Genomic DNA, 121,896 nt, shown 5'->3' with positions numbered 1-121,896 from the left:
AAAAGTTGGGTAAAATTTATCCTTCCCAGAAAATTTTGTGTTTTACTTTCTCTGAGCACTGTATATTCATATGCACATATCACAATTACAGGTATATTTCTATTTTCAAATCATGAACCAAAAATATTGATTGTGATATAAAGATAATTACAAATACAATACTTCATAGAATTCAACATATGACATTGCAGGATAAACTATTATTCCATGAGCTACTAATAAAGTAAAATTCTATAAAGAAAAATCAACACAACCCTTTCTTATCATTTAGAATTTTTATTGTGTATTTGCTGAATTTTATACAATACATATTTTTCACATCATTTGAGAATAAAAGAACTGTGCTTTTAAAAATGTTAATTTTACTAAATGGCTATAAGAAATATATGGGAACTAATGCATTTTGAAAAATGATAAATTTGCAGGTGTAAGATGATGCCTAAAAAATACCAACATTAGTAAAATGGGCTTCTGTAGTTTTGGTTGAATTACTTTAAGCCACTTAAATAGTCAGTTCTGTGTAGCAAAACGAATAAGCTATTAGATAACATGTAAACTTTCTGAAAAGACTTCTGGTAATAATAACCATAATTCTATAATATAGGAATTATTTTGATATAATTTGTAAGTCTTTATGGGTCTGTGATTTACATCCCTACAATGGTGTTGATGAGATCAATTTTATAGGCATGTTTTACCACAGAGGAAAGTACAATATCAGTGTAGGTTTGGTAACCCATGAAGATTTCCAAAGTTTGTAGGTGACATTTTAAAAAAAACATTAGACCACAGATATACATAAAAGCAAACTACAATGTTTCTTGATTCAAGGACAGGTATATTTATTTTAAGATAATACAAGAATGTAAGACAGGTTGCTTTTCCATTGTAATTTATAATAAGGACAATTAATTGGAATTTAAGTTAAATGAATTTCTTATTATGAAATGATTCTGAGAAGTACATTAAATCATTTGTCACATAAGCTTTCTGTAAAAAGTAGTCATAGTACAATTTTATGTTATAGCTTAATCTTTTCAAAGAAAAGTTTACAGAAGGAAATACTGAAAATAACAACATACAAGTACATTATTTTCAAAGCATTTAAAAATATTTAAATTGGTGTAAACAAAAATCCAGTGAGATATTTTTACCTCCTATATTACAGATAATAAAGTTCAAGTAAATCACTGTAATTTACTATGCTCTTTCCATTTAAATTGATTAGGATGTTTTATTTATTCCCATTTTAATATTTTGTTGCAGACTTGTAAGCAGATACTCATCCATTCACTCTGACAAACAATAAATAATAACCATGTGTATATAGTACAGTGTTCTTCATTGGGAGAATGAAGGCTAATAAAGGATATTAAATGGGCTAATTTGATTTTATAATATTTCCCATGTACACAAGATAATATAACTTAGAGCCAAAGATTACATCACGTTTTTCCATTACTTGAGATAACAGATAATACTATGAATAATCAATGCAAAGTACAGTAGATAGATAACCTTGAAAGCAGGTTACATAAGGGGTTCTTAAAATTAAGCATTTATTTTTCTATATTGGCATAATAAATAATATAAGATAAAGAATGTAAAAATTCTAACAAACACAAAATCAATTCTAACAGTAACACTTTCTTGGAAATAACATTACTTTTATAAATAAGCTAATGCAGATCAATTTCACATTTTATAACTTGTAAAAAAGTCAGTGTCTTCTATTTTCATATGTAAAAGCAGGGTAATAGTTGGAGTGTATATAACAATTAAATATATCTTAGGAAGATAAATGAACATATCTTCCACATGCAACATATAAATATATTAGCTTAAATTCATTGTATGACTTTTGTATAGTATCCTTGTAAAAACTAAATGTTTCTAATTAAAGATTTCTATTTAGTACTATCAAATTATTTCTCTGTGTTAAAACCTAGTTTGTGATTTTTCAGTAGAAAGTTTTTGTTTTCCCTTTTAAGACATATTATTTTGAATAATGAATTATATTTAGAGTATTACTGGCATCACTTTTGTATGTGGTCCTTTCACAAGAAATAATATTAGCTTCTATTTAAATATACATCCGTCTTCTAATTTTGCTAGCTTTTTATAATACCCATTTTGATGCTAGACATAATTAAGAATATGCAATAAGTCACAGAGCTGTAAGATGTTATTTTACTAGTGTTTTAACATATGTCACCTGCAATAAGAATCAGCATCAAGTTTCAAACAATAATGATAGCGACTACTATCACAAGTGTCCCTGCTTCTAACCATCAATGTATGCCTTTATTTCATTATTGTTTTGAGAAAAAAATCCATAGCTAAAATTTCTTTACTATATACATAGAAGAATATCAGACATTCTGTTGGCTTTGGTAAGTGAACAACAAAAAGTCAAACACAAGTCAAACAATATATATTACTTAAGTACTTTTAAAATTTAAAAGTACAATGTAAACCATCATACTATTTGTCAGCTTAATTTCTACTTGTTTTCCAAAATAATTTCAATATAATTAAAAAACCTGATAAATAAAAAGGATTTAAAAACAATTAATTCTAAGGGCTCTAAGATAATTCTGAAGCAATACTCATTTTCTGAAAATAACTTCACAGTCCAAAACCAAAAACAAATATGTTGACCATTTTTAAATGATCTGTGTTCTATGAGTCATAAATTATTTTAAAATAAGGAAAATTCCTAATAAATAAAAATATTTTAAATATATTATTATATCATCAGTGGAAGTATGCATATACTTCTGAAGGGAATGAAAAAGTGCAGAGTTCAATAAATCAAGTCAAAAGGTCAACTTGATTATATATAACATCTGTAGGAAGAAGATGCATTTCATCTCTTTTATGTTTAAGAATTCAGTTCAAGAAAAATATATAAATTCCATAGCATTTCACCTTTCCTTTCTTCATGTTCTGATTTCAGCCTTGTTTCCACTCTCAGAAATTTTGTTTCTTGCATTTGTCAGATAAACAGTAATCCATTAATATTTGCTTTAGGAATATCTACTTAAAAAACACAACAATAAAGCAATATTTACTTAGGATATGACTGAGACGTGATGGCATTAATTAAAATTCTTATGAAAATTATGTGAAAAAGTAAGGTACTCAAAAACATTCCATGTAAAATAGTAAGTAGACTTAACTTAATTAAAAAATTTCTCTTTAATTTTGAAGTTCAGTGTTTCATTAGGAATTTACCTAATCCTCAGTCTTAGGTCTAGGAAGAGAAAGCAATTTCTAGCTATGGATCGTGTGATATTATTACAAATTGGTTAGGAACACTACCTATTATGGATGTCTAAATGAATGGTCCTACTTTTTTAAATACATGTTTTGTTTAAATTCTCAAAGGCAGTATAAGCTTCCTTAAAATAGAGATTAGGAAAATCTTCTTTGATTATCTGGATCACAATAGTTAAACCTTAGACAAGTAAATACTTGCTTCTAAACATTTTAGACCAGTATTTCCCAAAGTGGATTCCAAAAACACTAGGTCTCAAAGTTACTTTGCAAAATGTTGATAACTGCAATTTACTTTGAAAGACAAAAATGAACAGCAGCATATTGGGATCTAATAAATTCTATGGGGAAGGAACCTATTTAACCATTTTTATCATAAAACTTGACTATGCAGCCTTTTTTTTTTAAGAAAAATATGCAGTGATATATACTCAGGAAACAGTTTAGGAAACAACTGCTGTAGACATATATGAATGTTTCAAGCCTGAAGAAAACAACAAGCAACAGGCACATGAATATACTTATTTACAAAAACAATCAAATTTCTATTGTGGAAATCTAATTAATCAGAGCTCACAAACTGTATAGCTATAGTTGACTTTGAAAAGAAAAAAGGAAAAACATAACCTTCATTTTGGAGATTAGTAAGTTTGAGATAGTTCTTTGGATCATTACAAATGGAACAGATATCCTGAACTTTACTCAATTATTACAATCCATGGTGATAGTATAAAGAGTAAACAGCATAGTTTTGACAGAAAAACCTGAAGCTCAAATTCTGCAAATTATCTTGGGCAAGTTACTTGTGAACTCTTGCTTTTCTCTGGTGTTAAATTGGATATCTATTTGAAAGAATTAAATGAGATACTACATGTGGAAGAACACTGAGTAGTGCTACACACCTTAAGTAATTCTAAAAAAAAAAAATATCTACTAAGTTGTAGAAGTTCAGAATCATGATCTCAAAATACAGTAATAAATACTCTTTAGGAGCTAATAATCCTAGATTACAAACATATGATTTAAATCATTATGTTGCATCTGTTCAGGTGAAATACTATTTTAAGTTTAACGTAAGAATTTTAAAACACTCTAATGGCCTAAAAATACATTATAATTGTGTTTCTCTCAGCTATTTTTTCTTTTTTTTTCCCCCTGTGGTGCTAGAGATCTAATCTAGGTCTTATAAATGCTGTACACATGCTCAACCACTGAGCTATACATTTAGCCCTTTTTCAGCTATTTTTAAATGTTATAAAAGAAAAATAACAATTATTCCTTTGTTGTTATTGAAAAAAATTAGATAAACAGATAACATACTTATCTGCTATGAAGTTCTTTTTTTAGGCAGGATTTGAAAGTGGAATACTTCTGTACTGTTTTATAGCCCTGTGGAAGAGAGAATCAAAAGTGTTCAAACGTTCATAAAGAAACATTCAGCCTAATTTAATTTACATGTGGAATCTAAAAATGTTAAACTCATATAAGTAGAGTAGAATGGTGGTTAGCAGGTGCTGAGAAGGCTGCAGGATATGGAAAGAAGTTTTCCAAAGGGTACAATGATCCAGTTAGACAAGAGGAATGAATTTTCAAGATAAATTGCACAGAATGGTGACCAATGTTAATAATTTTGCATTGTATATTTCAAAATTGCTGAAAAATACATTTAAAAATGTTCTCACTACAAAATAATAAATATGTGAGGTGAAAGATATATTAATTAACTTGATATAATTATCTACAATGTATTCAAATATTAAACAACATTGTACCCCCCAAAATATATACAATTGGTATCTGTCAATTAAAAATAAACTAAAAAAATTTGAGCAAATATTAATAAAAGCCAAAGGGAACCACAGGAATGTAATATACACACACACAAAAATTAATGCTTAAGGTAGAAATAGTGTAAAAGGCTAATAGCATAGTTTATGTTTATTTATTTGGTTTTCTTACTCTAAATTTTTTGCAGAAAAATTAGAGAGATTTTTAATATATGTCCTTACCCTGTTTGTGGCATGAACTGAAATATTAAAATCTAACCACTAGGTGGCAGTTAAGTACACAGCATGTTTACAAAGATGGCTTTTCTTTCTTTTTTTCTTTGTTTTTTCCTAGTATTTTTTTTTAGTTGTTGATGGACCTTTTATTTATTTGTATGTGGTGCTGGGATAGAGCCCAGCACACATGTACTAGGCAAGCACTTAACCACTGTGCTACAATCCCAGCCCGATAGCTTAGTTTTAATGTCATTATATAATTTAAGGCATAAAAAAAACATAATCTAAGATAAATCTTGAATTTTTTTCTATATGTAGGTAGCTTTTTCTATTTTAAAAAGCACAGTACTTAGGGATATTCTTGCTAAAGAGGAAAGACTGAATATACTAGCTGTTAATTTTAGTAGAAAAAATTTTTGTTTTCCATTTGTGGTACATCCATAAATATGTTGGATGTATATACATTTATTGGCTCATGCTATGTTTCAAGCTCTAAAGTATGGTTCTTAGAAAAACAATCACTGAAGATTTAACAATTAACTTTTAATATGTCAACAGGAAAAAATAGTTAAACAGATAAAAATTGTTTGAAATTTATTTCCATATAAACAGTAATGAATATGTAGTGACTTAAAAGCCTCAAGATACCTAGAGGAAATATTTCTCATATAAAAGAAAAAGTAGAGGTATACTTGTATATTAACAAGTCTAAAAAGCCAATGTGCAAACTGAATTTTTCAAAAATTTTGGCAATACTTCACCCCAAATAAAGACATTGAACTAATTGTGTATGAAAATAAATTATTAGAATATTATTGAAAAAGCATGAACTTTTTTTTAGGTGTAAAATTGTTTTTGCTTAAGTATGGAAGGCCTATGGTTTTTCTTTGCAAAGAGAGCTTTATGCTTAAATTGTTAAATATGTAAGTTGTTTAAATATGTAAGTTGAACTTATTATTCCCCCCCCCCCTAGATTTTAAAAAGGATATCAATAGACTTGAAATTTGTAGGTTTACCCGGAATCCTCTATGGAGTCTGTCCTTCATAATCCCAATAAATTCTTTATAACTTAATTGATCATCTTTGTCAACATCAAAAATCTTGAAGACAGTATTCACTAAATGTGGTGAAAGTTTGAGTCCAGTAGCTACGTACACAGCACGTTTAAATTCATCTAGATAAATGTCACAAAAAAATGAAAAAAAGTAGATCATTAATATTATTTTTTTTAGTATGTGTTAATTACTGTGGAAAGGTTGTAAAAGAAGCTGTTTTCATAATCTACTTATATAACACAGGACTTTTCATTAATCCTATTGTCTTTTAGGGAACAAGAAGATATTTTGTGGTTTTAATGAAAGAGCAAGAAGCAGTTAGTTGTATTTTATGTTAATAATGTCATAATTAGTGCATCTTTAATGAGCATCAGTGACAGTTCCTTTAAGTTCTGAGGAAAGAGCTCAGATAGGAGATGAGACACTTGCCCAAAAAACCATTACACAGGGCCACATAAAAAGTACCAACAAAGTACAATGAGAATCTGAAATGAGTGAGTACTTCTGTCTGCAGAGTGGAGTAGGGAGGGGAAGAGAAAGGCAGTGATTTGGAAAGGCTGTGATTTTGTATTTGAACTAAGCCTTTAAGGGTGGATGATTTCAGCTTGTAGGGATCAGAGAATGACAGATGAGATGATGTAAATGAAAAAAGGCATGGGTGCAGATGGGAGAAGCATAAAGCAAGATCAGAAAATAGTGAACAGTCTGGTTGGGTGAGCACAAGGAAAATAAAGGATTTGAAGGAACTCTACACAGATTTTAAGGTGAAGAACCTGCACATTCTCTAACAGGCGATTTGGAAATTTAGGAGTTTTCTATAGTTGTTGTATCATAGAATGGTTAATTCAAGTTTTAGGAAGATTCTTCTTGAGTTGTCTAGGAAACATCAGAAAGCAAAGTAGCTAATGGCAGAAATGACACAGAGGTGGCTCATACAATAGTCCTTTTAAGATGTCAACTCCCAAATTAAGATGCTAGTAATAACAAAAGAACGAAACAGATATATTCCTAGCTCTCACAAAAGCACTACAATTTTTTTCCATTTCCCTAGTTCCACCAAGTAGAAGAACGACTTTCTATTCTGAATTAAGTAAACTGATACTGATTTTAAAATATTTTGGTAGTAAAGGCTGTCTGTGAAAGCATGGCTTCCCAAAATTTTGGTTTTAAAACACTACATTAGGCTAAGATGAAGTCAATATTACGAACATATCAATTTCTTTGAATGTTGTAGACTAGAAAATGGAAGAAATACAAAATTTTCTCAGGTTTCTCTTAGTCAATGAATAAATAAATGAGACCTTATAATGGATCTATGGATGTTAGTTTTGTTTGATGCTGGGGGTCAAAACCAAGTCCTTACTGATCCATACCCCTAATCCCTTTATGTTTTTGAGAGAGATGATTATCATCATCACTTAGGAAGCTCAGGTTGGCTTCTCCTTGGAATTGAACAGTAAAAAACCCAAGAATGCCCCCTGAGATATAAGCTTGTGAATTAACACAGATTATGGCAGAGACATTATAGTAAAATCTTCTTAATAGATATAAACAGAAAGTCCTCCTATGGCAAGAATTTTATAAAAGGACATGTCCTTGAGGGGAGGGAAGTTGATGGTCACTGTCACAGAATTCTAGTAAAAGAACTTGGCTTCTTAGCCAAACAGTGTTGGAATAAGTGAGAGGGTCCTGAGGACTACAGCATTCTGAATTCTATTTTAGTTGTATTTGTGTATAAATGAAGCAAAACTGATAATATAATTTTATACACAATTCTTAAAAGTCAGTTAATGTAAATTCATGGCTAAGACATGGCTCTGCTGATATATTTCTGGGTTTTCAGCCAGCAGGTATTAAATCAATAAAATAAATAACATTCTATGAGAATGTCTGAGACATGGCCAGCTGGCTCTTCCATAGGTAGACACATGTCCTTCAATGTCATCGAGTGGTCAAGAGGCGGCTTCTTTGAATGTTTTTACAAACATTGTTTTCCCATATATGAAATTAAGGGCAAAAAGAAATTCAACAAAAAATTTATCTCATTTACCCTAAACTCGTTTAATTTTCTTTAAAGTGTCAGTCACTTCTCACTGAAAGTGTAAATCAGATTTTCAGGCAAGTTGATGATAATACCGTATATCTAGTTGCCATTTTGCTAAAGTCTCTAGGTACAGTATAGTAAAGTCTCTAGGTACAGTATATGTTTTGCTTTAAATGTTTGAAGGGTGATTACTTACCTTGTCCTATAGAGCGACTTGCAAAGTTATACATATTAAGGGCTATTGCAAAGTCTTCTAAGTTATTCAGAAACTGGAAAAATGATCTGAATTCATCAAATGTGATGCCCTATTTTGAAGAAAATAAATATAAATGTAATCAGTAGAGTCAAATTGATTAAAATAACTATCTACACTTAATACAAGTAAACAAATTAATCTTCAATTTATCTTGAAAGTAAACATTTCCAGAGCACATGTTGAAACTATTTTTCTCCAAATGGAATCTAAGATTCATTCAGACTTATTTTCACTGGGTAGTGTTTCTACCCTTAAATAATAATGAATGTGTTTTAAACACTGTCATATAAGCTCAAAAGCTTCAAACAATGCTACAATAAAAAATGAATTAAAAAGTTTCAATTTTGAAAACCCTTTACATAAAGCTCACTTTTTTAACCCTTAAAAATGGTAATTAAAAAAAAATAAGAAATAGTTTTCTTTGCACATGTACTCCCTTAAATATGATTCAGCATTCAATGTCAATGTCTTTAGAATGACCATGCAAAATCAAAATGTTGACCAAAAGTCAACAGTAGTCTATTTGAACTTGCCCCTGTCATGATAATGCTACCAAGACAGCAGGAGGAAGTCAATGACTGAACAGATACAGCATTGGCAGGCCCAACACAGGCCTCAGGGTAGGATCGTGTAAAGGAGTGGTGTTAAGAGTGGCTTCTTCTGGAATGTACAATTTCAACCACTGATATTATGGCAGTTAAATAGAAAGGTTATTGGAAATAAATACGATGTATCTCAGAGAGTACAAACTGGGACAGGAACTGAATTTCAGTTAATGAATTCTCAACAAAATTAACATAAATGAAAAAGTACACAGAGAAAAGAAAAGTGGAGCAAGAGCTGAGACTTAACAAATTCTGACTTTAATGTGGGGGTAAAAGACAAAGGGACACTAAAGAGGCAGTGCTGGAAAGCTAGGCAAAGAACCAGAGGAGTGTATTTTCATGTATTAGCTTACTACTGATTAAATGACTTATCACCAAAATATCCAATTTTTGGTATACATTATTTCCAATTGAATTATAACCCCTCTTTTACTTGCAATATGAAAATCCTCATTGTATTTGCATACTTTTGTCTTTTTCTTGCATTTATTTATGGCCACTCCAATCCTGGATCCTACTTTGTGACGTGATCCTATCTGCCATTTCTTCTAGAGAGGGCAGTTAGAATTACTTAGGAAGACTGTACCAGGGAAAGGGAGAGAGAAGGGAAATTGCATGGAAATGGAAGGAGACCCTCAGGGTTATACAAAATTACATACAAGAGGAAGTGAGGGGAAAGGGAAAAACAGTACAAGGGGGAGGAATGAATTACAGTAGTGGGGGTAGAGAGAGGGGAGGGGAGGGGAGGGGAGAGGGGATAGTAGAGGATAGGAAAGGCAGCAGAATACAACAGACATGAGTTTATCAATATGTAAAGCAATGAAGTGTAACTGATGTGATTCTGCAAGCTGTATACGGGGTAAAATGGGAGTTCATAACCCGCTTGAATCAAAATGTGAAATATGATATATCAAGAACTATGTAATGTTTTGAACAACCAACATTAAAAAAATAAATTAAAAAAAATAAAAATAAAAATAAAAAGAACAACAAAAAAAAGACTGTACCAGAAGGAAATATCTTGATGAGGACAGCTTGCTGTCAGGGAAAACAATCAGTGCTTTGGTTCTGTACTACTTTATATTGTGACCAGCAGTCACAGCAACAGTCTTTGTCTCAAGATGTCAAATTACAAATAAAAAACCCCAGAAAGATGGGATATCTTTAAGCAAAGGAGTAGCGCAAATATCAATACTTTTTTGTTTTTTTTTTTTTGGTGTTGGGGATTGAACCCAGGGGCACTTTACCACTGAGCTACCCTTTTTCTTTTTTCTTTTGAGACAGGGTTTCACTAAGCTGCATAGGGCCTAACTAAACTGCTGAGGTTGGCCTTCAACCTGCAATTCTCCTCAGTCTCCTGAGTTAAAAATATCAATACTTTTGAGGAAAATGAATTTAAGAAACAAATCAAAGAATGACAGACTACAATGTCAACATTTGAATCTAGATTTTTCAAAATATGATTCTCAAAGTTTGGAAAGACAGATCAAAGCAAAAACCACACAATAATTCTCTTGTACAGATTAAACACTTTGTTTGAAAATATGAAACTGTAAAATAAAAAGTGGGACATTTATTTTTTAGAAGGTAATTTGAAACAACCATCTTTAACAGCAGTAAGGGACATATAGTCTGGGTAAGAGGCCAAGAGAAGAGAAGTGGCCTATTTTTGCCTTCCCATCCTTATCCCCAGAATAGAATATATCCATGAACTGTTGGAGGTAAGATGAAAGGAAATGGTTTACAGGCTAACAAAAATCAAACAATGATAATAACTAAAAAACTCAAATCATCAAAATGCATCCACTGAAAGTATAGACATAAAATATCTAAATATCTATGTCAATTGTCAGCAGGGTACCCATACCATTTACTGGAGAAGAAACTATTTTTTTTTCAAAATATTTGCTGGGATAACTAGATATTTCATATGCAAAAGTTAGACCATTTCTTCACACCATTTTATACAAATTAAGTCAAAGTTGAAAAAAGACCTAAACTTAAAAACCAAAACTAAAAATTTATGCCAAAATAAAACAAACCCCCTCCCACAAAAAAACCCTAGAGACAAAATTTCATAATCTATCAATTGGCATTGTTTTTCTTAAATATGACACTAAAAGCACAAGAAACAAAAGAAAAAATAGAATAACCCCAATTTTATCAAAATTAAAAATTTGTGAAGATCAAAGGCACTATCAAGCAAATGAAAAGACAACTTATCACCAAATGGGAGAAAAAGTTGCAAATCATATATCTGATGAGGGTCTAGTATACAGAATATAAAAAGAACTCTCACAAATCAGTGACAAGAAGACAATACAATTTAAAAAACAGGCAAAGGACTTGAACAGACATTTCTTCAAAAAAGATATACACATGGCCAACAAACACAACATGAAAAAATGCTGGGGAATGCAAATCAAAAACCACAGTAAGACACCACTTCATACCAACTTGAATGACTAAATAAACAAAGAGATAGTAAGAGGTGGTAATGAGGATGGAGAGAAATTAGAAATCTTACATGTTGCTAATGGGATTATAAAAATTGTATATCTGCTTTGGAAAACATTTTGGTATTGCCCTGAAATATTAAAACATAAAGTTGCCATGTGATCTAGCTCTTTATATATTCTCAATTCTTTTGAAAACTGAAAACACATGTTCATATAAAAGGCTATACACAAGGTTCATAAGAGCCCAAATAAAAGACAACTCAAAAGTTCAACAACTGGGCTGGGAATGTGGCTCAAGCGGTAGCGCGCTCGCCTGGCATGCGTGTGGCCCAGGATCAATCCTCAGCACCACATACAAACAAACATGTTGTGTCCGCCAAAAACTAAAAAATAAATATTAAATAAATTATCTCGCTCTCTCTCTTTAAAAAAAAAGTTCAACAACTGAGAGATAGCAAAATGTAGTATATTCATAAACTGAGTATTATTTGGCAATAGGAAGGAACAAAGTGCTGATACTTAGTACAATAGGGATGAACCATGAAGAAGTTATACTAAGTAAAAGAAGTCAGATGCAAAAGGCCACACATTGTAAGATTCATTAAAATGAAATATCTATATTAGACAAATCCATGACAGAAAGAAGATTAGTGGTTGCCAGGGTCTGAGGGGTAGGGGAATGGGCAATCACTGTTAATGGGTATAAGGTTTCTGTTAGGAATGATGAAAAACTTCTGAAACTAGACAGTAGTGATGGTTGCACAATACCGTGAAATTATTTAATGCTATTCAATTTTATACTTTAAAATGGTTAAAATGGAAATTTTATGCTATGTGTATATTTTATGATAAAACTACACACGTTTGTTGAAAAATGTTACTCAAGATATAAATATATACTTATAGGTACATTTGGCTTGAACAGCAGAATTCATAAGTGGAAAAACTGAGGCAATAAGATACAGTTCAATAAAGATTGCTAGTATTATACTAGTTGTTCAGATTGATGTGCTTTGTCTGTAGTCATGACAATAGTGCCCCAAAATGGCTAAGACTATCCAATGTGTGTACTCTTTGTCTCTAAAATGACTGAAATATAATGTGAAAAGAACTGAAGAAAAATAGGGGGGTGACATCATGGACAATGGCCAACTAGGGTACTTAAAGAATCAGTCTGTCCACAGAAACAACCATAAACCTAGAAAGACTGATAGAACCAAAAAAAATATTTTGAACCCTGTAATCCAATCCAAATTTACAGCAAGCTGACTAATGACTAATGAAGAAACGGGTGGATAAAATTCACTGATAAAATGTTGGGGTACTTTTACCTGTTTAATTATCATTCATTATTGTTGGACTGTATAAGTGACTTTGGGTATGGTGGCTGGCATTCCTAGTGTGGTCTGCTGGTATCAGGGGATGCACATGGACCTTATTCTTAAAATACTGTGGTATGTGATTGAACCTATCTCAAGGTTCACAAAAAGACTGACTTTTCTTTTGCTCTCTTCCCCTTGGATTGGAGCAACATTCCTGGTAACAGAACATCTGTCAAAAGATTTAAATATATACACCTCCCCCCATCTACCTGGATCAAGGGATGAAAGATGTAAAAAATAGCAGATAAAATTCAAAAGGTTGGAAAGTAGGAGGCTGGTAAGAATAGTTCTTTGAGCAGTAAAAACTCAAAGGGCCACTGTACCATTGTATATTTCTAGGAAACTGGCATACAATGCACATGCCCAGGATGGATGCATGCTCAGAAAAGACAAGAGGACTCTAGGCTATGGTCTCTGGCAGGACTGTAAGCACTGCAGGAGCAGCAGCTGAAGGCTAAGTGAGAGTTTCCAGAAGTCTGGCTCAGTGTTCAAGGAGTGCTCCGTCTCAGAGCCAAGTTGCAAAGAGTAGGATAACACTATTGTTCTTCTTTTGGGTCTAGACATATATGGAAATCTCGGACCACTAAGATAACAAAGCAGAAACTTAGTACCTATATACCACATGGATCTATATTCCTTTACTAAATAGTTTGAAAAAGTCACTAAAGAAATGGATGGTTGCATGGCTTCAGCAGAAACTATTCCTGAGGAATCCTAGATACTGGACTGACTAGACAAAGACTTTAAATAAACTATCTTAAGAGAATTAAAAGAAATCATGAATAAAGAATTAAAACAAAACAAATCAAAATCAAACCAAAAAAACCTTAGCAAAATGATGTATGAACAAAATGAGAATATCAATAAAGAGACAGAAAATTACAAAAAGGGACCAAACAGGGCTGGGGATATAGCTCAGTTGGTGGAGTGCTTGCCTCGCATGCAAAAGGCCCTGGTTCAATCCCCAGGAACACAGGGGGGTCGGGGGGGGGGGGAGGAACCAAACAAAAAAAGATGAAAAGCATAATAGCTGAAATGAAAACCTCACTACAGAGGTTCAAAAACAGATCTAAGCAGGCAGAAGAAAGGATCAGAGAAGCTGAGGAAGGACAACTTTGAAATTATTCAGTCTGAGAAGAAAGGAAAAAGAATGAAGAAAAGTGAACAGATGGGGGCCCATCAAGAGTACCAACATAGATGGAATAGAGAGAGAGTTGAGCAGAAAGATATTTGAAGAAATGACTGAAAACTTCAAATCTAATGAATGACCTAAGTCTACATATATGATATATAAGTAGAATAAACTGAAAGAGACCCACATCAAGACAAATTATTATCAAGCTAATGAAAGCCAAAAACAGATATCTTGCAGGTAGCAAGAAAGAAATGATTCCTGAGTAAAAATGATCCTAAATAAGAATAACAGCTGACTTCTCATCAAAATCATGAAGGCCAGAAGTCAGCAGAATGATACAGTTCAAATGCTGAAAGAAAAACTTTGCCAACCAAGAATTTTAAACTGGCAAACGATCCTTTCAAAATTAAAAAGAAATTAAGATATTCCTAGATAAACAAAAGGCAAGATAGCGTATTGCTAGAAGGTTTGATATATATATATATATATATATATATATATATATATATATATATATATATATATGCTAGAGAAAGTCCTTTATGCTGAAAAGAAAGAAAACTAGATATAGATAGTAACTCGTACCCATATGAAGAAATAAAGACTCATATTTAAAGTAAAGGTAACTACATGGAATACTATTTCACATATGCTAAGATGGCTAAATTAATAAAATAACATATGGAAAATAACATATCACCCAGCAATTCCTCTTGCAGGTATATACACAAAAGAGCTGAAAAATGGTATATGCTGAGCAGCACTACTCACATAGCCAAAGGGTAAAAAGAGCCCAAATGTCTGTGGATGGATGAATGAAAAATTAAATAGTAGCACATACATATAATGGATTAGTATTCACTCACTGTGAAGAATGAAGTACTGATACAAGCTACAATGTGGATACATCTCAAAAATATGAAAGAATTTGAAAGATCACATATTGTATAATTCCATTTATGAAATATCTAGAATGGGCAAATTCATAAGAGAAAGGAGAGTGATGGCTGTCAGGTGCTACAGGGAAAAGAAAACGAGGAGAAATAGCTTAATAGTTATAGGTTTTACTTTTGGTATAATGAAAACGTGTAGTGAAAATGTTTTCTAAGTAAACTAGGAGTTTCCATTAATTGAACAGGAAATGTGGTAAAATGGAACAAGTTTTGCAACCTTGGAACCTGAGATATCTATTGGCTCTCCAAGTAGACAGGCTGAGTAAGCTGTAGGCAAAAGGTTGAAATTCTGAGGATAAATTTAGCTGGAAACATGACCTAAGATCTACTAATGACTACTAATCAGCATCCCTGATTGCACCCCTGAAAACTGTATTCACACATATCCAACTGTCTGCTTATTATCCATACTTGGATATCTAGTAGGAATATCAAACTTAACTTGTTCCTAATAAAACTTTTGATTCTCTTCTAATCCTAAATCTATAGTAGTCTTACTTAGCTCAGAAAATGGTACCCTTGTTTCACCTTTTCTTGATTCCTCTTTTTACTTCGCATTGAGGTATAATCCATAAACAAGTTCTATCAGTTCTGTTTTCAGTGATTCAATACCTGACCCTTTTCTCTATTTTTATCCTGGTTTAAGTCATACTTATCTTGCACCTGGACTCTTATTAAAGCATCTTAACTTGTCTCTTTCAAAGCCAGGCCAACTAAAATTTATCCTGTTATGTAGCAGCCATGATGATTTTTTGAAACATCAATCAGATGGTATATGGTATATGAATTAGATCATATCTGAATATTAAAGTAGATAGTCAATACTTATTGAATAAATACTTGAATGAATAAACTCTAAAGTAAGGTTGGCAAACTTTTCCAGTAAAAGGCATGGGAATAAATATTCTCATTTTTGCTGCTATATATGGTCTCTGTTGTTACTATTCAACTTTATCATCATGGTACAAAAGCTGTCGCAGACAATCACAGACAATACATTAAGTGAATGAGCAAGACTGTATTCCAATAAGATTTTATTCACAAAAATTGGAGCTAGGGTAGTTTAGATGATTTCTGCTGTAGAATTTAAATACTATAACACTATTGGTATCATTATTAGAATAAAATATATCACCAATATAAAAAGTCATTATTAGAATAAAATGAATTCCTTATCTTGGCTTATAGGATCTTATAAGACCTGACCCACATCTGTCTCTTTTCTTCCTCTTTATCACCTACTACTTTCTTATTTACTTTAGGAAATGCCTTTTGTAATTTTATCAAACTAAGCTTTTCCCCTCCCCAGGCTTTTGTTATTTGCTGTTATCTCTGCCAGAAATGATCTTTATCCACATCTTTGCATAGGTCATTCTTCACAGGTTCTCTTAAGAAAATTCACAAAAGAATCTACCTTCTTCTCTATTCACCATGATTTTTTCATAACATCAGTATCTGAATAACACTTTTCTGTTTGTTTATCTCTGTATTTCTATAAAATAAAATTTTATTTATCTTGTTATTTTATCCTTAGTGCTTAATATAAGGACTCATAAATAGTAGATAGGCATCCACTTAATAAATATCTGCTAGATAAATGAATGGGAATAAAAATATTTTATACATATAAAATGCTATTCAAAAGCAGCCCCCACAATACCACTGGAGAGAAAAATAGTAAGAAAAAGACCTAAGTAGGGTGCAGTAGAAATATCACTGGCCTGCAAGGATGTTTTCAGAATTAATGTGGTAATACAGAAAAGAAATAAATTTGGATTAATGTTGGTGCAAAATTTTTTATTTCTATTGTAATGATTTGTAGTAAGATGATTCTATCAATGAGAAGTTTTCAGAAGCTGAATCAAAAATAAGACTTTTCATTCTGATATAATTTTAGATGTAAAAATTAATTGTAAAAACAGTAGAAAAAGTTTCTATAAACTTGTCATTCCTGAAATTTGACCTTCAGAATCTGTATTTTTTGATATTTCCATTTAAAAAATAAAGAATTAAAAGAAAAAAAGATTCAAGGCTCTAAATAATACTACAGTAGCTCAAGTAATACAGTTTCTAATATTTATTTTTATGGAATTATGTATGAGTTGGAAAAATTCAGCTTAATAGATACAAGTTCCCTGATTAAAAAGCAATGTAAACTAATGACCAAATGCATCAAGTCCTTTTTTTTTCTCATTCCTTAGGGGACTTACAGAATTGTTAACATTGTCACAGTGTATCCATTCTAAACAAAGTCAAACATTTGCAAGTTTTTCTTGGAAAGATTAACCTGATCCTTCTATAAACACAAACAGAGGCAATATGTCCAAAACATCCCATGCTTAAAAGGGTACTTGTGACACCAGTTCTATTTGGTTGCAATGATGCGTTCAAATACCACTAGATAATGCAACTGCTCAGTAGTGCTGACAACACATTTGTTACTAAACAAATAGACAACCAGTTGTCTCAGGTTCTTAACCATTCATGCCTTCCAAACTCTTTGAAAAGCCTCACTTCAACTGCAGATAAGATCACTCACTCATCAACAGCAGTCTTCAAATGACCTTTTATTAAGGGTGTTATAGAAATGAATGGTGTGTGAGATAAATGACGTCAATATAAACTGTTTTGAAGTGATGTTCATGTACTAGTCAAAGCATACAAGTCAGCAGAATTCTCTTGAAAAATAATATTCTTAATTTGAATAAAACAACTTCTAATAGCTTTAAAGGTTTTTAGCATACCTAAAACAAATATATGGGTATCTACCTGGAATTTAAAATCAATTTTTTAAAATTTGGAGAGAACACTTGGGACACAGAAGGATAAAATTTATCCAAAATATCTTTGATTCACAGAGGAGAAAGAAAACCAACCAAAGAGGTATTTTATAGACCTATATAATTACAAGATAATGTATATACCAAAATAAATACAGTGAATTAGATACCTTTTCTTCAGGTATACTGTAACGCACATTTTCCAAAAATACTGATGTATTTTCCACATTTGTATATCGTAGAAGAATATGAGCAAAATCTTCTTCACTGATGGTATTCATTCCATTGGAGTAGGAAAGGAATTCTATTTCTAGAACTTCTGTTTGAAGGTTATCCATGAATCTATGATAAAGTACAATAAAAAATGATCAAAAGCAATGATCAAATGTTCACTGTCCTAGAAAAAATTATTTGGAAATAAGTTAATTAAATGATGACTCAAAGCTTTATGAAAATCCTCTTGGTAAATGGGAAAGAAAAAAGGATAAGTTATAAGAGGTTTTATCACTCAATGACTGTAGCACCTGGGGCAAATAACCTCTCAGGGCTTAAGTTTCCCTATTTGTACAGTGGATATAATACACACACCTTGCAGAGTGGTGATGATACTTATATTGCTTAATACTACTGTGGCTTATTGAGACTAAGGTATGGGTGTATACTTCTGGACATATAGGTGATAACAATCAATAAAGACATGAAGACATTTTGATCTTTCAACAACTTCCTGTCACAATTATCAATATAACACTGGTATAAAGGTATTAGTGGAAGTGGATAATATAAAGAGTATCTTCAGTTAAGATGAGAGTAGCAAATGATATCACTGCACTAGATGATTTCTAATGACATTAACATTCTAACAATTTTTTTTAAGAGAGAGAGAGAGAGAAAATTTTTTAATATTTATTTTTTAGTTTTTGGTGGACACAACATCTTTATTTTTTTATATGGTGCTGAGGATCGAACCCAGTGCCCCAAGCATGCCAGGTGAGCACGCTACCGCTTGAGACACATCCCCAGCCCAAAATTCTAACAATTTTAAGTAAAAATTAAGCTCACCTATAAAAATCTTCAAAGTTCAGCTCAGCTTTTCCTTTCTTTCCAAAAAAGTGTACAAGAAGTGTAGTATCTGCTACTAAACTTGTGATGTCATCAGCACGCTTAAAAAAAAATCACAATTTAAAAGGTAATTTGCAATTAAAAAGATAAAATAAAATTCCTCAAAGAATTTTATCAACATATAAATATCAAGAATGCAATGGTAAGAACATTAGAATGAGAAATGTAGGCTATATTAATAAATGTAATTACAGTTAAAAGGAAGTTCAAATTTTAAAAACAAAACTTTTAACAAAACTGATTTTTATCCCCCCCAAATGTTCAAGACATGACAATATTTAAGAAGTTTTTAATCTGAAATTATGCCTATAGGGTACATGTACTTTAAATTATCTGAGATAGTTTAAATCCTTTAGTAATCATCTAAGTATACTATTTTTATTTCAGTAATTTGATTTGGATTTTCCTGTTTAATCTGAAAAATCCATTTTTTACAGGTGGTCAAAAGAGGTAAATTTTTGTGAGTGTATTGCAGACACAGAACTGACATGAGAATGACTCCAAACTTCCTAAAACATTCTTTTAAGCAGAATACTGTCCTATTAAATAACAGTGATATTTTAAATAGATGATATTATATTTTGAAACTACAGTGATAATATATCTTGCAATTTAAATAATTTTTTCAAAGGTTTAAAAAAAGGGTTTACATGATTTCCTTGAATCTCTCATAAGTTAATACTAGAGGATTTTCCCCTTTCTATACAACTTAGTAAACTAAGTTCCAACACATGTTTTCTTCAAACCGCTTGATTATATTCCTTACAAAGTCCAATGGCTACAGAAATTTCCTTCTTTAAAGTATTATAGGTCTCACTTTTTCCTCCTTCCCTCCTTCCCTCCCTCCCTCCCTCCCCTCCTTCTTCACATAGACATTAATTCATACCTATTTTTATAAACTCAGGTACAAAAATCATAAAATTCAAATGAATGTAACTCTCCTACATAGCATCCTAGGAAATGTAAGAAACATAAGAGGTTAAATCATTTTCTATATTAAAAAAAAATCACTGCAGATATTCACTAAAGATACACAGTTGAAATGTGTCACTTCTCAGCCATAATACTGATAGTACTCCACAACAGGACATAAGGAAAAACAAAAACAAAACCAAAAAATCTTCTCTACAAAGAACTCGTTTTCTACTGTCCCTGACAAAAAGTCTCATTTCACCTACCTCTACACAATAAAATTTGGTATTTGATTCCTCACAACCCTCTTTCCAATCTTTCATGAACACAGCTATTTTATCCTTTAAAATTGGTTGGATCTTTATTTCCTTTCTCCCTGAATCATTTTTTTTTTCTTTTAGCAGAGATCACACATTCTGATCTCCCTTCTAACATGTACTTCTATTAATGCACTAAACTATTTTTCTACAGTGATTTCTCTGCTACTTTGATTACCTATGTCTCTGTCCTAAGACTTCTCAATAGTTGGAATATTTGAGAAGTTTCTTAATAACACTATCAACTTCTTTGAAGGACTGTTAGCAGTTTGATCTGTTGGTAGAAGAAAAATAATATAGGCAGGTAGTCAAGTGCAACATACTATTTTTTTAAATATATCTTCTTAATAAAATATATTCTGAATGATGAAGAATAAGAGTGGAAGAACCAGCCTTTCAGTGCTATGTATGTAAAGGAGACTACAATTTGAGTTCCCCTGGAAAGGTGCCATTTCACCAGTAGCTTTAAGTCGAGAAGGCTAGAATGCTCTTAAAAAAAAAAAAAAAAAAAAGCCAGGATTTAGAATCAAAATTTTTGTTTCATTAACTTTTTTGATCCTCGGCTTCATTATCTGTTAAATGGGGATACTTTTTATCTATAATAACAAGTTTGTGGATAAAATTAAAATAGGAATGTAAAAGAAAAAAATCACACAGATGTTCTTATTGGTAGCCATAAGATATAAATAGCACTGGGGAGGGGGAGATACCTGATGTTAACTATAGACTCTCTTTTATGATTTACATATCTAGATTGTTCACCTTATAATCCTTCAAACAAATAAACAGGGGAAGAAAATATCTCTGAAGGCATGCTTAAGTGAAGCATGAGAGGAGGTTCTAGACAGTCTGCATGAAAAACCAGGGTATTTGTCTTGAAGCTAGAAAAATGGATCAGGAAAAAAGAGGTCAAAGTGTGTAAAGGGTAAGAAGAGGTATTTTTCCAAAAGTTGCTTATTTCAGAAATAAGCAGTAGTGTGGTGAGCAAATTAGATGATGAGTTCCAGTCAGTTGGCTGGCACTGAATAATGACACTTCTCATTATTTAAGTGACCCTGGGGAAGTTAACCTCCGTGAGGACATTATTATCTTCAGGAATAGTAACAGTACGTATTCTAAAAAGTTGTTCCAAAGCTAGATAATACATATAAATATTTTACCACTGTGACAAGCACACTGTAAATGTTCAATAAATGTTAGCTATTATTATTTATTTTTGCCAAATAAATATATTTCAAGAAGTTCAAAAAGGATTAGACACAACAAAAAACTGTCATTGAAAGCACATGCTATATAGATATAAAAAAATAGCTTAAAAATGAGAGGTCCCAGAAACACCAAAAACTAGTGAATTCAAATAATATAACTAAGGAACATCTTTCTCTGGTGTTGTGAAGTCATTTACTATAAGTCATTTACTATAAGACATAGTATACTGAAATGAGATGGCTTGGTTTTATACAGGCTTGAAATAATGACCTCACTTGGCCAGTTCTCATGCCCATTGAGTAGAGCACATCTTAAAATGTTTCAGCGTTAAAATCTTATTAGATTCATGTTACACTTATCCAATAATCCAGATCCACAGAGGCATAAGTAACAGTTTGATGTTAGAGAAAAAAAAATTAGAAAATGGAAATAGGGAAAGCTTGTTTCCCCATTTAGTGATACAGAGTACTGCTTGTAGTCACTGAAAACTACACCATTGTCCTTGGTATCCTACCAGTGTTACATAACGAAAAGTACAAGAGACTTAACAAACAATAAAGACTTTATCCCCTTGATTCTTATGTTCATTGCTAAAATAAAATAAATTCAGGTGTTTTCATAACAAAGCCAGGAAAAGTCACAAAAGAATCAATGGGCCATTTACATGAAAGGCTATTATCTAATTTTGTTTTGATTAAAAATTATTTTAGGCTGAGGTATAGTTCAGTTAGTGGTAGAGTTCTTGCTTAGCATGGATTAGACCCTGGGTTCAATTCTCAGCAAATAAAGTAAATAATTTTAAGTGATCAAATAAAAAAATGAAATAAATTTGTACAAAATACAAATTGATTCAACTATTAAAATAATGAACTGTAGATAGCCTTTCAACATCTTTTCATTTATTATAGTGTGATAAGTTCTATCTAAGGGCTGAAGGAAATCTTCAAACTATTGCTTTAATTTTGTTTTTAAATAATTTATTAAAACTTAGTAAGAATTGGGCTGGGGATGTGGCTCAAGCAGTAGCGTGCTCTCCTGGCATGCGTGGGGCGCTGGGTTCGATGCTCAGCACCACATAAAAATAAAAAAATAAAGATGTTGTGTCCACCAAAAACTAAAAAATAAACATTAAAAAATTCTCTCTCTCTCTCTCTCTCTCTCTCTCTCTTAAAAAAACTTAGTAAGAATAAGTAAAGTTTAAGGCAAGTAAGAAAAATTTAGATTTCCTCTGTAATACTCAAAATAGTGTTGATAATTCTGGTAGTGACAGAGACTGTATTCAGCATGTTGCATGATAATGCTTATATTGAACTCTGAATTTATAATATGAGATTTTGGTTAGAAAGTAGTATCAGCTGTGTCATGAAAATTTTCATCATATGATTTTATAAAAACTTTAAAAAGGGTGTTTTAAGACCACTTTTAGGGTACCAAAGATATATCGAAAATTGTTAAGCCAGAAAGAGGTATAGAATTAGTTCTGGGAAGTTGTAAAAGCCAGTGCCAGCATACTTCTGATAGAACCACAAACATTTTCCAGTACTCTCACACAAATCATAATCCTCTGAGTATACAAGACCTGACTGCTCTTCTGATATAATGTTTCCTAATATTTAAATTAAATTCAAAATCTAATTAGCAGATTTTATCTGTGGGAATTTTAGGAGTTAGATAGGATTAAAGAAAGGCTGGAAATTGGGAGGTAGACACTCTAGTATGGGGGGAGACAATAGGGACACGACTATTAATTTGAAGCCTGGAAGCTTGGCCACAGTTACTTGGCTTGTAGGGACTTACAGGGGTAGTGTTCCCAGTTACTCTTATTTTTAAATAAGTACAACTACTCTGTCCTACTTAAATGATTATAAAATAAAGTATTTCTAAGATACATGTGAATAGAATATCTTCCACTTCATACCTAAATATGACTCAAATTTAAAAGGTAATTATATGAGGTAATAAATGGTGATAATTACATCATATTTATATATTACAGATTAAGCATAGGAAAAAATGTAAAATTTATTTGTTTTGGGATTTAAAATTGAGCAGAAATGACAAAATTCCCCTAGTTTGGCATCCATCCCTGAATGCCAAATTGAGTAACACTATAAAGATGGATAATGGAATATAACACATATCACAACTAAGCCGGGCACAGTGGCACACCCCTGCCATGCCAGCTACTTGTGAGGCTGAGGCAGGAGGATCCTTTGAGCCCAGGAATTGGTGAGATTCCATCTCAAAAAAAAAAAAAAAAAAAAAGGCATTACAATTGATGTTTGCGGTTTCCTTCTCTATAATTTTTAGGAGTAATTTTTAAAAATCAAATTTAAAGTTTAGAAAAAGAAATGAGAAGAAAACTTTTAAAGAGAAAAAGGTAATGAAAAACAAATCTCTTAGTATTTGCCAAGAAGTCCTTTCTAGTAAGATGATAGATTTTTGTTTGTTTTTGCAGCTTGGGGATCCAATCCAGGGCCTGCCTTGTACATGCTAGCAAAGGGCTCCACTGCTGAGCTACAATCCTAATGTACTCTAAAAAAGTGCTTTTACAAAATATTTACTTAAAACACCTTGAGTTTTAAGTGTAAAAATTCTTAATAGTAAACATAAGACAGTATTTAATCTTTAAGACACAGCCCATCCTTTAAAATTAAAATCTCTATTGACTGTGGCTTAACAAAAGTGGGGTGTGGTAGAAGCAGCCTACCCTATGTGCAGCAGTAAGGTACGTGTCAGTATTAAATTAAAAAATTATAATAAAACTAAAATAGGGTCAGTCTGTTTTTCTTTTGATTTTTCAAACAGTTTTATTCTCACACAATTCTGAGACATTTCCTTTTTTAAAAAATATACACAGGGAACACGATTTTTTAATGCAAACAATAACTTCCCTGTCTCAACTACATGGAAAGCAAGTGGCATCACTGTTGTCAGGAGGGTCACAGGAAGACTGGCTGCCAGGTGCTGGGGTAACCCTGTGTCATTCCCAGGGTCCCAGAGTGAGAAGGTCACTTTCACCCTAGGCACAGACGCATGGCCAAGCCTACTTGGCGAGGAACATTGCTCTGGCCTCCCCTACCACCTCATGACCTGCATAGCCCACATCCCCAAGCAGATCTACTCCGGATAGAAGCAGATCTGACCCCCACCCCCCCCACCCCCTACCACTACCTGCACAATGAACATTTTGCTGGAAGGACAGGAAGCAGCACATGAAATCAGACAGGAAATCATTTTTGGTGACAATGTGCTGCAGCTAGCCCACTGCCATGTTTTGAGGATTGAGGCCAGAATGCCTGGTGGAGGCGCAGTTTGTTTTTTTATTTTCACCATGCACTGGCAATCTTAAATAATGCAAAGTAAATTATTCCTTTCTTTCTTTATTGACTGTTCTGACCACACACTGTTTCCTTTTAATTAAGTTGGCAAGTCATGTTTTAACAAGAAGGAAATTCATTTAACACAGACAACTGTAGGTTGTCTTGCAGCCCTTGTCAGCACAGCTGACATTCAAATACAATTTACATGTAGTAATTAATACTTTACTGAATAAAAAAATATTGTACATTTGTTGTTTCATCCTGTGACTCTAAAACAAAATGAAGACTAGATTTAACAAAATGACAAATAGTACAAGGACCTTGTTGAGGTTTAATTATACCTCTGCGAGATCTGAAAACAATGCTTGGCTTGTGTTACGTCTCAGTGTATCCCAATAGCTTCTGGAGACAAGTTCCTCAGTATCTGTTTTCAGTACCTATAGAAATTTTAAGAAGCACAACTGAAATCTAAAGAATAGTTACAAAGAATGACAATTATACACTCTAAGTCTTTCTAACTGACCTTAAAAGAAAACACTTTAGCTTACCTTTTTTGTTTTCTGCTGCATACAACAGTATTAAATTACACTGCTAGTAAACTCATAGTGTTTTCAAAGGTGTACTAGTATACAGCTGCTGTTTCTAAGTTCAACATGGTTTTGTCAAAAAGAGTCAATTTCTCCAATCCCTCCCTTTGCCCTTCTACTGAGACATGAAAAACTTCTAAGAAAATACAAAAATACTATTCACCCTGTATCCCCACTATTTTGGAAGCTGAGGCAGGAGGAATCCAAGTTCAAGGACAGCCTCAGTGACTTAGCAAGACCCCCATCTCTAAATCAAAAATTATAAAAAGGCTGGGAATCTAGCTCAGTGACAGAATATACCTGGGTTCAATCCCCCCACTAAAAAAATTTTTTATTCATAACCTAGTATGAAGTAAATTCATATATAGAAGATTTTGGTAAGTTTGTAGTGACCTATTATATTATACTTTATTTAAAAATTATTTTTGGCTCTCATACATTATCTTATCAATGCACCAAAAGGAAAATATCTTATCATATACTTTGGAGAAACAAAGTTTAAATTAATTCAATGATTGTTAAAAAGAAATATAGCTGTTTAAGTTGACTGCCTCAAAACCACTCAGCAATTTTGTAGGTATGTCTATTGTGAATGGATAAGGCACTTTCTAATCTTTATTACAAGGATCAAACACTAGCTTTTAACTCAGTACTAGTTAGTAAGAAGATACCAAGATTAAAAAGTATTATAATCTTCCTATGAAAATGCTGGACTGTATCACATCAGTTACCCTTCCATTGATTGACATATTGCCTTTCCAGTGTCTGATGTATTCTTTATATGGGGTAAAATTGGGAGTTCATAACCCACTTGAATCAAACTGTGAAATATGATGTATTAAGCACTATGTAATGTTTTGAACGACCAACAATAAAAAAAAATCAATAAAAAAAAAAAAAAAGAAAAAGAAAATGCTGGACTGCAAGCTGAACTTGAATCTCTAAACAAAAAATAATTAAAATCAGGATGGGAGCTGGGGATGTGGCTCAAGCGGTAGGGCACTTGCCTGGCATGTGCGGGGTGCTGGGTTCAATCCTCAACACCACTTAAAAAAAAATTTTAAAAATAAAGATATTGTGTCCACCTAAAAAACTAAAAAATACACATTTAAAAAAATCAGGATGTATCAGGGAAGATTACATGGTTCTCAGGTGAGGCAATTTTTTGGTTATTGACAGAAGAAAATGCACCATACTGTACTTAGGTGAGACATATGAGAACTTATTTTTTTGGTCTTAATATTTAAAAGTCTAGAGTCAGCAGGGCACGGTGGCATACAGCTGCAGTACTAGATACTTTGGAGGGTGTGGCAGAAGGATCCCTTGAGCCCAGGAGTTCCAGGCCAGCCTGGGAAAGACAGCAAAAGACTGTCTCAAAATAAATAAATAGATAGACAGATAGATAAAAATAAAAGTGGGTACCATTAATAAAACTGTAGTGCAGTACTATAGTGTTGTGTAGGAATTATTTCAAAGATCGTCCTTAATTTTAATTAGCTGCCTACTACTCACAATTTAATAAAATGTCAATAAAATGTTAACACAGACATAAGTGTTACCATAAGTAATAACTGTGGCAACATGAGAGAAAATCTGCCCATCACTACCTTTTCTAACTAAATAAGCATTAACTAAGTAGTTACAAACTAAACAGGTAAAATTAGCAAAACATTGAACTAACATGGTTCATTTTCTTTTATGTAGGTTTGAAATAACCTCAATAGATACTAAAGAATATGAATGCATTTTTAATTGTAATTGTAACTTAGAAGGTTAATACAAGATTTTAAAAACAGGATTGTAAAACCTATCAAAATAGAAAATAAGGCTTACTATACACTATTATTAGAATAATAGAAATGATTCCTTTTGTAAACTCACATCTTTTCCATATTCCCAAATACTAGTCACCAACACACACATGCACACACACACACACATACAGACACACACAAATATTTAAAACATTAGGAGATAAAGCAATTATAAAGTTTTTTTACTCTTCATATTTTAAAAATGTATATTTACCAGGATAATATGCAAGTTTTTAAAATCAAAAAGATGTTTAGAATATAACAGCTCAATAAGTCTCCTCCTACAGAAAGCTTTATACTTATCACTTCGCTCCAGAGACTAAATTATGCTAGAATATAACTGAATTGCTATAACTGGATATATTTGTTTTTGTTTTATCTTACAGCATCTTTCAAATTATAAAGGTTCTGAGGGCAGGGACAATATACTTGTAGCAACTATTGCTGCAGAAAAAAAGCTAATGAATCACTGTAATTTGTTAGCCATATTCATTAATGCCTAAATATATTTGCTTATTCTGGAGCTAGTACTTAATATTTTAATTGATAACTTGGGTAATGAAATTAAGTATATTTCAGAATATGCAAAACTAATAGAAAACTGTAACGTGAGGAAAATATAATAGTACATTTAAAATAAGGTTAAAGTAGCAATGAAAATAAAACTGGAATTTAATAACAAGAAACACAAAGTAAAAATATGCAACCAAAATATATACAAATAGACTAAGAGAAAAAATGAAGGGAAAATGTCCAAATGTAACTGAGCACTGTGATGATTAGGAAATAGATAACTATGATGCTCTGTGATGTAAAGAGAGAGCAATTTGCAAAGACTTCCAGAAGTCTTCTCATTATCTTTGATCTAACCTTTGGCTCCTTTATCAGAGGGTCATGTTAGTGTAGACTTTCATTTAAAAGGAAAAAAAAAAGACACACATATAGTTCAGAATAATTTAGAAAATGGATGGCACAGGCAATATGATGTCCTGAATGTACTGTACCCTGAAAGTGTGATACATTTTCTGCTTGAGTTCTGAGACTGTTATTGGTAAAACTCCCTTAAATTTGCAGTTTTGGTCAAGATTTCTTTATGCCTTTTTAGCTGAGTCAAAGGAAGATCCTATTCAAGTCATCAAATGCTATCTATGATAGAAAGGAAGGTAGGCAGGCAAGAAAGGAAGGACGAAAAGGAAGGAAGGAGGGAGGAAAAATAAGGGAAAAGAGGAAATTAGTAAGAAGGATTCATTTAGAGATGGCAATGTATCACTGTGGTAAGCAGAATAATGGCTTCCCAAAGTTGACCAGACAGACAAATACCCTACATAACTGTTAAGATCTGAGAAAGGTGATACTCAGATATTAGGTCAACTAAAGAAAAAAATAACAACTCAGAAGCAGACAGTAAACTGTCTTTACTATCAATGATATTTAAACACACACACACACACACACACACACGCATACACACACACAAATGAATGAAAACTATACATTTTGTGGCATTTTGACAACTGTGGACCTAAAAACAGCAATCTGACAATTGCAACTTAAAGTTGTGTGGGGCTATCATGTCTCCCAGGTGTATCATGGGGAAAAACAAAAGACACAACTCTCTTTGAAAGTACACACCTTTAACAACTTAAAAAATCCTCACAAAGATACTTCCACAAATATATCCTTACAATGCAAAATTACTAAATGTTAAAGAACAAAACCTACCATGTATGAGATGCAGCAGAATAAACAAACAATGGAACCAGGTTTCAGATACTGAAATAATTAGATATATATGTATGAAAACATGAATTGGTGTGAATACACTATTTATACAACCAGAGATAGGAAAAATTGTGCTGTATTATATAATAAGAATTGTAATGCATTCTGCACTGTCATATATTAAAAAAGAGAGAGAATGCAAAGTTAGCTTTATAAGTTTAGTATGAACCTAGATTTGAAAGGATTATTTAGGAAAAGTAGACTACCAAAATTATTAGGTCTAATAGAAAAAAACCCAAATATAATATTTAGGCATGAAAAAATCAGTACTAAATTTAAAATCAGATTATATACAGATAGAATTAATGAAGTGAAAAATAAAATGGAAGAAAACAGTCCTCATATTTTCAAAGCTTAAAAAAAACACAGATAAAAACAGAGAGATAAACTGTAGCAAAACTGTAGAAAAATAAAGGCAAAGAAGATTTAAAAGCAGTCAAAAAGAAAATAGATTACTTATGAAAGGAAAATAATTAGATTCAGGGTTTTCCTTTCAATTTCAGTAAGAGAAGCCAGAAGACGATGAAATGATATCATCTTTTGCTGAGAATAAGTAGATGTCAACTTAGAAAATATATTCAGAGAAATTATTTTTCAAAACAAGGTCAAAATAAGGATATTTTCAGAGAGGGTTATTTATTTATTATTTGGGGGTGATGTTGGGATCAAACCAGGTCCTTGTGCATGCTAGGCATATGCTCTACCACTGCACTACACTCACAGCCTGTTTTTCTTTAATTCACCAAAAGACTCTTACTTGAGGATATATTTTGTAGACATAAGTTATGAAATTTAGGAAGGAGTAAGATTAAAGAAGGAACTAGGGAGTAAAGAATGGTAAACATGTTGGGTTCGGTGGCACATGCCTACAATCCCAGAAGTTCAGAAGGTCAAGGTGAGAGGTTCACAAATTTAAAGGCAGTCTCAGCAATTTAACAAAGTCCTGAGTAACTTAATGAAACCCTGTCTCAAAATAAAAGATAAATAGGCTGAGTATGTGGCTTAGTGGTTAAGTGGCCCTAGGTTCAATCCCTGGTACTGGGGGCGGGTGCGGGGAGAATGGCAAACATGTAGGTAATCCAAAATATACATTGATGGCATATATTTTTTTAAAGTCTAAATTATGGTATTAGGGGAAAAACACACTTTACAACAATTCTAAGTATTCATGCTAGGTGAGGATAAAAACTATTAAAGCAATTTAATGTTCTATTTTTGAAGAAGAAAATAATAATACTGTCTAAGCTAAGATTTTATTATTTTAAGCATACTTACTAAAATTTCAAGAATACACCCTCCCCCCAAAATCAAATGATAGTGAATGTCTTCTTAACTTGAATAAAGAAAAAAATTAAAATAAACTTCTGTTGATTAAAAAAAGGAAGAAAATGAAAAACTAGTATATTAGAAACTATAATTGTATTATAGTTTTATTTATTTATTTATTTATTTGGTACTGAGGATTGAACCCAGGGGCACTTAACCTCTGAGCCACACCCTAGCTCTTTGTTTTTGATTTTGAGATAGGGTCTCACTAAGTGACTTATGGTCTCTATAAAGTGCTGAGGCTGACCTCAAACTTGTGATTCTCCTGCCTCAGCCTCCCAACTAGCTAGTATTACAGGAATATGCCATTGCTCCTGGCCTGTTATCGTTTAGATATGAGGTGTTTTCCAAAAGCTCATGTGTGAGATAATACAAGAAAGTTGAGAGGTAAAATGATTGGGTTATAAGAGCCTCAACCTAATCAGTACATTAATCCAGTTGAATGAATTAACTGGATTAATTCATTGGGTGGCCATGGTAGGTTGGTAGGGTGTGGCTGGAAGTGGCAGGTCATTGGGTATATCACTTTGGTTATGCATTTTGTCCCTGTTGAGGGGAGCTCTCTGTGCTTCCTGGTGTCATGTCCTGAGCTGCTTTCCTCTATCACACAATCCTATCATGATGTTCTTCCTTACCTTGGTCCCTGAACAATGGAGCTGGATTGAGAATGATAAAACCCTAGCCCAAATAAACTTTTCCTCTTCTAAAATTGTTCTTTTAGCGTTTTTAATGACAGTGGCAAAAAAAAAGCTGACTAAAACAGATTAGCAAGTAATCAGTAATATAAATAACTAAATTCTACAATTAAAAAGCATAAATTGTCAACCAGGACAAAAGGAAACCAGAAAAATTCATGATACACACTGTTAAAAGCAACTCACCTAAAATAGAGGTAGAAATAATCTAATAGACTTCAATTAATAATAGGCCAGTAATTATTACCAACTTTCTCATTGAGAATAACCAAAAAGGCTACACTAAGCATCTTAAAAACATGATTTTCCTTTGGTAGTGTGTTGACATTTGTACTGATGATGTAAAAGTGATGGTAAATAAAAAACTTCTGGGGCCTTAGTGCAAATGAGGCAGTGTCACTAAAGACCAAAGTCATGATATTCTTCAGTGCTTCCCATTTATAGTTGAAATAAAAAAAGTAAGAAATTCTGCTTAAGAATATATTTGCTTAAACTTTGAATATACATATTTTTTATTAGAGTTTAATGGTTGAATATACATCTTTTTAATATTTGGTTAGATGAAACAAGAAGAATGCATAAAGCACTTCTGCTGCAATGACGTACTAAGATTTTTCTGAAGCAAGGACATTTGTGTGATGGTTTGTGTTGTAAGATGAACTAGCCACTCTTTTCATGAATCATCATTCTTACTTTAAAGAACAAATGAGGTATACAACCATAGAAATGAAAATTTGTGCTCCACTGGTGTACAATGAATCGAAATGAATTTTGCTGTCATATATACCTAATTTGAAGGAAGGAAGGAAGGAAGGAAGGAAGAAAGGAAGGAAGGAAGGAAGGACAAATGATAGACAAATTATGGTTATTTAAACTTTAGTATTTGGCAGACTTTTTTTTTTTTTTTTACATGAATCAAGTGAGCATGCCTCTTGGAAGTAAACAACTGACAATATTTGTTGCCAAAATAACATTGCAAGAGACTAAATGTAAAAATGGCTATGAGAAACCATCTGTCTTCTATTAAGCCTAGCATTACAGAGGTCTGCAAAGAATATAAAACAATACCACTCCTCACTATATTTGTAGGAAGTTATTTTTGATAAAAAAACACTTATGTAGCTCAGCACAGGGTGTATACCTGTAATCCCAGTGACTTGAGAGGCTGAGGCAGGAGGATCACAAGTTCGGGGCCATCTTGGGCAACTTAGCAAGATCCCGTCTCTACATAAAAATTGAAAAGAAAAAGGACTGGAATTTAGCTCAGGGGTTGAGCACTCCTGGGTCAAATCCCCAGTGCAATAAAAAAAAAATGCTTATGTTACATGTCATATGAAATTTTATTATTATTTGAAAATGGATTAATATTTTTAAATCCTCAATCTTAATTTCTCTTTGCAATACTGGAGATTAAATCCAGAGGCACATTATCACTGAGATACAACCCTAGCCCTTTTATTTATTTTGAGACAGTGTTTCACTAAGTTGCCCAAGTTGGACCTGAACTGGTGATCCTCCTGCTTTAGACTCTGGAGTCTTTAGATTTACAGGTATGTGCTGCCTAGCTTGGCTCTCAATTTTAATTTCTTATTTTTCAAAGGAAAGTTTTAAACTTTATTTTATTTATTTCTTTGTGTGCTGCTGAGGCTTAAACCCAGTGCCTCACATGTATTAGGCAAGCACTCTACCACTGAGCCACAACCCCAGCCCTCAATTTTAATTTCTAATATGGTAAATATAGATACAAAACACAAAATCTTTTTGGGATCCTTGATAATTTACAACAATATAATGGGATTACAAGAAAAAAAGTTTGAGAATCATTGCCTACATCAATAAAAGAGAATGAATTAGGACTATATACAATAATGGAGATGAAACTGGCAAGACAATCATGGTAGTGTGTCTAAAGAAGACAAAAAATTCATATGATTATATTTATATGAAGCACAAAAATGGGTAAAACTAAACTATGTTGCTTAGGATGAATAAGTAGCAAAGCAAAGATCTACATAAAAGACTATTATGAAAGACAGCAAGGGATTATGATTCTTCAATCATTTATGAAAGAATTTCTTTGAATATAGCTAAGTTTTATTTCTTGATCTATATGGTGGCTAGACTTTTTATAATTACTAATTTATTTTATATTTATATTTTATTTGTAATAAATTTCTGAGCTGAATATATATTTTAAAAAGCAGGGAAAGCTTCATTATCACTACAGGGAAACAAAAGAAAAAACCCATAAAAATAGAAAATAATTAAAATATTAAAACAAAAGTAGTGTATTTATTCTAATTACTATACTAGATTTTAAGGCAAAAAGCACTTCTAGAAAACTAGTATCATACATAATAAACGATACAATTCACTAAGAAGATATAAATAATCCATATTCTTACGCAGGTAATAATAATGTTTCAAAATATGCAAAACAAAAATTAAGAAAGTTATAAGTACAATTTAATAAATCTATCACTGTGATATATAATCCAATATACTAATTTACAGATGAAGCAGATAAAAAAATCAATAATAACAGAAGATTTAAAACACATAATTAACATTCAGGGCAATATGTACATATATTACAGCCCTATACCCCAAATTGGAGAATATCTTCTTTCAAAATAAAGATTACTTATGAATATTGACATGGTTTTTGCACATAAAACACTTCTCACACATGTTAAATAATTGATAAAAACTACTGGTACGTTTTCTGATGGCAATGTGATTAGGGTAATTAAGAATAATCTTTCAAAAAATCATAATACAAGGCAAATGAAGTCAAACATACTTGACTTTAACATTATTTATTCTTTTGGATTTTTATACTACTTTTTATTTGTGTGGGAAAATAAAAGAGAGCTGATTATATGAAAAATATGAAAAGAATCACAGTTACTTGGAATGGAATAGGCTATATAATGTAACAACTATCTTCTTGGACACAAGGATATATATATTCAATCTCTTGCTGAAGTAGAAAATAATTTAACTGAATAAAGGCAGAATCAAATATAAAAGGGATTAAATCTTGGAACCAGGCTAATACACAGGTCAAAGAATCTCTTCTATAGGCCACTGACTTTCCTAAAGGAACTTCTTTCCAAAGGTGGAAACTAGTTATTATGAATCTCTTAGATTATATTCAGCTTCATGATACCTAATCACTTTCATTAATCTGCAACTCTGGAAAATATCCAATAATTATTGGTTAATTTATAACATTACACTAACATATTTGTGTAATACTTCAGTGATTTATATACCTTTTCAAGTTATTTGAATTTTTAAATATTTTCTTTCTTTGCTTGCAGTTTTTGAAAATAATCATTTCATTTTTGAGCAAACCCTCAGCAACTTAGCAAGACCCTGTCTCAAAATAGAAAATAAAAAGGACTGGGAATGTGGCTCAGTGGTAAAGCATGCCTAGGTTCAATACCCAATACCAACAAATTTTTTTTCTATTATAAGACAAAATTTATAAAACTAATTTAACTACCAACAGTGTTCAAAATCATGAAATTCACTCAAGACTGAATAAAAATAACACCTATTTATATCACTTTAACATATGCATTATATATATGGGGGGAAAGTTGTCTTCTGTAAAATAATGAAAAGAAAAATGTTACCCAATGAAATATAAGATCATACGCATACTTTCCTTTTAAAGAAGAAAGCATAATATAAGTGAAATATGCATTTTAAGTCTGCTTCTCAATATTATTCTCTTAATGAGTGACTACAATTTGTATTATATAGTTTAAACTAGAGCTGTGTTAGAATCTATTTCCTTTTTACAATTACTCTGTGATGTGCTTTTTTTAATATTTATTTTTTAAGTGTAGATGGACACATCACAATGCCTTTATTTTTATGTGGTGCTCAAGATCGAACCTGGGTGCCCCCCCCCCCGTGCTAGGTGAGCGCTCTACCACTGAGCCATAATCCCAGCCCTGTGATGTGTTTTTAAAAAGCAGATAATCATCCTATATGAAAACTATTTATGATGTTAAAAGAAAAACAAAAACTTATACAATGATGACAAATCAGAAACAAAATATAAAGTTATAAGTATTATTATGTTTTCGGAGGCAGATGGTATTATAATCTGTAATTTTTACAAATTTTACATTTTCATTTTACACATTCTTTACAAAATTTTGAAATGATTAAGAGAAATTCTTTAAAAAATTTAAGAAAATGATAGACTATATTCAATGGAAAACAGCAGTAAATTTTGTAGAAAAATTTTTACAGTTTCTTCAAGGATTAAAACAGTTAGTTATATGAGTTCCACAGACTTGACTTATTCCCTAATTATTCTAGATCAATTCCTTGTGACTATGCAAAATATCCTGAGTTTATTTTATGTTGTTGATGTCTTAGTACACGTTCAAATCAAAGGCAAGAGTTAGTTTTTATAATTTGGAATTGTGATTAAATATTCAGTATATGAGACAATATACTTACTTTTAGAATTGCACACTATGGCTACAATACTCTCAGAATAATAATGAATTAATCACCTGAATTCAAGGGCTTCTCAGGTGGAATTGCTAGAGTATGAGGAAGCCTTGTAAGTGGCTGAATGATCATTGGAGAAAATAAATAAATTATTGTCCATGTTCGCATTACAAAAAGGGCCATGGTCTACTCTTAGTAGGTTAGTTACTAGCTGCGCTAACCAACAAGCTCTGACTTTATCAAAAGAGAAGAAAGCTCAACATAAGAAAAGTAAATTTAGAAATTCACTGATAAGAATTCCCAAATTTTTCAAGACAAGTCTGAAAATCATAATCTTCTTTGAAAACTATCATAAATCACTGATATATTAAATAAATCAATTATCATCTTACATTAAATTTTTGTGTGTAAAGACCAGAGAAATAGGCAGGTAATAAGAATTTCAGAAAAAACAAACAAACCGTGAGATGTACTAAAAACTAAAAAGTTTGTCTATTAATATGCTTCTTTATTAGAACTGATCAGAGATTACGTACCAGATGGATAGATCTAGATCTTAAACTACCCATGATGCACAGGAGCACAGATTAATTGCTCTGTTATTTGTATACACCTTTTCAAATATTGCTGAAAAATATAACATTTCAATAATTCTACTAAAGTTTTTAGTGGCTATTGTTCACTCACATTTCCTTTATTTTAATATAAAGATAATAAATATGTATAATCACTGTGTCTATTTTAGTCTTCTTATAAGTGTAGGAAGGAAATGTAAATTCCTTCCTAGAATATAAATACAGTTTTGGCTCAACTGTACTTATTATATTCAATAAATTCCAAAACATTCTAAATATTAGATATAGCTTTATATAAAGAAATGACATCATCAAGTATAATAAAGAAATAACATCATCAAGTATAATAAAGAAATAACATCATCAAGTATAATAAAGAAATAACATCATCAATTATAACAGGTGAAGGCTATATACATAAAGAACATTTAAAGTATTGTACATACACTATTAGTAGGAGAATGGTATCCATAAAGTTGAAGACGCTGACATAGAGCACAAAGGGCCACATGAAGAGTCACATTTCAGAATGAACCCAAGAACAGCAAAAGAAAAAAGAAAAAGACGACAAAATAATCAATTAGGAAGGGCAAATCATTATGCTACATTCTTACACACACAATGCAAGTGGGATAAGTTAAAGATGAGTAGCAAAGTTTTAAAATTTTCATATAATTAAAACATTTAGTGAATTTGTGACCATTTCAACCATGCTCATTGTAACCTGATAGCACTATTGTTTTGAGTAAGACATACTCCTCTCAAGTATACAGCTTTATTTGGATGGGTTTCAGCAATTTTACATGGGATGGGAGAAACTCTAGATATAGCATCATGACAGTAGAAATGGTCTGAGACTTGCACTGGAATTCTGTTCTGTTATTATCAATGCTATGACATTATACAAGCTAAATAACCTCTCTTAGACTATTTTCTCGTCCATAAAACAGGTACAGTACTTACCTGGGAGAACTGTAATAAGGACAAAAATGGGAGTAACATTTATTATGAACACAGCACAGAGCTTAGCATGTAAGTATCCCAAGAAATGTTATGTTTATTTAACTCCTTCTCAAATATAGCTAATTTTTATATGGAAATATTTTAAAATTTAATTTTTATTTGAGTATGTTAATATTTATTATAAGGTAGTTATGTGATTCTATTAAGTTTTACAATTAGTTAACCTTTTTGACTTCTATTATATTTTGCATACTGTTAAACGGCTACTGTTAAATGGCATGTGTTTTATTTAGTTCATTGAATTCCCATAAAAATCACATGTAGTCATTACTCCCGTTTACCCTACTTGTACAAATGAAAAAACTGAGGTATAGAAAAGTTAAGGAAACTTTTTCAAGATCACACCAATAATAAGTGGCATAGTTAATATTCAAACACCAAAAATCTGGCTCCTCAGCCTATGTCAGCCTGCTTCTTTTTTTTTCCAAGCTGCTTCTTTAATATAACCCACATATTTTCACAATGAGCTGGATTTTAGTTGCTTTGAAATTCAACCATAATATTTTAAGAATGTGTAGAATGATACTGTCATTTATAGCATCTTGACAGCACCACTTGATGTTCTAAATGATCCTCTATACTTACAATAGTATAAAATAAAATTTATTAGTTCAGTTTGCATTATTTAAAATGCAATTACTTATAGTAAATTAAAACTAACATTATCACTAAATATAGTAATAAATATTAGTAGAGAACTATACTGCTGAAAAGTAATGTCAATCAGAAGCAGAACTAAAGATTATTCCTTTATTAAGAAACAGTTCTGATAGTTAAGTTATATAAATGAGACTTTAGGAGCACTATTTAATCATACAAGATAAAACTTTTGAGACACCGGAGGAGATCAATGACTTTAGTAAGCATTCCTTTACATATAGGGCTAGGGATGCGGCTCAGTGGTGAAGTACCCCTGGTAACCTCCCTCAAAAAAAAAAAAAAAAAAAAAGTCTTTACCCATATATTTGCTAGGGATGCTTCATTGACCTATATACATATAAAACAACACAACTTGGATATGCTGTAGTAATTCAGATTTCATAATTTCAAGTTAATGAGATTTTACTGTATCATTATTACAGATATTTGCATTAAATCAATATTAAATTTTCTTTACCTTGGCTGTAATGAAGCTCAAAGAGATAAGTTTTGTGCTGATACTGTATACTTCCCCAATGTGTACTGTCTGCTAATATTTTTTCCCTTCCTCTCGCCCTTTGTTACCTGATGCATGTGTTTTAATAAACGTTAATGATTAGAATCATATTGTAGTTTTATTGGAAGATGAATAAATCCTCTCTGGAAGTATTATAAATAGACAAATAAATAAAACAATTATATTTCTATCCATTAAAATTCTATTTATTACTAAGGCATATCAAATTCATTAACATAATTAAATCTACTTAAATTATTTCATTAACAACTTGCCGATTCAGTGAATTATAGTTAGAGGTAATCTATCAAAATTAGAATAACTGTTTACTCTTTTAATGTATTGTGTATAGGAGATAAAATTTAAGAATGTATTTAATTTTCTAGTTGTCTTTGCTAATACTTTAAATGATAGCATTTACAGGGCTATCAACATAAAATTTATTAGTTACAATTTGGAAACTATGAGACCTAAATTAAGTGGAGAACTTTACCTAATACCCCTTTAATACTTCCCTAACATAATCAGAACCAGCTCTTTTTTTTTTTTTTTTTTTTTGGCAATACTAGAGATTGAACCCAGAGGCTTTCTATTATTGAGCTACATTCCCAGCACCTCCCCTCCTTTTTTTTAAATTTTTTTTTTTTAAAGAGAGAGTGAGAGAGGAGAGAGAGAATTTTTAATATTTACTTTTTTTTTTTTTTTTAGTTCTCGGCGGACACAACATCCTTGTTGGTATGTGGTGTTGAGGATCGAACCCGGGCCGCACGCATGCCAGGCGAGCGCGCTACCGCTTGAGCCACATCCCCAGCCCCTTTTTTTAAAAATTTTGAGACAGGGTCTTGCTAAATTGCTGAGGCTGGCTTCAAATTTATAATCCTCCTGCCTCAGCCTCCTGAGCTGCTGGAATTATAGGCATGCCCCTCTGCACCCAGCTCTTTGTTTTTTTAAGACAGTCTTCTATAAGTGTTGCCATAATGCATTTATAATTTCATCACAGTAAAATATCAACTATTGATAATTTTATCATAGTCAAATATCTTATGAAGTATATGTCTTTCATAGTCCTGGTAATCTGAATTTATTAAATTAGATATAATTAAATATTTCACTAATATACTGGGAATGAATATAGTGCCCAACTGCTATCAATAATTCATGTTTAAAGAAAAACTAATACAAGTAACCATGAGAATAAAAAATGAAGTTAATTATTTTAATTCCAATAAAACAATTAAATTACTTTAAAGGGGGACTAATTTGCAAATAAAACAATTATTTACATGTCCGTATTTCTGGTATACCATATGAAGAAATATGGTACAATAAAAAAAAGTTCAGGTTTTGGAGCTGGCCATATTTGGGCGCAAATCTTAGCTTTCCTATTTAATAGCTATATAACTTTGGATATGATATTTTCCAATTATCAGTTTCCTCATCTACAATTGTGGATAATAAAAGAATTGTTAGGTAGATTAAATGAGTAAATTCATGCAAAGTGCCTACTATAGTGTCTGACAGCATGTCTCTGAACTCATTTGTTATTTTTGTAACTTGAACTGACTTGTTGTTAGGCTGAAATAATTGAGACAAACAAACAAACCAAAAAACTGGTAATAAGATGGAAGGAAATGTTGCTTAGAAAATTCTAACTTCAGAATAAGACAATAATATTATACATTCCAGAAGAAGAATCTATAATATATATTTCTATGAATATTAACAAAAATCTACATTACTGCCTTGTATTCGTTTCAACATTTATATTGTTATATTACCATTAAGTTCATTTATATCAAAATTAAATCTTTGCAATTCACCTTTTAATTTTTATATGCATAATGATCTGCATTAATATGCTGTATGATATACCCTTCAAATCTCACATATAACAATAATATGAATGAAAATAATTTAATGAATGTGACTATGGGTACAGATATTTAATATCAATATTTAATGTAAATATTGATATTGAGGAATATAGACACAAAGAATTTTTCTATATAACAACTGTAAAAAGTTTTCAAGAAAATTTCTAACTTCAATTACTATTTCCCAGTGTGAATAAAGTAATTCTCACCTGGAAAACCCACCTGAAACTACTACAAAGTATTTCTTACCAGCATTGCACGCTTTTCTTCATCTCCTTTAGTTTCTCTCTTTTCATTTTTTTTCCTGAATATCTCTTGAAGCTGAAAGGAAATTAATCAACAATCAAATACCCAAGAAAAGTTTTGAGGCACCTACCTATCACACTATGCTAGGAGAATTCTGAAAACAAAGAAAATATTTGGATACTACTTCAACTTCTTATTTCATTACACAATAGTTGAAAGTTAAATAAAATATGCTACCTCCAAAGACTATAGACTTATTCAAATAACTTAGACCACCTCCTGCTTTTAGGAGCGCTTCTCAAATGGGCAAATTATTATGTATCAGGCAGTAGTACAGCAACTGAAAAGACGGGATACCAGCTTTAAAGGGAAAGCAGCTTTTTGTAAGAGGGTAGAGGGCCAGAGATGTGGCTCAGTGGTAGAGTGCTTGCCTAACATGAACAAGGTCCTAGTTCAATCCCCAGCACAACAAAACAAAAACCCAAAGAAGAGTGTACAGTAGAAACAAATAGGAGGTCAACATGAATACTTTAACCTCCCATCTCCATAAATAGACAGCATTCCAAAAGCCATCTATATATAAAACTACTTCAAGGGAATGAGTTCTCTAAGTTATATGTCAGTGGGGTGGAATTTAGCAGTGTTGACACTAAGAATACTTACTCAAAATTTCTTAGATAAATAAATAGGCACATTCTGAAAGTGTCCCAAATACAGTTCTGTACTATCATAACAAAACTACATTACACTAAACTTGTCTATTTTAGCATATCTCCATTTATTGCAACAAAACTAAGAACACCCACCTCTTGACAATTCTGTAAAGCACTAGAATGTAGGTTACAGGTCCAATGGCTTTGGCTCAGGGACTACCCCTAGGCAAGGGCTATGTGGATGTTTAAGATTTTTAAAAAAATTTAAATTGATTTTTTAAAAGTAAATGACAGTGGAATTCATTACAATTCTTATTACACATATACAGCAAAATTTTGTAAATCTCTGATTGTATATAAAGTATGTTCACACCAATTTGTGTCTCCATACATGTACTTTGGATAATGATGTCCATCACATTCCACCATCCTTGCTAACTGGTTACCCTGCCCCCTCCCTTCCCCTCCCACCTCTGCCCTATCTAGAGTTCATCTATTCCTCCCATGCTCCCCCTTCCTATCCCACTATGAATCAGCCTCCTTATATCAGAGAAAACAGTCAGCATTTGTTTTTTGGGGATTGACTAACTTCACTTAGCATTATCTTCTCCAACACCATCCATTTACCTGCAAATGCCATGATTTTATTCTCTTTTATTGCTGAGTAATATTCCATTGTTAGTTTAAGATTTTTGATAAATCCCACTAATTAGTCTTGCTTATTTCCCTTTGAATGGGTACTAATGAACTTTTGATGAGGATTTTTCTCTCTCCTCTTTTCTACCAGAGAAAAAAATGATTTCATCTGTGTTTTAGTCTGTGAAGTAAATTTGAAGCTTATTAAGAGGTTTTCTGAGAGATTAGTAATGGTTGTATTACAAAGGGAAAAAAAAACAAAAATAGAAAGTAAAATGACTATGTGCCATTTTTTCCCTTTATTTTTATGAAGGTAAAGACAGATTTGAACATAAATCTTAAGGGTAGACCTTACTACTTTAAGAAAAATATTAATTTCTATTTTAGAGCAAAAACATAGAAATTTTACCATAGAAAAAGATTCAGGATACATAAATAAAAAGAAAGAGAAAAATACTGGAGGAGGAGGTGGGAAGATAAATGAGCAGCTGAAGACACTGTCAGACCAGCACTAAGGCTGGACTAAGGTAAGAAAGATCTACCTATAAATACTTAAGAACTGTCAGCCCTTATTCAAAGACAAGAAAAGGGAATAGGGAAGTGGATACAATACTACAATAAAAGGCACCAGTGAGTGGAATAGATAAGGAAAAAGGGAAACTATCTAGACCCTGTACTGAGAAGGAAGGAAAATGCTTATGGCAAATACTTACGATTAGGTGGTTGATATAATAAAGACTGAATACTAACCTGGGCAAATATAATATTAGGGCTGCTTGTTATCTATCCAATAGATAATATCTGATACATTCCAAACTTCTAGCTAGTATTTATACACAATTTTAATCATCTTTATACTATGAACATAATGTATATTTTTATAATGAAAATATTATTGAAAGTATGAGTATATATTTCTTTACTAAAGTTGAAGTATAGATTTTTCACTCTTTCCTCTAGAGTAGTACTTTGATAATGTAAAAGCATAAACATATAAAATAAGCAATATTTATTATTGATAAAATGCAGCATATAATATACTTACCACCAAAAACTCCTTTTTATCCACCATCTCATTGCCATCAGTGTCAAACATGTTGAAAGCTATTCTAAAACCTGCATGTGGCTCTGCCATAAAAAATTAGAAAAAATATTCATGAAATGGAAAAATGTATTTTTAAAGTACAAAATCTGTAAAGTTGTAAACAGTTTCTCAAATGTATTATGGAAATATTTTCCTCAACCAAGAAAATAAAAGCAACATGTTACTATTATTTAAATGTAACAAAAACTATAAAGACATAAACACAATAGCAGACTTAACACCCAAATTGGTAATATACTTTAAAAGTATCTTATAATACTGTATAGTACAAAAGGCAAAAATTGACTGCTTTTCTTCTAAAAATAAACATTCAAAGTCTGTTAGTTTGTTAAAAAAAACTATCAGCTCATCATATCTGAAATAATCTCAATGTTTAACAACTTAGGTTGATATAAAAAAATAAAAATATGACACAATGAAACAGTTCCAATTTGGAAAATTATAATTCAATGTCAAGAATGAGAGGTTTCAGATTTGGGTTTAAGTTTCTGAAGGCTTCAAAAAGAGAAATATAAAAAAAGAGGTTTGATTATGTAATTCCCAATTCCTCCAAAATACAAAGAAAAATTGCTTTTCTGAGAAAGACTTTCATAAGTTAAAATAATAAAAAATAAAAAGGAAACACTTATAGACAGACAATGAACTGCTTTAATTTTATGAACTTTATAACAAGGTTCACTCTTTTTTCTTTTCACTTCTAGAACAAAAAGAAGAAACCTGGGCTGAAGAAAACTTTAACATGTCCTTCAAATAGAAGCTCAGTACACACGCTTCTCAAAGTATTTGACTTTTCTTTTGACATGACTGGCATAAAGTTTAGAAAGGACCCCTGCAACTCCCCACTACACTGTTATAGTTTAGATGTGAGGTGTCCCCCCAAAAGCTCACATGTGAGACAATGCAAGAAAATTCAGAGGAAAAACGATTGGGTTATAAGATATTAACCAAATGAGTGAATTAATCCCCTGATAGGGATTAACTAATTGGTAACTGAAATGATGGTAGGGTGTAGCTGGAGGTGGTGGAAATTGGAGTGTGGCTTTGGGGTACATATTTGTATCTGGCAAGTGGAGAACTAACTCACTCACACACACTCTCACACTCTCTCTCTCTCTCTCTCTCTCTCTCTCTCTCTCTCTCTCTCTCCTTTCTGATTACCATGTGAGCTGCTTCGCTCCACCACACTCTTTCACCATGATGTTCTCAAGCCCCAAGGAATGGAGATGGCCTTCTATGAACTAAGACCTCTGAAACCGTGACCGTGTGCTCTTATATAAATTTTTCCTCTTTTAATATTGCTCTGGTCAAATCTTTTAGTCACAGCAGCAAAAAAGCGGACTAAAACATACATGTACAAAGGAAATCCTTACAAACATTGGAAGAGAAAATGAAGTTAAAAAATAAAAAGGAAAAGGGAACACTAATACATAGATACTATAGAATATGTAGTCCACATCCTGCCAGTCCTCTTTTCATATTTTTCTTAGTTGTAGTCCAAATGTCTCATACTTTTTCTCTTCAAACTCCTTAGAAGCTTTTACAGCTGTGTTCAATACTCAAAGAAAATTTCACAGCATATCCATCTCTTTCTTTAGTAGGTAAAAACCATGTTATTATTTGGATGTGAGGAAGAGAATAACAAAGCTGTTTTAGGGTAAGAATGATGCGTATTCTGATAGACTACTAGTGTGGAGACTTCAAGATTCACTTATATGTCCTGATCTTTGGGGCTTCATGAAGAATAAAACCAAAATTACTGATTTTAAATTTATAATTCATGAGCTAATTACTAGACCACAAGCCAAAATATTTTTGACTCTTAATAGTGTTGTGCTTGGCATATTTCTGCAGCATTTAGACATGAATTTTGCAGAACAGCAAAGATAAGCCTAAAGTCATTTTCAATATTGAAAAAAACTAAGGAAGATCTATTTTCCAAGATTCACATTGAAAAAGAGAACTCTATCTAGAAATAAATTTAATGAGCATACTTACTTGTTAAAATACATAAAAGAAAAAGATATTCTGTGTAAGAAATCACACCTAGAAGAAAAATAGTATCAATTATGCTATATACAATATTACTTATCCTCTTATGTATTAAATTAAAATATTCTACTAGCAAAAGACATTGTAAATAAGCAGATGCTAACTATTGTTTTAAAGGAGATTAAGCTATATAAAAAAACTGCAAAAGAAGCAGCAAAATTAATTTTAATTTAGTTGTTCCACAGACCACTTTGGAAACATATATAAAATTCCCATTAATGCTCTCAAATATATTGGCAAAAAAGGGGAAAATTATAATTTCACTTATAGTTGTAATTTTTAAACTTATGCTATTTTTCCATGTATGAATCTAACATGAAACTAAAAAAGGCAGAAATGGTTAATATTTCGAAAAGCTTTATTAATATTTAGTAACACTTGGATAAAACATTAAGACATCCTTCCTTAGAAACCCAATTTTTATACTGCATTCAAAAAATAAGACTTATAGTCACCAGTTTTCTGCTGTCTAATTATCATTCATTATTTTTGAAAAATAATATTTAAATGTACATTTAAGAAATTTTTAATTTAATTTAATGGATTACACTTTATGTACCCTGCACCCTGAGTTTTCTGTAGCCCCATAATTAACTTTAAAAGGAGTCTGTTTGAAGTAAATAAAAGTATACATTGTTACTTGAATTCTTACTTTTGGACTAGAACACCCGAAACTAGAGTTAATGGTTTAATTGATCATCTAAGTAAAATACTAAGAAAATCATAATCAGAAATAAGTCTGCATTATTTATCTAAATAGCAGATAGTTTTGATGTTTAGTTAAAGGGTATTAAAAAATCTTTAATCAGATTGTGAACTTTAAAGCTTCCATTTTATCTGATGTTCTTTGAGACTACTCTCTTTGTTACAGAACAAAGAGAAGAGACGCCTCTTAAGGCAGTTTGTCAGAGACATGAAGGGAACTAGCCAGGAAGCTCTGAAAGCATTCTCTTCTTTTGTTTATACTAGAACATGGTGACCTATGGACAGATAGTTCTGGTTGATTTCCATGAATGTTATGGGAGAAAGATTCTGAAATGGTCAATGTATATAAAGATACAATACTTAGATTCTGTAGAGAACACTCAAAAAAAAAAAAAAGAAAAAAGAAAAAGAAAAAACAAATGCCAAATGCAAGAGGAAAAAAGAGAAATGGGACTTGTTACCTCTATCATCCTATCTCATTGTTCTAATTCACCTGGTGGAGTACACAAGACTTGCTGGTTGGTAAAAAGAATTTTAATAACTACTATGCAATGTGTATTTGACAGTAAATTTAAGATTACCCTCAAAGTGAGAATTACTTAATAGTGTTGAAGTCTTGATTATGGTAAGCATCTGTCTGTAGGGCTACATGCTTACTAAGGTGGCTTAATCTATAGGGAAGAAAAACAAAATGAAACTAATGATGTAATTTAATAAAAATGGTCAAGAATAACTGAAAATATTGCTGAATAGGAATTATAGATTCTTAATGCCTTCCAATAATAAAAATGGAAAAGTTTATAGACAAACCTTTCACTTTATTCAAGGTTACTCAGGATAAATAAATAAACAAATAAATGTGTGTATGCGTGTGTGTGTGTGTGTGTATTTTAAACACTAAGCATATAGTAGTGATACAATCTTTAGAAACAGGATAAGATGTCAACTCGGTTTCTTCTGAGAATTCAATAAAAAAAGTTTAAAGAAAGTTCCTTGAGGGGCTGAGGCTATAGCTCTGTGGTAAAGTGCTTTCCTCACATGGGTGAGGTACTGGGTTCAAGCCTCAGCACCACATAAATAAATAAAGATACTGTGTGTTCATATACAACTAAATAAATGTTTTTTTTTTTTTTTAAAGAAAGCTCCTTAAAAAGCTGTTTAATTCCTGTATCACGATACATTATAGCTGGCTGTTATAACTAAGTCTATGTAACACGTTTTTATAAATACTGTATATTTCAGGGTTTTTTTCCTTATTGGGTAATATTTCAAGCAGATGAGCTTCTTCATTTTAAAATTAATCTTAAATAGCTCTAAAGATTTACGTTTATAATTGCCCTGCCATTTAATCTCTGGGAGAAAAGAAAAAAGGCAAGTATCTCTGAGTTTCTCTACTTCACCTAGTCTCATGGCTCTAAAGCTTATTGAATCATAAATTGTCTTGACAATCTGAAGCATATGACATAGATACAAACTATCCTAGAAGGCAGTCATTGAATAAGTGCAATTATTTAAATTTAAATTAATCAAAGTCAAATAAAACTGAAAATTCAGTTTTTCAGTTTTGATTTATGCTAGCCACATCTAAAGTGCCCAATGGCAACATCTGGCAGTGGATATCATAAGAAACAGCATAGAAGTAGAATGCTTTCTCCACTACAGATAGTTCTATTTAAGCAGTACTGCATAAATGCTCTCCCTGAAAAGAAGAGAAATAGAAATATGCATATAACATGAGGAATATTAGGACATGCCTAAATTTAGGGCTTTCAGATTAAAGCTTTTCCTTAGCTAAAAAGAATTTCCTTTTTCTCTGCATTTTTTTCTGATTATGTCTGACTAGAATTATCTGTTCTTTCTGAGTTTTGAACATTACTGATCCTATCATCTTACCCTGTAATCTGTATGATAGTTTTTGAGACAACTTCCAGAAAAAAAATTTTTAGACTGTTTAAAGACAATTTGGCCCACGTTTCTCAAATATTTAAAAACCATAGTTATGTAAACTCTTAGCTGTTGCTTCCTTTTTAATTTTTTTATGTTGAGACAGAGTCTCAATAACTTGTGGAAGGTCTTGCTAAATTACCCAGGCCATCCTTAAACTTGCAATCCTCCTGCCTCAGCCTTCCAAGACGCTGGGATGAAAAGTGTTTACCAACACACCCAGCAGAAATTTGAATTTCTAATTCTACTTCAAGTATATGAATTATAACTATATTCCTTCAAAGTATTTATCTTTAAGCTACTATAAGTATAATATTTTCAAACCAATATTGATTAGCAAAGATGAAAAAGGAAAAGATAACTGTTCATTTAATTTTTTTGCATATTCTTTTATTTAAAAATCTAAACAAGTATGTGTCATTTCTTTTTAAGGTTAAAGGTTATTTAAGGTTTAATATGCATGTATTTCATTAACTAATTTTTCCATAAATGTGTACAAAAAGTATGTTGTGAAAGAAAACTGCAATAAAAGCCATGTAATAGGATTCCAAGCAAATTAATTTAGATATAAGATAATAATAATAGAGTAAATTAAGCAGGTGGATTTTGTAAATTTGGCTGCCAAAAGACATGTCTGATAAGTTTTTAATAGTGATTAAATTCAGGAATATCCATAATTCCTTAGAAGCAAAATGAAAGGAAGAAAAATAGATACTTGAAGATCTATTATTTTTAGCTTTTTTTTAAAAAAAAATTTCTTTCTTTTGTAATACTGGGGATTAAATACAGGGCATCATGCAATTTAGGTGAGTGCTCTACAACTGAGCTACATCAATAGCTCAAGATCTAATTCTTTGAAGCATGCTTTATATTGTGGTAAATATAACTTGTGCTTTTCAACATGGTTTTTTAAAAAGTATTTTTTTAAATTATGAAAGTTCATTCTGTCATTAAAAAATATGGAAGATTAAGTAATATACGTAAAAAAGATAACATAAAAACAACCACCCGTACCACCCGTAATCATGCCACCAAAAATAACATTACTATCCAAAAGCATTCATGTTTTGGTGTTTTAGTTTTCAGATTTTTCTCTATATATTATATACATATATGCAATTTTAAAAATTACTACAGGTATGGGAGAAATATACACACATGAATAGTGTAATCAGCAGTGTCAATATTAAAATGTGTAAGTACTCAATTAACTTACCTCTTTCTTTAAGATTTCGAAATAGCTTTGATGATCCCTTCCAAACTGGTGGTGTTTCTGAAAGCATTTGATTTAATTCCTATGACAGAAGGTGTCATATATGTAAATACTTTCTTAAAAAATAGAGTTAAAAAGTTGAATGTTCAAGCAAAAAAAATCATTTAAAAGACCTGAAATGTGGTATATTTATCCTATTTTTGTCCTGCAGTTTATTCAACCACAAAATAATAATATTTGCCCACAGTGCAAATATAAAATAAATGATAAAGATCCTATAATGAATTAGAGCTACTCAAAATTTCAGATAAGTAACTGGAGTTATATATAGATAAGATAACCATATCAAGATAAAACAGTAAGTTTAAGTTCTGGAGTCAGTTATAAAGGAATAGTTTTATGAAAGCCATATGGATTTCTTCATCAAGGTCAATATGATAATCTGGCCTCATATTGTTCTTTTCAGCATTACTGGATTGAGGGGGTTTTGAGCAGAGGAGATTAATAAAGGAATATGCTAAAAAGGAATGAAGAGTATTTTTATGGTGACTCAAAGAATAAGGACAACTGATAAAGTGGAAAGACAGGGATATTGAGTTGTGACAGTTTCAAATTTTTTCAGATTTTAATTTAAATAGGAAAGAACACAGACTCAACTGCTACCTGGTCAGCTTTAAAAAACAAAAAACAAAAACATACTGCTGGTGGGATATTATTAAAGAATTTAAATGTTTGTATCATTGCTCATGTAACAATTTTGAATTATTGTGCATACTTCGTAAAAATTACTAAATAAAAACTGTAATTTGATTAATTGTAAAGAATACTGATTAAAGGATTTGGTAAGATAACAGACTTATCTGAAATTTAAAAACCACTCTGCTTAGTAACACATTAAAAAAAAAAAAAAGAAACAGAGACCACTTCTATTTCTATATCTGATCCCTCTTACTCAAACTGTGTGGTTCACCCACAATCCGGATGTTACCTGGGAACTTGTTAAGAATGAATTTCCATTCCTATATCCAGACCTACTGAATCAGACTGTTTTTTCACATATCTCCAGGAAATTTGGGGCATATGCAGGTTTCAGAAACACTTCAAATAAATACTTCCTGATGTGGCAGTATCCGAAAATACTCTGTGGTATTTATAAATGATCATTGTTTTCCGAAAACTTTGAGGAATTAAGATTTATTAAAATTTTTATATTTTGATTCATGATGAGAATCTCTCTCCTTATCCCCAGGGCCTACCTTGTTCTCTTGTATGTAGCAGTGCTATATAAAAAGTTAACTTGACTGACTTTTGACCCTGGCCCCTGGGAGGGAGACTATAAATCTTGGATCACACTTGACTTTATGCTAAGGAAATGATTCAGGATGGGATCTGATCACCAGAAAGAACACTATGATTTGAAGTGACCCAGGCATAATGTCTTGAGAGGAAAAGGAATAGAAATTGAGTTCAATTATACATATGGTCAATGATTCAAATAATCATACTAGGTCATAAAACCCCAAGAAAAGATCTGGATACCAAGCTCAGTGGAGCTTTCAGGTTGGTGAACACCCCCTGATTTCTCAGGAAGAGGGCAAAAAAAGCTCTTTGTCAGGTCCCTCCCAGACCTAACCCTTTGTCTCTTCATCTGACTGGTCTTAATTTGTATTTTTTGTAATAAAACTGTAATCATTAGCATAGCATTTTTCTGAGTTCCATTAAACCTAAGGGGAATTGTGGTAAGGAACTGTGGCAAACCCCTGGTTTTGTAGGTCAGAAATATGGTGCCTGGAGATCCCTGAACTTGCAGCAAGCATCTGAAATGAAGGCAGTCTCATTGGGTACTATGCCTTTATATAATCTCTTGGTGATTAGTGTCAGAATTAAACTGCAGTATTGCAAGAAGTATTGAATATATGTTTTCTAAGTTAAATTAAGTTTCCCAAAATTACAGATGCTTTTTAAGGTATTTATACAACCTTCTCAAATGAGTACAGTTTTTTTTAAATTATACAGTTAATACATATACATCATAGGAAAATTAGTAAGCATAGATAAGAAAAAATAATTACGATCCAAGATAAACACATGTAAGCTTTAATATTCTTTTTATCTGATTCTGTAGCTGGAAATCCTTACATAGCATTTGTTATTGCAAATATTAAATCTTCCTCCTTTTATTATTTTGGAATGTCCTCTTTTTAGTCCATATATTGTGGGCATATTTTCCTATCAAATATTCTTCATTTTCATATTAATGGCTTCATAGCAGTTGTCTATAATAGTAGTTCTAAAATTCATCTCTTTACATACTTAAAAAGACATATGGTTTATATGGGTAAATCTATTTTAAAGTAAAAACAAAAATTTTTTAAAGCACAAGAATACACAAGCATACATTCCATTAGCTGTCAGAGCAATGACATCATCACTCATCATGCAGCCTCTTAGAAAAATCTACACTCTGAAGGAGTAAGAGTAAATAAAACAAGTATCTTTTCAGCATTATAATGAAAATGACTTGGACCACATACATCCTTGAAAAGGTCATTGTATTTAAAGAACTACAGTCTATATTATTCTACAACTTGTCATTTTGCTTATCCTTGTATTTTCTAGGTCTATTCACTTCAATATATGTAGCTCTAACGTATTTATTTATCTTAATTCTATATTACTATATTTATCTTTGGTATGTCTGTTTTACAATTCTTTTTATCCATTCCTCTAATGACTGACATTTATATGGTTTCTAAATTATGTTGGAATTTTTGTTAGTGTTGCACTAAATTTATGGATAAATTTGGAGGAAACCAGTATCATTATGAGATAGCTTATTGTCATCCATGAATATGATGCTCCATTTATTCATGTCTTTTTTTCTTTCCTTTTTTTTTTTTTTTTTGATTTGGTACTAGGGATTGAATACACCCAGGGGCACTTAACCACTGAGTCACATCCCCAGCCCTTTTTGTTATTTTATTTTGAGATAGGTTCTCTCTCCCAAAGTTGCTGAAGCTATCTTTGAATTGGCAATCCTCCTGCTTCAACCTCCCAGACTGCTGGGATTACAGGTGTGTGTTATAACGCCCAGCTCATTTACTCTTGTCTTTTTAAAAATGTGACTTAATAACTTCTTCCACGCTTTCTATTATTACACTTTTAAGTATATAATAATTCTTGTGAAATTCATTTATTTGATAATAATTTCTAATTGCCACTGCTATGGCAGAAGCCCCAAACCAGCACGTTAATTAACTTTGGTTCACTCATCTTACATTCAATAATAACCTTGAATTTATCTGAATAAATCTCTGCATTTTTAAATTTTTCTCTCAGGCATATTATTTGCTACTATTCCAATCATGGGATCCTTTCTTTTTTTTCCCCCTTTGTCATTTTACATGTTATGGCCTGAATTGTGTCCTCCTTCCCCCCAAATTCATTTGTAAAGTCCTAATTCCCAATATTTCAGAATCTGGCTATATTGGAGAGGTATCCTTTAAAGGTAATTGTATGAGGTGGCCCTAATCTGATATGACCAGTGTCCTTATAAAAAGAGATCAGAACACAGACATGCACAGAGGAACGACTATGTGAAGATAGAGGGAGAATACAGCCATCTAGAGCCAAGGAAAGAGGCCTCAGAAGAAAATGACCTGTTGATGCCCAGATTTTAGACTTCTAGCTTCCAGAACTGTGAGAAAATAAATGCCTGATAAGTTACTCAGTCTGTGCTACTTTGTTATGGCAAACTAGAAATATAAGCTAATGAGATGTAATACTTTGCCAGGCCTCTAATAAAATGTAGTGAAATAGTTGTGATAGCAGGTATATTTTTATTATATCTGACTTTAAAGAAAATGTCTCTAATGTTTCACCAGAAAAATGTGTCAATTGCCATAGGCTTTTGAGGATTCCCTTTAGTTAAGGAAATTAGAAATGACTAAATCAAAAAAGAGAAAATTATAAGTACATTAGTAGTCTCTCTAAGCTCCTCACTGATGATGTTACCCTTTACCTCCCCTAGAAGTAAAGGACATCTTGAATTTTATGTTAATCATTTCTCAGTCTTCCCACCTATGAATGCAATCCTAAGTAATATGGATTTACTTTCCCAGTTTGGGACTTTATGTAAATAGGATTATATTTCTTATGTGAATTGCTTATTTTGTTTATCATTACATTTCACTGAGGTTCATTTAGTTATAGCATTACTACAATGCCTTTTTTCATTATTCTATACTACTTACCATATGATTATATCAAAATTTATATGTCTACTATTAATATTTATGTTATTTTATGCCATTATGAACAATCTACCAACATTTTTGTGAACCTCTCCTGCATATAAGCAATGGTTTCTCTAGTTATACACACAGGTGTGAAATTAATGGGTCATAAAGGACATTCAAGTTTAACTTTACTAGGTACATGTGTATGCATTGCTATAGAATTTAAACGCAGGCATGTAATTGCAAAGTTCAGGGTGTATATTATCTTTAATTTCATCAGATAATACCAAATTGTTTTCAGAATAGGAGTATACCAATTTACATTTACAAATGATATTTACCATTGAGCTATAGCTTTACTAGTCCTTGGAATTCCTACCTTTTTTATTTTCTGACAATATGGAGGATAAAAAAAAAAGAGTACCATGATGTGATTTTAATTTAAAAAATATATATAAATACATGTGTGTGTATGTGTGTGTTTGTATGCATGTGTATATGAATATGCATGCATATGGATACCAAGAGCTTTAACTTACCTGTTTGGATAGCGACTTCCATGTTTTAGCAACTAAAATAAATATAAAATAATTAGATAATAAATACTCCATGTAATGTATATCCATATTCAGTAGCCATCTACAAGCATAACTCAAAGCCAGGCTTCTATGTCCAAAAAGCAAGGGTTTTTAAATCTCAAGATCTGAATTTAAGGTATGATCTTATCTGTTTCATGTACTACAAACTGTTCATAATAAATTTTATCAGTAGAATAGGAAATATTTTTCCATAACGAGATTGTTTTAGTTTGGTGATTCCTAAATATATTATTTTTTATTGATTAAAAAAATAAATTACAGCAGAATGCATTACTATTCTTATTACACATATATAGCACAATTTTTCATGTCTCTGGTTGTATATAAAGTATGTTGACACCAATTCGTGTCTTCTTACACATCTCTAGCAATTAGAGAAATGCAAATCAAAACTACTCTAAGAAATCATCTCACTCCAGTCAGAATGGCAGCTATTATGAAGACAAACAACAACAAGTGTTGGGGAGGATGTGGCGAAAAAGGTACACTCATACATTGCTGGTGGGACTGCAAATTGGTGCAGCCAATATGGAAAGTATTATGGAGTTCCTTGGAAATCTAAGAATGCAACCACCATTTGACCCAGCTATCCCTCTCCTCGGGCTATACCCAAAGGACTTAAAATCAGCATACTACAGGGACACAGCCACATCAATGTTTATAGCAGCACAATTCACAATAACTAAACTGTGGAACCAACCTAGACGCCTTTCAGTAGATGAATGGATAAAAAAAAATATGGCATATATATACAATGGAATTTTATTCAGCAATAAAAGAGAATAAAATCATGGCATTTGCAGGCAAATGCATGGCGTTGGAGAAGATAATGCTAAGTGAAGTTAGCCAATCCCCAAAAACCAAATGCCAAATGTTTTCTCTGATATAAGGAGGCTGATTCATAGTAGGATAGAGAGGGGGAGCATGGGAGAAATAGATGAACTCTAGATAGGGCTGAGGGGTGGGAGGGAAAAGGAGGTGGCAGGGTGATGGATTCCTGGATTTATAAGAAAGTAAATTTATTCCATATTAAACATGTTATGAGATTAAAAGCACAAATAATAATATTCATAAAATATTCATATAGGAATAAGACATATTAATATTCCTGAAAATAATTCATAGATAAGATCTCTCTAGCACAAAGAAGGATATGGGGAAAGAGAAAAAGAGATGACAGAGCAGGTAAAGTAAGAGGGAAACTCTTATCGTGTTTTTTCATTCTTCTTTGCTACAGCTACTTAAGAAACATCTTGGAACACTAGTATTGTAGTTGAATAAAACATTTGGGATCACTTCCTTTTTCTATTTCCTCTTCACACCCCTGAAAATTGCAAGCATTATAAAACTTATGTTCAATCAGTATTGTTGTTTTTTTTGTTGTTTTTTGTTCATATTTGAACATTATAAATATGTAATGCCTGCCTAAGAATTATTTCCAAATTGAGTAAGTCTTATAACAGCTGCATTAAGAAAACTGGTATATATTATTTTAGCTTTATTACACTGATGACAACCAATCATTGTTTCTATATTGAATGGAGCAATGTATAATTAACAATACAGCAAATTAAAAATTACAAGAAAGGTACTTTTCTTTTGCTATGCAACTCTTTTTAAGGCAATATAACAACTCATTTTAAGACCAAAGAGAAGAAATAAGCTTCTAAACTTTGACAAAATAATTTTCATGGAGATAGATTTCTATGTCATAATAACATTCTTCCTTTACCAAAGATAGTATATAAAAACATGTAATCAAATGATTAAAATCACAGGCTGTAAATTAAAATTTAGCAATAACATTAACCATAAGACTATATATATTCATTTAACAATGCCACTTTGCTTTTTAACAATGAAAAAAGAACAGATATAATATTTATGATTCTGTTGCTCTTAAAATATAGCCATAAAACAAAGAAAGAAAAATGAATGGTGCAAAAGTACATGCACATGTTCATAAGCTATTTATCAAAAGAGGAAGTTAGACATACTCTTGAGTTTTGTAGGGTTTATGAGATTACCACAGTAAATTATTCACAAAAGATATATTCATTCTGCTGGAAATGTTCCATGTTCAATATTATTAGCTTTTGTAAAAATAAAAAGATTAAAGAGCCATTAAGGCTGTTCTTCAAAGGATTTTCTGACTTTCTAAATTCATTTATCTCATATGAAATTACTACATATGTAAATATAACTTAGGTGGAGAGAAAAGACTTAAATTCTATTGGAAATATTTTATTTCTTAAGGTATAGTTTATGTTCTTTACATTTAATATTATATGTATGAAATATTTTTAAAACAATACATTTTTAAAAATCTAAATTAAGGGCTGGGGTTGTAGCTCAGTGGTAGAGCACTTGCCTCGCACACGTGAGGCCCTGAGTTTGATCCTCAGCACCACCTAAAAATAAACAAATAAAAATGGGGATATTGTGTCCCTACAACTAAAAAAAAAAAAAAAAAATTGAAAAAAATCTAAATTAATAATTCTTGATGTATAAAAGTAATCAATTACTAGTTGTAGTTCTAAATATGAAATTCACCTGTTAAGGTCTAAATTTTAAAGAGGAATTTCTAAACAAGAAATTTTCTAGTTTTCAAATAAATTTTTTAAAAATTCTGGTTATGGACTCAAGTGATGATGATGATTATGATGACTGTATCAATATTCACTAAATTCTCACTGTGTCAAGCACTACACTAAGCAGTTTTTCAATCTCTAAAAATTCTTCTGAGGTTATTATTACTCGCAGTTAACAAAGTTAATACAGACTACTTAATAATAAACACTTAAAATCCATATTATACAAAATCAATTTAATAAGGGGGATATAATTATCATAGCCTTCAAATTATTTTTTAAAGGAGCCCTTTTTAATTTTCCAGCCTTTTCTATTATTACTGCCCTATATATTCCCAAAGGGGCTGCTATAAGTATACCAATACCCTCTTGATTTTATATTTTTGTTCACATAGTTTCCTCTCCTTTACATGCTACTCCCTCAGTCAATGGTCAAAATCTCATTTAAAAATGTATTTATTATAGGCTAAAATCTTCCAAGATCAAGCCTCTACCTTAAATTCCACTCCAGCCACATTTCCTTTTTTTTTTTTTTTTTTTTTTGTAAATATCTCCAAAGAGTTGTTTACATTCACTATCTTCACTTCTTCATCTGCTATGCAGCCCTACAATCTGGTCTCTGCCCTAATCAGTCCACTAAAACATCACTTTAAAAAAATCATCAATAATCTTCACTATAGTACATCCATTAGATGTACTATTTAACTTCTCAATAGTATTCTTCTTATTTGATCATTTTGGCCATTTTCTTTGGCTTCTATGATTCTAAACACTTTTGAGTTTTCTTTTAGTCAAATGAATTAAGAGACAGATCCACTTGTCTTATCTTTCATATGTTCAACATATCTTAAACACATTATGTCTAAACTGAAATCATAATTTTTCTCTTCAAACCTCATTTCTACTAACATTCATTCAGTGAAGCCAGTCATTACTCTTTCACCACTATCTTTGGAGACTTCTGAAGCTTGAGCTACCACTAGCCATGCTATGAGACAGTATCAAAGAATATTTACAATTATCAGTGAGGTGGATATCCTTCATATATTTACATGAATTAAGTAAATGAAAAAGTGTGAAAATATCTGGTCTTCTGGAGAAATTTAATATTGTTTTATAAATAAGTAATTTATATGAATAAAATATATATTCTAATAGGTTGAAAACAAAAACACATATGAGAATCCAGTTATCTATTATTAAATTAGGAATCAAGAAATTTGCAAGAATGTGATAATGCCAAAAGGTTTGAGAACCACTAACACGTGGAAATGTGAGAAAAAATTAACCTATATTTATATTGCAGGAGCAATGACAAGTGCTATTGACCATAGCTAATTTCAAAGCCACTCTTCTGAATTAATCTGTTCAGATTAGATAAAAGTATGAGTATGCAGAGCCTATTATAAAGAATATCAAAAGTAAGTTGGTGTTGAATTTTAATGTACAAGGAAGAGGAAACAATTGATAATTTCTGATAAAAGAAAATAGACAAGGGTTTATAAGAAATATTATGGTAACATTGTATAGTATATGTCCTGAAATACTATACTATTTTTCTAGTTATTCTAAAAAGCATATACTGCTGCATACTTTTACAAAATAGAGATAACAATATAATCTAACATGATTAAGATAATCTTAAAATATACTTACATTTGGGCTCATCTGTCGTAACAGCCAAAATAAAATCATATGGAGTCATGAATAACTGCCCTTCACATTCTATAGATGCAAACAAACGAAATCGCCTTTCCCTAGATGTAGCGTAGAGATCTAAGTCTTCAATATCTGTTCTGCCAACAGCAACCTAAAGTTAATAAAGCAAATAAATTTTGAATGTGTGAAACAACTTCTCCTTTTAGAAGATAAATATCTTTAATTATGTTAATAGTAAATTAATCAAGTAATGAAAAAGTGTGAAAATATTTGGTATTCTGGAGAACCTTCATCATTTTATAAATAAGTAATTTACATGAATAAAATGAATCAAAAGACTCTACTTTGAATGTCATTAAAGACTTGAAGATTTCTGAATAGGCACTTCAAAGATTTATTATTTTTTGAGTGGTTTATATCTTAAGTTTTGGTTGTAGAGAACATTAAATTACAGAGCCAGTGGTACCTTTAGTGAAAACACCAACACTTGCTGAATGCTTACCATGTACCCTCTATATACTTCTTTATTTGATTAGAAGTCAATTCACTTAAGTCCATTAATTTTCTAAAAGGAGAAAGTAAAGCCTGATATGCTGCTCATGACTATCACTAAGGTAATCATACAGAAGTAATGGTTCAATTAAAGTTGGAATTACTAAATCTAGATCATTATGGTATATTAACCACCAAGAGTCATTCTGAATTTTGCCTAGAGTCAAGATGAACAGAATTAGAAGTTTGGGGGGGGGGTCCTGTTTTTGTTCATTTCCTTATAGACAATTTTCCATTGTTATTTATTTTCTTTCTGAACTAAATATAGGAAATTAATTTTTAATAGAAGGATTTCCTGATTATAAAATTAATGTCTATACAATGTAGAAGCATTTTTAAATATTTATAGATATATTGTATCATTTTTGGCAAAAGAAATGGAATTAAACTATTTATGCTATTCAATAATCAGAACTTCATTAAATATATCAGGGCCACTTTCCTATGCCATTAGGATATTCTAGTAGCTACTGCATATAATTGGAAGATAGAATTTAAAAATCAATAGATATAATTATTTTGCTTTCTTTTTTGAAAAAAATGGGATTATACTACATACAGAGTTTAGTAATCTATAGTCTTTTTAACTATTAGGACCATTATCCTATGTCACTATTAAAGTAGAAGACTATTTTGAAAAACTACAATATTTCATGGTAAGATTTTATAAATAATAATAAACAATTCATCGTGGCTAAATATTCAGATGATTTTTAGCTTTTTACTATTATAAAACAATGGTATAATAATCAGCTTGCCAGGCGAGGTGGCATACACCTGTAATCCCAGCAGCACAGGAGGCTGAGGCAGGAGGATCACAAGTTCAAAGCCAGTTTCAGCAATATTGAGATGCTAATAAGCAACTCAGTGAGACCTGTCTCTAAATAAAATATAAAATAGGGGATGTGAGTCAAGTACCCTTTAGTTCAATTCCCAGAACTCCAAGCCCCGCCTCAAATCAGGCTTGAAAATATTTAGAAATATCCACAAGTAGTTCCTTGGGATTAATTCCTATGAGTAGAATTGGTTAGGCAAGACCTTTTTATACATCCTAAAGGAGTTTTTAGTTATTTATGGGCTCACCAACAATATGTAAATTTTCACATATTTCATAAAACTAATTTATATTAGAAAAACTTCTTATTTAGGATGGCAAGTTTATTATCTTTATTGTCTCTATTTTTTGCCTATTGAGTCTTAAAGCAAATTATGTACAAAATATTAAAGTTAATTAAGTATCTCATACTTTGGGAAATCAAAACAAGCTATCCAAAAGAATTGTCAACAAAGAGACTACTTTTTTATTTCTAAGTAACACTTTATTAAATGAAAAGTCAGACAAATGATGTTTTCCATCATTTTGAAGATGATGACATTTCAAAACATTACACAAATAATTAAATAAACACTAAAAGAAATAAAATTTCACTCCCTACTTTTTCTTTCCTTTTTTTTTTTTTTTTTTTTTTTTTGCAGTACTGGGGATAGAACCCAGGGCCTTGTACATGACATTGGTCAAGGATTCTGAGCTACATCCCTAGTCCCATTCCCCGTTTTCTGATGGTATGTACATGAAAAGGAATAAGGGGTGTCTGACTTTAACATGTTTACAATCTATGTAGAATAACACAATATTAGTTGGAAAAAGAAAAGATACAAACATGGAGAAAGTAATAAGTTGTCAAATGAAAGTAAATAGAAAAAAAAGTACTATAGGTTGATGTTAAAAAGAAGTTTTCCTTAAGGGCATCTGGGTTGGTTCCACAGTCTAGCTATTGTGAATTGTGCTGCTATGAACATCGATGTGGCAGCATCCCTGTAGCATGCTCTTTTAAGGTCTTCAGGGAATAGTCCGAGAAGGGCAATAGCAGGGTCAAATGGTGGTTCCATTCCCAGCTTTCCCAGGAATCTCCAAACTGCTTTCCAAATTGGCTGCACCAATTTGCAGTCCCACCAGCAATGTACAAGAGTACCCTTTTCTCCACATCCTCGCCAGCACTTGTTGTTGTTTGACTTCATAGTGGCTGCCAATCTTACTGGAGTGAGATGGTATCTTAGGGTGGTTTTGATTTGCATTTCTCTGACTGCTAGAGATGGTGAGCATTTTTTCATGTACTTGTTGATTGATTGTATATCCTCCTCTGAGAAGTGTCTGTTCAGGTCCTTGGCCCATTTGTTGATTGGGTTATTTGTTATCTTATTGTCTAATTTTTTGAGTTCTTTGTATACTCTGGATATTAGGGCTCTATCTGAAGTGTGAGGAGTAAAAATTTGTTCCCATGATGTAGGCTCCCTATTTACCTCTCTTATTGTTTCTCTTGCTGAGAAAAAACTTTTTAGTTTAAGTAAGTCCCATTTGTTTATTCTTGTTAACTCTTGTGCTATGGGTGTCCCCTTCAATAGATGAATGGATAAAAAAAAAATGTGGCATCTATACACAATGGAGTACTATGCAGCAATAAAAAATGACAAAATCATAGAATTTGCAGGGAAATGGATGGCACTAGAGCAGATTATGCTTAGTGAAGCTAGTCAATCCCTAAAAAACAAATACCAAATGTATTCTTTGATATAATGAGAGCAACTATGAACAGAGCAGGGAGGAAGGGCAGGAAGAAAAGATTAACATTAAACAGAGACATGAGATGGGAGGGAAAGGGAGAGAAAAGGGAAATTGCATGGAAATGAAGGGAGACCCTCATTGCTATACAAAATTACATATAAGAGGTTGTGAGGGGAATGGGAAAATAAACAAGGAGAGAAATGAATTATAGTAGATGGGGTAGAGAGAGAAGATGGGAGGGGAGGGGAGGGGGGATAGTAGGGGATAGGAAAGGTAGCAGAATACAACAATTACTAATTGGGCATTATGTAAAATTGTGGATGTGTAACTGACGTGATTCTGCAATCTGCATTTGGGGTAAAATTGGGAGTTCATAACCCACTTCAATCTAATGTATGAAATATGATATGTCAAGAGCTTTGTAATGTTGTGAACAACCAATAAAAAAGAAAAACTGAAAAATAAAAAAAGAAGTTTTCCTTAAGAAGAAAATACAAGTTTTATGTATTTTAAAGAGAGATGTACCCTGCAAGTTTATCCAGCACATCTGAAAGATGATGATGGTCTTCCCTGGAATAGAGGATTTACATTCATGAAGAAGTAAAGGGAAGATATGGCCAGTTAATAATGATTTCTGAACCCCAGGCTAAAGCACTGGATTTAATCTAACAGAAAACAAAAGGTTTTGAAAAATTCTTAAGAGGAGCAATAAGAAAAGAAAATGGTATCTCGAAGATAAAGCAACCCATACCAAAGACAAAAGGGCTCAGTATTGTATTAATAACAACTGCTCAAGCAATCCATAGATAATAGGAAATTGTTTTGGCTCTGCCGAGAGTAAAACATGACACACTAAACTACCTAATGATAATTATGAACAATAATCTCCCTTACTAGTGCTAAGTTACCAGCTTAGTAACCTTGTATACACATATTCCAGGGCTTTCTTCCTCTAAGAGCTGGGAAACAAATCTTGCCTGTGACCAGTCTGCTTTTTTTTTGGTGGTGCTGGGAATCGAACCCAGGGCCTTGTGCATGTGAGGCAAGCACTCTACCAACTGAGCTATATTTCCAGCCCCCTGCTTTTTTTTTTTTTTTTTTTTTTTTGCAGTAAAACAACCTCCTTTACTCCTGTCTTTTTTCCAGTTAATTTTTCTTCCTATGTGCAACTAATGGAACCAGTTTCGAGGCAAATTCACGTATTCCGTGCTCATACAAACAAATATTAATGCATATTTTTCCAATCCAGTTCTCAGTTCTTGACACTTTTAAAGCCTACTGTACATATTATTCTGCACCTATTTTGCTTTTTTCTTACTAGACTATTTCCCTGGGCTTATTAGTAACCCAAATCAATTATGATTTATCTCCAGTGAATTTCATGGTTGACCACTGACTGAACTCCCACTGTTTTTCTACTACAACTTGAAGCCTCAGATGAATGTAATGAATCACAATTTTGCTTATAAACTGTATATTTACTTCAACTTAATATAACTTGATCTGTGATTTCTGCCTCTACCTCGTGCTGCCATTAGTGTCTATGGTGCCTGTTTTCTCATCAAATTTTCCTTCCTTAAGCATAGTCTATTAATTGTCCCAGCATGCTAAACCTGCTTGACCACTGTAGCTGGGAACTTGATCCACATTTTATGAGCTAATGCTTACAACTCCTTCTCCTTTACCTCTGCCAACAATTAACAAAGCCTATAGCTCCCCTTTAATTTCTTACATCCACCCATTGTCACCACTTTTATTCTAGCGCTTATTACTATTTTCCTACAGTTTAACAGCCTGTAATATTTGCATTCTTTAACCACTGAAATAAGGGTATGAGAACAAATCTTACCAAGTAGAGTTAATGGTTTTCATTAATACTTCACTGCATGAATTGCACCCCTTGTTGCCTTAGCAACAGTACTCATAACTTTTGATACAGCATTAGGTGGTGCCCACAGGTCTCAAAAGAAGGGTTGGGGAGAAGTATGGGAACATTTTGTGTCCAAATGCCCCCAAATATATATGTTTGTGTGTGTACACACCCATGGGCTCGCACATGCACCCTAAAAGAGAAGAATATGATTTATGAATTAAAGAGAAAACTAGAGTATAGGTGCTTAAGAAGGCTTTGATACCACCAGCTTGTTGCTTCTTCCGTTGCCTTGTCTCAATTTAGTATAATCACACAATCTAATAAATATTGGTACTGCTCAAATGAAATATGGACTGGCAAAAAGTGAAGAACAATTATTGCAATCCCAGTAAACTGGCCTAATTTCAGAAAAGTCTAATTGCCAACAACTGAGGATAACTGGACTCATCAGGTTATCTGAGAATGAGATGGGAAGAATGCAGAAGAGGACATCAATCTTTGGATTGGGTTTAAAATTTTCTATTCTCTTCCACTGACTTATTTGTGTCTTTCTACTCTAATGGAATACTTTTTTAATTACTGTATTTTCTAAGTATGCTTTAAAAAATGTTAGTGAACTTCAAAATCACTTTGTCAAGTTACACTTTTAAATTCCTACTAGCATTGTTTGGGTTGACACCAAATTTTGGGTTAATTTAGGGAAACATGAAAGTCTCACAATATTATTTTTCCAACCTGGCAATAGAAACAGAATTTATTCAATTCTTCAATTATAACTTCCAGTAAAGTTTTGTAGTTTTGGGGTTCTAGCTCAGTGGTAGAGCGCTTGCCTAGCATGTGTGAGGCACTGGGTTCGAGTCTCAGCACCACATATAAATAAGTAAATAAAATAAAGGTCTGTCAACAACGAAAAAATTTTTTAAAGTTTTGCAGTTTTCTATAATTTCTGAGTAATCTAAATTGAGAATGAGAACTTTTATTTCTATTATATTTTCAACTGGTTATTTTTGATGTGTGGGAAAGCTGGGAACTTTAATGTATTTGCTTAGTGTCCAACTATCTTATTAAAGTGTCTCATTAATTTGAATAACTTTTCTTATTTTGTCTAAGTAGATGATAATAAATTCTTTCAAAATGTTGACAGTTGTAGCTTCTCCTTTCTGTAATTCCTTTTTTTTCATTGTTCTAGTTATCAGAAGTATAGGCATGTAAAATGATTTTGGAAAATATAATAATATTAACCATTCTTGACTTGTCCTGAGGAGAATGATTCTATAACAAAGTACTTTTTTTTTTTTTTTTGAGATAGGGTCTTATTTACTACACAGGCTGGCCTTGAACTTCTGATCTTCACAGGGCTGAGGAGGATGCTTCTAATGAACCACTAATAAAAGTAATGTTTGCTATTGATTTTGAGAATTATCAGGAATTGGTGTCTACCTGGTCTCCTTTTATTAACTAATAAATAAATTAGTATACTTTCCAAGTTGAATATTTAACATCAACTAATAAGCTAATATATAATCATTCTTTCAACAAATACTTGGTATGAGTTTATTATATACAGATGAATTAATTATAAAACAATTAATCAATTGGAAGATTACTTAATCTAAAACTGTTTTAGAAACAAATGTAAATAAATAAGCTTGTTCTGCCTACATATGCCTAACTATTTCAACCATTTTGAATTTACATGCTTACTTGTCTGTAGTTTATCTACAGACTATGATATAATGGCACAAGATGAAGAATTTAATAATTTTTTACTGTGATAAAGTTCTGACCAAGTAAAACTTCACAGTATATAGTAAATTATCATAGAGTAGCCCAGGAAGTTCTGCTGAGAATATCTGATATAATAGAATCTCTGAGGAAAGGGAAGCTGCAGGCCAGTACATTACCGAAATGTCAGAAGGAATCCAGACCTTTAAGAGATTTAGCTTTACTTTAGAACTTCTCAAAGTTTAAAAAAAAAAAATTTCAACCCTCTGAAGTTTTAACATCACTATTATGAACATTCGGAAACACTCATCAACAAATAAAGGAGGAAATGTCAAATCAGTTTACTAATTCTCTTGTCAGTTCTGCTTGCCTATAAATTACAATGACCTTATATCATGTTAATATTCTGAACTTTTTAAAAAACAAATACAGCCATTTCCCTGGATCACAATGGCATATTACAAGGAATAGGTTAATACAAATATACCTGTATTTGCTAGCTAATCCACTGTATTTTAAATTCCATTTTTTGCTTATTTAAATAATTTATCCTTTAAAATTAATTTCTAAAGCCTAAAATTAACCTAAATAATCTTTCATTAATATTTATTTTTCAGTAAATGATACTTTTTGTATCAAAATTTCCAAAATAGTAAAAATCCACCAATAAGCGTAAAGCATAAAAGCCAATCTGAAAACTCAAAAGCCTGATTTATATTTATTAGTTGTTAAAACATTAATTGCTAAAGGGAAAATCATTATTATCAGTTCAATATTATGCACTTAAAAATGAGTCTTTCAAAAGTGGTAACATATGGGCTATGTTATTTATGAACTGAAGGGATAAAGTGACTGAGAGGGTATATAGAAGTCACAGTAATTTGAGAAAAAAAATCTTAATTTCTGTAGATTAACAGTCAAATTGAAAAACACATATTTGAGAAGTTGAAGTGACAGCCTTTAAAATGTTAAGAAATATTAAAGAGAAAACCCTTAGTCTTGTACTGGCTAATAAGAAAAACTGAAGGGTAAGAGAATAGATAATTGAAAACTGAGCTAACTTAGCTTGAAAGAAATCATTTCTCTAAAGTAAACATTACACAAAGTTTTTGCATTCCATATTTTTTAGATATGCCTTTTCCAAAATGGTATTAAAAGGTGAAATATTTTCTCTGCATATAGTCCTAGCTTTGTTTGGATGGTTTTAGTATTATTACCAAACCTATTAACCAAGCTCTTCAATTCAGAAAAGACTAGTAACACAAGTTTTGTTAGGTAATAAGTAGCACATCATATCGTGGAGGTTATCTATAGCTTATTAAAATATCAATTTAAAAATCTGTTCTAGTTAAAATTTTTAAGAGATTGAATGTAATCCTTTATGTCTTGAATTCATGCTTTCCCATCGGTCTCTGGAACCAATCCTGTGCCAAGTTTGAGGTAACCAAATACTCTCAGGCCAGGGATTTGGGTGTTGCTTATCCTGTTCTGGGAACAGGAAAAGAGCATCTGGTTTCCCAATTTCACCTCTGAGTTCTCTATTTCCCAATTTCAGTATTTGGGTTTTTCCCTGCCAACCTGTGCCTGAGACCTTTTCAAGAGTTTCTCTGGAATTGTGATGCATGCTCTTCTAGCCACCCAGAGTTTGGTGTTGTTACTTCTCAGGTCTCTTTAATGCTTTTTTATTTTTATTCTTTCTGCTGTAGACCTCTAGTAATTATCAATACATTCAATGGTTATTTTCTGCTAAACTTTATGAAATGAAGAGATGCTAACCAAAGTCTAAGCCAAACATGTTGATTAAAAATAAGAATGAACCTAATTTTCATCTGTGCCTGGGATGAGCTCTAGAAGCTGGGATAGTCATTGAACTACAGTCATCTTGAGTAATATTTTAGTTCTACTTCAGTTCCCTGTTTAGTTTGCAATTTCTCTGAACATGAGCACTTATACCTTCCCAGGTATTGCCAAAGAAATGAATTTTTGCTCCATATCAAATGAAATATGTGATTCTTATACTCTTTTTACTCTGTTTTCATACCCTCTTTATTTTATAATCTATTGCCCCAGATCAACACTCAATGACCACCTTTCTTATGATTTATCTTAAATGCTGACAATGCATTTTCCTTGAGAGTCAATATTTTACCTTATAAATTCTACTTATTTCCTTTATAAATTCCTATTACATCATTTTTATTCCTTCTCTCCACTCACAATGGGGGAGTTTACTATATATCTCTGTTATTAAAGCTTTAATTCTTTGAGAAAAACAGGAAATTCTTACTTTTTTAGCTCCCTGACAGTGCCTGACATGTGTAAGAGGCTAGGTAAATATTTACTGCATGAATAAATGAGTTCTTGTGGATAAAACAATAATTGGTCACTGGGTAATAAGCACCCAAAGGATACTAAATCATAGTCAAATGGACAATCAGAAGAAATGTTTGGGCTGTTAAGGAAAACCAAAAGAAAGGTTTCTAATATCAAATTAAGCATTTAGACTGAGATAACAAAAGAGAATACAAAGATCTAATGAAAAAGGTAATACATTATAGCTTAAGGATATCTATCTTTTTAAAGATATATTATTATTTTTGAGACGTAGTAATTGTATATATTATTGGGTAGAGTGTGACATTTAAAGATGTATTCAATGTGCAATGATTGTATCAGAGTAACTGGCATATTTATCACCTCAGGCATTTATCAATTATTTGTGTTGAAAATATTCAAATACCTCTCGTTAGCTATTTTGAAATATTCCATTAATCACTGTCAACTATAGTTATCTTACTGTACTAAAGAACATGTTATTTCTCCTATCCAATTGTACCCCTTTACCCATAAACAAACAATCTTCTCTCCACCCCTACTTTCCCCCATATCTTTCCCAGGCTCTAGAAATTACTATTTGATTCTCCACTTCTATGATAGACTTTTTTGGGGGCTTTTTTAAATTAATTTTTTATTTGTTTTAATTAGTTATACACGACAGTAGAATATACTTATATACTTTGATATAACATACATAATGAGATATAATTTCTCATTTTTTTGAGTATACATATTGTAGAATCATATTGGTCATACAGTCACATACATACATAAAGTAATAATGTCTGTTTCATTCTACCTTTCTTATCCCTACATCCCCTGTCTTCCCCTTTCACTTCCTTCTACCTAATCTAAGGTAACGCTATTCTTTTTTTTTTGCATTATAATCCTTAATACACATATATACCACAATTTTTATATCTGTTTGTATATAAAGTATGTAGATATCCAATTCAAGTCTTCATACATGTACTTTGTATAATGATGTCCATCATATTCCACCATCCTTTCTAATCCCCTGCCCCCTCCATTTCCCTCCCACCCCTCTTCCCTATCTAGAATTCATCCATTCCTCCCATGCTCTCCCTCTCTACCCCACTATGAATCAATCACCTTATATCAGAGAAAACATTCGGCATTTATGAGATAGACTTTTTTAGATTAGACATGATGAGATCATGCACTATTTGTCTTTATGTGCATGACTTACTTTAAACTAAATGATCTCTAGTTCCATGTATGTTGCTATGAACAACAGAATTTCATTCTTTTTATGGTCAAATAGTATTCTATTTTGTATGTGTATCATTCTTCAGTTGCTGGCCCTTAGGTTGCTTGCATTTCTTGTCTATTCTGAATAGTGCAACAATAGCACAGCAGTATAGATATCTCTTTGACTTACTCCCATAATGGAATTGTTGGATCATATGGTACTTCAATTTGTAATTTTTTTGAGGCATCTCTATGCTGATTTTCATAATTTCTGTACTAATTTGCATTCCCACTCTGCACCCTCACTTGCATTCATTATTCATCTTTTTTATTATAGCCATTCTCATCTGTGTGAAATTTTATCTCACTGTAGTTTTGATTTGTATTTCCCTGATGATTAATGAGACTGAGCATCTTTTCATACACCTCTTAGCTATTTGTGCATCTTCTGAGAAATGTCTATATCAGTCTATGACCCATTTTTTAATTGGGTTACTTGATTAGTATTGAATTTTTGGAGTTCTTACACATTCTGGATACTAACCTCTAATCAGATGTATAGCTTACAAATATTTTCTTCCATTCTGTAGGTTGTCCTTTCACTCTGATAATTATTTCTTTTACTGAGTGAAGCTTTTTAGTGATATATAACCCATTTGTCTATTTTTGCTTTTGTTTCCTATGCTTTAGGGTCTTGTCTAAAAACTCCTTGCCCATCCCAATGTCCTGAAGCATTTCCCTTGTTTTTTCTAGTAGTTTCATGATTTCAGGTCTTACATTTAAGTCTTTAATCCATTGTGAGTTGTTTTTGTAACTGGAAAGAGATTAGGAGCCCAGTTTCACTCTTCTGCATGTGGAGGCCTAATTTTTCCACCACCATTTACTGGAAAAAATGAAAAACTGTCCTTTCTCCACTGTGTGTTCTTGGCACCTTTGTTAAAAATCAGTTGGCTATAAATGTATAGGTTGATTCTAGGCTTTCTGTTCTGTTCCACTGATATATGCATCTGCTTTTATGACAATAATTTGCTGTTTTGATTATTACAGCTTTGTAGTATATTTTGAAATCAAATAGTGTAATACCTCTTGTTTTGTTCTTTTTGCTCAAGAATGCTTTTGACTACTTGGAATCTTTTGTGGCACCATACAAATTTTATAATTATTATTATTGTTTTGTGAAGAGTAGTAGAGTTACTTTAGTAGGGATTGTACTGAATCTCTAGATGGCTTTGATAGAATGGACATTTTAATAGTATTGACTATTCCAATCCATGAACACAGAATGTCTTTCCTTTGTCTACGTATCTTCTTTAATTTCTTTCAGAGGTATTATAGTTTCCATTGTAAATACCTTTAACACTATAGTTAAATTTATTTCTATTTTCTTTTTTGGTAGTTATTGTAAATGAACTGCTTTCTTGATTTTATTTTGGATAATTCACTTCTGGCATACTGCAACAATACTAATTTTTATGTGTTAATTTTGTATTCACAATTTCACTAAACTTGTTTATTAATGCTAATAGTTTTTGGTGCAGCATTTAAGATTTTTCTACATATAAGACCACGTCATCTTCAAACAGTGACAATTTGACTCCCTCTTTTTGAATTGGGATACCCTTCCCCTTTATTTCCCTTTAATTATCTTAAGCATGGGGTGGGGGGGTGAAGTAGGGGGGGCTAGTCAGGTTGTGATAAATTCTCTAAGTTTTTGCTTGCCCTAGGAAAAGGTTATTTTTGAAGGACATTGCTGGATATAGTATTCTTGGTTTTCAGGTTTTTCCCCGTCACTAAATCCCAGGAGTTTGATCACATAATCCCATTTTCTCCTGGTCTATAAGGTTTCTGCTGAAACCTTGCTATTTATCTAACAGGGATCTCCTTATATGTTAGTTGATGCTTTTTTCTTGCTCTTTTTAGAATTCTCTCTTTGGCTTTGTGCTTCTAACAGTCTGACTACGATATAATTTGGAGAGGATCTATTTAAATTTAAAATCCTTGGAGCTTTCTAGACACGGTTGTCTGTCTGTCAAGATTTGGAAAGTCTGCAGCAATTATTTTGTTGAATAGGCTTTCTATGCCTTTCTCTTCTCTTTTCATCTCTTTCTGGAACACCCATAATGTGAAAGTTTGTTTGTTTAATGTTGTCCCATAGGTCTTAAAGGCTTTCTTCATACTTTAAACTTTTCTTTTTGTCTAACTGGGTTATTTTCAAAGAACTATCTTCAAGTTCAGAAATTCTTCCGTCTAACCTATTCTGTTGTTGAGGTTCTCAACTGTATTTTTAATTTCACTTACTGAAATCTTTTGCTCTAAGATTTGTTTGTTCTTTTTTTATGATCTCTCTTTACTAAATTTCTCATTCATATAATTCATTGTTTTCACAATTTTGTTGAATTGTCTGTCAGTCTTATCTCATAAGCTTCCTTAAAATAAGTACTTTGAATTCTTTTTCAGGCAATTGGTCAATTTCCTTTTCTCTGGGATCTGTTCCTAGAGAATTAATGTATTCTGTTGGAGGCAGCAGGTTATCTTGGTTTTTCATGCTTTTTGTACATTTGGTATATCAGTTGCCTTTACTAATTTTATAGGGTAGCTTTCATAGTAAAAGACTTTCTCCTGGTGATATGTCCTAAAGTACTGGTTGAATAGGCTATATTGGCTTTGGTTCCAAGTGGGAGCTTTAGTACAGTGTGTAGCTTCTTCAGCTATAATCAACAATGTCTATGGGCATCTCAGTGGCCTACACTGCAGGAATTGTGGGACTGGACCACAGGCTGGGTTGCAACTCTCTGAGGCAGAGAAGGTTCAACAGCTCTGGATGCTGTGTGTCCAGCTATAGATGTGGGAGGCTCATCAGTTTTTGTGATCACACAGGGGAAAGAATGCCTGGGTGGGTCCAAGTAGATGTGATGCATCGTGCTTGGTAGGGATCAGCACAAAGGACTGGGACACAGTAGTGGGTCCATATGAGGTCCCTGTCAGATCTGAGGACTGTTTGGGTAACTATGTGGGGTCTCTGGAGGACAATCTGCTCAGAGCAGGCTGAGGCTGCCCAAGTGCTTTCTGGGCCAAGAGTAGGTTGGCAAGAACACCTATATGCTTCTCAAAGCCTCAGTGAGCCAACCTTTTGGAAATAGGCTACTTACCTATGTCTCAGGGCTACCAGGAGGAGGGTAGAGTAACACAGCTACTTACTGGGGGCCTCAGCAGGCCAAACCACTCAGCAAAGTCTGCTTGGCTGCTTCCCAGGGCCTCTGTGGGTCAAGTTGCACAGGTATTTATCTTTTAAAAGTTGGCTGAATATGCCATCCTTAAATTAATGTTGATTACTGATTAAGTTTAGCTGTTACAATAAGAAGGCTTAAGGGTTATAAGATGTTTATTATTTAAATAGAATAAGAATTCTCGTAAAAAAAAATCTTAAAATAACTTTTGCTTAATTCTTGAAGCTTGAAAAACTCAATTCTAGGCACTTCTCCTAAGTCAATATAATATATAAAATTGCATATTTGGACTTTAAGAAGTTTTTTTTTTAATTACTATTTATTTATTTATTTATTTATTGGTTGTTCACAACATTACAAAGCTCTTGACATATTATATTTCTTACATTAGATTGAAGTGGGTTATGAACTCCCAATTTTACCCCAAATGCAGATTGCAGAAAAAAAAGAAGTTTTTTTGTACTTAAAATTTTAAAATAACTACAATGTTACTAACCGCATAATATTTGGGTTTCTTTCTTTCAGTTATACATTATCAATTCTTTCTACAACTTAAGAGTAATTTTTGTTTCCATAATACCTTTCTCAAAAGAATTACTGAAATTCACAAAACCTCCTAAGTTTTGACTAATTAAATGAAAAGAACAAATGGACGGCATCCAGTAAGAATTCTGTCAACTTATACATTAGGGAAGGTCTGAAGAACCTTGCATGAAGAAGAGTACAACCTTTCAAATTTGAATATAAGAAGTTTTAACATAGAAAAAAGCAGTATGTTGTTGGACAAAAACAAAAACAAAACCCTACAAACAAACAAAGCACGAATGTAACTAGAAAGAACCTCAAATTTGGTAGGATTACAGGAGAAGCTTTATCAAAGATGGTGACAGCAGTGGAAGAAATGAAAAGTTAGAATAGGAAAGGTAAGCAAGACACAGTGTATGATTTTCTTGGCGTAGTACTGAACAAGATCCAGACTCTGGATCTTAGCCAGGAATACCAGTGATGCACAGAGGTACCAGCAGCATGCAAAATGGCTGAACTCTACTATTCAAAGAATCAATGAGTGGATCACATCTAGAGAAGAAGCCTGGGTACAGAAGAAGAAATTTAGTCTCTGTAAAACTGGCATAAGGTCACTGAAGTATAAAGCAGAAATCTAAGAATAGAGGATTAGACATAAGACTAGAGCTAAATCACAGGGATTAGTTACTTCGATAATGACCAAGTGGCCAATTAAACCATTAAACCTGAAGTTTCTTATATTATCCTATTGGTCTTAGTGTCTGTGGTGAGGCTGGGCCTACAGATGGGCAGTTAGGTAAACTTTGATACCAGGACAATGTAGGAGACTAATCTCACTAACAAATTCACTTTTGTCAAAAAGCAATCATTTCCCTTCCCAATAATAAAGGCTTTCTCTAAATAACCTCTTCTCTGCTATATTAAACAGGGTGGTCTAAATTCCTCAAATAAAATGGCTCAAGTACAACAAAAGTGAGTTCATGTCTTTCTTACTTAAGGATCTAGAAAGAACATACTAGGACTGGGGATGGAGGTGGGATCAAGGAGTTGTTCTTCATGTGGCTGTTCAGAGACTCAGGGTAATGATGCCTCAGCCACCATCATTCAAAGGAGGTGGAGAATGTCAAGAAGTTTATGTGAGTAGCACTTATAGGCTAGGACTAGAAATGCTATAAACCACTTCTGCTCACGTTCAATTGAACCTAGTAACTTAGCCACACTTAAGTGCAAGGGATATTGGCAAACAGCTGAGAATCCAAATTCTAACTATCATAAAAAGATTATGGTCTATAGTTTGCAGTCTATCATACCACTTTGGGTGACATTAGGAGTAAAGGAATATAAAGGATTAGGGGGAAACTTTAAAACTGTGTGTGTTTGCGTGTGGGTGTGTTTAAGAGAGACTTAGACTAACATCTAAAACAATCAAAATCTATAGGATTAAAAGCCTCATCAAGGTTACCTTCATCAATTTTGCAGGAAACATTAAATTACTATGATTCACTCTGGCCAACAGTTCCAAACATTTTATTCCATGCAAACTGTATCTTTCAAAGTCTTAAAACACAACCCCCATTGGCTCAAAATTTAATGTTGTTTGCTCCTGCTTTGTTCTTCCAAATTTGGCAAAATGCTTCTATAACTCTGACCTTTTCACAAAACACTCCAATAAGACTAAGAAAACATTTGGGTCTGATCTTCCATTCTTGAATACTGAGAAAAATCAAGTATAAACAGATGTTTTTAGCTCTTCTTTTACAGACCTACCTACGTTATTTAGGGAATGTTGAGCAGTAATTACCCTAACTGTCCTATAGTTTAATTTATAAAAACTGAATTCAACCAATTACAGGGATCAAGATCATGGTCTTCAAAAATTTGCTCCATAATTACAAAACTGAGTTATTACTAAACTCAATTTGGTGACACGTTGATATACTCAAAACATTCAACAAAAATAATGACTCTAAAATCTAACCTAAGTAACAGAAACAAAATATAAAATTTCTTAAAAATACATACATGTGTATAGATATGGTCTAAATTCTAATAATTTCATTTTTCATTAGTATAAAATTCACTCTGAAAATAAAATATCAAACTTCAAAACACTGAAACTACCAATTATGATTTTGACAAATATTCCTATTAAATATAATACAGTTATAATTTCTTTTTTTTAAAGAGAGAGAGAGAGAGAGAGAGAGAGAGAGAGAGAGAGAGAGAGAATTTTTAATATTTATTTTATAGTTCTCGGCGGACACAACATCTTTGTTGGTGTGGTGCTGAGGATCGAACCCAGGCCGCACGCATGCCAGGCAAGCGCGCTACCGCTTGAGCCACATCCCCAGCCCAGTTATAATTTCTTGGCATCACATGGATATTATAATTAGACATTTTGATAATTTTATAGTGCTATCTTTTACAGAATAGGAAAATATAGATATCACAAATTTAAGGTAATGTAAAGTATTTTTAGGTTCAGGAAATTTTGTTGAAGAACTGGAGTTTTTCGTATTAAAAAAAGGTATTACAAAGCTCCTGTTGAAAACTACGCAACTATGAACCTCAGAGTTGAAACATGAATTATCTTAAGCATGAGGCCTTGCAGTAGAAAGATAAAAATCACAGAAATCTACAGCCAGAAGAGAATTCAAGTTTGCCTTTTTATATTACTCCTTTTAGGGAAAATACATCTTATACCGCCTAGGAAAATATTTTACAGTGACTACTTAATATTGTTTTTTGCTAAAAATATTTAAGAAATCTATCTCTAGAAAACTCCTGTCTGTTTGTTGAGAAATTGGGAGTTACATTCTAGGTCTTTAACCTCAGTTTTCCTACTTATACAAATGGATAATTTTATGTGGAAATAAAATTGCAAAAATACTCATAATGTACATAATTTATTCATAAAAATAAATTATAACTCTAAATTGTGAATCCTCTAAGTCATACTGATAGAGCAGAGAAGCTTAATAAGTGATATGATAAAAGTTCCATTTTTAAGTTATCTTTCTAAATGAAATAAAAATATAGTGTCGATGTAATTATCTTCTTGGAATTTCCAAACACAGAACTTTGCAACCAGTACTTAGATGTTACTTTTTAAGGTACAGAAACTAGGGCCTTCAGGCAATAGAGTACATCATTACCCTTCCTATGAATAACAGAAAGCACAATTCACTGCCAAGACAGTCTCAAGTTACTTCAGGTCAATGATTAGAAAATTCACTCTGTGGTAAGGTCTGGTTTTCCCAGGGAGAAAGATTAAATGCCAGATAAAGGATTTACTACTAGACAATTAGAGAAACTGATGACTACAAGCTGATAATACCATAAAGAAGTAACTTGAAACAATTATATTATCTAAACACTGTACAATGTATTACCTTTTAGCAACCAAGAAACAGGGAAATGATAATGAAGAATGGAAGAAGGAAAAGTAAAGATCATTTATATTAACCAAAATTATCAAGATTACTTATTCTTATTAGTTTCATTAAAACACATTTGCTTTATATTGAATCAAGTTAACATTAAATTTTAAAAATAAAAATTATTTTTAAAATGTGCTCAATTTCATATAAGAAGTTGAGCATTTGATAAAATCCTACCTGATGTTGACAATTGTAGCAACATTTTTATAAAACATTAACAAACAAGTAATTTTTTAAATTTATATTTAAGAATCTTATTGTCAAGAATTTTACAGGATATATATATGAGATTCTATGCAAGTAGCTAAAAAAAGTTGATCTTGGGAGCATTACATTAGGCTTTCTCACTTGGCTTCAGGCTTATTTAAAAGAGTCTTAAGAAGATAAAAGAGGTAACATTTTCTTAGCTTGCTGGGTGGTCGAAAGGTTAAACATCATGGGAAAATCCCAAAGTACTCTAAGGTGAAATGTTTTGATGCTTAGCAAATGTCTGTGTATGTAAATAGACACAGCAGAAAACAAGCCAGATAGTATAATACTGGATGAGATCAAATTTAAAAAAAAAAAAAGAAAGCTTCTAGATAAAACAACTGACTATTTATGACTTTAAAAGTTTTACTTGTATTGTTATAGTAGCTCTTATTTATAGGGTTCAAGCTTTTCTGCATATATCATTTCAATATTTGATAAGATGCTATAGGTGAAAGTATTTTTAAGGAGGCAGAATAGCACGATGGTTTATTATTTAGAGCTCATCTTTTCTTGCCTATTCAGTGACTTTGCTCCAGCAATACCTCCCTTGACCTGAAACTTCAATATTTTTTCCTCTTCTATAGAGTACTTGTCTTCAAACATACACAGTTGCTATTTCTACCATCTTAGAAAGTTTTGTGTCTCACTTCCCCCTTTAGCTATCCTTCCCCCCTCCTCCCTGCCCTTCCTTTCCTATCCCTCACAGCAAGGCTATCACAGAGAGCTGTCTACATTTCCTGTGTCCAATTTCCTTTCACTCCTTTGAACTTAATCAGCAGGTTCTACCCTACACCTCTGCTAAAACTGCTTGTCAAGGTCATCAATGACTTCCTTGTTGCTTAATTCAAAGGTCAATTCTCAGTTTTCATCTCATAGCACTTGACACAGTTGGAGACTTTCTTTTCCTTTAAATAATTTATCTTCTCACTTTCCCATTTCTTCCTGATTTTCTTCCTACCCCTCTAGCATTCCCTTTTGGGTACCTTAATTTTTTTTTAATTTTTATTATTATTATTGTTTTGTACTGGATATTGAAATCGGGGCACTTTACTACTGAGTTACAGTCCCAGCCTTTTATATATATATTTTTTAATTTGAGACAGTGTCTTGCTAAGTTCCTGACGCTATTCTCAAGCTTGTGATTCTCTTGCCTCAGCCTCCTAAATCTCTGGGATTACAGATGTGCACCACCTTGCCAGGTCTCATTTTGTTGTTTTGTTTTTTAAGCTACAAGTACTTTCTCTCCTAATGATTTTATCTAGCATTTATATATTATAAGTATATTGAAAAACCCAAAATTTGTATCTCCAACTTTTTACATAAATATGAATATCACAAAGACAGGGATTTGGGTTTACTTGGTATACTTCAGTTTCCTCAGCACCTAGAGGAATTTCTGGCTTTTAAGTTTCTCAAACATTTGCTGAACAAATGAATGAGTGAACATGGTTAAAATGCTTACTGTAATTATTTAATAATGTTTCCTTTAAAAATTAAAACAAAATAGTAAAAGTTGGTAATGGGGCTGAAGGTATAGTTCAGACATAGAACGCTCACCTAGCACACATGAAGTATTGGGTTCAACCTTCAGCATCACACACACAAAGTCAATAGCTGTCTGGTAAGAATACTGTAGTTGACTTCAGAAAAATTTGAGTGGGGAAAGCAATAAAGCCAAACATGTTCAATGATTTTTTTTTTGAAATGGGAAATTATCTGATACTCATTTATCTTCAAATTTCAGGTGTATATATTTAAAATGTTTAAATATTTGTGTAATTGATCAGCCAAAGACTAAAACCCAGGATGTACAACTTTTAAGAATGTCCATGGTGATAAATCTATTCCAACTACCTGGCATTTCATTGTTGTTCTCATCTGCCTTATGTTCTATCACCTGTTTCTCAGTCTTCCTGGCTCAGTCCCAAACATGTAGATTACACAATACGGTACTCTATTTCTTTAAAGTGATAGCTGACCATTAATGACAAAATCTCTAGTTATGAACTGAACCACTGTCCTCTAGGCCTGGGTATGCAATGACTCCAAGATGGTTTTCCTACACTGTTACTGAAAGAAAAGGAATAGCACATTATTAACAGTTCAGATTATTTTTCCCAAAATAAATCACCCTGAACTTAACCAACTGTTAGTCAGCTTGGGTTACCATAACAAAGCACCGTAGACTGGATAGCTTACACAACAGAAATTTATTTTCTCATAGTTCTAGAGGCTGAAAATCTAAGATCAAAGTGCTACCTGGTTGGTTTCTGGTAAGGACTTTCTTCTTGGTTAGTAGATGGCCAGCTTCTTGCTATGTTCTCCAAGACCTTTTCTTAGAGCACGTGGAAAGGGAGAAAGGAAATGAGGAAACAAGCTCTCTAGTAGCAATCCTATGTCCTCAGTTAACTCTTATTACTCCTTTAGAGACTCATTCTCCAAATATGTTTACACTGGGGGTTAGAGCTTCAATCTGGGGAGAAACAAATATTCAGTTCATAAGATCAACCATAGACCAAGTAATTTATCAATAAACTCAATCAAAGCCTTTCAAATGTTCCAGCAGGTAATCCTTATCAAGCTGGCATTTTATTCCCTGGAATAACTTGATTATTTAAGAGATTTCACTATGGACCTTCTTATTTGGATCATTTGTAAATAGACAAAAAATGAGTAATTGAGATAGGACCCCGAGTCCTTCACCCACCTGTTTCCCACTGGGAGAGTCTCCTGCTCATTGGTCCCAGATCAAGGTTGCCTACCCATGAATCAGCCTCGAAGCACCTACAATGAGGAGTCTCCTGCCTACCAGCCTTAGCCCAATGGCACCCCAGCAGGATTTCAGGTTGCCTATCCCAGCTTGTGTCTCTGTGCCTGCCAGCCTTGGCCCAGCAACCATGGAAAACGTCTAGCTGCTAATAAGCCCCAAATTACAACCTAGGCAGAATGCTTCTCTTCCAAGTTAGCTCCTTTCTAAGGTACTCTCCCTCAGCCTTACAGTATTGTTTCAATTTTTTATCCCTTCTTAAAGACTAATCCCCTGTAAACAGTTAATAATTATGTATAATACCATAATGGTGGATACAGTATCATTATACATATGTCAAAACCCACAGAATGTATAACACCAAGAGTAAAAGCTAATGCATATATATATAGACTCTGGGCAATAATGACTATGTTAATGTAGATCTATCAATTTTAACAAAAGTACCATTCTGGTGCAAGATGTTGATAGTGGGGGAAGAGTGTGTGTGTAGAAATGGGTACACTCGAACTCTATATTTTGTTTAGTTTAACTGTAAACCTAAAACTACTCTAAAAAATAAAGTCTACTTTTAAAAAGTAAAGATAAACTATTGAAAAGCTATGTCCTTCATTGAAAAATACAGCACATGGAGCTGAGGTTGTAGTTTAGAGGTAGAGTGCTTGTCTCACACGTGTGAGGCACTGGGTTCGATTCTCAGCACCGCATAAAAATAAATAAAGATATAAAAACAATACAGCAAACATGTATGATAAGTGTATCTCTGAAAAAAACTAGAAACATATATTAAGATGTTAACTTTTAATTCTGAATGGTGGAACATTAGCTCTTTATCTTTTAAATTTAGCAAAAATCACTTATGAAAGAGCAAGAAAATACAAGAGATTATATCTATTACATTTCTCATAGTAGAAATTACTGAAAAAAATGAAAAAGTTTTTAAAATCATGTTATTTAGTTTTGGCAATTTGTTCCCATCACATTGGCATTGTTATTCTCTGGAAAAACTTTAGTATCACTTGAATTTAACAGTAATAAAAGCCAAAAAGGCATTTTCTGGGACAAAGTTTACAGAACTAGTACTTAATTTATAAAATAGGTTTTAAAATTAGTTTTGGACAGGATTAGGGGACTGAATTAAGATTAAAACAACTACTAGTAAAAACCAAAAAAGATGTGATTTTAAGATGAAAGAACCGAATAACTGAAAAGGACCTTATAGATTCAACTACTATGACATTTCACAGAAAAAGATTAGTTTAAGTGAACTAATCACTGTCACAGAGGCAGAGAAGTAATGGCAAAGCACTCATATTGAACTTCTCTATATATCATATCTCATTTTTAAAAATAAGCATTTTTAAAGGCATAATTAGTATGCACATCTAACTTCATTCTTAAGAGTTTTATCTTGAAGAGCACTGTCTGGAGGTTCAGTTTCATTATCCAAAAAATGTCTGAATACTTTCAATTTGAAATATTCATAGTTATCTATAAAAGTAAAGGACTGATAATTCCCAAATATAGAGTCATGCAGTTTTTGCACAGAACCATAGCAAGCTCATAGATTTCCAGCAGATAAGCACCTGGAAAATGACTCTAGACCAGATTCAAATGGTGCCGGTTTTACAGAAGACTACGGCTAATGAATTTCTCCTGTTAGGAGGAAACTGTAAGGCTTGAAGTAGAACGCAGATTTTCCCTCAGGTTTTAACAAGGTAGTAGGATTTTTTTCCACAGACTGAGATGACTGAGCGCTACTTAATGACAATAGAAAACCTATACTTACAATGTTCTTATATGTGATACACATGCTTTTGTTGATAACAATTCTTATGTAAACTCAGCTTTTAAAAATGAGAATTTAAAAGTTAAGTACATGATGTTTGGTAGTAGAGAAAACTATATTAATTATATTATTAATAGATATTATTAATTATATTAATTAATAAAAAGTATTAGCTGAAAATGTATGAACAAGGTGCAAAGGGAAAAATGAATGTCAAAACTTGGTCTGGTAGGGAAAACATGTTCCTTTTTCTCGGTTCTGAACACAGGGGATTGAAGACAGGGGTATTTAACCACTGAGCCACATCCCCAGCCCTGGGTATGTTTTATCTTGAAACAGGGTCCCACTAAGTTGCTTGGAGCCTCTCTAAGTTTCTGAGGCTGGCTTTGAATTGGCAATCGTCCTGCCTCAGCATCCCAAACACTGGGATTACAGGTGATACAGGTGCTCTTGATGGTTAATACAAGATAGAAATTTGTCTTACAAGGTAAGTTTTAAGGGCTGTGGTTGTGGCTCAGTGTAGAGCGCTTGCCTAGCACGTGTGAAGCTCTAGGATCGATCCTCAGCACCACGTAAGAATAAATAAAATAAAGGCACACAAAATACAAAACTAAAAAAAAAATTTAAAAAAAAGATAAGTTTCAACATAGTAATATGGCAACTTAGAAGAAAGAAAATACATTTTTAAATGTGTTTAAAATGGAATAAATGTCCATGATAACTTCATGACTTTGGATTTATTCTACTTTTAAGAGTTATTACAACAAGGGAAATAGAAAATGATAACTGGAGAAATAAGAGAGTAAATACTATACCCTACCTACTGAAAAAGTTGAAAATTTGTTTTATTTTGCAGTGGCACATCATTACTGAGGAATCTGCTAATTGCCTACTTCTTCTTCTTCCTAGGCACACAGGTAGAATCCATTCCCCAGTATCTCTTGGCACTCAGATGTAGCCACATGAACAATTTAGAAAATGGAATATGAGTGGCAGGGATGATGCCATTTGTAGACATATCCCATAAAACATTCCCATCTATATTCTTTATGTTTCTCAACCTTCCCCTGTTGGCTTAATTGGAATGTTTCATGTTGGCTAACCTTGGAAGTCACTTGTTAAAGATGACAAAGTCTCTATCAGTCTAGGGAAGACAGCTACACAGAGGAGTCTTCCTGTAAACCTGGAACCCATCTACAACTGTTACATAAACAACAAGTAAGCTTCTTTTGCATTAATCCACTAAAATTTGAAGGTCTAGTTACTACAAACTAGCTGCCTACTGTAACAAACAATATATTTCAACATGAGTCTGTATATTATGTTTTTCATGGGTCTTGGTAACAATACGAATGTCTTGATAAGCAATCTGTACACGTGGAAAAATAAGAATTCATACCCCATTTGAATCAAATGTTTGATACGTCAAGATCATTATAATGTTTTGAGCAATTAATAAAAAATTTTAAAAAAGAATTAAGCAGAAAATAAGAACATGCAGTTAGATAACTTAATTTGATATTTCTGGAGAAGAGTAAGTCCCAAGGAAAAGAAAATGCTCCTGGAATATGATATATCCTATAAATTAAGGTGAAGTTATTGAAGGATTTTATGCATTTAAAAGTAGAATATTTACTTTTGCAAAAATCTTCTTTAACTTTTTAGGATTTCACCCTAAATATGTTGCCAAGAGTTCAACATACTTGTGGAACTGTGTCTTTTACCAACCACCTTTTGGTAAGTGTGATGATAAAAGCATTCTGCTCATCTCCACCACCAAAGTCCCCTGGATGCTAGTCACTGCTGATATTAATGAAGGCAGATATAAACTCACTATATCACTTAAATAAGTAAGTAGGAATGACTATAGTTGACAGGAGCAAGTATAGTCATTCCTACTTACTTATTTAAGAGAACTGTACTACATGACTCATGATATTCCTCAACATCCCAATAGTGTCGGAAAGAACTTCAACATTCAAGTAGCAGTGTTATCTAATAACTTAGCCTGAAAGCTCTCTAACATCCTACTTTCATAATTCAAGGACAAAATTCTATAATCACTCTACAGCTAGATTAACTCTCTCTCTTGGGCTCCTTAGCACTGTTAGGGAAAAATCACTATCATGCCAAATAATCAACCCAAACTCTCTTCTCTATTTTCATAGGAAGAGTCATTCTTTGCTATGAAACTAGAGGAAAGGAAGTGGGATGAAGACAATTCTAGTTTTGAGGAAGTAGTAAATTGTGCAAATTTACTCCCAATAGATCATTTCCTTTTACCTGAGACAAGATAAAGTAGCAGTATGCTAAATATATAGTGGAGCCCTTAATGTCCAGTAGCTGTTACAGGATGAGAAACGGGAGTTAGCAGAGGCATGTAATAAGACTGTTACAAACATGTCTCCTTGTGCACATTATGTCTAGACAGTATTTCTTTCTTTCCTTTTTTTTTTTTTTAATTCCTTCTCTCTCTTTTTTTTTCTTGGTAGAGCTGGGATGGAACCCAGGGCCTCATGTATACTAGGTAAGCATTCTACCACTGAGGTACACTCCTAACTCTAGACAAAATTGCTGAGTCACTTAACTACAAAACAACAATCTATTTTCTGAATAATATATATGTCTACTAGCAGAGTATGAGAATCCTTTGTTATATCACATCATTGCCAACAGCAGTTATTGTTGGTATTTGTATCAATCTAACTGGTGAGAAAATGTGCCTCGCTGTGTTGCCAAAAGCTTAGTCCTTGTCCTTGATGCCAACAAATAATGAGGACATGGTTTTGAGAAACAGGACAAAGAAGGTTTATTGCTTTGCTAGCAAAGGAGAAAAACAGGGGACTCCTGTTCCAAAGGTTGTGATGCTGACCATCAGCAGGAATAAGGGGCTTTAAAAGAGGTGATTCAATGGATACATTTCCCATGTTCTCTATTGGAGCTGTAATTCACTTGTTAATCTGGGAGACAGTAATTTCTGAGATCTTCTGGTACCAAAGTCTGGATTACTTTGTTCCTATGGTGGGTGTGTACTCAAGGACAGATAACTCTGCCTAGGATGGGGAAGAAAGGTAATTGTATTTCCCCTGAGATTAGGGAGGGGGAAAAATTAGGGAAGAGCAAGGAGAGACAAAGAGAAAAAAAAAATATGTTCATTTTAAAAATAAATTGCAATGGCAGAGCAGCAAGGGCCATATTCAAAGCACAAAGTGGACCACTTTTATATTTCCGCTCTGTCAATTTCTACATTCCATTTCTATGGAAAAATGGGCAACAACATCTCCAAACTGCTTCCTGCTGAGCAGGGGCAAATTTGGAGGATGTAACCCAAAGTCCCTGTTCTCTATCAGGTGGCGTGTGGAGAGTTATGGGTATTCAGCATCAGAGCAATTCAGAGGTACACAGAGGCTGATGGCAGGTGACTGGACATGGCATACATAGGGCAGGGATCATGCTCAGATAATAACAAGGCAGCAAAGCCTTACTTTTTTTGTGAACCATTAGCACAAAGACAATTAGTACTTCAAGTCAGTCTCTGAAAACCTTGAAGACATAACTCATAATCACATCAGTGAAAAACAGATCAATTTTATCAATGTAGGATGTTAGAAAGACTTTTAGGTCTGTGAAATCAGACCCAAATTAACTCAGGTCAAATTTGCACTTCTAGAGTCCTTTGTGATCACAATTATTAGGCACTCTCATGCAAGAACCCTTCCTTTATAGTCTCCAGCTTTACACACTTTTGGTAGGGCTGACTGAAGTGTATATCTTCAGTTACATTAAAAAAAAAGAGTTTTTTCTTTAAAATGTTCATGTAGGACTGTGCTCAGGCTATATTCTACTGCCAAGTGTTTGAGACCAAGTTGGTCAAAACTGACCTTGTTCCTATTTACCCCTAAGAGTCAGTTGAGGGAGGTTTTCAATATGGTGAAACAAGAGGTAGCATTCCTGGCTGCTCTGTGGAGTGAAACCAAGAAAGCAGACAGGCAGCTTCTCAGCAAGGTGGGTAAACAAAAAAAGGTGTGTGTGTTGGGGGTGGGGGGCTTTACTGGAATTTAAAACTAGACATTCAAAGCAGACTGGGGACTCAGGAAGCTGGATATAATAAAATAAGGAAGAAATCCCCAGCAGCACAGCCAAAGCCACAGCCAGGCCAGAAGCACCATACAGTGCAGTCCCTCCATGAGCATGGTGGAAGGATAAAGGAATTAGAGGAACCACATTTTTGGGAGGCCTGAGGTGTGTTTGGGTATGGAGCATTTAGAATCAAGAACATTGCCTGGGAAACCTGAGAAACACACTGCACAATATCTGTGTGTGAGGAAAGAAGCCATCTCTCCAAGCAGTGTGCCCGGAGGGCAAAGGAAAGAACCATTTTGCAGCTGCTGCATGGGGGATGGCACCTGAGGGAATCGATTCCTGGAAATCCTAGTTTGGCCCTAAATACAGGCCCAGTAAACACACGCTGCACACCACAGAGTGTGCTTAAGTGACCAGGAGAAAATCAAACATAGATAAATGTTTACACAGGGGACAGCTAGTCATGGAAACCCACCTGGTCCACCCCTGCCCCTCCAATCTAACTGCTTGCAGAACCAGCCAGGAGAGACACATCTGGCCAGAAACTCAGACGGGTGGGGGTGGGAGAGATGGTTTGGAGACTGAACCTGAGAAAGGAAACATGGGGTCCAATGGTGATGTAGGGGACTAAGAATAAGGTCCCCTAATGAGCGAGAGGTACCCGGGGGGAGACCCCTGGGATATAGTCTTCAAGCATGAACCAGTAAGCACTGGGCACTGGAGGTATGCTGACAAAAGCTCCAGACCAACTGACTTTCAGCAAAGAGCCTGAATCCCATGTAAACCTAAACTCTGCCTAAATTCCTCTTTTACTCCAGCAATCCAGAGAGTAGAGCATCATACTCCAGATGACTCAAACCTGAAGAATGCAATGGGAAGTCTAATACAAGAGGCTTATAGGACTCCAAATGTACAAAATTACAACAGACCCACACCAAGGTACATTATAATGAAAATGCCTAACACAGAGAATAAGAATTTTAAATGCTGTGAGAGAAAAATATCAGATTACTATAGGGGGAAACCAGTTCGGATCTTAGCTGATTTCTCAACCCAGACCTTCAAAGCTAGGAGGTCCTGGAATAACATATACTAAGCTCTGGAAGAAAATGGATGCCAACCAAGAATCCTATATCCAGCCAAGTTAAGCTTCAGATTTGATGATGAAATAAAAACTTTCCCTGATAAATAAAAGTTAAAAGAATTTGCAACTAGAAAGCCTGCACTACAAAAATATTTTCAGCAAAATATTCCATGAAGATGAAATTTAAAAAATAGTAATAACCAGCAAAGGAAGGAACTACACTAAAGGAAGTCAACCAAAGGAGAAACTAATTCAGATTAAAAAATAAAAATAAACCCAAATGAGCAGGAATACAAGTCATATCCTAAAAATGACTGGATCAAACAAAACCTAACAATATGCTGTCTACAAGAGACTCACCTCATAGGCAAAAATATCCACAGAATAAAGAGGAAAGGATGGGAAAAAACACATTACTCATATGGATTGCGTAAACAAGCAGGAGTTTCTACCCTCATATCAGAAAAAGTGAATTTCAAGCCAAAGTTAATCAGAAGAGACAAAGAAGGTCATTGCTTCAAGGAATTATACATCAACAAGACTATAACAATTGTAAAAATTTATGCCACCCCCAAAGTGGAGCACCTATGTACATCAAACAAACCCTTCTCAATTTCAAAAATCAAATAGACCATAACACAATACTACTGGGTAACTTGAACATGCCTCTCTCATTACTAGATATATCTTCTGAACAAAAACTAAAGAAGCTAAAGAAGTAAAAAATGCAATTGATAATTTAAACTGAATAGACATATATAGAATATTTCATCCATCAATGACTGAATACACTTTTTTCTCAAGCAGCACAAGGATCCTTATGTAATATAGACCATGTTATGTAAGCTATCACATAGGTTGGCATACAATTGTAATATTACCTTAAGATTTTTTTAATCATCTACAGTGTTATTTTGATAGCTCCCATTCCATTGATATTAATTTTTGTGTTCTTGCTTTTTTCTTGATTAGATTTGTTTGATTTTTGTCAAATTTTAACTGTATTATTTCTCTATTTCATATAATTCTACTTACTCATTTTTATCTTCCTATTGCAGAATTTGAAAATAATTTGTTATTCTATCTTCTTTCTGATACAAGTTCTTTAAGTTATAAATGTTCATCTTAGTACTGTTTCATCCCAGAGACCCTGATATTTTAAGTTTTTATTATCACTTAGTTCAAAGCACTTTTTATTTACCTTTCTTGTGCTTTCTTTCTCGACCTCTAATATATTTATAAGTATGCCATTTAATTTTGAAATAGTTTACATGTGGGGATGAGGTTCTATATATTTTAAGGTGATTCTTTTCTAATGTAATAAATCATGCAAGAAAAACAGTCTGCATGATTTCAAATTTTAAAAAAGTAATGGAAATGCTCTTTATATTGGTTGTTTTGATTACATACTTGTCAAAATGGATCAAAATGAATACTTCAAATATGTGCATTTTATTGCACTTCAATTTTACCTCAATAAAGGTATGGGGAAAAAAAAGTCAGCTGAGATTCCTCAGAGATCACTCTTCTTGGGGATGTGTGTGAAGTCTCTTGGCTCCTTTAGCTTTCCTCTACTATCGATGCCACCTGCCAAGATGGGTCAGAGTCCTGCTAACCATATGTAGCTTTTCTTGGAAGCACCAAAGACATATCCATCTTCAATGACCCTCCTCTTTACAGAATGTGCACTAGTTGTCTTCCTGTTCTCTACCCTCTTAATGTGGTGACCCACCAAATTTGCAGGGCCTGGAGAGGGGTCACATTGTTTTCTGGGCTCTAGCTGACCTTAGAGGGCAAGGGCCAAACTGTTGGCTGCTTTTTCCTTGGCCCTTTTACTTCTTTGACTTTGGTCTCCAAGTATTTGTTTTCAAATACCCAGTTTCACCAGTCTTAAAGAGGGAGTGACTGGTTATAACTTCAATATCTATAATTTTACAGTAGCCCATTTCATTCAATTGGAGTTATTATTAGTACTAGAAGTCAGCATTAAATACTATCTGTCCTATAGGTGATGGCTTATCTCAAACTAACCTAGGTTTTTTTGTTTTGTTTTGTTTTGTTTTTAGAAGCAGTGCCTCTGCAAAACACTAACAGGCAAGAGTTATACATTTTACAAGGAAATACAAAACAAAATGAACAGAGAAAAAAACATATTCAGTTTGTTAAATAGCTATGAAGCAAGAAAAATGACTCTTATTTACCTCGAATATCATTTAACTATACATTATATCCCCTGTTTGAGATCACAGTAATATTTATAACAAAAATCAACTTTTGAACACAACTTTAAATGAGCTAAGGTCTAGCCTATTTTGGAGCTATTCTAACATGAAGTAAGGTGGAAGGCAGAGCCTTATCTCAGGTAAGACAGAGTTCTTCACAAATAACACAATACAACATTACATCTAACACAATACAACATTACATCTGAAACATGAATCAAAGAAAGTCTCTCCAAATAAGATGTCTTGACTTTCATTTATTAGGTTCACATGATAAAAATACTTGAACCAAAATTGTTACCTGACTTTTATAACAATAAAGAAATCAATAGGGCTGGCAGGTTGAAGGGAACATGACAGATAAGTGATAGAGTATCTGCACAATACTAGACCAAGAGTTTGCTAAGAATGTGCTCTTTACTATGAGCACATAAAATTCATTTGTGATCTGTTTATTTGGATAGGAAGTAATATGGAGAGGGTCCCAATAAAGATTAAAAACAAAAGGGAGTAAAGTTCTGGTCACACTGATCTCTATTCACCACAAACCTAAAAGAAGAAAATAATAAATTTAGAAAATCTTGCTTAATACACAAATGACTAAGCAGTTTGTTAATGCTAAATAGACACAAATAGGGCCTGTTGGATCTGTTTATTTCATTTATTTTATTTTATTTTATTTTTTGTGGTATTTGGAAATGAACCCAGGGCTTCATTCTTGCTGGGCAAGTGCTCTGAGTTACACTTCCACCTGTTTGATTTTTTAAAAACACATTTTTATCTCTAATACATGAGGGTTTATAGTACACAAAATAAATTGACAACAATTCTCAATATTTGGCATAACAATTACAGGAGAGCGGTGAGACCTAATATTTTCCAGTTAAAACTTGCCCAATGAGTTTAAACAAAAATTATAATATCTATATTGTATTAAAAGTTTGGTGCATTTCCTGTCTAAGTTAAATATGACATAATGGGTTAAAACAAGTACTAATTAGATCAGATTACTATAGTTTATATGTGTCCAAAAAAAGGACAACATATACAACTTTTAAATTAGAACAGCAAAACTTATGACCATGTAAAAACACTGCATTTCAAGACCAAGTTAAAAATTCATTTTACCATTTAAAAGCTTGTATTTACTTTTATAAATATAAAATACAGCAAGTCAAAAGATTTCATGGTTTTCTAGTTTTTTATAGTGACTATTTCAATAAGCCACTCACTCCCAAATGTGTCATGGTTACTCCATACAGTTCTATATTTTGCTCTCAGAAGATGACTTTACCTCCTATTTCATAGAATGAACAGATGACATCAGACAAGAACTACTGTAACTACTTGTAACTAAGCCTGCAATTAAATCTATTTCCTTTTATCCCTTCACTATTACAATGAAATTGGCGTTCCTCCTATTATCCAAGTTTAAATTCCTGATTAGTGCTTTAACTTTTATCTTCCACTTCTACCTGAGACTTAAACAAATTAATTATCCTCTATTTCCCTTAAATTTAATCTTTCTTTCAGCATTTAAACATAGGGTCTTTCATCCTTAAAAAAAATAAATAAATCTACAATTGCTCAAGCTACAATTCTCTCTTCTCCCCTTCACAGCCAAATTCTTGAAAGCATTGTCAACACTTAACTCTCCCATCATACCTTTTCTTCACCTTCACTCGAAACTTATCTGATTTTCACCTCCAAGGTCTTATCAAAATCACTCATGAACCCTTCTTGTAAAACCCAAAGTATATTTTCTCTCATCTTAGTTGACCTCCTGGGTAGCATTCACTACAGCTGATTACTTCCTCTCTCAAATACTATCTTTCACTGGCTTCTATGACCCTCCTGGCTTTATTTTCACTTGTCTGGACTTTATTTCCCAGCTTTTGCTGAGCTCCCTTTCTCCTTCATTCCTTTAAGTCACTGATGCTCACCAGTACTTGCTCCTTACATGTGTATCTCTTCTCATATCTTGAACAATGTCATCCATTCTTAATATTTGATGATTTTCAAATCTATTTCTTTTTTAATGTTTTTCTTTTTTATTTGTTCTTTTTAGGTATACACGACAGTAGAATGTATTTTCACCCTATATATATATATATATATATATATATATATATATATATATAAAATATACATGGAATATAACTTCCCATTTTTGTGTTTGTACATGATATGGAGTTACACTAGTTGTGTATTCATATATGAATATAGGAAAGTTATGTCTGATTCATTCTACTGTCTTTACCATTCCCTTTTTTGATGGTTTTATTAGTGCCTTATAATTATACATAATATTGGAGTTCATTTTGGCATAATCATAAATGCATTTAACATAGTTTGCTCATCTTCAATCCCTAATACTTCCCCTCTCTCTCCCTTCCTCCTTTCCCTGATCCTCTTCCTCTTTTCTACTGGTCTTCTTCTTTTTGTTTATTGCTTTCTTTAACTGGTGTACTATAGCTATACATCAAAGTGGAATTCATTGTGATTTCTATAGTACAGATTTCTCTCATGAGCTCATGACCTATGTATCCAACTGGAAACTTTTCCTTTAGCTCACTGCTGTGTCCCTCTTTACCTAATAATTCTTATTCATCCATCAAATCCTAGCTTAGATGTTACTCCCTCCAGGAAGCTACATTTAAGGTTTCCAGTCTGGGTTACAGATCCTTCCCTAGTATACTCTTTTTCCTGTTTTATCATTTTACCATATTGTATAAGAGTTACTTTGTATTCTCCCTTGATCATAAACTAAAAAAGTATATAAATTTTATTCCATCTACCACAAAATTCATAGTACCTACTATACTTCAAGAAACTTTCTTTGAATAAAGTATTTGAATGAACAAATGGGTGATAGACAAATGGATGGAAACATTTATGAGGTTTCCAAATGGAATAGGAAATGGAAATCTTAATTATTATGGCTATGAAATGAAAAGAAACTGCTTGACAAAAAAAATTATTTAAAAATATTAATTATTTAGGGATGTGAATATAATTCAGTGTCAGAACACGTTTGGTATTTGTGAGGCCCTGGGTTCAATTCCCAGCATCAACATCACAAAAAAATAGTAATATTAGCTGGGTGCTCTGGGGCATACCTGTAATTCCAGCAGCTTGGGAGACTGAGGCAGGAGGACTGCTCAAAGCCAGCTTCAGCAACTTAGCAAGGCTATAAGCAACTTAGCGAGACCCTATCTCAAATAAAATATAAAAAAGGGCTAGGGATGTGGTTCAGAGATTAAGTGACCCTGGGTTTAATTCCCGGTACCAAATAACAACAATAATCATTTAGATAGAATCATAGCTTCTAATAAAAATTACCTTCCATAATACCATTCCAAGTCCAAAAAGTATATCCAGGACAACAACCTAATGTATATTATTTAAAAGAAAGTGGAGAGTAAGGAAATTAAAGGGACCATTTGCTGTCAGAACTGTTACATTGATAGCTACTAAGAACTTTGGAATAATAGCATGGAAATCAAGTAGCTAATACTTTAGATATACAATTGTACATGTACAATCATCTTATAATGAGAAAAGCATTAAGCATTTGACTAACCACTAATGCTGAAAAACTAAAGATATCTCCAAAGAAAATGAATCTTTTGTCTTATACACTTACAGTATAGAAAGAAAAAAATGGATGCACTTTGCATCTATAATTTCATCAGGCTAAAATTAGATATTTCATTCACATCTGCTAATGCTTGCTGCAAGCCAGCCATGCATGGGCTATGTGTGTGAGCTATGAGCCTTTGAGCACGAGGGGACTGGACTAACATTGCTGATGTGACTGGGCTGTGCAATGTATGTGTCCTTTTCGCTCGCTCTGCTTTTGATACCACACAACACCTGAGATGGGTGTGGCTTTCCAAGATGTCATTCAAACTGCAGACAGCAAGACATCACCAAGCAACCCCATGAAACCCAATCCCTTGCCTTATTTGGGTTGAACCTTCTAGAATGTTTTTCCCTCCAATAAATGGGATGGTTTCAAGCGTGGTCTCTCTCTTTTGCCTGCCTCTCTTGCGGGAGCTGGAGCAGAAGAGCCATCATTAAACCCCAAGAAAAAGGTACTTTCTGTGTCTGTGTGATTATTTAGTGCCAGCACAATTCACCTGGAGTGACCCTTGACTGATTTAGCTGCATGTCGCGGCAAATGCTACCAGGGCTGCTTCTAGTTTTTACTCCTAACAGGTAACACAGAGAGGTTATAGACATCTATTATTCTGCTTCCCTTTAAGGTGCTTAGATCATCTCCCAATCTCTATAAAAGTCACATGCAAATTTGCTTGGATGAGATGATTTTGTAAACATAGTATTTCTAAAAAACTACAAGAATTAGAAAAAATAGAATTTGTTTCTGGATTTTAGATTCATTAACTCATTAAATATTAATTTATTAAAATCTTACAATACACAAGGCTTATCTGTAAAATGAGAGTGATGAAAGAACTCTCCCTCAAAGAAGCTTCGAAAATTAAAGTTAAAACTGATATGTAAAACTATGCATAAGTTAATCAGCTTGATTTAATCATTCTGAATTTATGTAGATATCAAAAGAACATGTTGTATCCCAGAAATATTCAATAAAATTTAGAGTTAGTACAATTGCTTTGATGGTCCCAACTGTCCTCTTACATCTTCAGGTAGAAAATGCCATTTATTTCTCAAAAAATTACTAGAGATAAATTATATATTTGGTTTCTAAAAGAGTAGCCACGTTGTACTTAGTAGTCAAGCAGTCCATCTCAAAATTATATAAGCAGAATTACATGTTAAGAATTACATTAGAAAGCATGAATACACTTGAATTTCAATTCAAAATACAATTCAGGGGGCTGGGGATACAGTTCAGTTGGAAGAGTGCTTGCCTTGAATGCACAAGGCCATGGGTTTAATCCCCAGCAGCACCACCAAAAAAAAAATACAGTCCAGGCCAGCTGCAGTGGCATGTGCCTGTAATCCCAGTGGCTTGGGAGGCTGAGGTAGGAGATTGCAATTTCAAGCCCATCCTCAATAATTCAGGGAGGCCCTAAGCAATTCAGTGAAATCCTTTCTCAAAATAAAGTTTAAAAAGGGTAGGGGATGTGACTCAGTGGTTAAGTGCCCCTAGGTTCAATTCCTGGTACCAAAAAACAAAAACAAAACACACACACACACACACACACACACATACACACACACACACACACACACACACACACTCACATATTCAATTTCAAAATGTAGATTATAGTACAGAGACCAAAAAGAAAAAATGTTACATACCTTTTATGTAAACTGATTGCCAGGCATTATTTGAAAATTTCCAAGTCTTGGAAAATAATTACAGAAGTAAGTTTGGTTTAATTTAAGGTTTTATTCAAGGTACAAACTTTTTATGACATTAAAAAAAAAAAAGGCTTGTCTATGACTGCTTCATGTCCTGATTTCCAATGTGAATCTAATAAAATAAAATTCCAAAAAATGTCAAAACCATTCTTCATAAAAACCCAGAAAACTAAAAAATAAACATTAAAAAAAATTCTCTCTCTCTCTCACTCTGTCTTTAAAAAAAAAAAAAAACAGAAAAAAGCTGCATTCATTTTCACAACTCTAGGTTTGGTGTAATCAGAAACAAGAAGTGTTTTTCCCCAAAAAATGTATTTAAATTTCACTCTGTGATGTATGTAGAAAAAAAATAATCTACACTATTTTTGGAGGGGTGGATACCAGGGATTGAACTCAGGGGCATTCAACCACTGAGTCATATCCCCCAGACCTATTTTTTATTTTATTTTTATTTACACTCTTTTATATGTGTCCTACTACATAGGCCATTAGATGTAGTACAGGTGGAATGTGGTAGACTTGTTTGTGATGAGTTGATTCAGGAAACCAAAAAAGGGGATCATCCAATTTAGCTTTCTAAACAACCATGTATTTTTACACAGAATTAACTCATCTTCAATTTCATATCTATGTGACCTTCTTCACTCTTTTCCATTAACGCATATGGTAAATTCTTTAATATTATGGAAAAAATAAGCATAACCTCACATTTCAAGATATGCGGCTTTGAAAATAGATTAGAAAAGATACATAGTGAAAGAAACTTTAAAATGCATGATTATTGGACATTTTAATAGAAAAATGCAAAAGAGATACAAAACTGCTCTAACATTATCCTTTCCAGAATCAAACTAAATTGTTTGAAGCTTCTTAAAATGAACAAACCAAATGCAGGTTATGAGTTCTATATAGTAAGTAAAATGCTAAATAAAGTGTATGAAGTAATACAATAGATTTTTCTTATTCTGAGCCTGAAACAAAAAAGGTGGTTCTAGAACAAATATTTGAAAATAATGATAAAGCCAGATTCTAAAAAAATCTTGTCAGCATCTTTATAATCTTAATATAGTACAAGGCCAAGGTTTACTTAAAAATTTTGGCAAGTCAAACTTACACAATTAAAATAAATATAGTGTCACGTGATTTGGTCTCCCAAAGATTGGAATTTTGACCTTGACTGAAGTCTTTCTGATTCAAATGCTACAAATACTTTAGCTGAAAAAAATATTAAACATTAATTCTCCCAGAATGTGGCTGTGCTTCTTAATGTTCATGCCCCACACTAATATTTAACATAGGCTTATTTAATTCAACAAATATTTATTATATCCACCAGAGATAAGCTCTAGCCTGAGGCAACAAAGACATAAAGTTGACCAAAACCAACACAATGCTTCTTCTTACCGGACTAAGAGAAGCAGAGAAAACACAGAATTAACAGATAATTACAAAAGAGTAATTATCCAAGAGTATAGGATAAGCAAAAGTATTTTTAAAAAATCTATGGAGTCAGGGAAGGCCTTGTGGTAGAAGTTTTCAGCTAGCATCTTTAAAACAAAACTATTCAAGTTTATGGCAAGAGAACCATATTTCTGAAGGTTATTGCTGTTCAGTCCCATCAATTAAATTACCCTTATAACACATACAGGTTAATTTAAGGGCCAGGCTTACATATTCAGCATAATACACTGCTTTTAAAAAAGTTCTTAGCTATAGTCTTAAACATCAAAAAGAATCACTTCATTTCTACCACTTCAGGAAAATCCAATAAAGCATGGGTTTAAAATAATATTTCTGGAAAATGGCAGACTGATCCCCTAAGTTTCTTTCAGTCACTTCCCTCCTCAACTACACTAAAATCACAGTAAAAAAATTTTAAAAGGCACAAATACATAAGGACTAAAAAGAGAAAAGGAGAAGGGATTAAAACAATCAAGAGAATTCACCAACATTTCTGTAAAATTGAAGAGATGGAGGAGTGATAATTGACCTAGGGGAGCAGAGGCACTCTGTGGGTACCTTGGGAAAGACTAAATGGAAGTAAGATACTTCCTGTATAAATCTCAGAAATGTGAGGTATTGAAAACACAAGCAGCTATATAGACACTTTGTAAGTGATGGAACTAAAAATAGGATTAAAAATAATACATAAGTAGAGCATTAGGTATTTCCCTAATATATGTTCTTACACCTGTGTACATGGCCCTGCATCCAGAATATTACTGCTCCCCTACCTCTCTAATTCTTTGAAGAAACTCAATGATACCAAAAAAAAAAAAAAAGTGCTATGAAATGCTGACATTTGAGTGCTGCTCTAATAAAAAATATCACCCAATGAAAAGCCATGCTCATGTAAAGAACTTTTGTATGTAGCACAAAACTATACATACCAAAGCCCATTATTGTGAACATTTTAAAAATCAAGAATAAAAAATTTACAAAAGTTTTCAGAGAGGTTTCGAAAGGTCACATAAAAAAAGGGTATGACAATCAAAATGTAGGACCAGAGATTTGGGAAGGATAAGACACAGAATTTCATTTTTATATGACTTCTAAAACAATGTACAGGAACTTTCATACACACTAAGCAATATGTAAAAAAATAGATAAGTAAATAAATTAATTAAACAAATTTATTGAATGTTCACTACATTCCAGGTGTGTCATCCTGTTTTAAATATATCAACCCTTCTAATTCTCATAAGAGTGTGAGATTATTATCTTCTTTTATGGATAAGGAAACAGGTATTGAGAGATTAAGTAATTTGCACAAAATGACAGAGCTAGTAAGTGGTGGATCCTGAGTTCTAGTTTTCTGAGTGTTGGTTTTGAAAACTGCATGTTACTCTCTCTCCATTAAAAGTAAAATTAATTATAAAAAAAGAAGAAAATACTATTTACATGTTCCCTATCTTGTTAATCTATTCCCAGATCAACTGTGGTTGACTGAAAGTTCTAACCTGGTTCAACTTGGTAAAAAAAAAAAAAAAAAAAAAAAAAAAAAAAAAGTTTAATGATACCTTTCCTCTTAAGCCACAAAAATGTACTATTTGGGGGAGAAGGAGAGTATTGAATGTTGAGGGTATTTGCTAGTTATTTTAAGTATTCATTATATAAAAGTACTTTGGGTTGTGTGGTTATGATTTATTTCAAGAAGTTCCATGAAGCAGATTCCCTAACCTAAATGCATCAATGACCTGCATCAAAATAACCAATGCACTCAGATCACCACCGTGTATTTACACAAAGCATAAAAGCTATAAAATTTCATTAAAGTTAAAAACAGTACAGTTGTCTCTTTTGTAAATTATTTTTTATCTAACTTTTTCACACTTTTCTAGTGTAGCAAGGAAAATTTCCCTAGACAATTTTTCTGTTTATTTGCATTTCTTTATTAAATATGGTGATGTGATAAAAACATCAATCATGCCCTTTTTAGTCACTCTTACCTCACAGTCATCTTTACCTATATTATCAACTGTCTAATATATATTATCAACTATCTAATAATACTTATAGTTGGACATTTTCATGTGATTAAAGTCCTCTGTAGGAGCTTCATTTATAGTTTCCTACCACCCAGGGCTTCAAGTCAGACAAGCACTCTACCTCTGAGCTCTATCTCCAGCCTCTTAATTCTTGTTTTAATGGGGTAGGTGGGAGAGAAATATACTCTTTTTGAATAGTTTTTCCCCCTTTTACATTCTGATATCATCATATTTCCTCCTTCTCCTTTTTTTAAATTTTTATTTATTTACTTACTTATTATTATTTGGCATTGGTAATTGCATACAGGGCTTCACGCATAGCAGGCAAGTGTTCTACCACTAAGCTACATTCTCAGCCCACATCTTTCATTTTGACTTATAAGGAGGCTACAAAGGTTTAGCATTTCTACCCTGGTACTTCCATGCACTAATTTAGTGACTTCTGAGACCTCAGATCACTGCTTCAAAACTCATTCTACTGCGTTCGATTTCCTGAAGCATTTACTTTTGCCCTGCCTAGTCTGGTGGTTCCTTTCTTACACACGTAGCCCTCACCTTTTTACCTCTCCTCCCCTTTCTGAGTCGTGTTTTGTTTTATTTTTGAGGAGGAGGAGGAGTGTTTGATTGACAGGCGGTAGCTGTAGCAACCCAGAAGCTCCGGATGCATCAGTGACAGTATCATCTGTGTCTTCCCAACACTTAGTAAAACAAATCCTAGGCTGCTCGGCCTAGGTCTCAGTCTCGCTCACAGGAGATTCTCTACCCATGGCCACGGAGCTCACTGTATCTCTACAAGCTTCAACGTCCAGTGTTACCGTGACCTACGGTCTCAGTCGCACCGTGCATATAGTCCTCACCATCCCTCCCCGTGCACAGGTGGAATACCTGCCCAACCCTCGCGCGTCACCTGAGGGCCGCCTCCAGCGCGTGCGCGCGCTCGTGCACATACCGTCTCCTTGGCAGCCGCCACCGGGATGGGAAGCAGTCCCCGGCCTCGGGGCAGGTCCTCGAGCTCTGTGGCCGCGCTCTCGGAAGGGCGCCCGGGCGCCAGCACCCGCGCGGAGTCGCCTCTGAGGTCCCCATACAGCTGGTAGCACAGGAGGCCGACAAGACCCCCGCCCGCTGCCGCTGCGATGCTCAGTTCTCCCCAGCGCCGCCGCCGCCGCCAAGCTGCCTCAGCCACAGCCCCCTCCTCATCCTCCTGACAGGAGAAGGGCCGTCCAGAAAGGCCCGGGGCCGGCCCCGCAGGCCTTCCCCACGGCCCGAGAAAGGGCTGGTGAGGAGAAAGCGTCGGCGGCAGCCGGGGCGGCGGCCACAGGAGCCTCCGCAGTGCAGCCATAGCGGGAGCCGTGGGCACCGGCGCTGCGAGGGAGCGGGGAGGGGGAGGGGGGCACCGAAACCTCGCGAGAAGTCGATGCGGAGCCGTCCGCGGCTGTGGAGAGAGACCCTACGGACTCCAGGCCTGGGGTAACCTGCCGATGGCGGGGGCGGGGGCTCACCCTGGGAATAACCTGAGCGAGGCGGCGAATCCTGGCAGTTCTTTGGCCCTGCGACCTCAGTCCAACCACGCAGTCGTAAATAACTGTGCCGGCACCTGGCCACGCCAGAAGCCAACACCGCCGGGTACAGCGGGGTCAGCGGAACTCGGGAGCCCTCGGGTGCTGGCTGTCCCGGGTCAGGACTCAGGTGGCTCCTTGCCTCTGCCTTGCCGTGTGGGTGTCAGAGCCCTGGTTAGCACTCCTCTACGAAAGTCACACCGCCTAACGGTATCCTGATCTTATGACACGAGGTCGTGAATAATTTGCAATTGTATCTTAACAGGTACAACAAAGATGAGGTGAACAAATTTGGTTCAAGTCATAAAGATTGCAGATTTTATGTCAAATCATGTTTCAACTACACAATGGTACTTTTATTGAGGGAAGTCTAATGCTGTTCCCCCCCTTTTTTTTGGTTACAGTTAATTTTTTTTTATTATTTTTAGAATCATTAATATGCCCAGGATCACTCAGTTCAACAAATCAGAACTGTATTAAACAAATAAATGAAGGATTTTTAAAATTCTTGATAAAGACAAAATTTCAAAACACACCCTTACTTTTTGTGGGAGGCCGTTGGTATAAACACAAGAATTGATAAGCACATTTTGTGCTTTATTTTTGTCTGCTACATTGTCAGTAACTGTCTTATGAGAAAGTGTATATGACATTCTTCACATGTTATAATAGGGTTTCCCACCTCTAATCCCAGTATTGATACTGAGTTATGCTAGCTTAGGTTTTCATATTTTGGACTGGTGAGAAGCCCACAAAGCATATTAGGGCTATAAAGACGACTAACCAGTGGTTTCAGTTGTGCTACAGTGACAAGGGACTAAGATCAGTTCGTTTTGGCAATTCTTAAAATTGGGGCTTTCAGATGCAACCAAAATAAAGTTCTCGTGTCCAGGTCCTGATACTCCTATTCCTAACACCTTGTTTTTAATATAAGTCAGTGGAATTTTGCTTCCTTAAAGCTACCAAAAGTGGCAAAAAGAAACATCTTTTATAACATATTAACAAAACCGTAGTTTAGGATGTCATTTCTGCTTGTTTACTTATGCCTGTTGGTTTTATGTAATAAAAAGCTTCTTGTTTTATTAAGAAGTTTCCCTCAATTTCTCTGAATTTCATTTAATTTTTCCAAAAAGTATAACAGTTTCTCTAAAATTGTTTACTTTGAATTCAACACAATTTCCTGACTTCCTCATGAATTTCCAACATGTCCTAATGCTGGAATTCTTGAGCAGACTCATAAATTTTTATTAGTTGCTTTTAATTAAAGCTAAGTAGCTCTGAAGAGAATTAGGGAGATAAAAACAATAACATATTACACATGACCAATTTTTAAGATGATCTTAAACATGTATATATGTGCATATATTTATATTTATATATTTTTATTTATGTTAGCTGTCCATTGTTGCGATTAAATACCTAATAAAATAAACTTAGTGGAGAAAAGATTTATTTTGGCTCATATTTTTAGTCCATAATCATCTGGCATCATTGCTTTTAGGCCTGTGGCAAGGCAGAAACATCATGACAGAAGGACATGACAGAGGGAAGCTGTCATCTTATGGTATCTAGAAAACAGAAAGGGACCAGAGAGAGATACTTTCCTATGACCTACTTCCTCCAACTAGGCTCTACCTTTTACAGTTTCTACCACTTCCCAATAGACGTACCAATAGATTAATCTTTCAGTAAAATCAGAGCCCCCATGATCCAATTACTTCCTAAGCCCTACCTCTGAACATTACTGCATTGGGTACCAAGGTTTCAACACATGAGCCTTTGGAGGATATTCCACATCTAAAGGAAATACTAAACTCTCTCTAGTCTTAGTAAATGCGCATGATATAATTTCTGCAAGTAATTTATTCGAACAGAAGCTGAAGTTTGCTATAAGATGTTGTGGATTTCAGTTTATAAAATACTTTGGATAAAATGTCTGTGTGAAAATTATTTTAATTACAACTTTCCACTGTACCTTTCCTTTAAAAACCAATTTCCTTAAGAATAGTTACTGTTTTCTTTCCATGTCCAGGGCTCTATAGCTATAGCTACACAAAAATAACCAAATTCCTTTGTTAGGCAGATATTTTTCTGAATTTAATTTCTGTAGGAAAAATTATACGAAGACATAGTATTAGGAATTTGGAATCTGTTTTAGTCAGGTTTTTTTTTTTTTTCTACTATGACTTAACCCAACCAGCAAAACTGTAGAGGAGGAAAACTTTATTTAAGGCTCACAGTTTCAGAGTTATTAGTCCATAGAAGGCTGGCTCCATTCCTTGGAGCTTGAGGTGAGGCAGAATATTATGGCAGAAGAGTGTGGCAGAGGGAAGCAGCTCACGTGGTAATCAGAAAGCAAAGAGAGATCTTAACTTGCCAGATACAAATATATACCCCAAAGCCACACCCCCAATTCCCACCTTCTCCAGTTACATCCTACCATTTCAGTTATCACTCAGTTAATCCCTGTCAGGGATTAATTCACTGATTAGGTTAAGGATATAACCCAATAATTTCTCCTGCAAACCATCTTGCATTGTCTCAGAACATGAGCTTTGTGGGGACACCACACCTGAATCATAACAGAGTCATTTTTGAAATTTCAGATACTATTGTTGGGTCAATATACATTCAGCCCATTGTCTTTATTTTTATGTCAATTCTATTAAGAATAATATACAAAGTAATGCCCCTATGCCATAATGAGATCCCACACCTTCAAAGAAATATCACTTAATATTCACCACAGTCTAAGTAAAAAGAATGTTCTGAAACATATTTAAAATTTTTGAACAGCAAGGATTGAGTCAAAAAGTGTTTTCTAGGAAGGCACATATCTCAGTGGATAAATGATTAGTTAGAAGGCAAGAAATCTGGACTACATTCTTGGTTTTGCTACATTTTAATTATAGTGCCTTGGAGGCCACAATTTCCTAGAAAATAATGAAGTTGAAGAGGTGAATGCCTTCTAAACCCATGTTTCTAATTAACTAAAATGCTCCAAGCATGTTAATAAACCATATATTTGTAAATATATATGTCTGTGTGTATGTGTGTACACATGCATAGAAATAGCTTAACAAAACTTCTATTAAAACATGTTCTTTACTTTATATATTCTGAGCTCCTGAATTTTGACTAGTTAAAAGAGGAGGAGCACTTACAACCAAGACTCTGTGTCCAGGTACCCCAAACCATTGGCCTACCCAATTCTGACAGAACAAATGTACCAAAGAGTAAAGTGAACAGTCTCCTTTTCAGGAAAGTTGTCATAAACATTGTTTCCCACCTTCATGGCTGTCTTCCTTAGGGCACAGTGGGTAAAATAAAAGAAAGTGTGGGTCCTTCCTTGGTCTTTTGTCTTCGGAGTGCTAGCCACCAGGAATCTGGAGCTCAATTCCCTAGCCTCCAGGACTATAGGAATCAAGTTACCCAAGGCACTGAGGAAACTGTTTTCTAGTGTAACTAGCTCATATTCCAAGGACATTGACTTGCACCCTGCTCTTTCTCTTACCCATACCTAAGCTTCTCATGAAGCCAGACCATTTATCTACCCAGTTCCTGGCATGCAAGAGTATTTTAATAATGTTAATTACAATGAAGAAAATGTAGTATTCTTGTGGAGTGGGAGAGGGAGGGAAACACCATGGCTCATCAGACACTAAAGGAAATGATAAACTAAGCAGCACATCTGGAGATGTAATCAACCCAGATGGGAGGCCAAAAGGAGAAATAAAGTGGTTGACAAAGAAGGATAAGGGACCAAATGTGACCATGGAATGAAGTGACAGGAACAAGTTTGTGATTTTGAGATTCTAGTACAGAGGCTTTCCTCTTACATATGATTTTGGCAGAATCTTGCTGGATTAGACCTTGCAGCTCACTTCTTTTGGTCCTCTGAGGAAGTCTGGCATGATCTATGGCTAAAGGCCATTAACTTGACTGGTGAGACCTCCATTTTCTTTCTGTCACCTCACTGGTGACAACAACCAAGCTGTGAGTTACACACACATTTAACTATTTAACTTCAAGACTAGTAGTAGTTTCACATTGACCATTACAACTATCCAGTCTGTTTTACACAGTTTCCAAGGTCTTTGCTGATGGTGCTTCATTGTTTGATTCCTATTGTTTAGGTCTTTCAAACTTCTCTGTCTTTGTCTACTATTTAGTGGCAAGGACTGGTATATTTGGGAAACAAGGAATAGCAGCTCAGACTTGCAACCAGCAAAGCCACCCCTGAAAACAGGTCTTGCTCAATTGTCATATCCTGTTTTCATGTCTGATAGTGGTTAAAGCTTCCACACCTACCCAAGGTATATTCTGGTGGAGAACAGCCTCAGAGTAAGAAAATGATCATCCATTACACAAGCATAACACTAGGTACCAAAATAAATAATACAATATTTCTAAAACTGTTGGCAGTATCTACTGGAGGTAAATATATGCATGTCCTATGACACATCAGTTTCATTCCTAGGTAAAATACTCAAAAGAAATATGTACTTATGTCTACCAAAGACATATTGAGGAGGCTTTATAGCAGCACTATTTGTAATTGGGGAAAAAACACCCAGAAACTATTTATATGCCTATCAGTAATAGCCAGGATCAAAAAAATTGGGGTTACACAGATTACACATCTGTAATCTCAGCTATTCAGGAGACGAAGGCAGAAAGGATCACTTGAGCCCAGAAGTTCAAGACCAGCCTGGGAAACATATGAGGCCTCATCTTAAAAGTGTTACATTCATACAATTAAAAATTATGAGGCAATAAAACTTATTGAACTTCAACTACATGTAATTATATGGATGAGTTCATAGCATAAAGTTGAGTCAAAGAAGCCAGATATGAAAGAACCATCTATATTATTCCATTCATCACGTTCAAAAGAGCAATAATAATAGAAATTAAAATAGTGGTTTTTCTGGGTAGAAGATAGTGACTAGAAAGGAAAAGAGGAGGCTAGCCTAAAAAGTTTTAACCACGGAATATAATAAATGTCTTTCAATAACTGAAAACTCCCAGAAAGATGTTCATTAGCTATTTTTCTTATTTATTAAGCAAAGGCCAAAAGAAACAATATTTTAAGCAAATAACCTACTGCTTTATCTTCTTTGACTTGCAGCACTTTCTCCTGTGAAAGGTCCATATGGACAAACTCAGTAGGTATCTGGTCATAAGGCCTAGTACAACCAGTACATACTCTTGTATCTGGCTCTCACCCCAGACTGTCAGGTGTTGGATGGGAAATTGCTAAAGGGCAGATAACCAAACAGAAGGGCAGCCTTCAGAACAGATGGAAAGCTCAGCATAAAGAGGGAACCATTAGAGACATCAATAATAGCATAAGGTAAGTCAGTATACATACATGGAGAAACTCTGAGGGGTGGCAAACTGGTTTCATCTCTTGCCAACTCTAGTTGATTGGTATTAGTTATCCATAACACTGAGTTAAGCAAAATTGTCAGACCAGGCCCAGGATTCACAGGAAAAATGGGTGAGAATATTTGCCAAGGATGAGATACCAGACTGAGACTGAGTTGAATAGTAGGACCACCCTGGTTTCTTTGAAACTCTCTAATAAGAAAAGATGATGCAAATAACAGCAGAAAATTTTTTTTAAATTAAGTATTTTTGTAATATTCACATGAATATTATGTATTTATCTTATAAAGTTATAGAAGACTGAAAAAGAATTTAGAGAGAGCTTAGTCTGGAAATTTTTTTAAGCTTTAAATTTTTTTTTTTTTTTGAGGACATGGAGGTAGATAGTATTTAGTGGAAATTGTCAAAATAAATCTTACATGAAGACCCAAATTACAAAGTAGGAAACAGCAGAATATCCCTACTTGAAAAGGGGAGGCATATCCTGATCTACTTAAAGTAACTTTTTCAAATCCTATAGAGGACTTTAAGTACATCCATAGATTCTTGAGGCTTAAAAACCACTAAAGTATATACTTCTAATTTTAACCAATGAGGAAATGGAAAGGCTGTCAATTTAAATAATCTTCTCTGGGTTACACAGCCAAGACTTGTGCATTGGTTGTGCCCAACATTCAGATAGTTCCTATTTTGGAATCATCAGAAACTTCAAGCATGTAAAATAATTTTTCTTAAGGCACATTAATTTATAAGGAATAGAATAATAATCACATTTGCTCAAATAAAAGATATATTCAAAAGATAAAATCAGATGGAATCCAGAGGAAAGTGATACTATAAGGTCCTAAGAAGTGTGGTAATGAGGTCAGATCTAGGGACCTACCTTATTAGACTTCAAGGATATTTATTCTAACCACTGCTGTGAGCATGACTTGGCTATTCATCCACCAGTCTTAGGGAATCTTAGTTCAAATTCTGAAGAGAAAGCGTTAGCTTGATCTGCTGTTAGTTTTTATCTCTTAGACAAGTCAGCTGTATCCCAGACAAAAACTGCAGAGTCACATGGAGATGCAGCTTCTGGAAAACAGAAAGCCCTGTGGCAAGGTACCAGTGGTATGTTGGTAAAGATTTAATATGTCTAGTTTTGAGGTAGAAGGAGTGAAAAACCATGTTTTCTAGTCTTTGCAGATTTTCACAGGATAAATACACCCACTATAGTGATTTCAAGCTACCAATATCATTTAACTGATAGCAGTTGGGAAGAAATACATGCCAACATATCATTGTATAGAATTTCCACTATCCACATACAAAAGATAGATATAATATAAAACAGTAAAATAATTGGAAAGTGTTTATTTTTAGTACTTATTGCCTTTTACATTTGTATTTGTATATAAATTATATTACTTGGTAATTTAATTTATTTAATGTTAAGTTTATATAATCTAATTTTTAATACTGCCTTGGTTTAACAACTGGTTGGATTTTTTTTCTGAAAGTTTAAGAACTGAAACAAGAGGGAGAGAGGATGAATAAGATATAAGGCTAAATCTAAAAAGATCAGAATTAAGAATTTGCCTTCAGCTACAAATGGCAAAAGAATTTACTCATTTTTTAATCAGGAAGAAGGTAATAATTCTTCTTACCTTCCCAAAGTGATTAAATAATTTCAGTCAACAAATATACTAAGGAATTATTTTTGTTCCTTCCATATAATTATATGTGTTGTTCCAAAGACTTGGAATTAAAGAATCATCTCAAGTCTATCAACATTAGATGGGTCAAACTTATTACCCAGACTCAGGAGCTACTACTCTTGAGCTGAGTTTATAAATTTCCAGTTAAAAAGTATGCATTTATTTGATATTTCCATGTAATTAGGGCTTTATGCCAACACTAATTTTTAGGATTTTTAAAAATATATTTCAAATTTATACTATAGTGAAATGATAAATTCAACCAAACAAATTTACTTAAAATTTATATAGGGTCCATCTGAAGGTATTCATTCCTAAACCAAAGCAATAAATCACTGTGCAATATTTTTTTCTGTTAAAATAAATTAGTTTGCCTCAAACACTAGGGATTGATCTAAAAATAAAGTTTTAAAATATGGGTGTTCATAAATTCCTTGGTAAGTGAAGCATATCAAAACTCTTACACTTCAAAAATGATTGCCATTTTTTTTTCAGGATGGTCTCAAATATTACGTTCAGGAACCTGCAGACCTCACATTACCACATCAAGGGATGAAGTGAACCTTTCACTTGATGATAAGACCTAATAGAAAAACCACTAAATGAGTTACTCTAGCATCATCATGCAGGTGTATGGGTCTCCTTGAACAAATTATTCCAGAATAAGGAGGTCTGTTCCCTAGTCCTTCCAGTGTTATAAAAGGAAATCAGATTCAATTAGAATTTTATTGTGAGTAGTATTTGTTTCAGGATATTCACTTTGATCAAAATCTATGGAATGGAGAACTACGTTCTATGAGACATAGAATTAATCATTGATGTCTTGGCTATGGCTGAATACAAATGTTACACTGAAGTACTTATTAAATGCCCATGAAGAATTTGTCCCTGAAGTGGATTTTAAACATAGAAGAACATCAACAATGATAAAACCAATATAAAAACTCAAGGTCATTACCCAAACCAGGTGCTCTTTGAAACTGGAAATGAACCAAATGTAGAAGGAAGAGCTCAAAGTTGTACTAATAGCACAATTCATCAATTTAAGTCTTATAAAAGAAGTAACATAAGAGAAGTGAATTTCAAAATGTAGTGTGAATGCTCCTTTCTTCTTGGTTCTAGTCTATATATTAAAATTAAAATTTTGTCTAATCTTTCTCTGATAATGATGCAGGACTGACATGGCATTCAACTAGATGTGAGGAGATAACTAGAGCTTTGGGAGAGAGGTCAGATGATAACTGACAACTACATGGCTTTGTATTGAAGTTTAGCTGAGTTTAAAAAGGATATTTGTTAAAAAATACTTTATACTTTAAAAGCTTACATATGGCATAAATGGAATATATAAGAATAAAATATTAGATGTTATATAACACTTAATAAAAAGGGGAACTTGCAGATACATGTACATAAGTAGTGCATATGTGTGTTTAAGAGAACTCCAGAAGTTGGAAGCACGTGTATATATAAAAATATTTAGATCCATATTTGTTTTGATAAAGCATTAATATTATCCAAGTCCTATCATTAGAAACTTCCTTATTTTCTTTAAAGCTCTGATTTTGAGGGAAGGGGAGTTTAAGTAATTTGAAGAGATGGGATGATAAAAATTAGTCTGTAAAGCCAAGATACTGACTTCTATTCTCTTATTAAATTTTATCTTGAAATTTGGATAGAAAAATCACAAAATGCTAAGTTGAAGGCACTACAGAGATAATCAAGTCTAGGGACTATGTTTTAAAGAGGAGTGGATCATGCCTTTCCAGGAGAAATTTCCTGATTTGTTTTCTTCCTCTTCTTTCTCTGGTACTTCCTATAGGACTTCATTGTATGTTACTTCTTCTCAAATGCCTCCCTCTTCCCAAGGCTGGTTAAGTTCACACTCCTACCTACTTCACTTTCAGTCAAACTCCTTGAACTCCCCCAGCATGGCACTACCATGCATGGAATATGCTCCTTTACTTCTTTGTGTCTGCCTCCTAGACTCTGAGCTTCAGGAAAGTAGAGATTATATTTTGCCTTTTAATAAACATTGACTATTATGTTGTCAGTCAGCACTGTCATAATTTTGAACAACACCTTTTTATGAAATTACTGAGAATCCCTGCAAATTATATATGAATAGGAGTTCTTTCTTTAGGATCATAAAGATATGAACTGGACTATTGTTCAGGCTTCTTATTATCATCTTTAGGTGAAAAAAATATTGCCTTGGAAAGTACATTTCTACTATAACAGCTCCTTAGAGACACTTGTAACTTATAAGGATAGCTTTGAGGAAATAACAGTGGGATCTGAATTTACTCAAGTCAATCATAAATGGCTGCCATCAGAACACTTTGTCTCTTATTAAAAAAAAAAAAAAATCTCCAGAGGTTATTGCTGTTTTGATTATGTTGTTTTGTTGTAGTTTGTGGTAAGCAGTTTTATGGGTGATACAATTCTCAAAAGAAGAATTTCCTTTTGTTTGTATTATGTGACAGCAAATTACTGAACCCAGATTCCTTGCCATTTCATTTGACTCAGCTCTTGTCCTTGAACTCACTTCACAGTTTCAGTGCCAGCTAAAACCTTATAGCCTTGTTCACAGGAATAGCTCAAATCAAATATGTTCAGCATCAACACTTTCACAGTGTCCTGTCAGCTGCGTGGTATCTGCTGAATTGCATTTTATTCCTCATCACGATTATTGACATTTTCACACATATTTTTGTAATTTTTGATCTTTGCCAATGACCTGCTCGGTATAATCGTGCTGGGATTTTTTTTCTTTCCATTTTTGGAAGTGAGAATTACATGAGAATTTTGCCAACAGTATGACTAGAAGCTGGAGAAGCGAAACTTGGCAGCTTTAATTCCTGTCTATCAAGGTCCCTGTTGGCCTTATCAAGGGTCTGGCAGCATATGTGACCACATCGTCCTCTAGTGGCTGACCCCAGAAAGAGGCCAGCAGCCACTCTCCCACTATGGCAAAGACTATCCCTTCTTCCAGTTGCCTGGCTTTAGGCCATGGAGTAACTACGTTTAAGATCAAGTCTATTTTTCTTAATATGCATCTGTTTTCTAATAATCAAATTTTACAGCTTTGAATATATGTTCTATGTCTTACAATCATTCTTAGTTGGGGAGAAATATTAGAATAAATTCAAGAAATAGAAGAAAATGCTTGACATATTTAATGAACAAAACAAAGATCCCTACCTGCATGCAGCTTACATTCTCCTATGAGAACTGTCCTAATAAATGTCTCTCCTTAGGTAGGATAATATTCAAACCAGACTATTTGTAAATGTCCAATTCTAAACTCCAATTCTGCATTAACAGGACTAGTTATCTCAGGTCTCTAATTAGAGGACCCAAATGGCTAAATAAAACTTTAGTTAATTCATCATTTTACTTGGCTTCAAGATATGAAATCTCATATCATTGGCTTAATAAGGCACCATTCAATTTTCTGGTTTTAAAAGGGGATGTAATTCATCTGTATCATTGAAGTTATTATAAAAATCTGTATCTCTATTTCTGTTATGCTGTTTTTAATTTCTAGCTTAAGAGGGACAATTAACAAATACACTAATTTTTAAAATCTACTGACTTTCTAAGTTTTATGAATAAATTATTCTTTTGGAAGGGCATCATTTTTAAAAAATGAGAATTTTTATGATGATTCTATGTGTTTGGAAAATGAAATTTATTTGAATATTGATTTAATTTTAAATTATTAATAATAAAACACTCCTTTAATGCTTATATGTCATTATCCTTCAGAAGGATAAAGTATTTTTAATTTAAAATATAATTCTTTTTTACTCTGAAAATAGAAAAAATAAAAATAAGGACATTTAGTGGCATCTCTGGATGTACTCATACTAAGTTAATAAAGGAGTGGAGCAAATTTCATCTCTAGTTATTTTTTCTTAATCTACTGTTCAAATGTTAATTCTGGGAACAACTCAATAAAGTGTGTATGAGCAATTATGTTAATTTGAACCTTGAAGCACTTTTTTGGGGGGTTGGTAGTGGCGATTGAACCCAGGGTTCAATTGAACTCAATAGTTAACTGAGCCACATCCCCCGCCCTTTGTATTTTTTATTTTGAGACAGAATCTTGCTAAGTTGCTTAGAACCTCAATAAATTGCTGAGGCTGGCTTTGAACTTGCAATCCTCCTGTCTCAGCCTCCCAAACCAGTAATATTGCAGGTGTGTGCCCCCATGCCTGGCACCACAGTTGTTTAAGTATACTTCAGTGGCTCTAGAAAATCCATTTTTATTATTTTTAGATATTTGCAGCATGATTTGGTGGGAACAACACTGAAATTAGGTTTAAAATACCTTATTTTATGTTTTTTCATTAACTAGTTTAGATTAATTTGTAAACCACCCTTCTCACCTATAAAATGGAGGTGTTTGAGGTGATTTGGCAAGTACCTTTCATGGATGAAAAACATAAAATACTTTCATAGTATAATTTTATATTATATTCATATCATCACAGAAGAATATTTGAATATTAATGAATGATATGTATTTAAGCAGTTGCTGTGAAATAGGCTACTTCCAAAGGCACTTGTTAATTCTTTCAGCTCCATCTTAACGTACTACTAATTAGTAGTCCCAAGATCACTTGAGCCCAGGAGTTTGAGGCCAGCCTGGACAACATCAGTGAGACCCTGTCTCGAAAGAAAAGAAAAATGCTATTAAGCAAACTTTTCACTGCAGGAAGTATAAAATGTATTTACTCTGTGCTCCAAATAAAGAGCATTGTTAATTTTGAGAATGTTACCAATTCCACAAATCATCTTTATCTTCCTGCAACCTAGAGCAGACCATAGATTTTTACATTAAGGGAAAAGTGATTATGGTTTTATGAAAACTATCACTTAGATGTTGTAGCACATTTGGATTTTCATACACATTTACCCATGTGATGCCTACAACACTTCTGCAAGTTGAAGAGACCACTCTTTATTATTTAAATTTTATAGAAAAAAATGACTTCCGAGGCGATTATGTAAATCTCCCAAGGTTTCATAACTATTGAGTGGCAATATCCTGCTTATTTATAGCAAGGTTATAAAAAAGAAAAGAAAAGAAAAATACAAGGGGGCTGGGGATGTGGCTCAAGCGGTAGCACGCTCGCCTGGCATGCGTGCGGCCTGGGTTCGATCCTCAGCACCACATACCAACAAAAAGATGTTGTGTCCGCTGAGAACTAAAAAAAATAATAATAAATATTAAAAATTCTCTCTCTCTCTCTCTCTCTAAAAAAAAAAAGAAAAGAAAAATACAAGGTACAAATCAAATTATGTACTGTTTATTATTCTTATTGCTCTTTGTGGTGGGTAAAATAAGGAGTGGAGCTGGAATAGAGTAGCTGACATTCCTGAAACAAGCAGGTAATAACTTTGGTGTTCAATTTGTGCCAGATTTTTATTCTGCACTAATATGTCCCCCCAAATTATGTAACTTCATGGTTAGTTAATATTTCTATTTTCAACTATATTCAATGCTGTCCACTGAAAATACCAAACTTGTTCTAGTTGAGGTATAGGATTTTTGTATAGACTGGCACTCTTCTATGCAAATAGTTCCTTTCAGAAAATTTAATTTCTTTCAACTACTTTACAAAATAGTTGATTTATTAAATATCCTCTGCTTTATTAAAATGCTTCTTATATTTCTAGTTATGACTTAAAATATAACAAATATATAAAAGTTGTGACTTCAAAAAATTACATTAAAATGTTTAATTTAATTCCATACTTATGACAAAGTTGTAAAAATAGTACAAAAGAAGCTACATACTTTTTATTCACATTCTTTAATTGCTAGCATTTCATAATGTCTGTTTATGTTTTATCCTCTCTCTGCAGATAGGTTTGTACAGTTTTCCTCAATTATTTGAGAATAATTTTGCAGACATCATGCTCCCATATTTAAAACTCATTTTGTATTTCCCTAGGCTCTCCTTATATAACCATAATTCAATTGTCAAAATTAGAAAATTCAATGAAGGTATATGATTATCATCTAATTTACAGTCTATATTCAAGTTTTGCCAATTGTTTCAATAATATTCCTGTAGTTTTATTTTTCTCTGGCTCAGGGGCCAGACCAGGCTAATACATCACACATAGTTTCCACATCTCTTTAGTCAGTTTTAATCTGGAACAGTTCCTCAATCTCTCTTTGTCTCTCATTTCCCTTTCTTTCCTTCCTTCTTTCTTTCCTTCCTTTCTTCCTTCCTTCCTTCCTTCCTTCCTTCCTTCCTTCCTTCCTTCCTTCCTTCCTTCCTTCCTCCCTCCCTCCCTCCCTCCATCCCTCCCTACTTCCTTCCTTCCTTCCTTCCTTCCTTTCTTTGTGGGTGCCAGGGATTGAACTCAGGGGCACTCAATCACTGAGCCAAAATAGCCCCATCCCTATTTTGTAGTTTTATTTTAGAAATAGGGTCTCACTGAGTTGCTTAGTGCCTCACCATTGCTGAAGCTGGCTTTGAACACACCATCTTCTTGTCTTAGCTTCCCCAACTGCTGTTATTATTTTGTGAAAGTGCAGTCTCATTTTGTACAATGCTGCTCATTTGGGGTTTATCTGCTGTGTCATTATGATTAGATTCACATTATGTATTTTGCCAGGAACAACACAAAAGTAATATGATATTTTTGCCTAGGATATCAAGAGGCACTTGGTGTTGGTTTGTCACATAGTTGTTTATCTTTATTAAGCTGCTAAGGTAGTATTCATTAGTAACAGTAACTGCAGAGTTACTGTTTTCTTTGTGTAATCAAGACTCTTTTTCATCAGACTTTATATATTTTTTTCTCCTCTCTTTCTTATTGTTGTTTTCAACAAACTTTTGACCATGTATTGTATTGGTAATTTTTTATCTGGACAAGCAAAAATCCTATGATGGATGCAAAATGGTCTTTTTTTTTTTACTTCCATCATTCTTTCCATATTTATTAGCTGTATTCTACCATAAGAAAAAAGTTTTTCCTTTTTTTCCTTATTTGATTGGTTAGTTGTTTATTTAAACAATTGCACTCAAATATTCTTATTTTATTCCATAAGTATCTTGTTCCTATCATTATTAATTTGAATGCTCAAATGGTCACAAAGTTGGTTTATGTCCCTTTCTTATGTCCTAATCATTTTTTGAGTACTTTGCTTTCTGGCACAAAGAGATGCTCTAATTATTGGACTAGCATATTTCCTAAAATTCCCTGGATCATTTTGGTAGGAAACTGAGTTGAGAGAACAAAATCTAGTCCCCTGCTGTGCTCATTGCCCTGGCATGTTTTCTTTTAGGCTCTTTGGGTGGACAGAACTGAGATGCAAGCACATTCATACATGCCATGTGCTAGTAATGCAACTGCAATTCTAATTCTAATGCAATTCTAATTCAACACCACAGGGTTCACTTTAGTCTTCCCCCTTTGCATATTTGAACTCCATTCTCTAACAATGAAGTTCTTAGCTCTCATTAGCCTCTGTGTATTTATTCACTTGCTCAATCCTACAATGCTCTAACCTTAACCCCTCCCACTGAGAAAAACAATGTTTCTCACTGAAGTTCAATATCTGTTTGTTTATTTTGCTATGCAGACCTTGATTATATAATCAAAGAACTGTATTTGAAAGCTACTTATTTTTTTAAGAAATAATATTGTTCCCTTCTGTGTGGTTATGTTATTTATTTAATACAGCTAGGTTCATATGTTTCTGGTTTTATTCCATTTCTCCACCTTATCCTAGTTTATTTTATTTTACTTTTAAAAGTACGTAAAACATGAACATTTCTCCAAAATTCAAAACTCTATAAAAAGTTTTCAGAAAAGTGTTACTCCTCTCTTTTACTTCATTCACTGCATAACCAATTGTATTCGTTTTTAGTTTATCCATCCTGTGTTTAGTTTTGTTAAATAAGCATACATACCTAGAAGTTTCTTATTTTCCTTCTTTATTACAGAAAAGTCAGCATACTACTGACTTCTGTGTACTTTTTTGTACTCTTTTTCATCAGACTTTTAACAATGTGTCCTGAAAATTCTCCATATTAGTTCATAGAGATCTTTATAATTTTTTGCCAGCTATATAATTCACTATTATATGCATTATAATTACAAGTAATTAATAAAATTGTACAAATGGACTTTATTTTATTGGGGGCATAAATCATGACTTTAAAATCAGTTCTTTTTCTAGAGTTAAACACGTAGAAGCATAAAAGGTATTCTATCCTTTCTCATAAGATCTTTGTAAGAACAAAGATCCATGACAATATACTAACTGGAAAGCTATATAGGATTATATGGTCTGGAAAACTGTAACTACATTTTGTGGAAGTAGAAATTGTATCACATATTTGTATAACAGCACGGCAAGTGTGGTCTCTAGGAAGTATAGGTAAAGTTGATTAGATTGCAGTGTATACTTAAAAGTTGAATAATGTACTCTTGTAAAACACTCTTCAAAATTATTTAACTTCCCATGATATCATCACAGTATGTGCAAAAAAATTCTTTAGTGTTATCTTTTCCTGTCACATGACTACAGCAAACAAAAGAAATCCTTATCTTTCTGTTTCTATTCTGGTCCTTTATAAAATGGCATTAAGCACCATTCAAAACTTACACATTAAAGGTTTAGGTTGGGAAAAAAGGACTTATTTTGCATTTCAAACAAATCACATTTGCTAAATTATGAAGTTAAAAATTTCCCAGCAATAGAAGTTGTCTAGCACATTATATGCTCAGAAAATTTCATAGTTTTAAGAACTCTTTTCTATATATTGTCATATGTAAGTCTCATAGCAACCTTAGACAAAGTAAACTAGGCAAAAATTATATTTTTTTCATTTTACAAAAGAAGAAATAGAGGCATTTTAAGAGTTTAAGTAAAATGCACTGGGATGTTGGACAGAAATGAGACAGAATCCAGGACAATTTTTTTTTTCTCAAAAAAGTGGACGTGCCTATTTCCTATGGTTATTGTGGTGATCAAAATAATCGAATTTATATAAAAATGCTAAGGTGTACAAAGAGAAGGTAGTCCTATTATTAAAATAGATGGGCCTTGTTGAGTGAAGAATTTCGTGTGTGTGTGTGTGTGTGTGTGTGTGTATAGTACAAGAGATTTAAAAAGTCTAAGAGCTATAAATTGCACAATAACAGCAGGTTTTAAAGTGTTCATGTGAGGAAATATTTTATAGACTAAACTAGTAGCTCTAAGACAAGTGACAATAACATACATTCATTACAGAATAATTAACAGCATTATATGTTGCACAGAACTTAGACCTTGAAATAAACCTCATTAAAAGGCACTTGATCTAAGTTTAAAACCTTTAAGTATCTCCTCTTTAAAAGTGATCAATGTATGTTCTGGCTACTTCAGTTATCCTGCTATGAGATTCACACAACTTTGATCTAACTTTCTTTGATTTAACACTGCAATTAAGAAGATTTGGTTCAAAGTAAAAGCTCATTGGTTGATGTTTTACACTGATGTGATAATGTTTACACAGATGTGCTTTGAAATCTTGATTATGGTGGATTTGGGGGTCCTACCACAGGACAGACTGCTATTATTTGAAAGGTGAAATGATATGACATTTACCTGGTACAACCTTTAAAACAGACTTAGCAGCATACTGTTTCTAAAGTGATTTATTTGTTTATTGTTTTAGCCAGTGTTTTTGTTTTATTTCATATCTATCAATAGTAAATCACTTACTTTAAGGACTCTTTTATAACTTGGTTGCACAAGGGTCAGTACTTAGGCCTGCAGTGATGAAAAGGTGTAACTTTACCTACTCTAAAACACCTGCCAAATAATTAGAAAAAAAAAAAAAACCTTCAGAGAAAATAAAATAAACCAGTCAAATCCAACTGAGCTCCCAGCTGAACAGACCATGAAACATGCCTAAAAAACTAATCTTGAGTGATTCTCTAAAACTTTTTGCTCAGGGGAAGCATAAATCTGTTGAATGATTCTCAACTCCTCAGCCACTGAAAAATGTTAACAGAAGGATCTCAAATTTAACTATTGGTACAAAACCAAAGTTTTAATGTTTAAATGGACATCAATCTTTTTTATGTAAATTTTAATTTATGTATGACAGCAGAATGAATTATAATTCTTATTCGTGTCTTCATACATGTACTTTGGATAGTAATGATCATCACACTCCACCATCATTAATTACCCCATGCCCCCTTCCTTCCCCAAATGGACATGAATCTTTAACTTCCTCACTTCAGTGGCTTTTGTTTTACAAATGTGTACAGGCATGCTCAGATTTTACCAGTAACTTTTGAAGTCTCAAAATGCATCAAGATTCAACACTGTTTCTATTTAGTTGTTGATTTTTAAAAAGATTTTGTAATTGAAATTGGAACAACAACAACAACAACAAAAGCTAGCCTTTAGGAAAATGCATCTAAGAAGAACAGAGAAGTGCTCTTACATTGGATAAGAGCCCCAAAGACTGCTCATCACTGGTGTCACTATTCCATAAACTCATTTTTCTCTTCATGGCAAAATATAAGAATATAGACCATCTCTTTCAGTGTATATATTTTTGTCCCTTGATTCATGAGTATATTTTGCTATTTTATTATGCTAATTAAATGACCAAAAACTTAGCATACAATTTCAAACTTCCATTTAGATATAAGTCAGTCTTAGTTATATCATATGCTATCTGAGTAAAGATAAACATTAAAGAGAACTTGGAAAGGGAGGGAGGGTGTTCCTAACCTAACCTTGATTATGTAAAGAAAATCCCCCATCTAAATGATAAAAGAAAAGAGTAATGCTTGTACATTTTATTAGTGTTTTAAAATTAGTGAGTTAAACTGTCAAAGCTTTGATTTTCCTTTCATGTGTGTCTGGGCAGGTCTAAGCCTCAGGTAACGCCCTTTTTCCTTCTCCCTCTTTTACCTTTCTTTGCACCTGTCCACTGCAGGCTCCCAGCAGTTCCCAAGAAGCACAATTCTCCTCCTCTCCTTTTTTCCCTCACCCATCTCCTCCTATTCTGCCCCCCCTTTTCTGTATACTGCCAAACTGGGCTCCTTTTCGCAGCCATCTATCACTGAAAAGGGGCTCACATCAAAGTAGGTTGCACAGCAGCAGCCAAACAGCATCATCCATGTCCCAAAGACAACCTCAAAGAGAGACCTCGACTGAGCCTCCCCGAATTTGCTGTTTGACTTTGGCAAGTGCAGGAATGATTTTTGAAGAGTGCATGGGTATAGAATCATCAAGGGTCCCCTTTGGTCACTTCCGAAGAGCAGAAACGTGTTGAGAAGAGGTCGGTTTAAGATTTCAAACAGAACCAACCTCCCCAGCTCGCATGAAAGGACTTGATTAGCATATGTCAAGAGGACCGGCATATATACTCGGTGTGTATGTACACAGGACTCTGATCTGATCAGTTTGCGGAGTTGGAGCCCCAGCCCCCAGGCCCCAGCCCCCAGCCTCAGCACCAGCCCCAGTCGCAGCCCAGTACTGGCAGCGGCACCTACAGATGTTTCTGCAAAGCCAGCAGCCAGCTCTCACCTACCCAAGGAGAGAAGACCGCTCCAAGACCGTGAGAGCTTCCCTGCATTCTCAGTGCACAGTCCCTGCATCGACCTCACAGGAGTAACCTGGCCTTAACTTTTTGCGCTTGTTTTACTATAATTTCTCTCCATCCCCCTCGACACTCCGCTACATATTTTTTGGGGGGGTCTTTTGTTTTCCGGATCTTCACCCTTTCCCTCAGGCCTCTCCATGGCTCCCTTAGCTGAAGTTGGGGGCTTCCTGGGCGGCCTGGAGGGCTTGGGCCAGCAGGTGGGCTCGCACTTCCTATTGCCTCCTGCCGGGGAACGGCCGCCGCTGCTGGGCGAGCGCCGGGGAGCGGCGGAGCGGGGCCCCCGCGGAGGGCCAGGGTCTGCGGAGCTGGCGCACCTGCATGGCATCCTGCGCCGCCGGCAGCTCTACTGTCGCACCGGTTTCCACCTGCAGATCTTGCCCGATGGCAGTGTTCAGGGCACTCGGCAGGACCACAGCCTCTTCGGTAGGTACTGGCATCCCGCCTGTGTCCCCCAAACTTGGCTCCTCTTCCCCTCCCCTTGTACCTCCCTCCTCGTTTGTCAAGGGTGTCAGAACTGCGAGCAACCCAGTGTTCCCCTAGACCCATCCAGCGCAAGATGCAGGCTGAGGCTGAAGGGCGACCTAGCTCAGGGGCAGGAAGGACTTTTCCTATCTGCTTGCATCTGTAGCCTCTAGCTACAGGCTACATCTGTAGCCTCTTTTCTCCAGGAGGAGAAAGGATGAGTGGTCTGGGTGAATCTTTCTATTCTGCCTTTTTGAATGCCTGGAACACCAAGACCTGGACTCAGAATCTTAATTTTTTTCTTGTACTTCTTTCCTCCCATGCAGTTTATTATTATTTTTAAATTCCTGTTATTTTTCTCCTGTGTCCTTTCACACTCGCCCTAGTACCATACACTTTTTGAACATTAATAACAGGAAGTATTCCTCTTCTTTAAGCGTGTTCTGCAGTTATGGAGTTGATTATCCACCCGTGGCTACTGCTCTGCAGGTTGCCCTTGCACAGGATGCAAGCATTTGAGTATCTACCTCTAGAAAACTGTAAATGTTCACCTGAAGAAGTAACAGATTAACTTTCCATGGGCGCCATTGCTACTGTCTAGCTCACCTGGCTGCAGTTCTCTGAGCTGGAGTTCTATTTGAGTGAACCACCCCCCCCCCCGCCAAAAAAAAAAAAAAAAAAAAAAAGCTACTGAGCATGCCTAGTACTTCAGCCCAGTACCTCTTTAGAAATTGCGAAATTGAAAAGCAGTGATCTTGGTATTGACCTTAAGTAAGAGGAAATGGGGAAGCGAAAGAAGATATGGGTGGGAACACATAGGTTTCAGAATACCCCTGGCAGTGCCTCAGAGAAGAAGGGGTTAAACGAAACAAGCAAAGATCAAGACAGCCTGTGATAGATTTGCAAAGTCTATAATGTTAATTACTCTCTAACTATTGAATAACTAGTAAGTGCCCTCCTCAGTATGAATATTATTTTTCTTGTCTGTACAACCATGAATTAAATTAGGTGCTTTCTGGTTATAACATCCCAGGATTTTTTCCTCATAGCTAAAGTTCTCATTATATCAGTTAACTTGCTATCACTCTCAAGGAATTTTGATTATCTGATTTGTGGCATCATTGGAGAGATTCATCAAATTGAAAAAAAAAGATAACATTTACAGTTCTGTATAAGCACAACACATTCTCCTTTCCCTTCCTTTGCACCATGAAACTCTTTAAGAATCTCATTTCTAGATGGCCCTCTCTTCTATCTTGTCCTTATTCCCTTGTTCTTACGATCTTGTTTCTCTTTTGACTTGTAGTACTCATTTAAACTTGAAGAAGTGTAAATCTCCATTTAAGGGACATTGGTGACTTTAGATGTAGAAATAAGCATGTGGTGGTCATTTGGTAGCACTTAAAGGCTTAGAAAATTAACTTTTTAAAAACCATATGTTTGCAGCTTCCACTGATCTCTTCCAAATTCCCATTGACCATGAGTCAAGAGTGTCATGACCTAGTGGCCAACCTGGGGTCACTTTTGGAAAGTATTTATTTATTTATTTATTTTTAATTGAGGAAGCTGAGATTCTGATTCTAAAGAACTTTGCTGACACCAGGTGGCTCAGCTCTTTTACCTTTTACCTCTGCTTATTACAGAAAAATCTTCCATCTATCAGAAAGGTTGAAAAATGGACACAAAAGGTGATAACTCTTATAGGTAGAGCAGGTAGAAGTTAAGCTTTGGTAATATTCAGATTTCCCCCCTGTGATACACAATGTAACCTTGGAAATTCTCCCTTAAAGGGGTTTTTAATTCAAATGTATTCACCTCAGTGACAAGAGTTGTCCCTTCTGCTTTGTGTCTCTTTATAAGATTGACTCAATTTGAGGAGATTAATACATATTTGTAGACTTGATAATATTCATTCAACTCGTGTTTAAATCCATTCCTTTATGAGTGGATATTGCATTATTAGAATTATCATCTTGCTAGCATGTTTTTAAACTAAAATTGTATATAATTACTTAGTAATTGCAAAAATATTATTTAGACTGATTTCAGTCAGTTTGTGATGGTTTAAGTCATGCTATGGTGGGAGACTATATGTAGGAACAAAATATTCACTGTTACATAAAAGAAAGATAACCCAGATTAGTTTGGTAGTCTAAAGTAATGAACAGCCTCTTTAGATACATTATACTGCATCCTAGTGGCCTTCAATAGCTTAGACATCACAATTTACTAGAGGGTGTATAGGTGAGAAGAAAATTCATATCCAACATGCATAACATTATATGCTTCTCTCTGTGTTTGTCTTCTTTTGCTAGTGCCTCAATTACTAGTTAGTATTTTTCTCTTTTTATTTTATACTCGTTTCTGTGTCATCAAAGTAAGAATTTTAACAAAACTCAAGTATGGCTATTTGAGATATTAAAAACCATTTCTGATAATTCTATACTAATTTGGCTATGATCAACTACAAACTCAGAATTCTATATTTTTAAATTTCAAAACCACATCAATAGAACATAGAGAGGTCTCAGTGAGGTTAAATAATTTCCTATCTGAGTTAGCTCTTTATTTATAGCAGAGTTGTTCTGTACAGAAGTACAGTAGGAAGACTTTACCTAATATGTAAACATGGAATCATTTCTTTAAGAAAAAAAGTTCAGCTTAAGATCAAACATATTCTTTTAAAGCCTTTTCCTTTATTCTCCCCTATTCTCCATAGATTTGTCTGATGTGGTTGCATTGTGGGTTGACTCACCTGTTTATTATGATTTAAAAAAAGGCTGGCTTTGAAAATGATACCAGAAAGACAAAGTACCTCCAAGTCTTTTTATGGGACACTGGGCATTAGAAAATCTATCTAAAATCTGTGATTACCTCTTAAGGAAAGTTTTTCATGTCCACCCTTTGTAAAGGAATTAGCTTAGTTGCCACCTCATATTATAAATAAGAAAGACTTGTCAAATCTCATTTAGGAATCAAACGATTACAAATTACTCTGTGGTATACTATTTCCTTGAGGAGAAAAAGGATCAGAATTATAAAGTGTGGCTAAAATCTTTAAGAGGGACATGAAAACACATAACCTTTTTCCCATCAGTTCTATGAGCCATTATTTATGCATGGTTATGTAAACTGTTTTGAATGCTGTTTAATAAAGTTGAAACTATTGAGTATAATTATTCTAAGAACACATGTAATCTTTTTTTTTCTTTTTACAATTACATGTTTTTTTGGAAAGGTTACAGCATTATATTGAGGGGAGGATTGAAATGTAGGTGGTTTACCATTTCGTTTTTCAGGAAAGGCATACTATGTGAGATGTAATATAATTAACATATCTGGAAATTAAACTTACAATCTATCATACTTGAAAATTGGTTCTATTCTACATTCTAATTAGTTAAGCAGTTCCTGTACTTTAAAAGACAAGAGTATCTTAATATAAATCAGATACTTAGAGGGAATTAAGTTGCATGTATATCAACTATAGTATACTTTTAATTAACAAATATTCAATATGATTTGAAGTAATTACACATTTGTAACTAAAACCTGGATAAAATGGCATTGATTATATTTTCATATCAATTATGTTTTAGGCCTGTATTTTGTTACTAACAGAGTCTTTCATTGATGAGCTTGGCAGGGGTTTGATTCTCTTTTACTCCCCCACTATACAATTGTCAATATGAGGGCTATCTTATGGAGTCTAGATCTTTCTGCTACATCTTATCTTCTCCTCTGCTTTTGGCTTTCAATTAAGGACACCGGCTCTTTCAAGCCACCTATAGACTATTTAGTAGTGTATTGTTGCTCTAAGATTCTTGATAGCTCTAGTGTTCTACATGATCTCCTAACAGTTTGAAAGAGCTAGTTTGTCTTGCTAAGAATCTATGTTTCTGCCAGAGTGAATTAAGCTTTGGATAGAATAGAGACCACCATATCAGTAAATAGTCAGATTCTGTACTTTCTTTTGGCCTTGGGAGTATCACGTGTCCAAACAGGAACCCGTACAATAAATCAAGAAATTACTTAAAAGCAAGAGTCAGGCTAAATGGTACACATTTATACTGTTTGTAGAGCTTAAGATGGGTGAAGGGGTGAAAGTAGAAAGTTATTGAGGAAGGCAGATCCAAGCATAGAAACTGTGGTGAAAACTGTTTTCAGCTAAGGGGAAGAACTAGACAAAGGCATTAGTCCAAAGGTTAGTTAAAAAAAAAGAATAAGGCAGAGTGAGGCATTACATTTTTTTTTGACCTGTGGTATATTAGTGTACTAAGTAGAAAGTTTTCAAAACTAATTTCTTATTGATAAATTAAAATGACTCTAGAAAATTAATGATAGCAAAATCTACCTGAATTCTATGCTCTTGATATTTGGCTATAACATGTAATGAATTGTAAAGTCTTTGTACTTCTGTGAACTATACAGTTTATTTTTTTAAAACCATGTCATAGAAAAAAATAACATATTTTGTAATTTCAATTTTTGAAACTACTGTGTGATCCTCAAGAAACAGCCTTCTGGAGTAGAAACATTGAATTAGGGTTCAGAAGATGTAACTTCAAGTATCAGTTCTATCAATTGCAAACATTAAATACCTTAAGCAAGTCAACAAACACTTCTGAGCTCAATTTCTTCATTTGTAAAGTAGGGATAATAATGTCTTTCCTGTATCTTTTTTTTTTGCGGGGGAGTGTACTGGGGATTAAACTCAGGGGCACTGGACCACTGAACCACATCCCCAGCCCTATTTTGTATTTTATTTAGAGATAGAGTCTCACTGAGTTGCTTAGTGCCTCACTATTTTGCTGAGGCTGTCTTTGAACTCGAGATCCTCCTGCCTCAGCCTCCTGAGCCGCTGG

At 33.4% G+C, this 121,896-nt stretch overlaps 2 protein-coding genes across 7 annotated transcripts in view; one reads left to right on the top strand and one right to left on the bottom strand.

Moving 5' to 3' along the window:
- Positions 1 to 345: 345 nt before the first annotated feature.
- Micu3 (mitochondrial calcium uptake 3) lies at positions 346 to 97,921 on the bottom strand. Of its 6 annotated transcripts, none has more exons than XM_026389487.2 (15): positions 97,230 to 97,921; positions 57,781 to 57,934; positions 53,474 to 53,505; positions 48,700 to 48,778; positions 44,781 to 44,828; positions 42,726 to 42,808; positions 40,395 to 40,466; positions 36,539 to 36,577; positions 25,176 to 25,271; positions 19,014 to 19,114; positions 18,122 to 18,293; positions 8,578 to 8,686; positions 6,299 to 6,456; positions 4,600 to 4,668; positions 346 to 3,042 (listed from the first exon to the last, which is right to left on the bottom strand). In XM_026389487.2, the coding sequence occupies exons 1-14, from the start codon at positions 97,617 to 97,619 to the stop codon at positions 4,600 to 4,602; spliced, it is 1,602 nt and encodes a 533-aa protein (XP_026245272.2). In that variant the 5' UTR covers positions 97,620 to 97,921; the 3' UTR covers positions 346 to 3,042. The 6 variants fall into 6 exon arrangements, 4 of the variants coding, with proteins under 4 accessions (XP_026245272.2, XP_026245273.2, XP_077648734.1 ...); XM_026389488.2 differs by having other exon boundaries at positions 346 to 3,039; XM_077792608.1 differs by having other exon boundaries at positions 44,781 to 44,810.
- Positions 97,922 to 116,706: 18,785 nt separating this feature from the next.
- Positions 116,707 to 121,896, top strand: part of Fgf20 (fibroblast growth factor 20) — a 7,382-nt gene continuing 2,192 nt past the window's right edge. The window contains exon 1 of the mRNA XM_026389500.2: positions 116,707 to 116,992. Within this exon, the coding sequence (XP_026245285.2) occupies positions 116,707 to 116,992 (286 nt within the window). The remainder of the gene's footprint in view (positions 116,993 to 121,896) is intronic.

This window comes from Urocitellus parryii, chromosome 14 (genome assembly GCF_045843805.1).
Source record: "Urocitellus parryii isolate mUroPar1 chromosome 14, mUroPar1.hap1, whole genome shotgun sequence".
NCBI classification, from domain to species: Eukaryota; Metazoa; Chordata; class Mammalia; order Rodentia; family Sciuridae; genus Urocitellus; species Urocitellus parryii.
The sequence above is the reverse complement of the archived record's forward strand: the minus strand, read 5'-3'. Positions and strand labels throughout refer to the sequence as shown.

Coding starts and splice junctions, on each gene's coding strand:
- Micu3 (XM_026389487.2), bottom strand. CDS start 97,619: ATGGCTGCACTGCGGAGGCTCCTGTGGCCGCCGCCCCGGCTGCCGCCG. Junction 57,935..97,229: donor TGGCGGCTGCCAAGGAGACG/GTATGTGCACGA, acceptor TATTAACTTTAG/GTTGCTGTTGGCAGAACAGA. Junction 44,829..48,699: donor TCGAAATCTTAAAGAAAGAG/GTAAGTTAATTG, acceptor TTTTTCTTCTAG/GTGTGATTTCTTACACAGAA.